This window comes from Falco peregrinus, chromosome 11, assembly GCF_023634155.1.
Source record: "Falco peregrinus isolate bFalPer1 chromosome 11, bFalPer1.pri, whole genome shotgun sequence".
NCBI lineage: Eukaryota > Metazoa > Chordata > Aves > Falconiformes > Falconidae > Falco > Falco peregrinus.
The window spans coordinates 8,945,187-9,064,457 of NC_073731.1; the positions used below are offsets into that span (position 1 = coordinate 8,945,187).

The 119,271-nt window shown below is 42.4% G+C and overlaps 1 protein-coding gene across 1 annotated transcript; it reads left to right on the top strand.

The window, feature by feature from the left end:
* Positions 1-8,260: 8,260 nt before the first annotated feature.
* Positions 8,261-117,439, top strand: PCSK2 (proprotein convertase subtilisin/kexin type 2). Its single transcript, XM_055816508.1, has 12 exons — positions 8,261-8,833; positions 29,339-29,443; positions 61,706-61,819; positions 63,476-63,584; positions 65,603-65,640; positions 83,661-83,737; positions 90,291-90,379; positions 93,062-93,237; positions 105,032-105,247; positions 106,527-106,627; positions 109,126-109,353; positions 114,022-117,439. Exons 1-12 carry the CDS (start codon positions 8,660-8,662, stop codon positions 114,506-114,508), a joined length of 1,914 nt encoding a protein of 637 aa, XP_055672483.1. The 5' UTR covers positions 8,261-8,659; the 3' UTR covers positions 114,509-117,439.
* The last annotated feature ends 1,832 nt before the right edge of the window (positions 117,440-119,271 follow it).

A 119,271-nucleotide genomic window follows, 5' to 3' on the forward strand; every position in this document is an offset into this window, starting at 1 on the left:
GTGTTTGTTTTCATGGTAAAAATCCAAACAAAATTATTTCTGCCAGGGGAGAATTTCAAAGAATAGATAGGCTTCATCATCCACCTCCCATTGAATTTCAGTAGGCTTTGTATGGCCTGCCTTTTAGAAAATCCTCCATTTTTCTTTATAGAAGGCTGTTTATTGTTGTCTTCAGCACAGCATTCTGAACCTCAGACTGGAATGAGGCTTCATTGTGCGAACAGTCTTAGTAATCATTATACGAGGTGTATGTGAAGTGGAGGGAAAAATCCAAGTGTTTATTTCTCCCTATGTCCTTTCCCATAGCTAATCTGTCTCTTCTGTGCTGGCTGTGGCCTCTAGCAAACAGCTTTTTGTGGCAGGGTTAGTGACAGAGGGCTGGGCTGGTGGGGGGTGGCAGCCGACACTCAAAGCTACCATGCTGGGATGTGGCACACTGAGCCTCCCAACGCCCAAGCAGGTATCTGTAGAAGACTGCAGCATCCTCTGAGCTTTGTGCCACAGTTTTTGTCCTCTGTCAGCATCCCAGGTCCAGCGCCTCCATACAAGGAGTGTGAGAAGGTCACTGGTTGCAAGGGGAAAGGCTTTTAGGCAGAGCCTGGGAATGAGACAGCTGAACATGACAAAATCTAAAGGTAGCTATGCACTGATCTTGAAGGAAATTAATACCTTAATAGGGGTAAATATCTTATTAACTTATAAGTGTTACTCTGGCATGATGCTTTAAACTATTTTGGGGTGGGGGTATGTTCTGTTTTTTTATAGTGATGATTAAAACTATTTTTAATTCCTGATGACGTGAAGGAAAAGCTGTGGGTTTGCAGTCTTTTCCAGGGTGGGAGGTGAACTGCAGGCATGTGAAATTGGTACAAGAAAAAGCAGAGACAAATTCACCTCGGTCATGTATCAAGGTACCTAACTCTGGTAGTACTTGGCAGCTGAATTATGAAAAAAGTGATCTAGGCAGCCCAGCAGACATGGTGAAGACTGTTTTCCTGTCTTTGCCTCTACTTTTCAATAGGCTGCAAGGCTTTAATTTGAAATGGAAAATACAGAAATTTTGTAAGTTCATTCCATCAAAATGATATATACACAATGAAGTCTTGAAATGTTTACTTCCCTGTAAACAAGGAGAACAAAGTTAGTACTGGAAGCATTTAATTTACCTTTTAGAAACTTGGAATCTCAAAGATAAAGTCAAAAGAAACCTACACTTACCTAAATACATGGTGCCACATCTCTAATTTATGGAAGCGTAACTTAAGTCTGCCCATAGAGAGATTTCAGCTCAGACAGGAGCAACTTCTTGTTTTATCTTCACTCTTGCCTTTATAAATTATTTTTCTGTGATCACACCTCCTTCTTTTTTTTTTTTTAGCACTTGAGTTTGGGGGAGGGGGAAAGGCTTTTCTGAGTTTTTGTTCTTGATTAGAAGCAAAGCCTGAAATTTTAATGCATGGAAATTAAAAAAAAAAAAATCTGAAAACATATCTTTGTTTCATACTGATGATGCTAACTAGTGAGATTAAAGTTATTAAACATTCTATAGGGAGCATACATTTGAACGAAATCAAAAATGAAATGGACAAGAGTAGAACCAAAACTTTTCAACATTGTTTAATTAGGAATCAAACACCTGTTTTTTACCCAACAAAATTTTCATGGAAATTGTCAACACTGGATATAGGTTTTGATTGCAATAAACTGCATTTTTGGTGGACAGCTGTTTTGTCCCATGTTTCAGCCAAACATTCACAATTAAAGCTCCACCAGAGTCGAAGAGCTCATTATTAGTTGTGCCGCAACTGTATATTGTCACCTATTTCTCTTTATCAAAGAGATGAACAATTACAAGGGCCCAGAAAGTTGAATGAACCGCAAATAGTGCTCTCTTCCCCAGCTTCCCTGAGCCCCTCTGTAATCCATTTGGAAAACGGTTGGGAGCTTTCCAAGGCAAACAGTTAGATCTGTTAGTAATTCATGGAAGTTTTATCACACGTGTGGGTGGATTTCTTGGAGATCATCTTGCTGGATCTTTTGATGCTCCACTTTCAGTCTTTCCTCTGATGTATGATCTTTGTCCCTAACCCCACCTATCCAGCCATTTGCCTTTGGCCCAGTCACTCCCGTGAGTTACCAATGTCTTTTTTACCTTGACTTTCTTCTGTCCTTTTCCCTTATATCTGCCGCTGTTGTTGGGTTTGGGTTTTGGTTTGTTTTTTATGCTAGTATTTCCAGGTCTCACTTGGGAGCTTTCTTTCACCCATTGTTATCTTCTAAAATGTCACCGAGAGCATCTGCTCCAAACTGACTTTGCCGAGCAATTCTAGTTCTCTAATGTCATTTGCACAGGCGTCATTTCCAGACAGATTTGGTCTTCAGCAAAGAACTCAGTAGCATAAAACCCAGACAAGCCCGGTAAATGTGTCAAGCGTGTCCTTTTAATATAAATGAACTGCATATTTTCATTACTTTTAGCACTTCTCTGCCATGGCTGCCCAAGCTGAACGTTTGCCTATGTGGGTATTAAACAGTGGCTAAGAGTCAGATTCAGGAAACAACTTCAGTACATGGGCAATCATATTCCCATGTAGCAAACACACGTACATGCTGTAGTCCCAGTGAAATCCAGGAGGCTTTCAGCATGAGACTACCTTAAGCATATTCAGATGCTCATTTAAACACACTCTTCTTTCAAGAACTTTTTTTATTTTTCTGTTTTGTGAACCTGTATTTTACATGTAGGTCATTTCTCTCTGTCCATTTCAGATTGTAAACTCATAAAGTAACCATGGGAGACTGCTTTGACTGGTTATCTCGACAGTTTTCACTTTCTGCTTGTCAGACACCATGTTGTTTACCAGCCCCTCTGTTGTTCCTTATGTCTGGAGGTAATAAATGAAAGAAAACACAAACTGCTTGAGGAGGAAATGACACCTTTCCTCCTCCCATCCTCTTTGCTCAGCCCAGCTGGCCTGCAGTCAATGGATGCTGAAAACAAATTCCTACACTCTTCTTTTTTACTCTTTGCATTATCGTGTCACTAGATTAGTACATACAGTTCTTGTTCACTCTGACACTTGGCAGTATAACACTTGTATAGATAAATGTATGCTGAGAGGATTCTGCCTGGAACTTTAAGTAACCAGAAACTGTGGATAAGGCTTCCAGTCTTCAAGTGTCCTTTAAGCTTGAAAGGCCCATGCAGTCCGCTACAGTGAAATACTTCATCTTAGTTCTTAATTCCTGTGCCAACCTTCCTGGGTTCATGTATCTTAGGTATGAAGCGGTGCCTGCTCTATCCCTCTCTCCTCATTAACAGCATTTAATATAACATATAGCAGATCAGGAGCCATGTGCCTGTAAATAATGCTGCCATTGTTAATACATTTGTCACAGCAATAAAATATTTCAGTAGCATAAAGCAATGAAAATGTTCAGGCAAGTACTTTTAAATAGGCCAAATGATCTTGAAATCATCTAAGACAGCTGTATCCCAAGATCTTTAACCTAGAACCTCCACACAGAACCACTGTTTTTTCTTGGCTTCGTCAGTTTGCTGCGATAACTCATACATCCATCTTTTCATCATTGTGCTCAAACAGCCCGGATTTGTTTCATGAAAACCCTCTTTAGGGCAGTCATGGCTGATTTGGCAATCAGTCCAAAGTGGAGCAATAGTAGCTGTGCTCTCTGTGAACTCATTTACTGTGGTTTCTGCTTTGCTTTCCTCTTACCCCATGATGCTCAATATTGAAACAAACAAGTTTACAGCTTGTTCTTATACACTGTTACAAGATGATCCACAACAAGGTTGATAAATAGATGCACCTTTAGAGTGCTTATTCTTGAATCTTTCTGAAGTGACTTTTATCCTGTAGCTGGAGTGAGCCAACTCATAGCGGTGAGCTGGTCCACTCAACCAACTCACAGCGGCGAGCTGGTCCACTCATCCAACTCATAGTGGTGAGCTGGTCCACTCAACCAACTCATAGTGGTGAGCTGGTCCACTCAACCAACTCACAGCGGCGAGCTGGTCCACTTATTTGCTATGGCAGTTCCTGATAGCATTTCCCTCTGTTCTTTTCATACTGTACATTCAATTACACGGGTTCTCTGGTGTTCTTGATATGCAGAGAATATAAAGCTCCAGTTCTTGCTTTTATTGCTCTTTCATTCTCTGCCTTAGCAACTACTAAACAAGATTATCAAATGCTGTTTCACTTTATTTCAATGTGGACTTTTTAACTATGCATCCAATTCTTTCCTTTTGAAATTTCTTCTTATGCCTTTTTAGTCACATCTCTGTTGCTCCAAATATAGGTATTATCTTTAAGCCTGCTTCAGAGTCTACTTAAAGCGTGGTTGTATGCTCACTTCAAAGCTTCAGAAAGATCGGTTTAAGGGAGACTCAGACTTGTGCGAAAGGGTGCTCATGTGTTTTGCGGTCTCATAGCACAAGAAATTTGACTATTGCAATATTTTGTTTCCAGCTCTTCAGAATGCTACTTCTCGTGCTCCTGCTAGAATGAACAATTAAAGATGAAAGCAATTTAAATCTTGTACTTAGGCCTTGGTTGACTTCCACAACAAGGCAACTAGTTCTTACAACTTCCTCTGATATACTGGTCTCTTGCCATGCTACTACCATCCTGTGTCGTCCCCAGGGAAAGAAACACCTTGTGTCAGTACTTTGCTCACCTCACATTGAATGCCAACTACTTGTAAAACGATTGTAGCAATTTAACAGCTGTTTTAAGATGTGGCTAGAAATCCATTTGGGAACTGGAATTGTTAAACTAATTTTATATCATTTTTCAAACATTATTGTAGTTTTGACTGGTAAAAATAGTGGTTTGTTTATTTGCCTTCTGTTAGATAAGCCAAATTTATGCAGAATCTTAGTGTCTTTTACTGGACCAACTGAAGAAGTTGGGGGAAAAAAATGAGGTTTTTGATCCATCATGTCAACAATATTGCTTGTGTCTAGGAGACCCTTGATATTGCATGACATGTTGGGCAATAAATTGGATACAAACCCAAAATGGCTTTTATGAAACAGACTAAAAACTGATTAAATGCTAGGTTCTTAAGTATAATTACAAAGTGGGAATCATTGCTGAAGTTGATTTGTTTCTGGAGAGGTTCCAGAGGACCGGGGCCAAGAAATGATCTCTGCAAGATCTTGCTAAATCCAGTACATCTATGTAAATTCATTACTAGTAAAGTTTGTAGGTTAAAGAAGGAAGTCATAAACTATAAAAGAGGAGTGCTGAGTGATCTGGATTGTTTGGAAAACTGCATGCAAATAAATTGTGTGTATTTCAGTAGAGTAATATATCTAGGGACAAAGATCATTGGTCATACAGGATATAATAACCTGTCCTAGGGAATGGCACTCCTGAAGATGGCTTGAAGGAGATGAGAACTGTACGAGGCAGCAGGGGTGCTGTGCTGCACACCAAGGACACTCAGTGGTAAGGAGACTGAATGAAATCCTTGGTGAAACACTGGCTACCCATTAAGAATAGAAATACGACGTAACATCCATTAGCACTGGCCTGACTTCTGCTGAAAAAATACCTGATGCAGCTATGGTTCACAATTCAAGGAGTAAAAAGATTTAATGGGAATGGTTGAAGGGATGGAAAACATGCCTTACAGAAAGAGACTCAGGGAGTGCTAGCTGGATGTCTTTATCATCACAATCTTAAAGCTATCTGGGGATAATAATAGTTCAGCAGCTCAATGGACAAATTAATAATAAAACCAGCACCTAGAAGTCAATGCAGGACCAATCATTATTTTAAAGAGAGGCAGAGTTACAACTTTTTACAAATGGCTGTAAACAATCATTAGAACATTTCCATGATGGCTGTAATAGATCAGTCTTGATTTTTAAGTCAAGATTGGTACATAAAGGAAAAAAAAAGAAGACAAAAAAAAAAAAAGAAGAAAAAGACCAGAAGCCAGAATTAATACAGATAAGCCCTACAGTTTACATAAAACACAAGGTGAGAAATCCCAGTGGTTGTTTCTGGTCTTAAACTTCTGTACTCATTAACTCATAATGACTACTTTTACTTAAATGGCCTCCTCGATTTGATTTTTCGCTTGGCGTATTCATATCTGACTTTCTAAGCCAGTTTTTCCTAACCTAATTCCTCTCTCTTTCTTCTTTTTGGTGCTATCTCCTCATCACCGCAATGTCCCTGCCATATACTTCTTCAGTGGCACCAACTTGCAGAGTAATACTGTCAGCCCAGGGTGTCAGGAGATGAGCAGTGAATGACTTAGTCACACTTGTCACCCAGACAGGTGATATGTCCTAGTTTCTGAATGCTGTCTTGCTGATTTGAGAGAGCCAGAAGTTAATAATATTGCCTTTGTTATTGATGTTCCTCCTTCTGTGGACTGGCAACAAAATGGAAAGAGGTATGTCAACCGAGGGAAGACTTCCGGGAGCAGAAAGGCTTACGTATGTATATATAGATAGATAAAGATAGTATTTTTTTTCAGAGACAGAAATTTAAAATACAGAAAATCTCTTTCCTCTGCTTCTTTTTTATTTTCCTTTAGTTTATGATCCCAAGGAACAGCTGTGGATGGAACCAGTAGGGCCTCCACTGGCTGTCAAGCAGTCGCCTGCAGGTATTACTGATCTGAGAGTCTCACGGGCCCCAAGTCACCTAGAAACACGTAATACAGCAGGATCTGCTTTAACACTGGGAAAAATGTTGTAAGGAGAAGTGTTGTAGAATATTGATGAAAACAAACAACTTGGCTTAAAGAAATAACATAAAGTTGTTTTTAATAACTGTCTATGCTTAGAGCAGGCATCTAAAAATATTCTATTGACATAGTCTCTTAAAGAGGCTGCAAAGATGTTTTCCTTCTCTGCTGTGTCATTTCTAATGTTTTACCTTTCCTTCATGCTTGATTTTTTTTTCCAACATCAGTCATTCATTTACAGCACTTCTGTTGATTTAAATGGGCTTTGGATCAGGCTCCAAGTTACCATTTCCTTTCTGTTTGAATAGGGATTTTTGTTTATCAAAAGGAAGGAAATCAATAATTTGTCATGACAAACCAATGCTTATTTGGATTCACAATCATGTGGTGAGTTCTTCTGTCATTTTCTAAAGCATTTTAGGATAATGGAAGAAGTCTCGCTTGTGATCTCTGCTGTTTTCCTTTGTTTTCCCAGATTGATTTAAGGTCTGTGCTCCATCTGACTATTTGTGCAACAGAAACTGTAAATCTATCATTTTGTTTGTTTTAAAGGCAGTACTAACTTTCTGTGCCCTAAGCCTTTCCCAGGGGACCATTCAGGGATCCATCAAAGGATTAACCTTCGGCATGACAAATTCACAGACTTACCTGTAGGAAGAAGCTAAACTATACCTTGATGTAAGCTTGCATATACTGTACCATTTGTTTCCACTTGGAGTTTTGCAGATGACAGATTGTTTTTTTGCAGAACAGAGTTTCCGTCCTCGTAGGTGCTGCCACCTCTGAAATCCCACCAGTGCATGGAATGCTCCCCATCCTCTCTTGCCTCATCACAGGGAACACCCAGGTGCTTTCCTGCCAGTGATTTCCCTGCAGACTCATGTTTGGGGATTGCTCAGGAAGCCTGGACCCCTGCGTGTCCCTGCGCGGCTGAGTGGCTTGGCAGTGCACATCAGTGGTCAGAGCAGAGCGGGGGACCCTGGGCCTGAAGTTTTCCGCTGGCTTCGTCCTGGGACCACCTCCCAGGGCCTTAGCTTCTGCAGAAAGAGGGATGGCAACATGTTGCTTGTTGCCCTGTGAGCAGCTGGTGTGGGGTGCAAGCTAGAGCGGGGTGTGCGGGGGCTCTGCCAGGCACTTCGTGTTCCCTGCGCTCAAAAGAGAAGCTGGGTGCTGGCCCTGGCTGGCGGGGGGGGTGTGGGTGTTGTGTGTGTTGCCAAAATGCTTAGCCCTTCTGACCCTACAGCCAGCTGCTGTGGGCTCCTGCTCTGGGGGGTCTGGCTCCACTCGCCCTCCTCCCCAGCCCCACGGGAAGAAGAGCTGGAGGGACTGGGGAGGTCCAGGGCTAGGCTGGGGGTACGGGGTGCTGCTCGGGATGCTGAACGGGGGCTGGCGCGCGGTGTACGGGTGTAACTGGGGGGGGGGGCGGGGGGCGGCTCCGTAGGGGGGGATTGTGAAAGGTGTGCGAGGTGTGGGTGGGGTGGGGTCTGTCGAGGGGGGGTGCGCGGGGTGCAGGGGGGGCGCTAGGGATGCTGCGAGGGCCGCGGGGTGTGTGAGCTGCGTGCTGGGGGGCCGGAGCGATCCTCCTCGCCCATGATTGGCAGCGCCGCGTCTCCCCTCCCGGCTGGTGCTTCCCCTCCGGCCGCCGCGGAGCTGGAGGCGAGGAGGGGCCGGCAATGCGGAGCTGGCAGCGCGCACCCGCGCTCTCACACTCGCCCCGGCGCCCCGGAGCAGCCCGCCGCCGCCCGGCCGGTCCCCGCCGCCCAGCTCCCCTCCTGCCTCCGCCGCTTTAATTTTTTTTCATTTTAATTAGTATTTTTTTCCCCTTCCCCTCCCATCTTTTGGGCGCTTCCCCGCCTCGCCCGCCCGCCCGCCCGGCGCCCTCCCCGCGGCGCGGCGGGCTGCCTCCGCGGGCGCGCAGCGCGGGGCCATGCCGGCGGGGCCGCCGCTGCTGCGGGGTGCCCTCCTCCTCCTCCTCCTCTTCCTCAGCGCCCCGGCCCGGGGAGCCGTCTACACCAACCATTTCTTGGTGGAGCTGCACGGCGGGGACCAGGCGGAGGCCGAGCGGGTGGCGGCGGAGCACGGCTTCGGCGGGGTGCGGAAGGTAAGCCCCCGCGCAGGCTCGGGGCGCTGGGCAGGGAGGGAGGCGGGCGGCGGCGGGGCGGCGCGGTGCCCTTCACGTTGGGCTGAGGGCATGCGGCGTTCTCCGGGAGCATCTCGGTATCCCGGCACGGTCCTGCCGGCTGCTTACCTGGGCAGAAGGGAGGGAGCGGAGCGCGTCCCGACCGGCCCCGCGGCCACCCCCCCTTTCCGAGGGGGCTGTAGGAGCAGCGGTGCCGGGAGCTCCTGCAAGCGCTCCTCAGCAGCGGCCCAGAAGGGTGGGTTTCTTGGACTGGAAAGCAGAGGAGTTTCCCACATGGCAGCTCGGTGCCTTTTGACTTACTATGTAAACATCCTCCAATTCAGCGCCCATCCGGCGGGGCTCGGGCGCCGGGGCTGGGCGCAGGAGCGGCTGGGGCCGCCCGGGGCTGCCTCGGCACGGCTGCAACCGAAACGGCTCGGAGTATTTCAGGAACAGTGAGAGCCCATCTCCATGGAGAAGCTCGCACACCATTTAAACGGAATATTTCATAGGGGGTTTGACACTCAAGTTTGTGAGGCTGGTGGTTTCTTCATATCCCTGTTGTTCGCATAGAGAAACAGGATGCCCCCCAGGCTGGAGGAGCTGCATCATGTTAAGCATGATAAGCAATCAGTGCTTATCACTAATGGATGTAAGCTGGGAAACTTCAAGTGCCATTGGAGGTTGTTTTCTCTCCTTGAGGTCCCAGGAAATCCTGGGTAGCCACAGTGGCAGGGAGTCTCTTCCCAGCTCATGGGGAGCCCAGGTCCACTAGAAATCTCTCCTATTCAAATAATAAGTAGATTTCTTAATATTTTAGGGTATAGTCACATCTAGGATGAAGACAGGGAGAGGCTAATACAGAGAACCCTGGTCAGTACAGTTCCTGGCAGACTTAATGCTCAGGTGGCACTGGGCTTGGAGAGTGGAAAGCGAGCTGTGAGCGCTCCTGCTGCTGCTGCTGCTTGTGTAGGGTTTTGTTCTCTGCTTGGTAGTTATGCAATGGGAGTCTGATCCTCCTTCCAAGGAAATGGATTGGAATGGTACTGTGAACTTGGATGAGTGAAATGGCTTAAGATCTTGATTAAAAAAACAAAAAAAATATCAAAAAAGCATATGAAGTGAGACTCTCTCCCTCGGGCTGCCTTGTCTCAGCTCCAGTGGGAGCTCGTTAGAGAAATGAGGACAAGATCATTGTTACTTTCACCACAGCCAACTCCTGCTGCTGATAAGATGCTTTTGTTTTGGGCTCACAGCCTTGTCCTGATACTGACAGAGCTGGGCTGCTGATGCCCTTGGGAAAGGATCCATTGTGGGGATTAGGTCTTGTTACATGAAACTTAGGTACGGCTCTTTGATCAACAGTTTTCCCTTTTCCTTTCCCTCCTGTTTGCACTTCCTCCTATCCTGGGGATATCTGACGGATAGGCCTTATGAGGGTGGAGGGGTACTTTTCTGCATGGCTGAATTTGTTACTACTTTTGCTAGACGCTCTCAGAAGTCCTGTGACCCATGTAAGGAAGAGACAGGGAGAGGGGATTTTGTAGGATGAAGCAATGCAGTTTCTGGGCTGCTAGAATCCTTTCCCCTCCACCATGCCTCTCCCCAGGGTGCCTTGGGCACATGAGGAGACATACGGATTCTTCATGGCAGTCAGTCTTGTAGCACATCTCAGCAGAGAGCTGGAGGGAAGTCCCTCGGGTGTGCCAGAGGAGAGTACCTGCTTTCCAGTACATGCCGTGAGGGGGCTGTTTCCCGTGGACGCGGGTGTCTCTAGGAATGAAGCCTAGCTGAGCTGTGGCATGATGTGCGTGTGCTTGCAGGGTTGGGGGGGGCAGATGGTGGCGGTGGCTCTTGTACGGAGCACATGCTGTCCCAAGAGGTTTCCAGATTACATCATCCTGGTCCCTGAAAAGCTAGAAATCCTCCCCCCCTCTCCTCCCCAAATGTGGGAGGAAATGTCACCCTGCTATCAGCAAGGCAGAAATTTTAGGGAATGGCAAAAGTTCACAGGCTTTGGCATTAAGCTGCCTGTGTCGGAGGATAATCGATGAGAGCTATCAGCAATCTCCGTTCTGCAGGGGAAATCTGTAACGGGGCTTGGGTGGCGATAGGCAGCCGTTAATAAAAGCTTGTGCCATCTACTCCTGACTCTTCAGTACTGCTGAACTGAAGAGTCTCCTGATCTGTTTTGCTATCATCAGACTTGTCTAGCATCTCTTCTTACAGTGTGCAGACTTAGCTTTCATGGCGATAACAACAGTGCAGAAAGTTGAACATGGCCATGTGTGTGTATGAAAACAGAGCTGTTAGTGGTAAACGCTCGGGGAAAAGCACCATGTGTAGATATGCTGTCTAATAAAATATTCAACAAATAGCAAAAAAAAAAAAGTTATACCACAAAGAGAAATTATCTTTGCATACTTCAACGACACATACTGTTTAAGTAATATGAGTTATTTACTTAAAGCAAATCCAGTTACCTTTACCCATATTGGAGAAAATATGTTATCTGAAAATAATCACCTTTATTTCCATGCAGGGACTGTCCCAATAGGAGTGTAAGGTCAGATTCAGCTTTCTTATTTTTTTTTCTGTGTGTGGATTTAAGACGTATATGCAAGGGATTTCTTTTACACTTGCTATGTATCACAGACCTCTTTTAACATGACCTTACAGGAGCTGATTTTTAAATTACATGTCTTTAGTTCACGTACTTTCTTCCTAATAACAAACAATTTCTGAGCAAGTGCATGTTACATTACTTAACGGCAGGCTTCTGCAGAAATTCAAGAGAAAGCATTGCCTTGAAGATTAATGTTATGAACCGTGCGATGCACTTTCTAATTGATTCTTTGGCCATGCTTCCTACCATCATTCAGAAACCACTACAAGACTTCAGGTGGGCTAAAATGTGTACTCTAAATTCAGTGATTGATGAATTGATTAAGAAGGGCTCATACTTACATGAACAGACACCTGTGTTTAGATTTAGGATCCTAACACAAGATAGAATCTCAAAAACACAGGTCAATTTTTCTTCAATCTTCCCTGAATTAATCCTGAATACAGACCTCTTTGTAACTCTGATTGTGCTCTCTGATTATTTTTTTTAATATATATTTGCAATTCTTCAATCCATTTGTACCTGCCAAAATTGATTCTATGTATTACTGGTAAAACAGATACTGTGATAAAGCATATTATTTTCATAATATGGTTAGCCTTACCATCTTTGAGCATTCAGGAGTCATGAGGACCCCCCCCTAAATAGCTACATGTTAGATTGTGAGAACTACAAAAGGAATAACTTTTTTTTTTTTTTTCCTCCTTTTATTTGTCTCATGGCATGGTTGCCACTAGAATGCGTTTCTTAATGCAGGATGAAAAAAAGCTGCTTTCTGACCTTGCCTTGCAACTCTTAATTAATTTCTAACACAGGGAATTGGAAGAAGCATTTGGAAAGGTCTCCTATTTGGAGATCAGAGTTTAGACATCTCTTTCCATTTCATCAACAACACTGAGACAATCTAATCAATGCCACAATAGCTAAATATTCCACTTCTGGTAGCATTGAGGTGAAGGGTTTTAAGCAATTAGATTTTAAAATAAGAACCAAACATGGATTTAAAAACATAGAGAATTTTATGTTCTGCAAAGCTGGTCTGTTTTTTTTTTCCTTGGCGTATTTATCACCTCTCCCTCTAAATCTTGCAAAACTCAAGCTACCTCTTACAGCTGTGACTTTTGTGCTTCCCAGTTTTGCTTAGGAGGCTGCTGGTTGAGGACCAAGCTTTCTGGAGCTGACCAGGGATTTCTGGATGAAACATTGGGAGCTTTGAGGTTTTTTACATTGCGTAAACACAGACTTATAGAAAGCAAAACTTTACAGATAAAGAAGGTGTATTTCTTGCTGCAGCAGCCCACTTCTCTGCATCTAGCCTGGGAGCCTGCAAGGTGGGAGTTACGTGGTGCGGAAGGCAGACCAGGAGGCAGAAAAATGTGTTTGCAGGTTCAGGAGCTCTTTGCAGGGATCTCCTTCAGGGATCCTGAAATCTTCATCCTGAGGTCCATGCACTAAAGCCCTGAAAATCCCCTCCTGTGCAGATCAGCCCCTAAACCTCAGGAGAGGTGTTTGCCAGTCTTTGTATTTAAGGTGCCAGGCTCTGCTTCTGCATGGCTGGAATGCACTGTGATGGACAGAAGGGATTCTGTGCATGTAAAAAATGCTGGTTGCGGATGTGGGCTGATATGTGTATTTATATAGATACATATGTTTCTTGTTCCTTTTTCCCTAATACCTGTGCTTGGAGCAAAGAAGAGGAAAGAAGGGTGAATTCTTAGCCAGGCTCCTGGCTGACCCTGTGTGTGTATATATTAACCAGCCAATTTGTGCACATACATGGTGGTCCATACTTTACAGAGAAACGTGCCAGTGTTATCTTCACACGTGCTGCTAACCCTGGCATTCGTGAAAGTGTTAGTTCTGGCTAGGTGAAGGCAGCACGGAGGGTGCAGACGTGCACCAGTGTGGAAATGGATGCTGAAGCAATGGAGCATCCCATGCAAAGGGGAGGCAGAGAGCCCAGGCCTCCCCACATGGGCCCGCTGGAGTCCAAGGACTGAAGATCAAGCCTCAGACTACATTGTTTCCATGCACAAAGACGTATTTAATAATTAATTAGTTTCGTGTTTTATGCTGGCCTTAGAGGAAAGATGTTTGCTTGCAAAAGAAATCCTTTATTAAAGAAACAGAAAAATCTCTTATAAATGGAAGATGCAAAGTAATTTTCTTGAGGAAATCAAGAGCTTAAATTTCCTAGATTTCACTGTTGCAGTATGTTGCAATCTTGCTCTAAGATACGAAAAAGTAAATTCCATGCAAACGTTAATTGTGCAACTACTGAGATTTCAATAGGTCATCACACCGTAACAGTGAATGCTTCAGTTTCCAAGAGATAGTCTGAGCTGGTGTGTTTAAATTAGGGGGAAGAAGCAATTAACTAGCAGGAAAAGTTTGATCCTGCTGTGGGAAGGCACACTGCAGGGTGGTGATGGAGAACTCCCTTTTCCAGAAAAGCCCTGGAAGAAAGTAATTGAGGAGATGCAGAGAGAGCAGCCATCTGCGCAGGGAGGGACCCTTGTCAGCTCCTCACAGGTGGAGTCTGGGCATATCCCCCAGCACAGACTGGGAAGTCCTGTTTGCTCCTGTTTACACTTGAGAGAAATGTTAGTGCAATTAAATAAGAGTTTTGCTGTGCTAGGAGAGAGTTTGCCTCGTATGTGGAAATACAGTATTCCTTTCAAAATTAAGCTTTTTTGGTTTGGGGTATTTTATTTTATTTTATCCAAGGCGTTCTGCCTTGGATGCAGGTGCAGCCCCGGGAGGAAATACTATAACTGGCTAACTCAGAACAAAAAAAAAAAAAATGCCCTGTTATTTAAATGTACTCACTTATGCATGTGACAGCTGTAAAGTATCAACAGGAAGAATGTAAACCACAGGCTGAAGTACATCCCTAACCCAGTTTCTGTAGAGCTGCTTCTCTACTAGAGACTCAAACCAACTGCATGTTGGTGGTGAGTGTTCTATTTGAGGTATAAAATAATTACCTTGTCAGATTTTCATAGCATTTATTATCTGAGCATAAAACAAGGTCAGACTCCCCTACTATAGTTCCCTGTTGTAATTGCTCCATTACTGTTTTGAATACACGGTGTAGTTCTGTTTCTTGGCAAAACACACACACTAAACCTTACCTTTACAGAGAAGTTTTGTTTTGTTTGCTAAGCTACAGCTCAGTAAACACAAAGATATGAAAATATGGCTATTTATAAAGCTGCCTGCATTTATAATTTTGTTTATTCCATATTGCTTGAGCTCATTGGCAAAATTGAACATGTGGTAGAGACCCAGGAAATGCGCTCTGAGTAACTCTTTTTTCACTTGTTTTTTTTGATGCTGCAGCCTAACTGAGGATGTGCAGTTATTTGTTTTCACTTCAGTTATATTTAGCTTTGCCAGTGTCAAGGAGAAAAACAGAAAGAGAAAACATACGAAGAAGTGAACAGCATTTGCAGAGTGTTGTGGTCCCAGCACACCAGAACTGAACGTGGTGTGTACTGGCCGATCTCCCGCAGTCTAGCCCCGAGTGCCTGCCTGATGAAAACTTGTGGTGGTGTGGTATGAAGGCACCAGGGACAGCTTTCTGCTCCAAGGAGTAGCTCGACGTCTGAAGGGCATAAGCAGCTGAGGAGCATCAGTGTTGAAAGCATGGATGCCGAGGGGTGTGCCTACTGCTCCTTTCCCCACTTTCCAAAAGCTGGTGGAGCAGAAACATTTCACCTGGGCTTCTGTCTGCCGGAGGCTTCCTGCATGCCACCAGACTGCAGCCAGTCGCCCAGGCCAGCAGTTTCAGGATGGCATGGCACTGTGGAAACCAGTAGTAGCCAGCAGCCCCCTGACTTGTTTTCTAGAGCCCCTGCTCCAGAGGCTACTTGCGAGGTGGGGGAACCCCCAGCAGAGCAGCCACAAGTTCTTTGTTGACATTTTATGGCAGGAAATGCTGTGTCTCCTAACCCTGGTGATGCTCCTTTTCCTAGTTTTGTGAAAAGTATTGCGTGGAGTGGCTTCAGCTTCCCAGGTTATTTCTCTTCTTTGTACATCTCTGTGTGAAAGCGTCATGATGGCATGTGGAGAGCCAAACCTCTGGCTTTGTTTCCTTCGCTTCAAGTCTGCCAGTTCCTTAGCTATTTTGGACCTGTGCCGTGGAATTTATAGTCAAAGATGTTACTTTAATATCAGCACTAGATAAACAGAGATCATTAGTATGGCCTGGCTGTCAGTCTGGGATGTCCTTGCTTCTGCCCAGATAGCTTTCTTGCAGATGACTTCCAGGCTATTTCTGGACTCTAAAACATACAGCTATATTAATTGCCTGTATGTGTTTGAACTTTGAGATCCCATATGCTGTGGCTCTGTCTGTGGCCCTACTTGAAGGTCTTACTCCTCCAGGCAGGTTTTTCAGGTATTGAAAGCAGCCTGAGAGCCGTTTCTAAGAGGCGATATGGGTATCTATTGCTGTTAACCTACACTAAAGTTGAATTTGTCCCCTGGCCTTAGGTTGCAGACCTGTGCAGCAAAAGGATAACTGTTTTTGTAATAGTAACCTGTCTTGAAGATTTGGGTTTTGGTATCAGGCCAGATGGACAGATCCTATTGTCATGCCTACATCCAGACCCAGATGGTTTAGGTTACTGGAAATGAGCTAGAGCATTTTGTTTGTAGCTTGGGAGTTCAAATCCGGATTAAAACTCTAGACCAAAATACATTGTCAGTTCATTCCCAGTTTGAAGTGCTTCCATGTGAGAGCCTGCAGCATCCTTGGCGTTTGTTTATTAGTGGGCACATGGTCCCAGAGACCGGGAGTGCTGCTAGGCTTGGCTCCTTCAGAAAAGCACTGAGGTACTCAAATTTGTTATCTTTTAGAAGATCCAACCATTGTGTGAAGGTGGATGATAGCCATCTATCTTTCTCACAAAATGTGACAGATGACAAGATGTAACACCCTACCCACTCTTAGAAACTTTTACTGCTGTATCTATACTGACGTTAAAATTGGAAGACAAACCCAATTGCAGCACTGTTACTATCAGTGTAGGAGTACCAACATGTTTAACTCATTCCAAGTCAGAACAATATTAGCAGAAATTTCATTTATACTAGAGCTTTTACCAGTAAGACCATGTTGATTTAAAAAACAAACCACACCCAGCAATAAAACAAAGGAAAAAAGAGCATCAGACTTACTGGAATAGTTGTACTAGTAATACTTTACAGTGTAGCTAGACTCTTTCCCTCATCCATCTATGGAATTATTACAATTAATTAATCTGTGCAACTCAAGTTTCAAATGCTTATAATAAAGTACCTACAAAGTAGTTGCTGAAACATATGTAGAATTTATTTGGTAGGTAGTTTCAATTAGTAAATCCTGAGAAATGTCTGTGCTCATGGAAAATTCTGTGAGCTGGAAATCAAGCCAAAATGCTAAAACAAATTATAAGTTCTGCCAGTTCTTACTAAAATATTATACCTGGGAAAGCCTCCTGTGCAGTTCTAGTTCGTCGCATGGGTGGCTAGTTTCTGTGAGAGCTGTAGTAACAAACTCAGTGCTGTGGTTAATGGATCTAAACTTTACCTTTGTCTTGTAATGCTATCATAGTTGTCAGAAACCCTGGGTTTTTTAAATTTTTCTTCCAACTTTTTCAGATAATTAAGTGGGTCAGGTCTCTACAGGATGCTGGCTGCATGGTGGCTATAAATATTGCAGCGAGCAGCCCACAGCTTCCATCCATCCTTGGCCTCTGGTGGGAAGAAGATGAACTGCTCGACTATTTCTCAAAGACAGGATTTCTCTAACTTGAAGCAGTCTGGTGTGTTGCTCTTGTTGTAAAACAAGGCAAGTTCTACCTTTAACTCTCCTAAGTTCACTGAAAAGGTCAACCCTGTACTACTGAAATGGAGATTTAATTTCAGCTCAGCGATCCCAGGCTGTGCTTTTGAACAGAGCGTGCTATCCCAGAGAGAGCTGAATTTGGTGGTGTGTTGCGTGAAATTCTGCATGGCCACCACACACAGTTTATCAGCCCGTCTGAAATCTCAGTTTGGCCATGGATTTATGGCAGTAGCTCAAAAATCTAACTCAGCTGAACACTGGCAGTGTTCAACAAGTAGTGGCAGCTTGAACCTGAAAAAGGAAATTATGAGCTAGCCCAGTCTTACCATTTATACACTGGGATTATAGACAAATAAATCAGGTAGTGATAGCTCTAGTTTACTTACTCAAGGAGTGAACTGGGATGTAACGTTCTTTGTCGTGTACTACCTACCTTCTCAAACAAAACTTCTGTGTAAATGTTACATTCTTAACTACTTTGTCCACAGAAAGCAAATGGAAAGAGTGACCTCAGTGTTTACATCAAACCAGTTGGCAAGCGTGTCCCAGATACTCATGTCTGAACTAGATTATTTGCTTACCTGATGAGTAAGATGGTAATATGTCAGAGCTGCTTTCTCCTAGAGTATAGAACCAGACTGTGAAAACTTGAAACCCGACAAATATCTATTTAATTACTGTTGTTAAGTAGAGAAACTTGTGCTGTCATTGGACAGGTATTGGGTTATCAAACTATGGCCAAACAGGTGAATCTCTTCCTTGTGTGGGTAGTGAAAGAGTGGGATATAGCCTCCCCTCTCCTGATGACTTTTCTCCCTTTCCTTTCTGCCTACTCATTCTTTATGAAACACAAATAAAACGAAGGAGTGTGATTCTGAAGTCTGCTCTGTGGGTGAGCGCGGTCTTTGTCACCTGCTGTGCAACACCAAGGCTTTTAGCTGCAGCCAAGGTATGGTGAGTTAGCTATAACCACGCTGGGTAGCTTCGCACCAGTCCCGCGAAGCTGGGACCTTATGCTTCCCTCTGTCAGTTAATTTTAGAACTGTGTTTCAAATGATTTTAGTAATTCAGAAGTTACTCTGAACCAGTTGTTAAGTGGAACTGTCAATTCTGAATTTGGGTGAAGTATCAAAAATCAGAACTGAAACACATTTGCAGGTTTGGAAAAATCAGTTGTTAACGTTGGTGGAATGACAGCTGTGGATCAGGACATCATCTGAAGTTTAGTCTTCACAGCATTTCCATCTCTTAATTTTTATATTACTGTTTAAACCCCAAAACTTCAGAGGCAAATGTACTTTCCTTCTTTCTCTTAGTTGTAAAAACATTCCATTTCTCCTACCATTTAGATACAGATTCAGAATAAAAACCCAGACAGAAAAGCAAGTGGATTTTTTTCATCTTTCTTCTGATCTGTACTGAAACACTCAATTTCATTCTGTAAAATCCCTTTTTTCCCCTCCTGACTGTACATATTTGATTCATATTAAGTATATTGTACCTTGGTAGGGAAACTAGTATTCCAGGCTCTAAAGGCTGGAACATGCTGAGTGATTAATTAAAAACCTACATTTGCCTTGCTTGACAGATGTAATAAAAGCAAGAAAATGTATCAGCACATGCTGGATTGACCACAGTTTCTGCCAACAGTAAACTTATGTCATTTATTAATTGGTGACAACAAACAGTAAAAATACTTTTTTCACGGCTGCCTGAAGGGTCGGTGAGGTAGGTCCTGGGAAGAAGGGGGAGAGGTGGTGGTGCTATTTTCTTTCTCATCATTATTGCTAGCATTGGGGCAGATTTGGGTCATCCTTTTTCTTCCATCTAACATGAAGCTCTTGCAGGCACTCAGGGCAGTTGGTCTCTGTTGCGAAGTGATGATCGTACTGCTGTGTATTGGAGCCGAGAGGAGCTCTCTCCAGTTCATGATGGCGTTAGTAATGGCAGAATTTGCCTTTGACCTGATCTCTTAATAGTGGGGATTAGAGTCTGTGACTTTCTCTTAGCAGAGTGAAGCAACTTTACAAAAGTAAGGAAAACAGCAGTGTCCCAAAATTTCTTTTTTGCTTGGCTCTGCTGAAAATGTTTTTCTAAAAGCTTGCTTGTCCTGCTCTTCCCAAGTCTACTATCTTAAGTTTAGGAAAAAAGATAGAAGCAATATAGCACGCACGTGTGTGTGTTTGTCTCTACTTTAATGTCACAGTTTTGTTTCGAATTGTTGCCCATCAGCTTCACTCCTGCAAAGCACATGCTTTTCACTAGGAATTAACTGCTCCTGTTGGAACTGGAAGACTTCTTCAGCGTGGTCTAACAACAGAAACTTCCCTGTGAAGCATTCTTTGCCGATCAGCTATTGCTTGGCAGCCTAGCATTAAACAGACGGGGAAAAAAAAGGAAAGGATAAATATTTTGAATAGAAAGAGAGCTACAAATCTTCCTTAAGTGTTGGTAAGAGCTAGCATCTTTGCATTAGTGCAATTCACCTTTTCTGTCCTTTCTTGAGTAGCTCTTGTCAGTAACCAACTAATTTTGGTCTGAGCTGCTTTTATAGCACCACTTCATTAGAGCCTGAGTTCATGACTTTGCTTTTAGGCACTACGTTAGCCGAGCAGCTGCACATGTTTGCCCTACATGCGTTGCTGTGTGGACATAGATTTAAAAATAATGCTGAAATGCTCTGTTGAATTTCTGCTGAAGTTCAGCATGTCAGTGTGTAGCCATGTTTTGCCCCTTCTCCTTCCTTGAGATACAAGTACTAGCAATTTGTGGCTGCAGCACACTGCATCTTAATGATGTTTTAAGAACAGCAAATTTCTATCTCATGGCTTTTATCTCAGAGTTTTTAAAGCTGATGTGACACCAGGTTCCTGTGTGACAATAGTAGTCAAGCTGTTTGGTTACCTGCTTAAAAGGAGAGGTGGGGTGTAGATCGGGAGTGAAGCAAAGTGACCTTTGTTGGCAGTGCTAGTTGGTGTCAGCAGTATTGATCCAGCTGGGTTAGAAATATACCATGGTCACTTAAATTTGTGGACTAACTAAATCAAGCTATTTCTTATAACATGTGTTTTCCCTAAGGCAAATTTACTGATACAAAGAAGACATTTCCATCATGTGTTATTTAAACATGTTAAAATATTTACTAAATATTTGTTGCTAAAGAGGTACCTGATTGCATACATATATATGTAGAGATATATGCATTAATATGTTTGCAATGGCACTTGACATTTTATAGTCATAGTTTTATAGCATAGTCTAGAGTGCTGTGCAAACATTAATTACATGAATCCTATCAATAAATAAAATAACTAAACAAATGCTTACTAGACTGTGCCATTTTACATGTAAGGCAATTGAAACAAGAATATTACAGCTGTAATTGCCTGAGATTTTTGTAGTATTAGAAGGTGCTGGCGTTACCAAGCATCTCTGAAGATGCTGAAACTTACATTTTGTGAGTTTTAGTCCTGGCTCTGTCTTAAAGCAACAGCGGAAAGGGGAAAAAGCAAATGAAACAGTCCTGGATAGAATGATCTTGGCAAGAAGGTTATTTGATGTGTGAAAACTTTCACAGAATATTATCACCTTGGGAGACACTTTGAAAACACAGAAGAGCCTTGAAAGAGTGGCAGGGTACCCGGAGGAGCCCCAGTGCTCCAAACAGGCACTTAACAGCAGTTTTGTTTGCCTGTGGTAACAAACTGTAGAACTGGCAAAGCCACTTTTGCGGTACCATCCATTTTTTTCCCCCTGAATTCTTAAAGCATTGACTGTCACAGGTAAAATGAATGACAGTTTACTAACTGGGTCAAGTACTGACCGGCTTTCTGGCTGTAATGTCATTTACACTGCACAGTTGAGGAGCAATTCCTTGAAGTCACTACTAAAATGAGCAAGTTAAGAGAGTTAAGCCTAGGGGCAAGTGTTCCTAAAGAATGTCTGGGGTCTTTTTCTGGTTGGTTTTTTTGGTTGGGTTTTTTTTTTTTTTTTGGGGGGGGGGGGGGGGGGAAGTTGGTTTGTTTGGTGGTTTTGGTGTTTGTGGTTTTTTTCTTTTGACAGGATAAATAGAATTCTCCCAAATTGTGGAAGGTTTTCATTTTGTGCTACTGATATGTGTTTTAAGAAAATTTAATTGATTCAGCTTCTGATGGAATCATATTTACTTTATTTTTCCAAATGATGTGTATGTTTATCTGTTGTGTTTGTGGTTGTTACGGAGCTGTGTAGCTGAACGATTGGAAGGGGCTGTCTCATTTTGCCAGTGGCCATTTGTTGCTGCTAAAAATGACAACACAACTGTTAGATGCTCACAGTGACTTCAGGGTGCTGAGCTCCAGGATTCTTCCTGATGCCCAGGGCTTGCCTGAGGTGCTGTTCTTGCAGGATCCTCAACATCTATGTAAGAGGACATAATGGTTGCTAAGCCTTCACTTCAGGCTGTCAGCCAAACAGTAACAATCCCCTGCTCCAGGTAATGATGACCTGGATTAATCCAGACAGTCCAGTGCGAGTGCTAGTGTATAAGCAAGAACATTCTCCTCCAAATCTGAAAAGTAGATACAACAGTGCACGTGGCAGAATCAATAATGGGTTTTATGGTTACTGGGAAGTAACAGATAAAACTCTCTAAACTGCACGGATCCATTCACGTAAACTAGAATAACTCTTTTAAAAGCCTCAGATGGCTTCTCCAATTCACTGATAAAGCTATCAGCAAATCCACAGTCTTGGCACTGATGACTTATATGACTGTTACGTGCTTGCAGGATGAAGCTCTTCAGTGACAAACTTAACAGCGATATAAATACAGTAAAACGTTAAACGTGGATGATTCATCCAATTGCAAATCAAATTCCAAATATTGCAGACTTGAAACCAAACCAATGGAACAGTGTTTTGTAAGTGCTTGGAAGCACTGTGTTAGATAATGTAAGAACAAAACTGATGAGAAAATGAGAGCTAAATGTGTAACATCAGAATTGATCTACCTGAACATAGACAGCTGTGCTGCTCTTATAGTCCCTGGGCTGAAAGAGGTGCTCCTGGGGCTCAGCTCTACTCGTTTTAAAATGGCCACCTGAAACAGGTCAGATGAATCATGGTCTGAAAGTGCCTTTTCTTTTTTTTTTTGCCATGAATTGTATGGGGAGCTCAGATGAATTCTACATGGATAGGCTGGACATGTAAGCATAAAGCAGTCAACGACTGGTTCCATTTCTTCCATTTGCTTCCCTGTATTTACTAAACTCCTCATGTCCAGCTGTTGGGAAGACTGTTCAGTCTCATGGTTGCTACATGCAAGAGGGACTAGATAAAAGGCTTTGTTTTATCCTTTAGGATAAAATAAAATCCAAAGGCTTATATTCTTCAAAGTCTTTGGATATCACATTTGACTTCACACTGTTTCTAGAGGAAAAGACATTACACTGTGGGGGTGAGGGAACCTTTCAGAAACCATTTGAAACTGCTTCTGCTGCCTTGAGAAAGACTTCATAGAACTTTTTAAGCAAGGTTGCCGTGTTCTTACAGGATAACCAATATCCTAAATAACAATAACAGGTAGCCCTGTTACCATGTGTATGGCAATATTTCCATTGACTTCTGGATCTCTCAACCAAGTAGTCACAATCCTTTCTTATTACGATCACCTGTTTCCGTTAGGAGGTGGTTGGATGTGTATATGAAACACAGCTGAAAACGTGTACTTGCGTAAGTGAGGCTTTTCTGAATTATTTTGTAGGAGAAACGTTGTACTGTGTGTTAATAAGTTAATTTCACAAGGATTGTCTTCTGATGATGTTTTAATATGAGATTTATATTTTGGGAGTGTTAAAGCTATGGCTCACAGACCCACCTGCCAGATTTGCCAAGACAAGCAGATTAGGCTTTAGTGGACGCAGCTGAATAAGACACAGGTGCAACGAGTAATGAGCCAGGAAGACTGTTATAACGCTCAGACCTGGACCTGGCTGTGTCAGTCTTTCAGGGTCGTTTGGAGCTTGTGCAGATCTCTAGCTTCACCTGAGATCCTTATGCTGAGCCTTCAGAGTAATTATAGCACACTAATGAAAGTGTGAAATCCTTGCCTGGGGCTGCGTGGACGTGGTGGACTGGATTTCAAGTTGGGTAAGCTCTGGCACAGCTTTACTCCTCTGTGCTATTTCACATTTCTCTGCTAATGTTTGACTTAATCCTTTCCTGTTCGTGCTTTGTTCTATGTTATTTTGATGCCGGGGGCTGCTTGTGTTTCTAGCTGGCTCTCCTCTTACATGGCTCTCTTTGCTATAGCGAGTGCATGCCTTTGACTTCAGACTTGGCTCCCATCTGTGTATTTAAAAGTAAAATGATTTCTAATGCTAATTGGGGTGAGGGAAAATGAGAGAAAGAGTTTAAAAATTCATATTGAATATTTATAAGCATCCTCGATGCATTTGGTGAAACTGGGATGAAAAGGTTTCTAAAAGGTTTCTAATTTCTGCTGGGAGGCACTTTGTTGTGCTTCAGCAGTAATGGCAGCTGAAGGAGGGAGGCCTGTGGGGCCCGGGAAGGCTCCAAATACATTTACTTATCCCAGGTTTGGGTCATATTTTCCGTTGGTGTAATTACTGAGTGGTAATGGGATGAAAGAGCTCACCTGTGTAGATTTATGGCCCCTTTTAAAGGCAGGAGCTGTACTTGGGCTCAGTGGGGGAGAGATGCTTTTTGTTACACTTTGTAAAAAAAGTATCTTTTTATTTATTTTTTTTTCTTTTGGGGAATAGATATTGTTTTTTTTCCTCAGAGCAGACAAAGGGTTTCTTTAGCACCAGTGTTTGTTTGAACCCTTGCGTGCCTGGCCACATATTCATGCTAAGGCAGGCAAAGAGCCTTGAGGAGGGTCTTTGTCAGCCTGGCTGGATGAGAGCTTTCTATGAACCTTGTTCACTGGTGGATCTGTTTATGCTGATTTTGGTGATGATCAAAGGAGGCAACCCTGGGGTAACTTGTTATAAATCATCCTCTACTTGTATTTCTAAATTATTTTGCTCAAAAGAAAGTTGTTATGGACCATAGCCTCCATTGCCAGTTTTAGAACATTACAGTGTCAGGGAGAAGTCGTTGGAAATGATGCACAAAAGCTAGCGATGTACTGTAGGAATGCTGCATTATGTGATGTAGCATGAAAGACAGTGTGGCGAGACTGGGCATCAGTCCTGTTAAAATAGGAGGGGGCAATCCAATCTGTTCTTAAGCTTTTTGTGGGCGCCATAATTTGCTTGTTAGAGGTATGTAGAGAGAACCCTGAGGTGAGTCAGTAAAATCTAATGTTAAAGGTAAGCCTGGGAACCAAGATTCCTCTTTATTTTTGTGTTGCATTTGTCCGCTCTTAAAACTAGTTGACAGGCTGTGAATGCTGGACCTCTCACTGAGAGCCAGGTAAATACCTGATGCCACTGGCAGTTTTATTCAACTTTTTTTTTTTTAACTGTGTTTTTTGTTTGGTTGGTTTTTGTTTCTTTTGTTAGCATTTATTGCTGCTTTGTGATAACTTTGCTATTGCTAGGGTCTTCTGGTCAGATGACACTGATGCTGTTCCAGTTGTTTTCAGCGTTACCTCTGCTCAAGGTGGCCCCAGTGTTGCTGTTTTAGAATGCAGAACAGCGTCTGCATTGAGTCTTTCTGTGGCTTCTTTTCTTTAAACCCCTGTACCATTTTGCAGCTGATACCGATGTTCTTTGCTTTATGACAGGCAAAACTACATCTACTGCCACCATGTGTATTGCCCAAGGCAAGACCACAAAGAAAGGCAGTTTGATTTTCTCTGTCAAGTAGGCAAAATGGAATGGGAGCCCTCAGCTCCAAGGGAGCTGTGTGTGCAGCCCCATCCTAGGTCAGGTGCTGGTGATGAACAGGCTACCTTACACCTGATTTTTCTTTCTTGGAGCAGATCAGTGGTTGGAGGCTGAGCAGTGGACTGTGTCTCTTTCCCCCCCCCCTCTCCCTTTCAGCACCAGGGAATGACTGCCCAGAAGCAATGCCTTGCAGGGGAGAATTGTAGCTGGTTATTTACAGCCATTCTTCCTGCGGAGTGGCATCAAGGACAGCACAGAGTAAACTTATTGCTCTCTATTCTTTTTTTTTTTTTTTTTTTTTCTGGGAAAAGATTGTCAGATGTAAGGAGGAGAGTGCAGAAAGGCTGGGAACCATGAATTTCACTTACTTATTTTTATTTCAATATTAATTACACTTGGACTTCTCTGGTGGAGCAGCAGTCTAAGAACAACCAAGATACTTCAGAGTCAGAGGTATCGGTGCTAAAACTGTGCATGATATGAAGCATTCCCTGCTTCCTTCTATACCAAACGGTACCTCCAAGCCATTTTGCGTTCTAGATAAGCGTCTTCCATTTAAAGAGGCTTTCTTTCCTGCATTTAGTTGAACACTGAATTTTTAAAAGTTATTTTCTGGTCCATACCCTTTTCAGGAAGGAAGTTAAACTTAAGATTTTCATCTTTAGATAGTATTGTTAATAACCACAAGGAACCTGCAAATCTAAAGAAAAGGAGGAGACGGGTGGATGTATAAGATTTTGCTCTACTTGCTGTGGTGGTTGTGATTCTGATTTTGTGTGTATTTTTGACCAGTAATTTTATACAAATATTGCAAGTAACAAAGTGTCTGTAATTCCTGAGATTTTCAGTTGTACTTCATATTGGACCATATTTATGTATCAAGGCAGTAGTAGACCCTTTTCTAACCCTAAATAATCCTCACTTGAATATTCAGGTGCTTTCCAGTAATTAGTTATCGTACATAATTGCTAATTTTTCTCTGAGGGCAGGAAGCTTTCTTTCTGTCTTACAGAAAGAACCTGAGCCACCAGGCTGAGTGCATCACTTTTCCATGCTACATGCAGAGCCTGCTGCTGCTGAAACAGGAATTTCACTCAAGTACAGTGCCAGCTTTACAATGAGAATAATACCCAGTAGTTACCGCTGCTGACCCTTTGGAGTTTTTGGTTTTTTTACGTACAGCAGCCCTTCTGTTTTCATCTCGCTTCATTACATGCACTGTTCATTTTGCTATTCGCTATTTTGCTTTAGCTCCCATCAGAGCAGGCCTCCTGGAGGAGCTAATTGCGGGACCGTAAACCCCGCTGGGAACTACCTGCGTCCTGCCATTCGGTTGCCGCAGAGGAGTTACTGGCTCAGTAGCAGGGGCACTTCAGAGGTTGCTTGTCGTCAGATCTCAAGGCAAAATGCTCGTCAAAGTGTGTGATGTTTTAGGCCTTTTGCTGGCATCTCACTTCTCCTGTGTGTACATTCATTAGTGTTAAGGATTTACTGTGGAATTTAGATTATTCCAGCAAATTGCTTGGTTTCTGCTATTAATTATTCACAATCCATGATGTTTGATCATTTAATATTTCACGTACTGCCTCACTTAGCTGCCTTCCTGTCTGTCGTCGTGTCCCCCCCCCTCCCCCCCCGCCCCCAGTTTCATTAAGCAAGTGTGAAAACCATGTGAATTGTAAAATATCTGAGTTCCTGAAAGATTACTGGGATTATCTGTGGAAAGAGTGGAATAGTCTCAAATTTATTAATTTAGTCCATAAGTGTGATCACTGTTGTACTAACTGTAATTACTTTTGTTTATGGTCAGCCTTGAATACGCTGGCTTTAAACGTTTACTGTATCATATGTTGCCTCATTCTAAGTGGCACTGGAAACTAACCCTGCACAGAAAATGAACCGTGAATACGAGCTGTATGTTGCCGATATCTTCAAAATTGCTGAGAATCTTCCTTAATGGAAGAACATCAAGATCAACGTTTGACCGGAATTGATTTGAATGGTTGATACTGAGATAGAAGGAAAATAGCCTGATTTCACTGAGGGAATTAGAGGGGTAATTGGACCACAGTTTGCGATGGATGGCAATGGTTAGTACAGTGAGTGGATTTCAGGCTGTAACTGATCTGGCTATTTGGGCTTTTTTCCCCTGCATATTTTTGAGGCATAGAGTAATGTATCTGACGTGGGGAAGGGCTTTTTCCTGGACAGTCAGACCTATTGCCAAACTCTCTGGATTATGGAAATAACGTGATTCCCAGTTGGTAAAGATGTCAGATACAGGCATTTTAAACATAAATTTCCTTTTAAAAAGTTATGTAAACCCAGACAGAATTTGAGCCTTAAGATCTGTGGCTCTGAGGGGTAGATAGGAAGTATAGGAGACTTCTGTGGCCACTGCCCTGAGCTTTCATAGCCTCATTTTTCCTTCTGCCTCAGTTGTTCTGTTCTTCACATGCATGTGGAGCTCATGCAAAAAAATCTGATTATTTGCCCAGAAGAGCTCTCCAGTCAGCCCTGCAAATCAGCTCCAAGGAACCATAATGATTTTGACAAAATCTCCTTAACCTTTTATATACACTTAAAAAGAGGTCTTTCTATCAGAACAGAATGCTTTGTGGTGGTTTTTTTTTTTAAGTTACTTTGCATTTATATATTATGTGTCATACACGGTGCAATTTTAAAAGTGAAAACGAAATGCTTTTATTTCATTGGTATTAAATGTTTCAATTAACATAAAAAAAGAATTTGTAGAAAAAGAAACCCACAAAACTCACATACTCATCTTTGGAAAGTTACCAGATTTTAAACTTCCAGAATTCACTGTGAAATTTCCATTCCTATATCGCTCCACATGTATGCTAAAACATGTTTGCAGAACCACACCAGATGTACTGATAGATTTAATGAAACAGAAGGTAATTTAATAGAATGAAAATTGTATTTGTGAACTATGCATACCTGTATACAGGCATGGAAACTGTTTTATGGCAGCGAGATCCTGCTACCCTTATCCAGCCCTGGTTTTCACAATGAGTAATCTAGATGTCAGTCACAGTTTTTCAGTAAAGAACTTTGAACTCCTGCTAAGAGGTTTATGTTATGAAGTATGGATAATAAAATAGAGAGGAACAGGGCTGTCATGGCTGTTCTGGAGTATCTCTTTTAAGTAGTTATTTTACATACAGGGTAGTCTAACCTTTGAAGTCAAAATGTTCACAGCGTTAACATATGACTTCCCAACAAGAAATTTTTTTAACTTTTACAAAGACAAGCATAGCTTAAAAATAGACAGTTACTTGCTTAGATTTAAATGTTCAACTGGAATCTTCCTATTAATTGGAATGAGGAAAAAGCTGTACAATTTGAGCTGCAAATGGAGCTTTATAATTGACTGCTAGAAGTGAGATGCTATTTTCCTAATACCATGTCTTTTAGCCTTCCCAAAGCTAAATGTCTGCTAGCCTTCCAGTCACTCTCTGCCAGTCCTGTGGAGACAGGTGCATTTAATATCAGACATACATCTTCCTTCCCTGGCACCTGCCTCAGGTGGGGCTGGAAAGCCCTCAGGAGTTGTTTGCTTGCTGCCTGAATGTCTTGGACAGTAAAGTTATACAAGACTGTTCCCAGCTGGACACTGTGAGCTGTCTGTTTCCTTAAAGTTCTTTGTACGTTCTGTTTGCTGGTGTTCAGAAGAAATTCCATATATCATATTTTTCTGAGTGGAAGTCACTCTGCTTCTGCCTTACCACTTACAGCATCAGCTCGGGTGCATTGTAATGGCTCAGAAAAGCACTTGTGTAACGCCTTATGGCTGAAGGATGGTTTGTGGTAGTTTCAAATAATTTGTGGTTCATTCTGTTCTTTTATTGTAGATTTTTCAGGAAATAATCTTGATGTGATTTGTGAAGCCCTTCAGAAACTGGCACTGTTGACTTTAAACATCAGGTGGTAGTACGAAGTGTGTACAAGTGAAGTTACGCGTTGTAAACCTGTAGCAAATAACTTCAGTGTTGTGGGCACACTTTTCAAAAGTAACATAGAGTGACATTCTCAAGAGTGATTTGGGTCCTCTGGTGTAACTCTTTGTAAGTCTTACTCTAGATTCCTGAGTCTCTTCACAGGTAAAAGTTTTCCATGTCATCCTTATTAGTAGCCAATATCTTCATGATGTTTTTTTCTCTCTTCCTCAGCTCCCTTTTTTAGATACTGGATACTTCTTTTATCACAATGGCGTTGCCAAGGCCAGGAGAAGACGCAGTCTTCAACACAAGCTTCACCTGGAAAAGGATTCCAGGGTAAGTGACTCATTACGTGCACCTGTCATGTCATCTTTGTGACACAGACTATTGTTCATGAGACCAGGTGATGATCAAATCTGTGGTTATGAGTATGCATTTTTCCCCATGCTTGTTCCAAGCTTTGTAACTGCCGTATGCGCACACCTCCCAGACGGCCCCAGCTTTTATCTTTATTTCACTACTACAAATACTTACATTCTCTGAGGTGTATACTGTCTCCAGTAAGACTCAGTGATGCCACAGTCTCCAGGGCATCTTGGTGCACTCTGTGCTCTGGGGAGGGGTGATCTAGGGTATATCTTACAGTCACCCTGCCCCACCCCACACCATGCATCCTGCTAGTCTGTGGGTTATCCACCCCAGAATATCTTTTGGTGTGAACGATGACATTTTCTCTTCAGTCACACTGGGGACTTTTTCTTGGGGAGTAGCTTACACACCAGACGCTAAGAGAGTGTATGTTGTCAAACTTCAGTATTTCTTTCAGAGGCTTTTGCTTGCAACCTACAAATGGCATGCTCTGTTTTCAGAAGCATAAACCCCTCAGACGAAAGGTTAAGGCCCCTTTTGCAGAGGGCTACAATCTGGCACTAGCACATTCTTTTTTCTGTTCTTCAGAGTTTTTACACCAGTGTAATACTGGGCTGGAATGGGGCCAGGTAGCACAAAAAATGTATTTACTGCCCAAAGAAAGTAGATAAGCCTGAGGAATGATATCATGACAGCAAATAGATTATTTTTTAATCCTTCAGTAGGATTTAAACTCTCTACACTGTGAGCAAAAAAGAGGGGGGAACAATTTTATTCCAGACAGAATTCTGTTGCCAGATATTATATGGTATTGGAACACCTATGAAAATGAAAAACTGAGTAGGAAGAAAAGAAAAATAGGTTAAATAAGATTGTCACTGTTGTTGTGACACCAGAGCAAGCAAGGTCTGATGAATTCCCAGCTTAATTTTCCTACAGAAAATTCAAGTGGTTCTGGGCCCAGGTCAAACTGGGATCCACATGGCTGGGCACTCCTGCAGCTGGTAGCCATGTGAGTGAACTACACAGGTTCCAGGTGCTGCCTGCCCCATCACTTCATCTTGGGATGCTGAGTGCTGGCAGGTTCCTTGAGGCTGCTGCTGGTCTTCCAGTGCTCTGAGGTACCTCTTCCTGGCCCCCTTCTCTAAAGCTTCCACCAGATACAGGTGAGGGGCTATAAGGAAGAGACGCATTCAACCTGCCTTGCACAGAAATTCTCAGACTTCCCTTGTTTTCTTTACCGAGCAGGGATTGGAAACTAAACCATTGAGAAACCATCCACAATTAGTGGATGCTAAGGAAATGTCCTGAGAGGTGTCTTTCATTTCCCTGAACCACCTGCTGTTGTTAAAAGCCATTTCTGAAAAAGCATACAGCTAAGTATGTTGCAAACCAGTGACTGAGTACAGTCACTGTGCAGGTGACTATACTGGAAATAATCCTCTGACAATTTTACAAATATCTGTGATACTTGTAAGAATCCACCAATTCTCATTGCAGTCTCATATTGCATGGCTGAGCACTCCCGTATAATTCCAGACTGGCTTTTGCATTGACTACCTCTAAACCAAGTGTCTGCAGTGCTATTAAGAACAGCTTAAATGAATCTACCTTCTTGCTCAAAGACGCTCTGTTTCACAGTCATCTGATATTTGTGGTCTCTAAACTCTTAGTTGGCTTCTGTCACATGCAATGAAATCCCATTTTTGCTGTTAATCTCCACTTCTTCCTGGTGCTGCATACCAATAGCTCAGCTCTCCTCAGCTCCTTCCTTTGATCTGAGGGAATAAAGCCCCATGTTTAAATAACCAAGAGTATCACCCATGTGAGGAAAAGGATGATCCTGGTTGTATCCTGACCTAGTGGTTATGCTGGTGGCTGGAAGGGGGATGGAAGCAACATCTCATTTCCACATGTAACATGACATTTTTCTTGTCTAGCCCTCCTACTTACTCTGTCCTGTTGGATAGTCCTTGAGCTCTTATGATACCGTATAGGTCAGTTGCTTTTTGTAATACAGTTTTGTAATAATTAAAATAATTACTTTTATTTCCCTTCTTTGTTTTATATCTGGAGTTTGGAGAAGTCATTAAAATTCCTGTCATATTTGCAGATAAGTGGAAACATGAGTTGTGTTGACAGTACTTAATTTCAAACTCCAAAAATAATTTCTAAATTTAATGGCAACTTTCTAGACCATTTACATTCAATTTTACTTAGCAACAAATGTCAGCACTGTCATGGTTAATATGTTAATGCATGAAGCCAAGAATAAAATGTTCCTGTTGTCAGGCTAGCCAGGAAGCAAACTTCCACCGCAGGGCTGTACAGATCTCTTGGGAACCATTATGGTGACTGCTGTAGTTGCTTATCCCTACCCAAGTGTTGTGAGAAGGTGGGCTGCAGTTTTTCTGTATACTTTTCACTTTTAAGGAGATTACAATTCCTAGCTAATTTTAATTATTAGTTGCAAAACAGCACAGATGTTCACTCAATTAATTAATGTTCTTTAATCAAGTAAGTCCCTTGAGGAACCATGTCAGTTTTTCAAGAGTCTGGGGAGATAGATGGCAGAGCAGTATGTGAACAGGTTACTGCATCATTTTCATGCTCTGCATGTCTTTTAAAATGCTTGAAAAAGCTTTGTTGTGTAAAATTTATTCTGTTTTTACCAAAATAATTTTGAGATATGCTAAACATACAGAGCAGTTGTGTGATAAACGTCATTGCTGTCAAAGGGGTGGGAATGGAGCGTTAAGGTGCCTTCCTAGAGAATCCAGTAAGAACTGAACCTGCGCTCTGGAGAGCAGCCTCAAATATGATCAGTTTGGCATTAATACATCAGCGTTGCTGAAGCCTGAAGCAGCACTGGCAGCAGGTGAAGGCAGATGTAATAGTGGCAAATAGTGTGTCGTGCTATTGAACTGTTCAAGAAAAGTGCAGGCAGATGAAGCACTGTGGCTTTTGCAGTCTGTACTGACATCCTCTCAGGGATCCTTGCGTCAGAATGGCAGATGCCACAGTGAACTGCTTCAAATGGAGACTGTTTAGTTATTTAAATCAAATTCTCTGAGGTACAGAGAACCTTCCAGGAGAGGTTTGCTCAGAAACAACTGTTTTGCATCAGTTGCAACTTCCCATGATTTCCAGGTGTGCTTGTATATTGTTGTTTTACCATGTGTGCCTTTGGTGCCAAATAGATTTGGAGTGGGGGGCAGGATGAGAAGTCTCTAACATTTTTACATGTTAAAGCTGGAATTTTTAATGAGATAAGGCATAGCAGCTAGAAATCCAGCATTTGCCGTGCAAAATTGCATTTTTGTCTGCGTTTATCTGTTAATTGCTTCAGCTGAAATTTCTCAGACCGAAAGGTCAGCCATTAGGCTTGGTTTGCCTTGGGGAACTTGACTTAAGTAGCTGCTGTGCTTAGCCCTGGAGTTGCAGGCAGGGAGGCACTCCTTGCCATGGCCCCTGGGCACAGGCAGCTGGGAGGAGGAAGCAGCAGGGTGACAGCAAGGGGCAAGGGCCCCGAGTGACATAAAGCCAATGAGGGGCCAGTGTAGGATAGAACCAGACATCAGCGTGAAGGTGAAGAGAGAATAAGTGGGACAGGCTGGAACAAGAGCCCAGAGCTGGAAAAATAGTTGAGTGATTTGGGCACAGAGCCAGCCCGTGAGCTGAGGAGGACGTGGAGAAGCACAGGGGTAGATTGGTGAGACTAGAAGCAGAGTGTCCACATTGACATCAAAGCACTCTGCCTTCCCAGTGCAGGTCAGGATGCAACCTTGGAGCAAGGTGACCTTTTTCAAGGGAGACAGCTGTACGAGCCAGGGGAAATACAGCTTCTGTAAGAGCAAACTTTCATTATGAGAAACAGTGGTATGTTTCATCAGTGTGATTGCTCTGGAAGAGTAACTTAGAAATACAGCAATATTTCACACTGCCTTGTTTGTTAGGCTTCCTGTCTCAGAAAGTACGGTAGAGGCGGCGTGGGAAGTGGAGACCTTTTCTGTTCCACCATTGCTAAAAGAAAACCAGGGGATTTGCTTCGCTTTGACTTTCAAAACCAACTTAGATTCTAGCCTCCTATGGAGAGACTCAGTTGTATTATTAATAAATGTTTTGAAAAGTTGCCACGTAAGTGAAAGGAAAGAAAAAATACATGGTCATTATGTTACCTTTCAGAGCAATGCTTCCGTAGTGTTGCTGTTGTTGAGAATTTTCTGTTAGTAAATAGTCTCTCACTGAAGGAGCAAGAGTTGAAACACAGTTGGTTCTCTCAAAGATTATTTTGCTTTCTTTCAAGTTTTAGATAAAACCTTTTTCCTCCCACACAGTCTCTCCTGTCAGACAGCTGCCAAGATTAATCCCGCTCAAGAAAGAGGCTTTAATAAACAGGGAAGAGTTGAGTCCCATTACTGGTATCTATATGCGAGTGCATCTGTGTTGGTATTGGGGGAATAAATATATATGTGCAGAGGGAGGAAGGTGAAATGAAAATCTTCCACTGAGAGTGAGTGAGTTTGGCACTTAGTTGATGACTTCTTTGGAAATAAACATCCCAGTGATGGCAATTGTTATGTTGCAGAAAGGGATTAAGAAAGGAGACTTGGCTGATACCCGAGCTGGTACAGGAGTCTGGGGAGGGCAGAACTGTAGCTTCTTCAAGGCGCAGTCTCTAGGTGCCCATGGTTAACAGTACTTCCACATTGCTTGTGTCATGGGACATGGAAAGAAAAGAGGGCTGTAAATGATTTAATAAATCAAAATCTTCTGTATCCTTCCCATGCCCCTTAACATGACTGGCTTGTGGTCAGACCATGGCAACCTATGAAGGTGGAAGTGCTGCCAGCTGGATATTTCATGCATGTTCACCTTTAACAGGAGGAAGGAGGGCCGGCAGCTTGGGCAGAGCACTGCCACTTACCCAGCAGCAGCCCTTAGTGCTGGCGATGCAGTGTAAGTCAACTGTCAGTGCCATTTCTGGCAGCATTAATGACAGGCTTGAGATGGGTTAAAGGTGGAGCCTTTTGCCTCGCTCCCTTAGATGCCAGCACAGATTTTCCATTTGCAAAAATGAAAATCTTCCTGGTAAGATCAGGAGAACCCAGTTGTCCTCATTTCTCCCCAGTTCGCCAGCAAGTGTACGGTGCGGTGACCTGGGGCTGCAAGGGGGTAGGAGCCATTATAGCTTTCCTTGCAGATTTTGTTATCTAAATGCTCTCTAAATGCTGTGGAGGTGTAACCTATTTCTCCAGCCTTCTAGTACCAGAGACAGGCAATTCCGTGCCTGGAACATAGAAATAAGAGCAATTTGCTGTCATTTTTATTAAAATGGCTACATTTGGCATCTTTACTCCTGCTCCATGCACAATGTGGTGATTTCTCAGCTTCCTGACCAGCGCTAATGATCTTCATTCCCTGATAAGTTTCTGATCAAAGCTTGGAAGGTATCTCAAGATGCTTCCTCCCTCTGAGAAGAAAACTGGCTCGCTCCTGAAAGCAAGGGGCAGCAATACCAAAATCCACCCTGTAGGAAAGGGCCAGCACTTGACCTGTGCACTGTTGTAATCCTGCTGTTGACTCCCTTTGTGGGTAGAGGGAATAATTTCCATGCAGTTCACCACAGCGGTGACCCCAGATCTATACAAAACTTTCAGCCTCTGTGGGGGTAAACATTATGTAAAGTGGATGTAATGCCCAGGACTTGCTACCCAGCCTCACATCTTAGGGGGAGGCGTTGGGTCCCCCAGCCATTCTGCCATGCAGGGAGGTATGCATGTGTATGTTAGGACAGAGAGACGGGAGAAAACAGCAGGATAAAAAACTCTTCGTGTTTTCAGCTCTTTTATGTAGATTCATGCTGCAGATGGTAGAGGTGACAGACTTCCCAGTGAAGCCTATTTAGCATTGCCATAATATATGCTATCATGGGACTGGCACGCTGGTAGGATTATGCCCAGGAAAAGTTTGGAGCTGCTATCAATTTTATGAGACTATAGGGCAGCATTACACAAGCATTGGTGTTATCCTTTTGGAAAGAAATGGAACATTAAGTAATAAAAGCTCTGCTTAAGTACCTGTAATAAATACTGAACAGCCAAGGAAAACTCATTAGAGGAAATGTCTTCTTTCCAATGCTGAAAAAAAAGCAGCCACCCTCAAACACTGTTGGTTGAAGATGCATTGCCAGCTTGTTCACCAAACAAGAACGGAAGGCATTTCTGTCATCAGTCATACTGACAAAATGAAGCGTGTCGTGCAGAAGAGAGTCACAGTCTTCCACGAATGGATCCCTGGTTTATTTTTTTTCAGGTGTAAGTTGTCTTATGCTTTACCCAGTGTATTTGAGGAAGAGGTGCCAAGAGTCTGTTCCAGTTGACACAGGGAGGCCTGTTCTTGTATTAATAACTTTTTTTTTTCAGGTTGATAGCATCTTGAACTCAATTTGTTTTGCTTTGTCATACAGCTCAGGGCCCATTTTGCAGATTTCTAAGTCATAATGAAGTTGGTTGGCAAGCATTACAAGAAAAAAACCCAACTATTTTCTTGAGGAACCTCTAGTCAGATATATGTAATCAACCATCTGATAATTGATCTGGTGTACGTCTTATTACTGAGAGAATTTAACTTTTAAATGAAGGAATTTTATTTATGATATTTAGACCCTTTGCAGATGTTGGCAGGTGGCTGTTTAAATGTACAGGTTCAGGAGTGGGGCTATCTGAGAAGAAGAAAAGGAAGATGCAGCAGAGATTAAAGCATACTGTTAAAGTCAGATGCAATTAGTGTCAGTTCATGGGATGATGGAATTCAACCTGCACTTCAGATATGGAAAGACAAAGCCAGTAGGACAAAAATGAGTAAGTGTCGGAAATATGCTACATGTGTTGTATGATCTTTGTCATTCCAAACAAGAAGTTGACTGGGCTGCACAGAGGAGATTTAGGTGTCTGGTAAGTGAGGAAAAAAGTTTCCCACTACTTTGCCCTGTTTGTGCTCTGACAGAAGTAAGGGGGTACTGCTGTGCCTTGGGAGCATGAAGGATAAACTAGTCTTTAGGCCATGAAATTGTTGTAACGTCAAACAAAAGATACTGGAAATTCAGTGAAGTAGCAAATTCAGTTCATGACTCTACTGGACACATAGTGTGGCTGTTGTCACTGTAAATAATGACTGCTAAATTCCCTGTGATTGCTTTTTGAAAACTGAATCTCAGGGAGTCCCATTTCTTGATGCCAGTGGCCTGCAGACTCATACGTGCCCAGCAAGTGTCGATGGGGATTAACTGCTGACAGAAAGCTCTGTCCAGCTATGTCTTGCATAGTTGACCAACAATGACTCCAACTGTAAAGCACTTCCACTGCTCTTTGAGATACTACAATTATTGCATAGGAGTTAGTTTCTGTAATAAGAATAAAAATAACTCTGATATAAAAAATAACGAGGCCTAGAGTTACTCAGATACTTAAGCTGTCACGTAGGTTGACACAGTAGTCCACTGCAGAGTGTGTTAAGCATCTGCTGAAGAATTTCCCAGTTTCTGGGTCTGAATTCCTGATATAAAGTGTGGCAATACTGGCTCATATTTGGACTATGTATATTGTATTTGTGATGTGCAATACAGTCCTAATGTAAAATATCACAGCATGGCCAGGGTTGGAAGGGGGCTGTGGTGATCATCTAGTCCAACCCCCTGCTAAGGCAGGGTCACCTACGGCAGGTTGCACAGTCATGTCCAGGTGGGTTTTGAACATCTCCAGAGGAGACTCCACAGCCTCTCTGGGCAGCCTGTGCCTGGGTTCTGTCACCCTCAAGGTAAAGAAGTTCTTCCTCATGTTCAGAAGGAACTTCGTGTGCTGCAGTTTGTGCCTGTTGCCCCTTGCCCTGTCACTGGGCACCACTGAGAAGAGCCTGGCCCCGTCCTCCTGACACTCGCCCTTAAGAGATGTGTATGCATTGATAAGATCCCTCTCAGCCTTCTCTTCTCCAGGCTAAACAGGCCTAGCTCTCTCTGGGCCTTTCCTTGTAAGAGAGATGCTCCAGTTCCCTCCTCATCTCCTTAGCCCTCTGCTGGACCTTCCCAAGCAGTTCCCTCTCTCAAACTGGGGAGCCCAGAACTGGACACAGCGCTCCAGATGCGCCTCACCAGGGCAGAGCAGAGGGGGAGGATCACCTCCCTCGCCCTGCTGGCCACGCTCCTAATGCACCCCAGGGTCCCACTGGCCTTCTTGGCCACCAGGGCACACCGCTAGCCATGGGCAACTCATTGTCCACCAGAACTCCGAGGTCCTTCTCCACAGAGCTGCCCTTTCAGCAGGTCAGCAGCAGCCTGTACTGTTGCGTGGGGTTATTCCTCCCCAGGTGCAGGGCCTTATGTTTGCCTTTATTGAACTTCGTTAGTTTCTTCCCCACCCAATTTTCTAGTCTGCCCAGCTCTCGCTGAATGGCAGCACAGCCTTCAGGTGTACCAGCCGTTCTTCCCAGTTTTGTATCGCCAGAAACTTGCTGAGGGTGTGTGTGCTCTGTCCCTTCATCCAGGTTACTGATGGATAAGTTGAACAAGACTGGACCCAGCACTGACCCCTGGGGAACACCATGAGCTACAGGCCCCCAGCCAGGCTCTGCGCCACTGATCACAATTCTATGAGCTCTGCTCTTCAGCCAGTTCCCCATCCACTTCACTGTCCGCTCATCTGACCCACACTGCCCGAGTTTACGTTTGAGGATGTTGTGGGAGACAGTGTCAAAAGCCTTGCTGAGGTCAAGGTAGACAACATCTACTGCTCTCCCCTTGTCTACCCAGCCAGCCATTCCATCATGGAAGGCTATCAAATTGGTCAGGCATGATTGCCTCTTCATGAGTCCATGTTGACTGTTCCTAACGATTTGCTTTTTTTCCACACTGTTCAAGGTGACCTCCAGGGTGAGCTGTTCCATCACCTTTCCAGGGATGGAAGTGAGGCTGACCAGCTTGTAGTTTCCTGGGTCCTTCTCCTTGCCCTTTTTGAAGACTGGAATGACATGACGTTGGCTTTCCTCCAGTCTTCAGGCACCCCTTCTGTTTTCCGTGACCTGTGAAAGATGATGGAGAGTGGCTTAGCAATAACATCTGCCAGCTCCCTCAGCATTCAGGGATGCATCCCATTGGGGCCTATGGATTTGTGGGTGTCAGGTTTGCTTAAGTGATCTCTAACATGATCCTTCTCAACCAGGGGAAAGTCTTCCTTTCTCCAGACCTCCTCTCTTGCCTCCGGGGTCTGGGATACCTGAGGGCCAACCGTGGCAATGAAGACTGATGCAAAGAAGGCATTTAGTATCTCCCCTTCTCTGTGTTCTTCGTCACCAGGGCACCACCCTCATTCAGCAGTGGGACCACATTTTCCCTAGTCTTCCTTTTGCTACTGATGTACTTGAAGAAGCCTTTCTTGTTGCTCTTGACCTCCGTTTCCACATTTAATTCCAAATGGACCTTAGCCTTCCTTGTCCCGTCCCTGCATGTTCTGACCACATCCCTATATTCCTCTCAAGTGGCCTGTCCCTTTTTCCACATCCCATTAAACTTCCTTCTTCCATTTGAGGTTTGCCAGAAGCTCCTTACTCATCCATGCAGGCTTCCTACCCCCTTTACTTGATTCCTTACTCATGGGGATGCACCTATCTTGAGCCTGGAGGAGGTGATGCTTGAATATTAGCCAGCTCTCTTGAACTTCCTACCTTCTAGAACCCTAACCTGTGGGATTTTTCCACGTTCCTCCTTGAAGGGGCCAAAGTTAGCTCTCCTGAAGTCCGGGGTTGCAATCCTACTTGTTGTCCTGTTTCCTCCATGGAGGATCCTGAACTCCACCATATCATGGTCACTGTAGCCAAGGCTGACCCCAGCCTTCGCATTCCCCAACCAGCCATTCTTTTTTTGTGAAGCCAAGGTCTAAGAGCACATCTCGCCTCATTGGCTCCTCCAACACCTGTATCAAAGTTATCATCAATATTCTGCAGGTCCTCCTGGACAGCATGAGCCTAACTGTGTTGTCTTTCCAGCAGACAGCAGGGAGATCGAAGTCCCCCGTGAGAACCAGGGCCTGTGATCATGAGGCTACCTCCAACTGTCTGTAGAAAGCCTCATTGACTTCCTCTTCCTGATCAGGTGGTCTATAGCAAACACCCGCAACAGTGTCCCTGTGTTGGCTTGCCCCTTAATCTTCATCCATAATCTGTCAACTCATTCTGCATCCACCCCAAGGGAGAGCTCAATATGTTCCAGTTTCTCCCTCACATAAAAAGCAACTCCACCACCTCTCCTTGCTGGCCTGTCTTTCCCAAAATTTACGTAGCTGTCCATTCCAGTCATGAGCTATCCCACCATGTCTCTGTAATTGCAATGAGATCATGGCCCTGTGACCACACACACATCTCTATAATCTTTCCTGTTTATTCCCCACGCTGCATGTGTTGGTGTATGGGCATTTCAGAGAGGTAATTGAGCGTGCAGGTTTCCCAGAAGCGGTGCAAGAGGATCCACTGTAGTCATGCGCATCCTCGAGATGGCTGGCCTTCTGATACTCACCTTGGGAGGCAGCTAAGGAACATCTACTGCTGCTCTGGTTGGGCTGGCTTATTCCCCAGTTGGGTGTGATGGCATGAACATTGCCACATTGGACCACTCCCTCCAAGTCCTTCAGTTTAAAGCCCACTTCACCAAGCTGGCCAGCCTGCTGCCAAAGAGCCCCTTGCCTTTTCTAGACAGATGGATCCCATCCCTCCCTAACAGGCTATAGTCAAAGAATGTCCTGTTGTCACAGAAGCCAGACCTCTCATGACAGCACCAGCTGCAAAGCCAGAAGCTGATGCACATTACACACCTATTTCTGGCTGTACCCCTTTCTCTTACTGGTAAAATGGAAGAGAAAATAACTTGGGCACCAAAATTTTTCACCTGCACCCCCCAGGTCTTTAGTTTTCTTTGATTCTGCCCAGGTTCTGGCTTGTGGTGTCATTCGTGCTTACAAAATGATGCAGACAAAGGGAGTGGTATGTCTCAGTCTTCAAATTTTGAACGATTTGCTACCAATGCCCTTGGTCCAAGTACAAGTGAATGTCTTTCTGTGCCACAGTTAAGTGAAGTTTCTGCTGTTCCATATTACAAACATTACTGAGTATGGAATATTAAATACTTCAAACAATTTGCTACTGGAGCAAATACAGGTATCCCGCATGATGTTAAAGCTAGAGCTGAATTGATCTATTATTTTTATTTGTAACTAGAAAGACAGCTTCCAGCAGAAAAAAAAACAATCCATCAACATCAGCATTAAAGAATGTTGGAAATCTTTTATAGCTGTATTATATGAAAAAGCACCATTAGCTGCACACAATAAAATAACAGACCATCAAAATGACATCAAACTCAAACATACATGTGTCGTCTTATGGAAGTAGTATATAACTAAAATTACAGGGTAAGCTAAAACTGCTTCTCATAGAAGGGAAATAAATGAATGTACTGCAAGATAATAGACTGATAAGTGAAGACAATGCTGTGCAGGTTCACGTAGAATTTTCCAAAAATAAAAGTACTGATGCGCTGCAGTCCTGGTGCCACTGGGGGCTGTGGGCTCTGTGTGGTCAGTGGTTTTAAGACGGGGTTAGACAGTGATCATAACTGACTCAGGTGTGGCTGATTCCTCCCCAGGGCCCTGGGGTGGTTCAGTTGGCCTGTTAAAGTTGCTTCCAGTCATTTATTGTATCATTTTCATATGGCTGGACGTGGTAATTGGGGTAAGGTGGGGCAAGGCAATAAAATGAGCTTTATCCCTCAAAAATACTTGTAACCACATGGAAGTTCAGTAATTTTACAATAAACCTCTCGAGACTGATGATGACATTCAGCCTCTAGTCTGCTGCCTGTAAATTGCTGAACTGGCGTTAGTTAAGTTTCTACTTTCTTGAGGGCTGTTCTCCTGACTGCAGCATCACTCTGCAGTCTCCCTCTGCTTTTTCCATCTCCCTCTTCTTTCCTGCCTGACAAATAGAGTCTCTGTTTTGTGGTGCAGGGCTTTTTTCTGTCTGTGCAATATGCCTGTGCAATTTCCAGCCTTGAATCATCAGTGGGGTCTGTTTAATACTGTAGTGTAAGCAGTGGTGAAAATATGGTTGAGGGTTTTTAGGATGTTGAGAAGAATGGACAGTGTGAGCCAGTGACTTTGGATTAACATGGAACCTAGTGTGCTGCACAAGTTTGTTTTAGTGTGGGATAAGTTTGGTTTTGAATAAGAAATCAAATGCGGTGCTTTGACATGCTGAGCTAACAGTCACTGAAGGTTGTAAGTATCTTGGCGTTCCCTGGATCCAGGAATCCACAGGCAATAGTGTTGGTGATAATCATGCCTTTCTCCCTTGGGAAGTTTGAGCCAGCCTGCATTGGTGAGATGAAGGAAAGTCTTCTCTGGGCTGTCATCACACCAGCATCTCCTGGCCCTGTGTGGTGACGCTTTCCCTTCCTCTTGCCAGGGCTCAGTTCAGGACAGCTGGGGTTGACTTGGAAGAGTCAGTCATTTCCCAGGAGTGCTTCTGCTTGATGATGGCAAATATGTGGGCTTCAAAAGTGCTCTCCCTTCCCACGTCACCACATTGGAGCTATGACAGAATCCAGACTGCCATGGGAAAGCCCGTCTTCAGGGTTAACTTCACTTCCAGTTTAGAAAGTGTGTATATGCAGCTATACCTTCTTATTTTCAATATAGGTAAATTATATGCTAGAAAAACTTCCTTAGGAAAACGCAAGACATTTTGAAGTCTTATTTTCTTTTAGCAAATCTCTAAGCTTAACAGAAAATTTGGATACTGGAAAATTGCATTTGAGTTAGACTCTTTTGAAAGGTTGGAAATGTTGGTTGACATATACTTTGGAAAGAATATAGAATTAGTTAAAATACTGTATCTGGTAGTATATGATGGCCATGCATTTTAGACTGTGACATGGCAGAAACAAATTCAATTTTTAACAGTTTATATCCATTCTTTCTTGACTTTAGGAAATCAGCTGTTAAAACAGTGACTGGTTTCTTGTGTGTACAGTTAGGTGACCGGAACCATTTACTGTATATGACATTGGCAATAAATAAAAGGCAGTGCAGCTGAGGGTGTACAGTTCAATCAGTAACAACATAAGACTGGAACGGTTTTTTGGTGTAGTTTTCTGGGGTATCTGAGCAGGGCTTGCATCTGAGGGCTGTGTCGTTAAAAAAACCCACCACCTTGCTACTTAGAGACTCAAGCTAAAAGAGTCAATAAAATAGCATATGTTACTATGTCACACAATAAATATATTATGTAGTGCATCCACTCATGCCATTTAACATACTTTACTGTAGTTTAAAATTTGATGAGTGGTTTTTTTGTGAACAGCATTTCAGTGTATTGGTTTATTGCAATCTGTTCCGAAACACTTTTGCTATCAGCATTCTGTGTTTCTAGATCTTCAAAGTGTGCATGCAATATCTTAAGTATAATATTTTAATTTTTTTTTTGCCACCAACTCAACAGCCCAGTAGCCAACAAGGAGTTATAAATACATCTGTGAAATCATTGCTTCTGTACATGCTGTGTTCCATGAATACAAAAAGGGATTTACAAAGGTCAAAGAAAGTTGATTGCGGTATTTGGTGATACAGTGGAAATTAATTAAAGGTTTATATTTAAATTATTTCTGAATAGTTTTCTGCAGTAATTATTTGATGCTGCATTGGAAGATGGCTTTTCAGCAAAATGGGTGCCTCTAACAGCTGAGAATAGTCAATAGTAATTAAAATGCTGATATGTATGTCATAGATTAGTGAAGTTGAAGAATGCTTCTTGACCTTGTAAACTTCTGTACTGAGGGGCAGAGTAGGACTGAGTAGGATAAAACATTGCAGAAAGACAAAGAAATACCTTAATATCTCAATGGTACATATTTTTCCTAATTAGTTGTATAGTATCCGTTCCATACTATCATACATGGACTCAGGTCAATATTACAATTTTGCTTATGTGAAGTGATAGCTGAAGGGCTAAATTTCTGTGAAGATACAGCTTTATGTTTTGTATTGATAGTCATCTACTGACTGAGTGATAAAAAGAAATATGCTCTTATTATGTGTACAGATTTGGTATTTCATAAATGTAAGTACTCAGTCTCCATTCATTTTATCTTTATTGATTCCAAGCATTATTGTTTCATACAGAGGATACACAGTAAGGTGTCCATGAGCCTTGCAAATGTGAAGTCTTCACAGAAGAACCAGATCTAATTATTATTTTTATGCTCCTGGTCTCGCAGCAGTATCACTAAGCTGATTACTGCTGGGCTCTAGGTTATATAACGCTGCAGTGTTATGCTCAACATTAATAGCTGGTTCTCTTCTTCCTTACCAGCTCCGCACACTCTCTCCTGTTCCTTTTCTTTGGAGGAAATCCAGATGCATTGGTTGTATCCTCATCAAGAACCTGAAAAACAAAATAAGCCGCTGGGGCCAGGAGATGCCCTGCGTTGTGTCTTGGAGTCTGAGGCCGAGTGATTGATTACATTTGTTCGCATCTAACTTGGCTTTGTCATCGGGCAAATACGATAAACTCAATACTGAGCCCATTTTCTGTGTTAGGCTACTGATGTCCCTGGCGCTCAGCCAGCCTTCCCCTGCAGAGCTTCTGGGTCACTGGATCACTTTTGTCCTACTTGTGGTTCCACCCAAGTCAGTGCTATTATGCCAGGAGGCATTTTTTTCCCGGCAAAACAAGGAGCTCCTGTCCCAGCCCCTCTGCTCTTTGGAAAAGCCACGTTCTACTCAGCGTCTGCACAGTGTCTTAAAAAAGTGAGATACCTTTTATAATCCTTACAGGTACCATTGTAACTTTTGTTTTTTCCAACTCAGAACAATCTGGGTTCTTCTTGTAATAGCTTGCCTCATGGATTTTATGGATCTGATACCATGAGGCAGCAAGCAATCTCTGGCAGAGTTTGGACAAAAACGCTGATTCTCTTAGGCCGGGAGATACTGACATAATTGAACAGTGCTTGCTTTATTTTCTTTCCTCAGCTGTGATGCTCTTCTGGGAAAATGTTCATTGGAATCCATTTTATTTGTTTTGGAACACGAGCTTTTATTGGAATAATTCCCTTGATTGCTATAGGAAGAGGATTTGTGTTTGGGCTATTTATTTTCTGAAAAGAGGAAGGAAAACCTCGATGTTAAATTTTCACTTCCCTGTTTCTAGACTTAACTGTATTCATATCTCATAAATCTCAAGGGTCTTTCCCCAAGTTGTAGAAAAAAATTTTCATAAGCTTTTTTTTATCTGACAACCAACTAGCTAAAATGATTATTTTTGTAAAGGAAAAAAATATTTGTAAGACTTCGACTAATTTTATTTCTGATAGTGCAGTCACAGAGTGACAGGAGCAGAATCTACTTTTTCATATTTGAAATACTGAGTCAGGGCAAAAATATTTTATTGCGCCAAATTATTTTGTTTAGAAAACAAAGAGTTTAATTTTGTTTCAACATTTCTGGTTGGAACCTTTGTAAGATTTTTGTTTCATTATCGGTTTTGACTGTTTTTTCAGTTTCATTCTTTCCAAATGAATGTGCTATTTCCAGACATCCGTAGGTCTGACTCCAGTTCCCACAATGTGAAAAGTATGTTGCATGCATGCAAAAATAGCTAGTGGGGGACAACATTTGAAACAAGCATCTGACTATCAGCCAGGGTTACAGCCTTCTGCTCATAGAAATGGGTAACTCGCTGCTCACTACTTCACCGCTCTTAATTGTCTCTAAATGGCTAAGAACAAACTTAGAGGCAGCAGTGCTACTGTGAGGGCTTGAGCTTCTCACAGCTGTACAACGCTGTCATGCTGGTTAACTCCAGCAAGCCTCCACCGGCTCTTTGGTCCATGGCCATTTTGAAAAATTGAAGCAATGAGGCTTGGCACAAGCTAAATGCTTCTACCGCTAATTCACCGAACAATGCCAATTCGCTGCACATCTGCATCAAAAGTTTTGGGGTTTTTTTTAGTCCTGTTTGGATGTTGGTCTATGAAGCCATTGTTACCCAAAACTGCCTGAAGAGTTTATCACAAACAGATCCAGGGGAGCTCAACTCATCCTGCCTTTGCTAAAACCATCTAAGGAGGCTGAGATTTCCCTCAGTCAGAGCATACTTAGCAGCTGCTTAAACCCTGTTCTGAGGAGGTGGTGGGGGCTAAGTGATGCATTCTTCCAAAGGAGGAAGTATTTTATTTTTTATTCATAGGCTGTAATTTACTGAAAATAATAAACCCCCAGTAGTTAACTTGAGACATACAGAAGATGAGGTATAAATATTTTTTCAGCAGCAGGAAGCTACTTGGAGAAAAACCTGGAAAAGGGGATAATAAATGATTGAGTTTGGTTAGTTAGCTCTAAGAAAGAAAACTTTTTTCTGAAAAAAAAAGTGGGGTTTTGTTTCATTTCAAAGCTGCCATATGCAGACTTAGTGGAACTCAAGAGTTTAATTATGAATGTTTTCACTTTCATGTGTCAGTGAGGTTTGGAAGAAAGTTTGAGTGTATTGAAGAAATGCAAATTCCGGATTGAGATTGGAAGGTATGAAAAAGGACATTGCTGCTAGGAGTATGAGTCAAACTGACGTCTGCTGGTGCCCTGACGTTCTGTGGAATACTGAACATTTTTGCTTAGAGAAAGGACGTGTTTCTGTAAAGACAGCTGTTTACCTGAGAATGTTTTTTGTCAGAAAAATCTACCCATCGAGGTTTTCTTATTAGCACTGTACTTGAGAAGTGTGCACAAGGTGAATTACCTACCTGACTTGCAAACAATTAATAATTCAGTGTAAACCAGAAAGTCAAATCTTCCCAAATACTTGCTATCTGCCTACAAAACAGATGACAGTGAGAAGGGGACTGCTTTGGTGACTTAATACTTGCAGATCTCCCACTGAAATGATCTGTCTGTTCATCAGAATTTGTGGTCTTTTACAGTATGTAATGAAGTAATCTTTGCAGGTTTCAAAGCATGTTTCAAATACGGATTATGCCCATTTCACAAATGCTGGAAATGAAGAGAGTGGGGACTTTAAATTTTCTAAATGCTCATACAGCAAAGCATAGCAGAAGTAGGAGTAGATTCTAGATGACCAATCTACTGTTCTGGAAGGGGGAGGAAAAAGAAAAAAAAAAAAAAAAAGAAGAGGTTGGATTACAGCCATTTGTGGTCTTTACAGCACCTGGGCAATAAGAAAACTGAGATGAGAACAGTGGGGAAAAAATAAAAACCAAGAGATTAGCGCAGATCCTCTGAAGCCTGAAAGACTTAGGCAAAGGACGGTAACCTTAAACTGTAATTACTGTTGTCATTTAGTGCTTCCACATGCATGATCTGGAGGCTCAGGGGAAATTACTGTGCTAGAGGCTATCTAAGCATAAAATAATAACAGAATTGCATGGAGGCATTTGTCCCTGAATATAATCCAGTACTAGTTGCCCTGCCTCTGCTCCTATCCTTGCTTCTCTATGGCTCGTTCCAGCTTTTCCCAGGATGGCACTTCTTCGACCTGGGTAACAGCAGCAGCAGATGGAGAAAATACATTTACCTCTCTAGTGTTGACAGAGATTTGAGTGGGAGGTCTTTGTGCTCAGGAGACTGTGAGCTAAGTAACATTTTTTCATTACCTATTTCATTCTTTGCTGTCCAATAAGCAACTAATTTTTTGCAGAAACTATGCACAAGTTATTTGACTGAACATGCTGCAGTTTAGAATATACAGGTTTATATACAGTGTTTCCCAGAAGGTAAAATCCAACACTCCTCTGTGTTTGCGTTTTCAGATGGAAAGAAGCAGAAAGTCAGGGAATTTTGTGTCTTTGTGCTAGTTTAGACCTACTTTAGATGATGGTACTGACCCCAAATGTGTGTTGATTGGCTGGGGAAGGTATGGTTTGCCAGATGTATCTGTGATTTTTTACCACTTAGGGTTATGTAGGTGTTTCACAGGTTTTATTATAATATTTGCTCATGGAAATGGGAGCTCTCTTGAATCTCTGCACGTAGGAAGCAGACATTTAGCTTCTTTCAGTTCTCCTGCCCTAACTGCCAGGAGCAGCGGTAGTACAGCAGGACAAGGCATCTTCTTAGCTCTGATCCCAAACTGCAGCACTGCCTCCAGGCTGAGGTCCTGTCTCCATGTGCATTACCCTCTGGTGAAGATGTAGAATGAAATGATAAATAGTTTTTGTCACCTTCGTGAGGTGATTTGAAACCTCTTTTAATGTTTTGCCTGATTGAAACAGCAGCTATCTACCGCCCCTGACTAGAGGAACTACTGATTTTGTTGAAAGACAGGATGAATTATTTTCTTGAGATTTATGTGAGTTTTTTGGTCAAGCCCTGAGGTAAATTGAGATAGGACATATTAAGGGGGAATAGGAGAGAACTTTTCTCGGTTCTGCCTTTATTTTTTGTTGTGATGGTTGACAACAGGAAAAAAATTTGTTTTCTTTTCAGCCATGTTTTCCATAAGGGCCTCAGATGAGTTTGTACTGGGCAATGCAAGTAGCTTTCCAGGACTCTGTTTTCATAACAGATCTCAAGGAAAAACAAACAAAGTAGCCATCTGCTTCCTTCATCCCTGACCAAACCGTGACCTCAGTTACAGGCTTGTGTAAGGTACAAGGAGCTTGTGCTTTCTTCCTCTCTAAATGGTGCTGCTTTGCGCGTTACGATAAAGGGAAGAAAAATTCTCCTGGACAGTTTTTATCACCTGTAGGCACCTGTGGAGAAAGAGGGAACCTGGCCTAAATGGGAGGGAGAAGAAGCGTATGAAGGGACAACACATGTCTCAGGTGAGGCTAACACTGGGATTTTTGCAGTATTTCTGTGCAGTTGGTCATGGGTGCTTATGTTGACTCCTCCACAAGCTCCAAGATGGAAATGCTGGAGAGAAGTGACCTGTGAGCCACCACTTCTGAGGTGCACCAGCAGCGCACCTACATCAGGAGGTCTGCAGGTCATGTCTGTGTGCTGTTGCTGCTTGAAGAGCCTGAACATACTAATTCATGAGGCTCTGCATGCTGCTCCGGCTTTGTAGCATGCACCTTCTGAGCATCCCTGCTTACTCGTACCCCCTCAGTATCTCAGCGTCTTTTTCTCACCAGTGGGTTGCATATTTGGTTACTTCTTTGGAAATAGGCATTCTACCCTGAAGCAAAGAATAATAACTCGTCCTCACAAGTTCAGCCCCACAAGTCCGAACTTGAGATCAACCGGAGGGAGGCTTTTAACAGGATTTCTCCTCCCAGGGATGGTGTTAAACACAAGAGATAGACATTTCTCCAATATGCAGCAGTGAAGATCTGAAGTAGTATCACTGAAATGAATGGAGTGAGTCTGTATTTACCCTTGGACAAGAGGAGGTGGCACCTGGGTCTTTGGACTTCTGAAGAATTGAATCTCAGCCAAGAAGCTTATACCAAATATATACTGTTCTTCCACTGCGGTGGTTTCACCTGATGTTTTTCTCAGTGGTGTTCCTTAGTTTAGGTATTCCTGCCTCCTTTGTCCTCAATGTTTGTTCTTCTGACATAATTTCTATTATTTTGTTGTTGTTGTTGCAGGATTAGCTGGTGTTGGGATAGGGCATATGACTGCATTTTGAAAACTTGTTTCTAATCTAGAGCATTTTCCTGATCTCATTTGCATTTCAGTCCAGTGTGGCACGTGGTAAGGTGCTGGCCCTTCCTGAAAGGGGAGTGAGGAACAACAAGGGGCACTACCCAGTAGAAAGGATGGTGATTTTCAGTCCTTTTCAGGGGCCTCAGGGGTTTTTTCCCCTATTTTTTGTTCGTATTTCCCCATTTTGGAGAATAATGTTGTTACTTTCCGTGTCATAAAATGACATTTTGAGTCAAGACTTTGGCAGCTTCATCCCTTACATAATTCTGGTGTATCTCTGGCAGTGCTTCATGGTTTGTCATTTTCCTTCGTAATGGTCATTCGTAGGTACAGCTCACCTTGCTCTTAAAGGAAAGGTCCAGAACAAAGGACATCATCTCTGACGTCATTGTGTTGTCAACAGCTTGCCAAGTCCATGATTCTGTCATTTGGCACTAGATGTTCTGCATTCTTCAGACTGCAGTGACCCAAGACATGTGGAACTTTATATCCCCAGTCTAGGCAGCTGTTCAAACTGCCATAAAGTCAATCCTTCTGCTGTAATAGTTTATTTCCCCAGATCTCTCTTTTGTTACTCTGTGAAGTACTGGTAGTCTCAAGCCACTTCTTCAGTGCTTGCTGTAACACAGGTTAGTGCTGGCTTTTTGGAAATATGAAGAGCCCCTAAATGTGTGTGCAGCAGGCACTGTTAGTATTAACCAGAGATCCATCACTTTTCATACCAAAGAAATGTAATTTCATGGGGGAAGCTTTTCCATTAAATTTTAATTCTGTGAAAACCATAATATGAATTGGGTCTCAAAGTCTGGACACAAAGAACGATTTCCATAGAATTTGCATGCATCATTTTTGATTGCCTGTTTTGTGAAGCCTGAGCAAAGGATTTTCTTCCATGGCATGCTAAATATTTGTCTCAATGGAAATAAACTAGGAAGAGCAAGAAGTATGTAATGAGGACAGCAGTTTACAGGAGTATATGGAAATCTTCGGTGATAAGCAGAAGCATATTTAGGGTTTAGTCTTTCTCAGTCCCTTGGGGTACACCTCCCTTTCAATGAGTGTGAATAGAGAGGTCCCTATTAATATTAATGCAAGTTATGTATGTGTGCTGGAAGGAAAATATACCCCAAAGTCTAATTATTTTATGCTAATAACTGAACTGAAAAGATACTCCCTCATTCCTGGCCAAAAAAGCAGCAATAGTTCAAAGAATTTGCAGCAGGATGATCATGTTATTACTTCATTTAAGCCAGTCTGTGCTCTGACCCAGTGGGGACAAGGGAAAATTCTGGCACCAAATCCCTGCCAGTGCAAATCCAACTCTGATTATAATGAGTTTTGTAGTCTTTGGGGGCCATTTTTAATAGCTCTCAGCAGTGGCTAAATAGAGGGGATTGTGACAAATCAGAATCAGTTGGATATCTCAGTCCCTTGAAATCAAGGCATAAACCCCTTTGTTTCTAAGATTTTTGAAAACAATTTTAATTGTGCAGATGTGCTTTGGAGAGAGGCTTGGCCAGCAGCCAGTGGGACAGGCTGCTGGAGAACATGGGCAGGGATGTAAAAAGCATCTCTGCTAAGGGGGATGTTGAGAAGACCCATAAAGAATATTCAGACCAGGCTTCTGTGCCTCATACTGCCCTGTCTCTGTGAGAAGCTAAGGAGAGTTTCGGCTAGGATAAACTCTGAGTGTATTAATACTTGTCTCAGTTTCACAGGTTTTTCCGTCTCTGTTATTTTGCGGTGTGCTCTGTTATGCTGGGGCCGACTCTGTGCCCCAGCAGGACATCTCTTCCCTGCTTTGTTGACCCCACCACTGCACAGTGTTAGGTCTGCCTACAGTCTCCTGCTAGATGGTGATCTCTCTGCCAAATCACTGTGTCCTGGTGACTTTCTTGACAAGAGCAGAGCTGTAGACTTTGCCTGGGGGAATGTGTGTTTGATACACTTCTCAAGCTGGGTGCTAGGCAGGTCGGGAGTTCAGGGGCAGAAGGGGGAGGTTTCTGCCACTTGATGGCAGCCAGATTCTGGGAAAAGTGCCCTGATGGAGACCTCTCTGCCTTGGCCATGCTCTCTGCCACTGTGCTGGGTACCAGCAACTCTGCAACTGTGCTCTCTGTGGGCTCCAAGGCAGGAACTGAAGATGTTTAACTAAAGGATTCTGACGTACAACATGTCTTGACAAGGATCAAGGTCAGTCCTTTGAAAGTATCAAACTAAAAACTGATTTGGGTAAAGACCAGAACAGTAAGACATTGGCTGTTTCTTCCCTTTTTGCAAACTGACCTCTTACTTCCCGGCTTCTCCTATCTTTCCTCTTCATACAGAAATCGTTCTCTAGAAACAGTTTTGTTTTGATGCTTCCTCTGTGGCAGATGGCCTGTCCCTGGCAGCTCTACACCACTAACCCAGTGCAGTACAGCAGTGATACATAAACCTCTGCTGATTTTATTAACGTGCTCTGTGACAGGGATCCATAAACCTCTGAATCTAGGAGCTGAAGAACTGCAATTGCAACCTTTACAGTGCACAGCCCAATCAATACAGATCATCAGTCGCTTCCTGGGCTGGGAAAGGCATGCATGGGAGCAAGCTCCCTTGTCTTTTCTGTCCAGTGTATTTATGGTAATAGAATAAAGTGGTAGCTGTGCTATAAACAACTACTCTGCTGTTGGGTGCATAAGCAGATCTGTGAATGTGAGCAGCAGCATAATTGCAGTTTTCCCTCTGTCATAAGGTTGGCTCCTGTTTTGTGTCTGGCTTCTAGTTATGAAATTTCCTGAGAGAAGACGTTGTACAGCCCATGTAATTCCCAGCAGGCAGCACTTTAGGAAGATCAGTGGTTTGCAATTCTGTATCTCGTCCCCACTGAGATAGCAACAGAGCTCTGAAGGCGTTAAAAATGGAAAAGAAAGGCTCACTAATATATCACTGCTGCTCATGTGGACCTTGAAGTTTAAGTATTACAGGTTTGAAATATTAGAATAAGCTTAGACTTTTTGGCAGTTGTTGCTATGTCACTCCAGGCAAGCAGCTTTGTAAAAATAGGCTTTGTTTTTTATTAAGGCTAAATGGGCCTTCTGCAGATGTCGTTACCACCTGGCTGGGGAGGTGTTGACAGCAGCGGGCAGCAATCAGTGGTAGCAGCCTGCTGCATGGTGCTGCGGGGACCTGAGTCAGAACAGCGATCGCGGGAGCTGCCGGGGAAAGAGTAAGTGGGCATTTGGGACAGCTGCCTCTGTCTGCGTGGAGGGGCTCCCTTCCATGTTGACTGAAACAGATGCCTCTTCAGGAGGTATTTGCCCCGATTCAAACTGCATTGTTTGCTCACAGAGCAGAAGAAGCAGGGAAAGGAAAAACTGTTTCTAGCAATGACAGTGCTGAAGAGGGAACAAAAGAGAATAGTTGTATTCTCTAGGACCCTGACAGGGTTGCAGTTGGGAAAAAGAAATCAAAAAGCACTCTTGCCCTTTCTGAACCCAGGTTTGAGAGAGCCTGGATTCTGTATGGTGGAGCCAACCATTTGTTCGCTGTCACCCCCATGAGTTCAGGTTTTGAGGGGGGACCCACAGCTAGTTTTAAGTAATGGTTTTAATTCAGACTTTGTTAAATGAATTTAAATGAAATTGATTTTCAGCTCGGTTCATGCACTGCATGTAGGGCAACAGCACTGACATTAGTCTGCCTGCTTTCCCTCCTAGTGCCATGATACAATTTTTATTTTGGGAAGCTGCTCTTCAGCTGAGATCCTGGCAACAATTTTGTATGAAAATGTTTCACCACCACTGAGTCCAGTAGAGCCCATCTGCTCAGAAGGGCCATAAACAGCAGAGGAGCCTGAAGTAAACTTTTACTTTAAGCCCCACTGCATGAGAGGAACCTCAAATAGCTCCTACCACAGTTACCGTGACTGAATGCTGTCACTGGGCTTGCGGGGCAGTTATATAAAAATGGTTTGGGTTTTTGACTTGGTGTTTAGAAAAGGAGTACGCATAGAAAGCAAAATAAATCACAGGGCAACATGCAGCTTTTCAACGAGTCTGACATTGTGGTGTATTTGCTGTTAACATGAGAAGAGGATGAACCATGCCAGCAATTCCACGAGAGAAAATGTGCATTATATTTTTCCAAGCAGATGTTTCATGGCGAATGATGAGCTATTAGATGAAATTTGAGTGGGAAGGAGGCTGTGGAGAATGAAGTGAAAGTATGATGAGTTATAGCACAGGTCAGAAGCCAGCTTTTAGGTGCAGAATCACTTTGGAGACCAGGGGGATCTATTTTCAGCACATGCTGCAGACTGACTTTGAGGTCTCAATCCCCTGCTGATTCAGTTTCTCTAAATGATGATGCATACTTACACAGGCATATAACAAGGCACGTCTAGTCTGTGCATATGGAGTACGTCTATGTCTGTAAAGCAAAATGGCATCTTTAGAAAGGTAATACATGAAGTGAGGTAAAGCTGCTACAAATGATGCTTTATGACTGAAAATGTGTTTGGGCATTAGTAGGCAAATCCACGTGTTTACAAGAAGTCTCTTATGCATCAGGGTGAGTCAAGGGTGTGCTTCAACAAAGATAGTAACTTTACCTGGCAGTTGAGTCTTCCCATACAAACCAAACTGAACAGATTTTTTCCCAAAGTGATATTTTCTGACAGTCCCCACTTATCTGGAGACTTTCTTCATGAAATAAATTAACTAATAATCAACAGAGTTAGAGGAATCTTTAGCCTGTGAGCACTCCTGTTCTCTTGGGATGTATCAGATATTCATTGCTTGTGTGGAAGCAGCAACCATACTCATGGAATCTTTAAAAAGGTGGTTATATAAAGGTGGACTCTGTAGTACCTCTCTCCTTGTAGGACCAGTGAGCTATTGTGGAGCAGGAGGAAAGTCCTTTGCTGGAAGTCTGCCCAGGAATATAAGAAATGATCCAAAGATATAAACGAACAAATGACGATAAAGAGTAAATTATTAAATTAAAAGATTCAGCATCATCTGAGCACCTCTTTTCTTTGTATTGCACAGATATAAGCAAAAGCTAGTCTCAATGCCAAAAGGTTTGCAGTCTTAAAGATGAACTGGGCCTGATTCCCATTTGAACAAAAACCCTTTTATACCACAGAGAGGTTGCAAATGTAACGTAGACCTACTTTGAATATCATCTCAAAGCTTGATGGTGGCCTTTGTAATAATGAAAAGCACTCCATGAAAAGACTTCTACTGTGGAAGAAGAAGAAAATGGTGGGGTTTTTCCTAACATGATGTTTTAAGAAAGGCGTATCTGCAGTACTTGGCAAAGGGATGTAAAAGAAGAGAAAAGTGTGACTTGTAGCAACCAATTTTGCAGCTAAGAAGGGAGGATCTGCAGTCAATAGTGCTCTACGTGCACGGAGCCCAATTTTGTTTTCTGTCACCAGGCATGCTGCTGTTTACACCTGCACTGAGAGGTGGTTATTCTGATTAATTTGAAAGACTGATCATTTTTGTGGCCCAATGTAACTGGTGAGACAGCAAAGTGTGAAATTTACCCACAAGCTGCTGATAAAGTGTCCCTGTGGTTTGCAGCCTCTCCAGATCCACTGGAGAGACCAATGCCTGCAGTTATAGCCCATCACTGGGAAATTTCTTTCTTAACAGAGGTCTTTGATTTTGTAACTGTAGTGACTGTCCTGCTGTCTTGCAATAAGACATTGTTTGAAATGTGAATTACTTTTACTTTTCTGTTGTTACATACCATAAATTGTAATGTCAGCTTCTCCATGTAGAATAAGCAGTTTTTCATTCCTTTTGGAAACATCTTAAGATTTCAGAAATGCTCCTGCTCTCCTGTTGGCTTGTTTAAGCAGTGAAAAAATTGGAAATAAGAACGGAGTTCCTAGAATAGCTAGCACCTGTGATAGTGTAGATCCTGGTACAGCCCTCATGCCAAACTGAGGAGAGAGCAGAGGTGTGAAGCAGTTTGCTTGTTCTTGAGGCAGTGCGCTGCATATCAAGATATACAGGGCTTATTTTGCTGTCTCAGTCTTTCCCCTTAATAAATTCTATCCCAGAACAAAAAAACTTTGTCAAAGAGGGCATGATCCTATGAAAATTTCTGTTTTACTAGATTGGCATTTCCATTGCAGACCATCCCTACTCAGCATTCATTTTACATTGCAGCCTAAACAACTCACATTTCAAAGTAGCAGCTAGAGCAGCGCTATTGATTGCTTAGCTGAGCAGGTTGAATGTGATCTGCAGCCTCCTCTTACACATTGATTCCTTCTCTCTTTACTCACTGCTTCCTGAATGTCACTGAACTGTGAGAGGCCTGCTAAATGGACAAAAATATTGATTTCTTTTCCCTTTCTTTTATTTTTGAAAGCTCCTTATTTACCAAGCACTGAACTAATATCAGGAAAACAAAAGGTCACAAAACAAGGTAGAGGCAAGTCAGTTCTTGCATACTTTTTTGTAAAATATGAACTTGGTTGAAACACAAGTTCTTTAAATTGCATTTCCATCAAGAAAGGTTAATTGCCTGAGGGGAACCTTTGAGTTCAGCCTGTTCACCTTCATATTTTATTGTTGTTTGATTGATGTGGAACTTCTGGGGCAGTTTCCTAAATGGCCATACCTCTAATGTTTTAATTTGCAGTGGGTTTTGCAGAGAAAGTTAGTAAGCAGCCCAAACTACCCCGTGATTTGCTGTGCAAGGCAATCAGTGACAGTTTTGTCACACTTTAATGGTGCAGTATTTTGTCCCTGTTTTGTTCTACTGGAAGTGTGACACTTTGCAATACCATGTCCAGAGAAAGGGGGTGGGAAATTCAAAGAGCACAAGGTGGAGTCAAGTAAAACTGAGAAGACATCCCAAGAGGGATGCCTGGGGACAGTGTAAGTATCCAGAGGCTTTAGTATCTGCTTATGGTCTATATAAACTTAGAAGTGTTTGGGCAGGTAAATGGGGCTGGTTAGAGAAAGTAGAAAACTAGAACTGGTCCAGAACATCTAAGCGTAATAAACAAAAAAACCCCCAGCAGGTCCTTGATATCCAACACTGTTTCAACTAGTAACAAAAGAAAGAAGTAACAGCAAGTTAGAGACATGGTAAGAACAATGAAAAATGGATGTATTTTACAGTTGACATTACTTCACCTAGAAATCAAAGCAATTCTTATGCTGTCTGTGTTTGTCATTATGAAAATAGCCATTTAAAAATGTATAAAGCAAGAGTGATAAAAGTATTTTGATGGAAAGACGTGTTTTTACTTCAATGAAATCTTTCAAATTGAAAAAGAAAAAAAGTCTTCCTCTGTCCTTTGCTTAGAAATGGCAGCAAAGGTTGTGTTGATAAGCTTTGTAGTTTCAAAGGACTTGTGCTTAAACAGCTGCTACATCTTTGTGGTAGCGGCTCTAACTGCACCTACCAAGGAGTGGCAAGATAGCTCGGGGAAGGAGTCCCTGTACGGTGGCTGGTCACCAGTGGTGTTCCCCAGGGCCCAGTACTGGGGCCAGTTCTGTTTATCGCTGATGAGGGGATCGAGCGCACCCTCAGCCAGTTCCCAGCTGCCCCCAGGCTGGGGGAGCGCTGACCTGCTGGGGGGCAGGAGGCTCTGCAGGGGGGTCTGGGCAGGCCGGGCCGATGGGGTGAGGTTCCACAGGGCTCAGTGCCGGGCCCTGCCCGAGGGTCACACCAGCCCCCCGCAGCTGCAGGCTGGGGCAGGGGCTGGGAACTGCCCGGCGGGGAAGGGCCCTCAGCACTGGTGGGGCCACATCTCGCACCCTGGGGTGTTTCAGGCCCCTCACTGCAGGGGGGACGCTGAGGGGCTGGAGCGTGTCCAGAGCCGGGCAGGGGCTGGGGACGGGGCTGGAGCACCAGGCTCACGGGGGGCGGCTGAGGGACCTGGGGGGGGTTGGCCTGGAGAGGACTTGGGGGACCTTATCGCTCTCTGCAGCTCCTGACAGGGGGGTCGGTCCCTTCTCCCAGGTGATGAGGGACAGGACAGGAGGGAACAGCCTCAAGTTGCACCAGGGGAGGTTTCGATGGGATATTCAGAAAAATTTCTTCACTGAAAGGGTGGTGAAGCATTGGAGCAGGCTGCCCAGGAAAATGGTTGAGTCGCCATCCCTGGAGGTACTTAAAAAACATGCGTAGATGTGGTGCTTAGGGGACATGGTTTAGTAATGGACTTGGTAGTCCTGGTTTAATGGTTGGACTTGATGATCTCAAAGGTCTTTTCCAACCTAAATGATTCTATTACAAATGCAGGCGATCAGTTTCCAACTTCTTTAGTCACCTTCAGGAACAGACCTGTATTGACCCTGAAGCTTTAGAGTAAGAAGAACCACTACTTCCTTTGGCTGGTCATCTCACTGCTATGTTGGTTTTCTGGTTTGGGTTTGTTTGTTTTGTTTTTGTTTTAAAGCCATGCCTATTAGATGTCATCAGTGGGACTGCATGTTGCCTCTGGAATTTGGTCCAAATTCTCCTGTCCTGAAGTTCTTGATTCTTCAGGTTGGAGTTCCATGTACTGTTCCACTTTTGTGCACCCGCTGGTATAATTCAGTAAATCTGTCATTTATGCTTAGTATAACAGAGCCATTTAACTGCAGGAGCTCACCAGTACAATTAACCCTGTTCTGTCAAAATGAGGGGCTGATTATTTTGGCATTCATAGGAGCATAGAGCACAGTTAGTGCTGCGGTTTCTGGCCCTCCCTGAGCAGTATTGCAGTCAATTGATTATTCTGTTGATTTGTTCTGCATCAGTATCCTGCTGGTTTATTATTATCCAAGTGACTTTATGCGCCATGCATAAGTACAAGTATATTAAAAATCAATACTTGAACCTTTTTTTCCTTATGAAGATCTTATTGTCCATAGGCTACCTTCGTTCATACATGACCTTTATTCTCATTACAACACAGCTAATAACTTTTGCATGATTTAGTCACATGCTAATAAAGTAGATGCTCAGATTTTGCTCTCTACTTAATCCTGTATCCTGATGAAAAAGGAATAAATTAATTAAGAATGAAATAAACAAAAGGCTGTTAATGCTGATAAATAAGCCTGATTTTGAGACAGTAAAATTCATACTATTTTAGTAAGAAAATCTCATTCCATCGCTAGGTTCTAATAAGTATCATGCTTCACAGGCTCAAATAATTTAGAGATGCAATTATCAGAACCCTGAGTCTTATGAATATGATCTTTCCTGCTTCAGGTAGAGAAAAAAGTATTTAAAAGATGGTGTGAGGTTGCATTGTGCATTGGATTGAGGGCTGGAGTCAAGGTTTGAAGTTGACACAGGCATATGGGATTATGGCTGTTACAAGATCAGAACGTTTTCCAATGATTTTCTACCATTGCGCATGCAAAGCTGTTCTCTCCTGTGTGTGTTTGTGAAACATACTAGCTGCGACATGACACTTAATGCATTCATATTACTGATGTCATGGGACAGCCTCATCTCCTGTAAGGAGAAAACGAAGATAAAAGCAGAATCAGATGTGATCCCTCTCCTGATCCAGACTAGATATGAAAGCACAAGTTCCCAGCTCTAGAAAACACCATTTTTCTGCTGTAGATATCCAATTGGCAAGAAGACTAGGATTCTCCGAGTCAGCTATCTGCAGCCCTAAATGGGCGGTTCTCCACTCAAATCATTGGATTTCCATTATCATTTTCAAAGTTTGTTCTGTTGGGCTTTTTTTCTGGAATATATGGATGTTGTCTGCTCGTGGGATCATTGCCTTCTAGATACGTTTTCATCAGGAGAAAGGCGAGATCTTAACATGCAGGCTGAGATCCTCATACAAGGCAACTGAATTGAGGCAATTTATAGCTTACCTAAGTGAGAAACTACCACAGTCTTACCCAAAGCTTTCAATTTATTTCATGACAGAAATGCTTAATCTTTTCTGGATGCTTGTGAGCTGATGGTTATGAGTTACCAAAGGGAAAAAACCCTTAATTCTGTAGTGAAAAAGAAGCCTCTGAATTTACATTTGTGGCTAGTTAACATCCTGTACTCCTTTTCTCCATGTGAACTATTCAGAAAACAGCCTACAGAGTGATTTTAGTTCAGAGAGGGTTATAACTCCTCGAGGGGTATATTTCCTTGTCTCAGGAAATTATAATATAATGTAATATAATACAATACAAAAAATAAATTGTGTTTTGTTGTGAAGATGGAACAAATCAGACAAATGAGATGATCCTGAAGCGGGAAAGCAGCCTGTGCTATTTCTGCAAATTGCTCCCTCACTTCCTCCAGGTTGTCTTAAAGAAAAGCCAGGGCTCCGCAGCATTGCTTTTTAATTAGCAGAAATCCTTTTGTACTAAATCCTAATTCAGTGCCTTAATGCAGCATGTCCTGCAGAGCCAGCAAGCTTGCGTGGGAGCGCAAACGCATGAAATCTTTTTCTCTGGCATCCCTCTAAGTGAGGGTTGGCTTCTGTTCATAATTATTTTCTGTGGTGACAGCTCAGGGTTTGTAGTCGCAAGCAGAGAGGCAGGGGTGGTAACGGAGGAAAGCATAATGACAGGTGATTGCTCTGTTGTCTCCATGGCATCACTGAGCCTTATCTTAGAGGTATCAAACAGTATGCTTATACCTTTCTTCACTCTGTACAGGTACCTGGCACCACTAAGTACACCTAGCGTGGGTCCTGCTTAATCAGTGTTCTCCTTCCAGCTTATTTTGTATCAGTTTTTTTCTTTATTTTCAATTTGCTCCGCTTTTAATGAACCTGCGCAAGTAACAGAAACATACATATAAATGAAAGCACCAATCAATTCAGTATTTTATCATTTGGTAAAGCACCCACCAGTTCAGTATTATATCATTTGGTACCTTTAGGAGTTAGAATTCATGCAAGTAGAATTTTAGGCACGTTTGACACTGCCTTTTCAGGGCACACTGCTCCATCCTGCTCACTATGAATTGGTATTCAGTTTTCAGGGTTATAGTGAAGCAATATAGCTGTGAGGAAAATAGCTTTTAGCCCCCATCAGTTAGATCCCAGTTTCATCTGAGCCTTAGGCACCTCACTGAGCACTGTATTTTGAGGCTTCTGCTTTAATTAACGGAGACAGAAGGACACCTCCAAGAATGACTCAACTGACCTAAGATCTGATTTAGCCTTTGAATGAATTTCTCCTCTGTTGATTTTCACTGACACTGTATGAATTACTGTGACACAGCAGTATGACTCCTGTATATGTATTCTTAATCAGAAATGCCAAAGCCACATGTCTAGAAGTGGTTCTCTGAGTTATTAGATTTATTTAATAACCATGCATTTTTTTCAAGAAAATGCCAAGGAAATGTTGGTGGTATTACTGCCTTCTTGCAGCACACCTCAAGGTGTGCTTAGTTTATGGTTTTAAGCATTTCTCCTTGATCAAGGCTAGATTTTTTTAACATTTTTTTCTTTTTAATTAAATGCTGGGACTCTTCATGCTGTCTTCATTCCAAGTGTTAGGCTAAAGAATACAAAAAGAGCATGCCAAACTTGACAGCACTTCTGCAAGGTCTGAGAATATGTTAGCAGATATTATAACTCCAATTACAACCATTCAGTGGTCTCGTTTAGGAGTGCTCTTTTATGTGGGTACAAATAACATGATTATGGTCTGACATGTGTAGTTCCTGCCTCCAAGTATATTTGTGTGTCTGACTTTTCTGACTTTTTACAGTGCTTACTTAAATGTTTCTATGGATTTGCTCTTCATAAAGAAAAAGATCTCTAAAAAAACCTATAGCTATTTGTGTTTCATAACCAGCATTTTCATATCTTATACTTCAGCCAGTGTGGTCAGCTTAGTGGCTTTTTTGCCATGTAGTTTTTCTTGCCAGTATATTTATTTATCACTTATTTCAGGGATTTTCCTTGCAGTAAAGTAGATCACTTTACAAGACGTGTTTTTTGAGAACCTCAGGAGTATGCCGAAAGCACACAACACCAGATTTTTTTTCTCCCAGCAAATCTGTTTGGCAGGAAAGGCTATGTAATACTCTGAAAATGCCCTGGAGAAAAATCTGAAAAAGTAAAAGCGTGGTTGAGACCTGCATCCTCATGTTATCAAATGCCAGCAGCTTGAAACAGTGACATATTGGCAATTAGTTAAATAATTCTGGCTTCTATTAACAACAATGTTTTGATTTTGCTGGCAGTGGAAAAGTAATGTATGGCAAGAAGATCCATGATAATAATGATGCCTGGATAGGGGCTCTTTCTTATGCAGATAGGTGGGAGCCTGAAACATGTTCAAGCTGTAGCCTTCCTCCAGGCAGGACACTTGTGGGTGTCTCTGCCCCCCATAGCCATTGTAGTAGTCCTGGAGCTCTCTACCTCTTTGCAAATTTTCACTGAAATCAGTTACCGGTTTAGAAGTTGCAAATGAATGACACAGATACAAACAGTGTGATTTCATAAGCCTTACCTCTCGTGAAAGCAAGGCTAAAAAAGTCTTCGTATATGTAGTTAAGGATGTTGAGCTGAAGATGTAAAAATTAACCTTTCCAGGTACGAAAAGCTGTGCAACAGGAAGGCTTCAGCAGAAGGAAGCGAGGATACAGAGACATCAATGACATTGACATCAACATGAATGATCCTTTATTTACCAAGCAATGGTACCTGGTAAGTTTTGAAAGAAAATCACAGTAATCGTAACTAAATAATTGGCATTCAAGCCATTCTGTGCTGTTGCAATGTTTTGCAAGAGTTCTTCCCCTGTATGTCACAAAAACTTGGGAATGGACCCAAGGCTCGGTCCTATTGTTTTTAACTGTACCTCTTTTATGCTGGGAGGACCCAGCACATTTCAAGAGCTAAATTTCATTTCAGTCAACGGAAAGATCCTTAGAAGGCTTGAAAGAGAACTGTATTGGTGTCCTGTGGGCATTCCTGGTGTGCTGATGTGACCCCTAAAACTGCATATGAATCATGTCTTTGAGCTGTTGCCAGGTAAAATACTGTTATAGAATTTCAAAAAAAGTTCTAGTGTATTGGCTAGAAAAAGTTGAGGTTTTTCTTTTCTTAAGGAAATCTGAACTCTAATTTATTTTCTTCTGTCAGAAGCAGAACAGCTGAAAACTGATGAATTTTAGCTTAAGCTAATGTCAAAAGAAATTAATATTTTGCTAAATTGTTTCATTTTTAATGTGTCATATTTTGTAGGGAGAAGTCTTCAATCTCAAAAGAAAAATTAAACTTTTACATAGAAGTAGCCAAAATCATTTTTTCTATTAAAAAATTTGATAATGTTGGCTAGTTTTTAATGTTGCAACCTGTTTATGATTAAATACTTAGTCAATGTACTGCCTTGTTAAGTTAAGAAAGGTCTTTTTGCTTAAGAGTAGTGTTTGTTATTCTCTTTCCTTTTAATCTGTTTCTTATCTTTTATGACTCTATCTGACATGGCTGACTATTAGGGTTTTTTTCCGCTCTAAGGCGACAAGAGTTTTCAGATGAATGAAGGCCCATTAGCATAGATGGGGCTTCGTTCTTAATGAGATGATAAACTAAAGTGTGGATTAATTCACTTCTTTCTGGTACTTCTATCAAAATATTGCAGTGATAAAAATGACATTTTTATGAAGCTATAAATTTTTGAGATTATAAAGTACACTAAAATGTGTTTTGAAGTGAGATGTGTCTGACACAAAATTGAAAAATTTTGCATCAGGAGCAGCAAAAGCTGTATTACTTTTCTCCTGGAACTTGAGAAATTTGTGAATGAGGTTGGGGAACATGAGTAATGCCTGATGAAACAGGGGATTGCCTGTACTGCAGAACCATAGAATCACACACACACAAGGTTGGAAAGGACTCTTGAAGTTCATCTAGTGAACTTTCCTGCTTAAAGAAGGGCCCACTTGGTTATCAAAGATGTTGTTTCTGGTACTAAACCCAGTGGTCATGAACATTGATCTGTCCTTTCAAGAGTAAAAGTATTTCCTGCTCGTAAAAAGTCTTATGTAAAATCTATTGATCTAACTTTTTCTGGATTGACCCACTGCCCTGACGGGCTTAAGTAGGAGTCTTATAAAATCTTATAAACCACAAAGAAGTGAATTTACCCAGAGTTGTTTTTTTAGTTTGTTTTGGTTTAGGTTTTTTTACCGCTGCATTATTGCAGTAGATATGATTATGTACAGATGTGCACTCCAAAGCAAATGGGATATATTTTCCATACCAAAAGATACATGCAGAGACATAAAGCAAAATTCAGCGGCTGTGGAAATGTATCTGTCAAGTAAAAAAGAGTATTCTTCTTTTTCACTAATGTATTAGATTAACACTGGCCAAGCAGATGGGACTCCTGGACTTGACCTTAACGTAGCTGAAGCGTGGGAGCTGGGATACACAGGGAAGGGAGTAACCATAGGAATTATGGATGATGGTAAGTGAAGACTGAGTGCTAATTTAATATTTTTAAAGTCGCTTTTTCCATATAATCAAAGTAAAAAAAAAAAAAAAGAAAAGATTAAAAAGTAATAATGGATTGCTTATAGTGGCAAGACTACCAGCCTCCATAAAGACTTTGAGATCTTCAGGGAAAATACATTATAAAGACTTCACTAGGGGTACTGTAGCATGGATAACCAAGCTTTAAAAATAGTTTGCAGTTATCACTCAGATATCTTCCAGGGCACACCATAATGGCCATTAAGCCAAAGGAGAGACTCCCCTTGACTTCTGTAGGCACTGACTGGGGAATGTAATTGCTGTGCAAAAACTATTTAAGAAAACATTTTCTGGGTTACATTATTCTCAAAGTCATACTTGACAGCTGAAATAATTAAACACTTTGATTCTGAATGTCAATAAAGACCTGCATATTAAATATATTACTAATTTGAGGTTAAGTTCAGAGAAGAAAAAGATAAAAGGTACGGTTGAAGTCACAGCTGTTCTTCTCATGGGTTCTTTGCTGAAGTACAGGAATTCTGTGCAGTCTCTCAGCACTTTTCTTTGGGCTACATTTTTTTGAATGTTTTCCTTTTATGGTGACTGAATAATATTAAAAACAAGTAAGTAAAATGTCTGGATCCATGAATGTTTTCTAGAGTCAGCTGAGATCTGTCCTCACTTAATTCTGTTCCTCATCTGCTTATGCCCAAGGCAGGGTTTTTGTGGAAGTCTTTAAGAAAGGAGACTCAGACATCTGCATGTTGAAGAGAGATCAATCACATGAGACATGACCTCTTACATGATGTCATGTGAAAACTCAATTTCCCTGATCCCAGAGACAGGACTTGGCTTTCAGAATAGCTAGGCCTGACTGTGATGGGTATGATGGCAAACTATTTGAGCTTCAGGTCAAATAAAGCTGTTGGCCCATCAGGTACAGCTTTTGGAGAAGGGGTTAATTTGCCTTATATTCACTTCCAGTAACTGTGGAAGAGAGCACTTGAATACCATGATTCTTTGTTGAGATTTTTGCTGCCCATCTGGACATTGTTGTCAGATGCTGTCCATCTGGCCGTTTAGATCAGTAAGGCTCTCCACAGATACAAGGGTGTCTTCATGCAAATCTAGTGCTAAGGACCCTGAATAATGGGAGGTATTCATTTCATCAGAATAACCAGCATAACAGCATCCTCCTTGGAGATAAAATTGAGCATGTAATACTGTGGTGGTTGGTGACGTGGGATAGAGTAATGATCAAAATGTAATATGAGATTGGTGGCCATTTCTTTGTATGTTTTAACTGGTCAGCTTATCCCATCCGAGTGTAGATCTGCAGCTTCTGTTACACCATCCACTGGGATTTGTGTATTTGCCATATGTAGAAAGATACCATGCATTAGAATGAGTATGTTCCACACCACTGCACTGTGATAATCTTTAGCACACTACCAAGGTGTGCTGCCTGTGCTCAGAGATTTGCTAAAATGGTCTAATCTAACATTAGAAGTTCTTTCATATACATAATCCAAAATATTTGCCTTAGTTATCTGCCCAAGTCTAGATTAGGTAATTTTCTGTCTACTTAGATGACAGTTTTCAGTGGTTAAAAATACTCCATCCTGTACTGATCCACTGCTTACTGATCTTGTTAGTTTTGGTGTGCTTTGAGTTGCAAAGATAAATTGTGATTTAAATTAACCTTAATAAGTAAATATCATCTAGTCTACAAAACAGGTCAATAAATTTTGTCACTGAGCTTACCTTTTCAATCGGCACCTAGATTTTAACATAAATGATTGAAAATTCTGAGCTGGGACTGCACCAGAAATGGTACACCAGTTTAAAGGTCCCCATTTAAAAGCTGGAATCTCACTTCGATCAGTTGCATAATTTGCCTTGATCATTTTCCTATTGTTGCAAAGTTTTCTTGTCTTGTTCTGTGATCATAGAAAATCCTATTTGAAACTCTTAACCTTTGGTTTCTGTTCTGTCATTATCTTATTGCAGGAATTGATTATCTGCATCCTGATCTTGCATCAAATTACGTAAGTACATGCTGACCTTTTCTGTAAAATGTGGATTTTCTTATTGTTATAGTCCCTCTGCTACAAAATTTTAAGTAATGAGTGGAACAACAGTACAGCTGAACTGCTAATCTTACAGATGATAAATTACACACTGAAAGAAGCAGACTAAAAAGGGGACTGCCTGTGCAGGGAATGGAAAGGTGACAAGGCTTTTTGCGGAGGAATGACAGTGCTGCCTCACATTAAATAAGCCGCAGCTTGCACTACTGGATTTAGGACAGGAATGAGTAACCTGGGAATCGGCTTTAAATCCTGCTATTAAGATGCATAATTCACCTGTCACTTGGAGGGCCATGGAGCTGTGGGCTGTGGCAAGGCACGTATTAGCCTTTGAAACCTCCAGGAACAGCTTAATTCCTTTGTAACAGGTGATTTGATCCAGTGCTTCGAAGCGTGTGCAGGGCAGATTGTGTATTCTCAGCACATGCTGTGTCCATTGATTATTCCTCAAACCTCCCTCAGGCTTCAGACCTTCAGACTAGAGGATTTTTATCTTTCTTTATTCTTCCAGGCTCTCCCCAGCCCCACTGACGGTAGCACTCCTGTCCCCAAGCATCTACAAGGGCTCCCAGCACTGATGCACTGTAGGCTGCCTTAGTGGTACGCTGCCCTCACGCTGTGCTTGCAGGCTGGTGGGCAGCAGGCTCAGGAAGCTGTGGCTCCTTGCCAGGGGGGGTTGCAGTGTCTCTGCTTTAGGTCTTGCTATTCTCCTGCAGGCAGTGGCTTCCTGAGGGAAGCCCAGGCTTCTTCAGCTGAGCAACGTGGTTTAGTTTGCAGTGGCAATTTGATTAAAAGAAGACAAAGACAACTGGAAATTTTGGTTAAAACATGAGCCGTTCAGAGAGAACAGCTCCAAAATGACAAAGAGTAAACCAGTTATTTCTACATACTTGCAATGTGGAAAATAATAACACGCAGGATGAAAATCTGTTTGTTGTTGCAAATAGCAAAGCGCATTTGGTAGAGAATAAATGGATAAAGAAGGCATTTACTTTGGGCAAGAAGTTTGGGAAATAGCTGACCACAGACGTAAAGAGCAGGACAGCCAGTTTCACTCTTTGTGAACTGGTGTAATAACTAGATAGCAGCTAATTAAACCCTGTCCCCTGGCTGCAAAATTCTCTCCCAAGAGTAACTCAGTAGGCTGTTCCCATAAATTGATACAAATAAAGAAGTTTGTACAAGGAAGTTTGTACAAGGCGGTAATTTTCTTTGCAGGAATTGTGCTCCGTGTGCATGTTCTAGCATATGATTTGGGTAAAGCACGCGCTCTTCACTCACTTTTCAGCAGCAGGTGTGGAAAGAGTATGTGGGAATATTCTGGTTCTGAAAATCATGTTTTGAACTAACAAGCAAAAAAGTCTGTACACTGTATCTGATACAATAGCAAATTGTTCTGTTGTCAACAGTGAACCTAGGATCATGCCCAGAAACTAAAAGTAAGTGTCTCAGCAATGCAGTGTTTTCTCTTTTAATTCTAAAAATGTTTTGTGTTTGAGGGGTTAAATGCTTGTCAGGCTTAGCAGAAATGTATTGTTTTTAGAGTGGCAATAGTATTCTGGACATTAATGGAAAATGACACAGAGAATGACAGTGCACAGATACGATGCAAGGAAACCAGAAAATACTAGAGGTGGAGAGAAGTCTGAGAGTTCAGAAAAGAAACACTGGGATGAAAATTGGAGAAGAGCTGTCTGGGTACGGGAACAACAAACATTTCATGGCAGTCAAGAGAGGCTTGTGAGAAGACTGATCTTGAGATGAGAATCTGAAAAGGTTTGTGTAGGAATGACTTTGTCCAGGCAAGGAGTGGTCCAGTAGTGGGGCAATGATCAGGCTGTGGAGGGACAAAGAAAGATTGTCTGGCCAATGCAGAGCGCAGAATTGGGCATGGCTTGTGCAGGGCAGATCAATAGTCAGACACAGGAGAAAAGACTGAGGAGCAAGTGGCTGGTAAGACAGTCTTTAAAGGGCCAGCAGAAACCCCATCTGAAAGATCATAGTCTTAAAGGACATATCTCCCCAATGCTTTTAATACAGAAATACTAAATATGAGCTATCACATGAAATCTGTGGTTCTAGGCTACCACAGCACAGAGGGGAAAAAAGGGGGGGGAAAAAAAAAAAGAAGCTCGAGTTTGCGTAGTTTGTCTGTATTGCCTAACGTTCACTTTTAATCCTGTGCTGAATATACCAGAGGACACAGCAAGGAAATGTGCTGGTAAATTAACACATTATATGCAAGGTAACTGGTAAAAGGGTAAACTTTGTAACCAGTTAGAGGTGCTGGCACTTCCTCACACAGAGCCAGCTGCAGTTGCTGTGTCTGAGAGATGACTGCCTGAAGGGCAAGGTTGGCTCTTGCTCCTGCTGCTAAAATCCGCCATCTCCTCCCGTGCCCAGGTACAGAACAGCAGTTGCAGGGCTTGCTTCACCTGCACTTTGCCTCTCCTCCTCTCGCTACAAGGCTGGGCAGGCATCCTTGAGTCCTAGGAGGTCCTGCTCTAACAGCATCTTCTGTGTCTCAGAGAATACGGGGGCCTTTTTTCCCAGTAGGTAGTAATTTGGGCATGAACTAAGGACAAGGACTTAAATTCAACTGAAGGAAAAATCAGTTAGATGTAAAAATGCAACGCTACGAGTCTCAAGGAACGAGTTGTTAACTCAGTTTGAGCTGGCATAGCAATTGCAGTCACCTTTGTACAATTCCTACACTACACGTTTGGTGTTTCACGACACTTGCACCTCGGAGCAGCTTTCTTTTAAGTTATATTGTTTATTTTTAGGAAATTAAAACTTTACAGATTGTGTTTCTCAAGAGTGTGAATCCTGCATACCCTGGCAATCTCTGTGCAACTTGCTTGAAAATTGGGAGCAATTAGAAAGTCTCTCAAAGGTGGTGTCTTTGGCACTTGAGCATTTTCAAGTATAAAAACTTGGCATTGGTTACTCAGTTTAATTTGGCTTTTATGTTTTTGATTTTCTGGGTTTCTTCCTTGAATAGATTAATGGGTGTTAGCACTTAGACAAAATGGAGGGTCAGGGAAGAGAAAAAGAGCTTTCTAAAGAAAAAAATAATTTGTATTTTCTCCTAAAAATTGCTGAGCTATGACCTATCATATGGAGTGCACTTCTATCCATATTTTACTTTGCAGTTTCTGAGCTTTACTACTTAAATCATCTATTTCTCTTTTTAATGCACTTTATATACGTGGAAAGGAGTGTTCTTGCTCAGTCTGGATGGACTGCTTTCTCAGCACCCCCTCCCAGCTTGCTGCAGTATAGCTGCTTGCTTTTCTGGGATCAGGGGGTTATGGCAAAGCTGGAATTTTCCATTCTGCACCGTGAATGCAGAGAGACTCATTGTCAAACAATCAATATTTTCTTCCAAGCCTTGGAAACCCTGCAGAGGTTCAGCCTTCAGGAAATTATTTTTTTCCCCACAAAGAGAACCCTTCATTATGAACTGATAATTAAAAAGCTGAAGCCTAGTGTACTCCATGGTTTTCTTTCAACTCAGACTGTGCATACAAAGCCACCGATTTTCAGGACTGACTCCTGCAAGATACGGCATCTGAGAAAGAAAAGTGAAGTAACAAGGGCTGCGTATTAGATACATCTAATAAAAGAGGAGAACAGCAGCTGGGGGGGGGGGGTGTGTGCGTGTGTGTGTATACATTACAAATCTCAGTGCATCGTTTTAAAGAAAAATTTTAGAGAGCAAATGGAGCTTTGTTGTGCCACAAACAGAAACATAAGCTGATCTCTCTCTCTTACCAGTTTGTATTGTGGTACTTCTATACTTGGCCAGTGTCTGCTGGTGAAGGTCAGTGTAGCTGCATTATACCGTTTACAGCAGGAGGGAGCTGATCATCCCATGTAAGTGGGTTTGTCCCTGATCAGCAGTAGTGAGGAGAGACGAGAGACCACCAAAAGACTTGGGCCAGGAGTAAAAAATTCAGTGTCCGAACTCTGCCTGAAGTTGAAAGCTTGCTTAAAGAAATTGCGGAGGAAGAAAGAACAAGACAAGCATTTACTGTAGGGGAACGGGAGGTGGCTGTGAATAGGTAACTCTGTTACAAAGTACCGATACACGTGAAATGAGAATCGTGCGGCCATTCTTAGTAACAGATAGGAATGTAACATTCAGGTAACAAAAAAGATTTTGAAATCTGGAATGGCACATATTTAACTTGCACAAACCAACATGCAGTCATCCTAGCAGTGCTCTGTTGCCATCCTTCCCCTTTCTGTCTTCTCTGTAACGTGTCTTTACGGTACAGCCTTACGTTCCATCTTCCAAGGGTCCTTCCCAGCTGTCACTCAAGCTGTACACTGGAAAGGATTTGCTGAGCTAAAAAGGCCCCATGTAAGGAATGAGGGAAGATTTTCTGGAGCCGAAGTTTTCTGACATCCACTATTTCTTACTCAAAGGTGAACAGCAGGTAGCCTTACCTGTCTTCTCCTTCCACTTTGGTGACATCTCCAAACACAAAGCAGTCTCTCTCTCACAACTTTTGGTAACTTGTCACCAGCTAATTTGCTAACAGCTTCCCCCACCTTGCTGAGAGGCAGGCAGAAGCATATTTTTGGAATAATTATCTTATCACATAAGCAGTGAAGCAGAGAAATGTTCTACTTCTGTTATGAGCTGCAATTTCCATTGTTTGCTAGAGGAACAAAAACATTATTGAATAATCTTTACGGCCATGAAAGAAATAAAAAATAGTACAGGCAATAAATTAGATGCTGCAATATGTGCAGTGAAGCTTAGCAACAGCATAAAGGATCTTTTAGAAAGTCTGTGTTTCCTTCATTAGCGTGAATTTCTGAGTATTTCTTGGCTCTCCTTGCATGCTGCCAAAAGGACCGGCAAATTGTGCTGGAGGCCATGAGCCTGGTCTCAGTGATCTACCGGTATAAATCATCAGTATCTCCACTGAAGTCACTGGGGCCTAGTTGTGGGGTTTTGTAAGTTGACAAAGCTCCATTGACATCTACTGAACCGTGCTGCTTTGACCCTGATGATCTGCCCCACAGAAATCCCAGCTGATGTAATTCCCCGAGTCAAACAGAGTTCACGTATAACTGGTGGCAAGAAAAATGATACCCTGCCAAGACTGAAATTTGTTGGAAACCCTCTGAAGACCTTGAAAAGTTCCCAGTGTCTCAGCACTGTCATTAATATCAGCCCAGGGGATCAGCAGTAAAGCCAAACCATAGCAAGTCAGGTTCATACTTGCCTGGCATCAGCGGGTGATTTCAGTTAGGTATAGGAGATCCGATTCCTACAGCACGATTTTCAAAAGAGCCAGAGACTGCCATTTCCTACACTGCCATTCAAAGGGTTATTGAGCCCATGCAGTAGACACTTAATTTCAATAAACCTTTCCTGCTAATACATCGGTATTTTATGGGCAAACTCTGTGCTTGTGATTTTGCTAGTACCTATTTTTAGTTGCAGTGTTGAAGTATCACTTACATTATCAAAAAAATAAAGAACAGAATAAACTGCTTCAGATGCTTCAACACAGCCAGCACATTGGTTGGAGTTGGTTTTTTTTGCAGACAGGTTTTCTAAAATAAACTCTAGCATAACAATTTCAAATTATCAACCAAAACCTGGGATAAATTCCCAATACATCCTTCTACTAACACTGAAAATTCAGTAAGCACACTGTTTGATGCATGCTGTTAAAGCAGATGGTGGCAGAAATTTCATCAAGAAATTGTTGAGACAAAATGAAACCTCTCTTTTGCCAGGATAGGAAGATGGATCAAGTGTTTAAATGCCAGGCTGACGGATGCCTTAGCAACTGAAACTGATGGCCTTCTGCTGGGCTGTTTGCGCTGCTCGGGTGGCTTCATGCAGCTAAGGGGCTGGTTTTAGCATTTAGAAAGATGATTGTTTGGGACATGCAAGACAATGAAGTTTCACTGGCATACATTAGAAGTTACTGGGAAAAGAATGAAGTTCTCTGTTTCAGACTTGGCTATTTTTTTCTGTTGTTCTGTGCAGGATCAGCTTCTGGGCTCATCTCTCTGTTCTGTGCAATCTGGGGTTTTTCTCTGAACGTATGAAAGGCTGAAAAAGAGATGATGCCTTCTCTGATAAAATCAGCCAGGCAAATAAGGTTCTTTGTGTACTTGGAAGAGTGTCCTGGGTTTGTCACATAGAGAAAATGCTTTGCATCTTGGAAAACGTAGTGCGGTTGTGCAGACAGTCCTCCCCTGCTCACAACAGTAACTGGTTTTGCAGTACATGTCACAGTGGTGCTCGTGTACTGAAGTCTAAATAAGATGACTGCACAGCTGCTCTTCTCTGCCTTATAGCTAATTAATACAAGCACTGCTAATGGGAGAGAGAAGCCATGGTGCTATGTAAAGGAGATGTCAGTGTCTTCTTATTTTGTGAAAGATAAAAATGTTTTGTAATGGTAGACGTTATAACAGCCTTCTAGCTTTCAACTCAATTAAAAAGGTGGAACAGCAAACAGAATTTGAAGATGATTTCTCTGGATTATTTCGTATGGCCAGAGGGCATAGAAAGAGGCTTTTTCTGCAAAGGAGACTGCAACTTGTAAAGGAGGTGTGATTGCCTTAAGGAGAGATGATTTGTGCCCCATACAGACCTGTGTTTGCAGCTGAAAACTGGATTTCTCTCACTGAAAGATGTTCTGCTAACTGCTTTGCTGAAGCCAGTGTGAGAGATCTGGACCCTGAATGCTTGGCAAATTCTGGGCTTGGTGCTTCACGCTATCTATATAGCTGGAGTTGGTGCTGCTCTACTGATGTTGGTCTCTTCAGGGAGAGGCACTGATTTATACTGGCTGTAAAAAACAAAGTACAATTCTTTTGGAATCAATAAGATACTAATATATTGTAGTTGCATTTGCCCGAGATTATTTTCAGGGCAATGAATGCTACAGAAAGTTTCCAGCTTTATTCTAGATTAGAACCACCTAAAAGGGATAATCTTCAAGTTAAATGCGTGCCTGGTGTGCAAGCAACGTGAGATGCTGCCAAAGACACTTGCTTTGCAAGCTAAAGACCTCACATTGTCCGCAGCATTTATTTTTCTCTATAATCAATGTACTTAATTAATCAGCTGCACACTGAGAAAGTGCAAGGTGGCTAATTGCTTTAATCATTAAGCAGTGGTATTAATTTTCACTTAAGGCATTGTCAGTGGAAAGTAAATTAAGATTGCTGAAATGAGAAATGCACAGGAATAGAAGAGAGCAGATAAGGACATTTGTGCATCAGTTCTGGCTGGAGCTTTTGAAATTGGCTTGTGCCTCTCTCCAGGATTTCTCAAAGTAAGTTTTTTGGAAAAAAATTCTTCTTTTATTTGGGCAAGAAAAGTAGAGGGAAGATGTTAGTACTCACTGTTTGCCATGAAGGGACCTGGTATTGCTTTGTTTTGCTTTTTTGTTACTTCTCTTTCTGCATTCCAAAAATTAGCTTTTGGAACTGTCCAGAAATCTTCCATTGGAACAATATTTTTGCTGGTAAAGATGAGTGATTTATAAAATCAAGGTGTCCATGGGAAAATAAAAGTGAAACATTTCTATTTTGGATCAGTTCAACCTCACTTTAAATGTTTGGCTTGTAGAACATGCTGAATTAAAACAGCAGCAACAAAATCCCACTCTGGTGTGTGGTCCACTTGGGAGAACAGGGTCAGACACACACACAGTCCCCTGGAGGCAGTGCACAGCGTGTAATTTAAAACCAAGTTCAACTAAGTGAAATAAAGTGCTCTGTTTCCCCAAAGTGAATATACCACTTTTGGGCTTAAAAAAAGCAAAACCACTTTTGAAGATTTTTCCATTTTGAAGTGTTTTGGTATTTTTTTATATTTTCTGTTATTCAAAGAATAGTTATTTTAACCCTTTGTACTGTTTAAGACACTAACCAATGTAGAAATCCCTGAATATCCATCAGTATTTAAATGGAACTTAATTAAAATTCATGCTGTAGTTACATTTTGGCTGCCAAGGTATTACCAGGGAAGTCTGAATTAGATGGGGTGTGTGGGAAACACTAGTCCCTCACAAAGCTTCGCCTAAATTTCACAGGTGTTAGGGAGAGACTTTCAGGCCTAGTCATGATTTTGGCAGAGTCTCAAACCCACTGTTAACTAGTGGGCGTGCAACTGGTTTTAAAAGGAGAGTTTTGGTCAAGCCCTTTGGATAAGCCAGACTTGCAGAAGAGAGCAGAGAGGCACGAGGAGTCCGCTTTATTCGGTGAAACTGTAACAGCCTAAATACAGTAGATAAAGGTGCAGATGATCTCCAGTACTTTAAACACCTCTCCTTCACTGAGCATGTAGATTAATTTGGTTCATCTGAAATGAATTCAATTTTTTCTGTCCTGGCACTTCATCTTGGCATGGTTGCTTTGCACTGTTTGATTTTAGTTGTATACATTTACGTTCTTCGTATTAATATTTTACTTGTCAGTAGCTGTGTAGGTGGTGAAGATGTTTTTAAATGCCTGCCCTATTTCACATTGCTTTGATTTAAATATAATGTTCTTCTTTTCTGTTGCATTCCCAACAGAAGCAATAAGCATAATGTCTAATAAAATGTTGGCCTCTTTGAAGTCACTGGTAATTTTTCCATTAAGTTCAGAGCAATCAGAAATCTGGCAGATCATATAAATAACACATTTGTAGTGTTTCTTCTATTGTGTATTCCGTATTCTGGGTTTTTTTAATCATCACAGAAAGATGTATAGGCCTCCTAGCTTCAACTGAGCAAATAATACCAAGGGCTGTGGAAACATGACTGCCCAGGATAACACGTTTTACTGTAGAACAGGAGCTTGTATTTGATGAAACTTCAGCCATTTCCAGTGCTGTGTAGCTGTTGTTTGGTGAAAGTTAAATGGATATGGTAGTGCATACCTCTAGTCACACGTTCCCTGTGCTGTCTTTTCTCATAAGCTTTGATATAGATTAGGGATCGTTGGAGATGTTCTGCAGGCAGGTTGTGGTCTGGATTTTATTAAAGGAGGTGAATCTGTCTTTGAATATATACAAAGGAGAGCACAGAGGCTGTGCTACATTCAAGGGCTTAATAATTCCCATGCTAGCACACGTTTTTTTTAGAATTACTTCTTGTGAGAAACTAAATCACTTTTATTCAGTGGCACTTAACTCAGTTGCAGAATTAGTCAACAGTGATACCGTGTCTGACTGATGTAATTATGAATCTTTATTTCAGTCAGCTAATGGTGTCTAGGATTTTTCTTAAATTTACACATCCAGTAAATTACTGTGAAAACATTAGCTATGATCAAATACACTAATCTTTAAGAGAAGAACCTGTAATGATCATGTACAATTGAAAAGCATGAACACTTGCAAAATGTAGTGTGTGTGGATTTACATGAGAATGTCTGTTCTGAAGATCCTACCTTCTCTCCCTGAAACTTTTTATGTAGCTGTCCATCGGGTTTGCTAATTCCACATGGAATAAACAATGCAAACTTTTTAATGAATGCAAAAGCATATAAAGTGGTCCATTAAAATCCCTGAGAACCCTGCATGTCTTCACAGATAGTCATATTACTAATGCTCCCCTGGGATGCTCTCAAACTATGCTAATGAGGTTAGCATGCAACTGGGATAAAACAAAATAGATATTCAAGACCTTTTAACTTGAAGGCATGCAAATCAACCTGTGTTTGCTTTTTGTGACAAAAGAAATGTAAATAATAGTTTGTATTATGGTTTTTGATTCTCTTCTCTGAAATTTTCAACTCCTTTTGATTCACCTACAGTGTTGCTTTTATGTGCTCGTTCATCATCATCCATATGCATGCAATTTAGGTGAGTTGAGCAGTTGTTAACAGTTTCTTCTCTTGTCAGCTGAGAAGAAGGAAAATACCCAACCGCTTTTCTGTCTCATCTGTTCTTCCTTTCAGTTCTTTTGTATCACTAGAATAGCTCTCCCTGTCCTGCGCTCTCCCTCAGCACTGCAGACCAGGTCTGTCTGTTGTAGCTAACCCCCAAACCATCTAAGCCACTTCGATTTCCCTCTTTGGGAAGCTGCAGTTTGCCTCTTTTGTAACAATAGATTGGTGTAACCTGTTAAAGTGGTCATCCTGAATATCCTGCCAAATTTGGTTTATGCCATTATAACTGCATGTCCAGTATTCCTGCACTTTTCTGTGCAAATTGCTGATAATTGATCAGTTTTTAACGACTGTGACTGCACAGCCTTTGCGGTCACAAGAGTGATGTGGGTGTCAGCACCCTCTAGCCACGCACAGCAGCAGGGAAGTGTTTGCTCTCCCAGTGCACGTGGTCACTCTTCACCCAGACTGTGTCATGCTAAGTGACTGGATTCAAATGACTGCTGAGTTTGTATGGAAAACTGAGCTATAGATTTTCTTACAGTGACGGAAGAAATTATCCCTTATCCACCATTTCCCACTTCAGAGACCTCTATGCTGGGTGTGATCTGAACCCAGCGGGCTGTGTTTGGTGCGAGAGCCCATGGCAGATTTTGGTAGATTGTAGTCTGGGCTCATGGGCAGGAACAGGAGGGCTTAGCTCCCTTCAGTTCCAGCTCATCCCTCCAAGAGGCTGTAAGTGCTGGCCGCCATCAAAACACTGCCAACACAACCTGTGCTGCAGCTCAGCACCCGGCGTGTGTCTCATGTATGGACAAACTTGTCAGTTATTTCTTACAGGAATATAACAAAGAATAATGGACCTGAACCTCATTTCTCTGCTGCCAGCTTTATACCTCTATTGCTCTCTCAACTTCAGTAGGTCATGCTAATACGTAATCAAAGTATCTGAAGGCAGAAAAGATCCATGTATTGGCAAGGAAGTGTGTGCCAGGTTTTTAATAAAATGGAACACTAAAGCTAGATGAAACGTGTGTTCACAGTATTTTTCAGTAAAAGTCATTACAGTGTTTGTATTTGCTTTTATGATAAAATAATCCAATTTATCTCTAGCCAGTTAGATGCCAGGTTTTTTCTTCCCCCTCCCCCCCAAATTAAAGATATCAAGGAGTTCATTCCACAGCCTGAAACTTTAAAGCTTTAAATTTGCTACATGCCCTGAAAATCTTTAACAGTAACTAGCTGCCTAATTTATTTTTATTGTACTAATTTTGTTGTCTTAGCAATATGCCTCCCTATGAACATTCAGTACCCCTTCAGTATGTTGTAGGTATAGCTTGAAGATTTTTTTGCAGCCCCTCTGAAAATTAAGGAATGTTTGACTGAGCAGAAATAGGTTTCGGGTTTTTTGTAGGTTAACTTGCTGTTGCCTTCAGAGCTGTGGATCCAAGTAATTAACAACTGGTGATGTGCTTCAGCTTTCCTCCACATCAACTTGAAAATTGTGGAGCAGGCTAAGAATGCCAAGAGGTGAATTGTGAAGCAGCCTCTTTATTACAAGCACAAGTTCATTTGGCTGCTTGCTTTTTAATAAAGTCTCATGCCTGACTCAATTTCTTAGGCTTTTTCCTATGTCAGGTGAAGATGCAGGCTCCGGTGGAGGAAATGGAGAGTATCTCAATAAACTGGTTTTATTTATTAAAACTTTTGTTAGGAAAAAAAAATGTAATTCTCCACTACTTAAAAATTCTGCCCAGCCTAAATTTTCTTTGCATATTTGTGATTCTTTCTTTTTTTTTTTTTTTGTGTCCTCTTTGACTATATACCCCTGAGCTGAGCATTAGCAAACAGCTGCAGAGAGTTAGATGGCATTTAGTTGGATGTGTTTGCAATTCCATTTTGTTTACTGGAAAAACATTCAACAGTGTTGGTACCTACAAACGGAATTGATCATTTCTTCTGTTCTTTGAAGCTTTAAAAAGTTTGTGCTTAGATCTACCTGTGTGGTATACATCACCGCTGTACTGCCCAGGTGCTTTATGCCCATGTGAAATAAAAAGTTGTTTATCCCCAGCCTTTCTTTTTGAAGATACGTGCTGGAGAGCACCAGCCGGCAATGTAACTCATGCTGGTTTTCTGATTTGTCTGCAGGGGAAGTAGGAAGGAAGTTAGTGCTGAAAAAAACAAGAGGTTATGTGACATTGTAATGCCAAGTGATACGTAGAGAGGAACATCAGTTGCTTGACAAAGGAAATCTGTTCAATGTAGAGAAAGAACACAATGTAAGATGATCTTGGTGAAACTGTTTTTCTTCATAACTGTAATTTTAAACATAATGCTGTCTTAATTAAGAGAAATGTAAGAGTTAACATGAGACTCCATGAGGTTTTTTGGCCGCATTTTTTGTTTGTTTTTAAACCTAAGCAGTGAAAAAAGTTTCAGCTTTGCAAAATACAAAGTTACATCAGAGGTTGGACAGCCAGCCTGTCTTCCTATAAGTTCTAAGAACTGGAGGATTAGAATTGTTACTGCTTGTTATCTCAACTATTTTTACTATTCTAAATTAAGCAGTAGTCACCTGTTGTGTGTAGTCAATTTATCCTCTTTTGGCTGTAATTGCACTAGATTTGCTTTTGACCTAATCCCAGATGCTTGGTGAATGTTGAGGAAAGTGAAGTAACTACAAACAGAAATCACCATTGCAGTGTGCTCTGTACTTGCTCTGTCTGTGGCCAGGCAGGGACACTAGTGAATACCTGAAACTGGAATACTGGGAGGGCTTATGGGCACCTCAGGTGTTATTCAGGACCCAGCACACTTCTCTGCTCAATGCGTTTAAAATGATGCTCAATGTATTATTATTCAGTGACTGTTTTGAAAAGGACGGCGCAAGAGTGTGCTGCAGTCTTATCCGTTATTCAAGATCTGGCTGTTGGTGTCTGGCTGTGTCTTTTTACTTTTGTGATGCACCTGTAAAAATGGGGTAAAAGGCTGATGTTTCTGGAGGGAGATGACAGCATTTGCCGGCAATGAATTTGCTCTTTAAGGTTAATATTTTTGACCATGGCCCATTATTTTGTGGATGTATTCTCGGTCTCCACAAGGTCTTGAATGCAGCTCTGAATTTGCTGGATAGTAATATAGGATATGTAAATGAGTTCATGTAAAGGCAGAGCTATTTAAGAAGCTGCAGGTTTTTTTCATGTCCATTTAAAAAAAAATAATCCACAAAACAAAGCAAAATAGCGTGTTTCCCATGGCAGAGAGAAAAGGGCTTACTGTACTGACTACTGACTTAGCAACAGTGCCTCAGTTTTTCATTAGTGACCTGTGTGCCTTACAGCACCTCTCCTAGGAAAAATGTTGCCTCCTGGTGAGCGTATTCCATTTTCTTAAAGCTTGTGTGTACAAAACTGAATTTCATTTTTCCACATGACATTCGGTGTTATTTTAGAACAGTTCCTCTGAGATGTTATATGTTGTAATTTGAGCCCAGGGGTTTGCTCACTCTTTGGATCAGTAAAGAAATCAAACAGGCAAAAGGTATCTTTCTGCCTCAGCTCTCTAAGGATTTGCAGTTGCCTGAAGAGGCTATGACCAGATGCCACCTGTGTTAAAAATCTTTCTCCTCTTTTAAAAGACACAAATCTCTGGGCTAAATTCAGCAGTGCTTTAACATCATGAATAGAATCAGACTGTGACCAGTGGGACTTGTGTCTTTAATTGTTTGTCTCCTGGACTGGCATGTGAGCATAGGCACATTTCTTGAGTCACAGAGAAAAAGAGAAGTGTGTGTGAATTATGCTTCAGAGGCTTGTAAAGCCATATAAAAAATTATGGGCTTGCTGCATTATTCAAGGTACATAATTTTATTATACATCTGAGCAACACATGGGACAACTGATATATTGTTATTGTCATATTTTACATAATGAATGTTTTACACAGAAGGTTTTACTGCATGTATTTTTAAAAGTACAGGCAAGTTCTTTGGGAAATGTCAGTCTAAGATTATTTTTAAGGCAAGCAGAATTTTATACATAGGCAAAAGTAGTCTATTCATGTCGTGGTATATAAGCCATTACTTAATAAAAGATTGAAAGAATCTCACCCGCTCATCCAGTACTCTTCTGTTAGCATCTTATTTGGGGTAGTGGCTAGAAAGGAAAAATAGAGATATGCCTTAAAATACGATACCATTCCTTTCTGTAATAGCATTTTAATTATATAATAGACATTATTTATAAGTAATTGTGTATAGATGGTGACTGATAAACATCAGGTTCTAACTGCTTTGCAACAACAAACTGGTTTTGATTGAACCTGAGGGATAGGATTATCTCATTCTGGCACTGTGTGCCTAATGACTAGTCTAAGGCTGGACTGCAGTCTGTGATCAGTGCCTAAGATTGGTGGCTGGAGTTGCTCCCTGGTGAAAAAGACCAGGCAATTACCTTGAAAACCAAATATTAGACACTTCAAGTCTAGGAGAATTAACTGCCAGACGATTTTGCATTAAAACTGGGAACTGAGTCACCTGAATTGAAAAGCAAAGTGTTTTCATTTCAGTATGCCGTTGCAGATCCTCATCTGCACTGGTTTTGGTTGCCACCTCCTGGTTTCCTACCCTGATTAAATCCTAGCAATAAGTTCCCACTTGCTGCCTGATGGGGAGTCCAGCCTGTGGAGGAGAATGGTAGACCACAGATTTTAATACTCACTTCTCAAAACACAAGATGAAATATTCTAGCTATCCACTGAAGCAGTTCCCTTTTTGGTCCGGTGTTGAAACTGATTTAATTTGTCACTGGTTTGTGCTTTTAAAAAAAAATAATTAAAAAAGGTTGAGGCTTAGATGTTTGAGGATTTGATCTTTAAATTAGGAACCTGAAGCAGTCCATTTGTACTTGTCGCTGCTGTTTCATTGCCTGTTCCACTGCTTCCATAGTGTGGGCGGAATATTCCTTCATGAAGCTGAAACTCACTGTCTTTTCTCAAAGGTCCTAATGAAGATAAATTGTGCAGTCAGCAGTTGCTTTCTTTCCAAGAATTCTTCTTAATTTTGCCCTTTGTGGATGGTTCCTGCCACATTAGATATCTTTTTCCTTTGAGTGCAGTGATCCAAAATCAAGCAAGTAAGAGACACAGGATGTGGAAGAGTGCTGCAAACTTTGTTTATAGCCTGCCTAAAGCAACCTTTCCATAAGCTGACATTTGGGTTCATGGGACATACAGCAGAGCTGCAGTCTGCTGTAGGGTGGCTGAATCTTTCATGCTGGAATTCCTTTGCCTGTTGCTACTCTGGCTATGAGTGGTACATCTGCACAGCTAGAAGGGCTTTTCCGTGTGTAATTTTTGCACAAGGGAATTCTAGAGTGGTTGATAGGTACCACAAGGTGCTTGCATGTCTGATGATGTCCTGAAAATTCAGTCTCACCAGACCCACTGTGAGCTTAGGGTCTTCTATGTAAGTAGGACTGCATTTCTTCCAGATGGGAAAAAAACACAGCAGACCCGCAACTGAGTTTAAATTCTCGCCCGTACAATATTTTTAGAGTGAAAACAGAGCTTCTGACTGAATAAGAAACTGGCAATGTATTGAACTAATTGCATTTAGTACTGAGTTAGACCATACTTACCTGAAAGAAGCAATCTGAAATCACTGCAGCTAAGCTTAGTTATTTGCAGTCTGCATAGTTTCTAGGCCACGTCTGGTCCAAGGCAGTGAAGTTTCATTAATTTGTGATTGAAATGCATTTCTCTCCAAAGGTTGCCAAGCTAAACTCTGTGACAGAGTAGGTTTTATCTGCTAATTAAATTACTCTGAGAGAGTCATCGTTTCTATTTTGACTTTACTGTAGGATGTGATTCTCCAGCTTGCCCTGGTAGGAGCAGATAACTGCACTCGTTAATAAAGAACAGGACTGGATCTTCTGCTGACAAGCTCATTTTCTTTTATTGCCATGTGTTGGATGAAACCCGGCCCCTTGCACAAATCCTTGTCACCACTCCCCTGGACACTGCAGAATTCAGACTTGCTCTGTGGCATTAAGATGGGACGTCTGTGCCACGTGGCTTTTGTCAGGCACACTGGGTGAGGCCCGAAGGCTTCTAGCTCAAGATCCTGCCCCCAGCCGGTGGCCAGCAGCAGATGCTTGGGGACCAGTATGGTCACCTGGTCAGAGACTGTCTCCTGTCTACCTGATTATGGCCTCCCAGCTTCTACATTCACTGTTTCATGGACTGTTAGAGAAGGAGGAAGCACAGCATCTAATATCTCTTCCAGATTTATCTTCTGCTAATTTGTCTAACCACTTTTTTATTTCATTCAGGCTTTGAACCTCTGCATTGCTGGGGGACAGTGACTTTTGTAACTCATCACATGTTCTGTGGAAAAGTAGTACTTCTTGTTCACTACTGCTTCTAAATCTCCCCTCTAGTGATTGCTACGGATTCCTGCTAGTTCTTGCATTATGAGAAGCAGTAAATAATAACTCCCTGTCCACCTTCTCTGTGCTATTCATGATTTATAGACCACTGTCAGATTCCCCTTCTTTCCCTGGCTGAAAAGTCATGTTCTGGTTACTCTTAGTTCATACAAATCTGTGCCATTCAGAGTGCTGTATAAGCAGTTGTGGTAATTAAAGAGGTAAATTAAACACACCTGGTCACAGAGACTTAGAAGCCCTGCGAATTTGTGGCTATAGCTGACAATATTGGAAGGCATCTTCAGGCTGAAAATCAGGGCCTTGGTTTAGAGATACGGAGAGATCAACAAGGATATTCACCTGTGTCTGAGCTGAGAACAGCATCAAGCCGTGTGATAACCATTCTGCAGATCTCTGTGCCATTCAAATGCTGCAAACTGTTTATTGTCCATGCTGAATCTAAGCAATGAGGCTTTCTGAAATGATCACCCCAAAAAATCACTGTACAGTAACTTGAAAGATACTTACTTTTGCCCTCCAAGGATCAAGGACAGTGTTGTCCCTGTTTCATTCTGGCACAAGTTTGGGGGAGTTAGGAGTTTTGAATCCAAAGCCCAAAGACTTTGGTGCTACCAATGGACTGTCTATTCCTGTACCCCAGGAACTGAGAATCTGCTGAAGGGGAATGTTTTTAGGAGCGAAGCTATTCATTCACGAGTCTCAAATTATCTTCAATAGCATGCTCAGCCAAATCTTAGAAAGAATGCACGTACACATTAATTAAGAATTAACATAATTATGTTCCTTGAGTATAGTGTTTATTAAAATATAAACTCTGTGAACATACACTTGAGAGGAAGCTTCTAAATATTTTTAAAAGCTTAATTTCAGTCACCCTTTATTTATTTTTTCATTAAGAGAGAAGAAGGAAGATGGCACTTGACTTTCTGAAACTTTCCATTTGTTTCTCAGATTTAGCATCCGAAAGTTGCTGAGTGTCCTTAACTCTGCTGATAGGGCAAAATCAGAAACGATTAGATTTATATGAAAAGCAGAGACGTGAGCTGACATTTTGAAAAGCGCCTGAAAGCTGCATTTGTGAAGCTGTTCAGACAACTAAAGGACCAAGAAAATATGCAAAGGGATTTTCAGGCATATGTGCTGACCATTAATGCAGTTTTTACATTTGAATTTTGATAAATGTATGTTCTTAGGCATTGAAAGGCTTCTAGAAATCTGTCTGTTGTAGTACCACAAATGAGTTTTTGAAAAAATAATTCTATGTGACGGACTCAAGTGTGGTCACTTCCGCCACTGTTCGGGAAATGGGATTTAACTTTTGTCCTGCCACACCAAATAGCCCAACACCTATATACTGTTGTGAGTGTTGGTGAACGGTCCCTCGGCAGTAACCAGAGCTCTCACACCACCTCACCAATTAGCCCACAGTTTGGAAATACTAATGGTCTGCAGGAGGCTTTGAACTCCAGAAAGCATCTTTCCCCAGGTGGCTGGTGTGGGAAGTGGCACAGCACAACAAGGACTGGTTTGTGTCCAGATGCATCGCACAGAATGAAGTGGACAAAGTTTGCTAATGATTCTCAGCTCCCCCCTTCAATTTGTGTTCCGCTTTGCCCTGCGTATCTGTTTTTCTGCTGACTTACTGAACAACTTTGTGTTTTGCAGAATGCCAAAGCCAGCTACGACTTCAGCAGTAATGACCCCTACCCCTACCCCCGCTATACAGACGACTGGTTTAACAGGTAATGGATTTTGATCAGCCTACTCTTTGCTTTGCTTTGCTAAAGAAATTGCAGGTATTTCCTGGTAGTTGTGGAATGCCTGTTTTCTACTAAATTCAGGGGTTGCCAGAACAGAAGCTGCAGTCTCACTACTGCTTGAAAATTAGAGGTTAATTATGACTTCATGGTTTTTAGGTAACCTCTAAACAGAACCGAACAAACATTTTATAAATGAAGTTGCTGCTTCAGAAGAGTATATATTTAGATTGTTTGAACACGTAATAGCCACATACCTTTTTCTGTCAGCTCTCCTAGGATGTGAGGGTAACCCAGATCTGTATAAACTGGTTTCCAGTCTATCATGTCTGAGGCAGTATCACTGCTAATTTTAAAGGGAGTAAGCTAGAGACAGGAAAAGGCTTTGGAGGGAAAAAAGTCTTTTCACCTGTTCATAGACTTAAGAGGGCAGAAAAGCAGCATGGTGTAGAATGACCAGTTTAAAAACAATTAAATCATATGTTAAGTTCTGGATTGTCTGTCTTTTCAACTTGATTTAAGGACAGTCTGCATGGGTGGCATTTCAGGGCTGATTCAGAGTTATTTCTAGCTGTTGGAGGAATTGAAGTCCATGTACTCTACTGGGAACCTGTTCCATTGTGTTTATAAACCTGGAACCAACAGTGCAGCTGTTCTTGTTGTGTTATTGCCCCTGAACACACCGTGATTGCCCACAGCCCACTCCTCCTTCAGTGTGTTCTGAACTTACCCAGTTTCAGCAGGAGAAGGGCTGATCCTCAAGGTATGGTTTAGATAAGAATGGCTCAGAACAAAAGGCTTCAGATTTTGGAAAGTGTGGCTTTTTTGCTTCCCTAAACTTATTTTTTCTTAAAATGGAAGATGTTTCAACAGCTCTTTAAAAAACATGTGTGCCCTGAGTTCTGCATCTGTCCCATGAAAAAGCCCTTTCTGTCAGGCTCCTAGCAAGATGCTACAGTGGGCAAGGGTGCAGAGTCCAAGGCACACCTATAAGGTGTGTTTATACCCGGTGATCTCTGCATCCAGCATCTCTGGCTCTGCAGCATACTCCTCAGGGTCTCAGGTTCTAGCTTGGATTTGCAAAAATGGTTTCAGGATATTTTCGATGAAATTTCCAAATGTATTCTGGATGTAAACATAACTGATGTTGCAAGCATTTACATGGCAGCACCACTGAGAATTTGAAAACTTCTAAATGTTTCAGGGCTCAGTCTTGGTGCTTATCAGAAAATATTTCAAGCCTATTTAATGTGGTTTTCATCTCTAATTTATGTATGGATGGTCTCAGAGTTTTGTATGAGGGTTTTGTTTTTATTTCTAAACAAATTAATTTCAGTTCTGTCAGAGTGACATAACAAAGAAGTGGAGCAGCTGTGCTTCCACCTCAGACACAGGCTTCCTGGAACGGATCAAACAGATTTAGGAGCTGTTATGTCTTCCTTTGTAGTCCTGCCATTTTTCAGCCGAAGCAAGATGCCAATGAGATTTCTCCTTCATTTCAGGAAAGGGCATCTGACACTTTTAAACTAGTATGAATCCAATTAGTGAATGGAAAGTTGGAGAAAGACTAGGGCTCTAATTTGTGAAGGTCTGCTGCCTTTCTCACTTTATTTATGCAAAGGATCTTTGTAGGAGAAAGGTATCACTTAGCTCTGGAGCAGCACGGAGGAAAATTAAATTTAGCTTTAGTGGGTAATGGTAGCTTCTGTCATTTTCAGTGTGGAACTTCATAAAACTAAGTGTTTTCTGCCAAGCCCCATTAACACTGATTGTGCTGCTATCAAGTATTTTATAGTGGGGCACAGTTTGCAGTCCTCACGTGTTCTGCAAGGTGGCCCTGGAGGCAGAATTACCTCCTGGAGTCTCATAAAACGGGCCTCACGCATCCTGGATGTGGCAAGGGTTATGGTCTCTGGCCCCAGGTGCCTCTGGCTAACTTCAGACACCCAAGTGAAGAATCCAGGGTGGAACAGCATGGTCACCGGTGACCCGATCTGTAATCATTGAGAACAACATGATTCAGGGTGGGTTTTTTCTATTTATTTTCTTGAGGGGATGGGGAGCTCAATTCAGGAGGAGGAAAACAATGCAGGATTTGCTTTGCAGGTTTCTTTCGTTATTCTTTCCCAAAAATTGGATATCTAGGAAGTATAGCATTCATTGTCATGAACCTTGAGATTTCTTTGGTGAGACAGGGAATTTTTTGCCTTGCAAGGTAAATCATGGGAGCAACACATTCAGTAAAGCAGCCCTTTCCTTCCTGCATGATTCAAGAAGGCTTTGCAAGATTTCATGTTTTCTCCAGGCTAAGATGCAAACCAACACACCATATCCAGCTGTTCAGGAGTAGTTGTGACTATGTTTTATTCTGTGCATTTCTTTGCTATGCTGTTAATCAAGCTGATGTGCTCATATATAAGCTATTGTCATAGCTTTTGACTCCTGGATTATTATTACTGGTAGGTTACAACTGTCTACCTGTGACACAGTCTGTCTATCCATATGTGTAGCCGCACAGGTGCGTCTGGGAAGAGAGTAGTTACACAGAAAAGCCATTCAGAGAAACCTGCAGTAAAGGCTCCGTTTTGCTCAGTTTGCAGTCAGTGTTATATCTCCCATCGAATTTTATGCATGCAGGAGAATCGGACTCAAAATAGGATAGCATAATATCCCTTTTTCCATAAAGAATACATTTCTATGTGAGCAATTCAAGTGATTTGTGGAACAAGAAGCAGAGGACTGTTCACCAAGGGGCTTTTGTGAGCTGCCAGCTGCATGTGCAAAGTGTCATTACACTTTAAGAAAAAAAAGGATAGGTTTTTGCATGGAGTATTTCATTAATTGCAGCTGCTATGCTTGTAAGCACAGATTCCCCTTCTACTTTGTGCTTTTTAAGGCTTCTGGAAGCACTTTGGCCTTTGCATCTAGCAGCTACTGGCCTATGAAACCAAGCGGGGTGGGTTTTGGAAGGGGAGAGTGTGGTGCCTTAGGCGGGGAATTGCAGTCCAGCAGTTTGGCTGCTGTTACAGGGAGAGGCACATAGATGACTGGGTAGCTGAGGGATTTATTCCCGTGGTTACCACACCGACTGCTTGACTGTGTTCAGACCCACAGCCTGGGGACCAAGCCAGGATAAGGGGACAGTGGGTGCAGTACTGGGCAGGGCTGTGTTTGAGCAGTGAAGGAACCTGAACCAAGCCCTGTTGCCAAAAGCAGAGGCAGCCCCACAGCACTCACAGTGGTTTTTAGGAACAACTTTGGATACCGCCTGTCATTTTTAACACGCACTTCCCCTGAACCACATCCAGTACCTTGGCATGCACCATGTTGTGCAGTGCAGAGGTACCCACAGGAGTCAGCAGTAGCTTGACGTGTCTGTACGGCCCCCTGATTTCTTCTTGTGAGCATGCAGAAGGAACGATTCAGGGCTTCCCATCCCAGAGCACTGCAATTGCAAATTTCTGCCATGATACAAATAGCCAATAATTATTTCTACTCCTGTAGCCTTTGTATTCTGTATATTCTTTCACTCAGATATGAGTTATCAGGGCAAAAATTATTCTCTGTCCCGGAACCCCATATTCTTCAGAGGTAGAAATGTCCTTTACCTATTCTGGATCCAGACAAAATATCACTGAGTCAAGGAAAGAGCTCCCCTCGGCTTCCAGACAGCGGTCATTAACAAGGCAAAAACACCTACTCTGCTCCTCCTCCTTTTTCAATCGATGCAATGGAAACAACAAAACAACATAATAATTGAGAATTTGTATAAACCGATTTAGCAGCTCTTTCTACCTGCAGTGTTACGGCACAAGTGTCAGGGAGAAGTCACGGCACTGCTGCTGGTTCTTGGCGTGTTCGGATGCAGGCAGAGTGGCACTCTCCCCAAAGCAGGGGAACGCTTTCACTTGTGCAAACACTCAAGTGCTCAGAAACTGACAATGTCATGTGAGTAAAAAGGGGATGTCGTTTGCCCCACGAAAGTGTCCCTCTGAGCTTTGCATGTTTGACTGCTGCCCAATGCAAGCAACTAAAGTGATCAAGATAGGCAGATTGTCCCAGCTATTGAGAGTGCAGCTCTACACAGCCCTCCCCTGCAGGCAGCTGAAGTTAGAAAGGATGGATCCTGTCCTTTGTTGTCTGCAGAAGCATTTCAAACCAGATGAAAAGGAACCTCGATGAAATCTGTGCCATCTTTGACTCTTCTAAAAAATACGTCAATAGAAGGGCATTAGAATAGCCTTGGCAGTGGGTTTTAGAAATAGAAATAGTTTCAAAGACAAAGCAAAGTGAAATTTTCATAACTAGTACAGATGTGTTATTTAAACCAGATGAAGGCAAAACTGTTTTTCAATTGAATCACCCTCTCCTACCTTAGTTTTTCATGAATGTTCATGTAAAATGTTTGCATTTATATAATGTTTATAGAACACTTTCTCTGCATGCTAATATATGGTTTACCTTTGAAGTAATTTATTCATAGGTGAAAATAATTGTTTTCTATTCCTTTGTTATAAACACTGAAATAGTGGCGAAGGGGTGAACGCTGGAGAGAGAGAAGCTGTGATTTGTGCCCATGGCATGGGTCACTTCATAGAAACCACAATGGGTTTATCAATGATATATGAACAGCGGATAGGGCTAAATTGGAAAAGTCTGCTATTTGCCATTAATAATTCAACCAAATGCTTTTCCACTAACTCACATGTGATTTTTTTTGTCTCCAGTCAGCAGCACTGTATCTAAACCCTGAGCTGCAGGAACAGGTCTGCTTGCAGTCCCTATCATGCAGGCCAGTGCACTGGGGAGATGAGATGGGGAGAAGGACCCTTGACAAAATCTTCTCACCAGTAAGGTCCTAATACAGTTTTTCCCTCTGTGAGAGAAAGAGCTCACCTGGCAGTGTCACCAATTCTTTTGCACCCCAGCATCGGTCAAGACAATTTTTTAACAAAGCCATTTACTCTGCTCTGTGGCTTGCAGCTAGACCACAGGTGACTAGATAATGAATGCCTAGCAACGGTATATTTTTTTCACAGTTCCTTGAACAAGGGCGTGAGGGAAAATCTGCTTGATTGTTGAAAGAAATTTCTCCAGCAGCTGAATAAGAATTCTGTATCACTGTCCTCTCTGCCCCATTTGTGAAAGGAACTCACATGAGATCTTCTCCCTTTCATGATTGAGACACTGTACATTCAAGGCCACTGATTTTCTTTCATGGAGCTGCTTTTAAAAATATATTCTTCCAACTACAGCAGGAAAAAGAATGTGTTGCTTCTCACCTCTTCATTAATGTTACACTCACCTTTGCCAGAGGTGCTTAAAAGGAGAGGGGGGGAAAAAAAAGATTAATAAAACAAAACAGTTCTGCTGCCTCCTGGGATGGTTGATCTGGTACTCCGTATAGCCTTTATAGCACAGCACTGCTAATTGCACGAGTCCTTAGGTTGCTGTAGGAGCAATGCAGTTTTAACTCAGAGTGGATTGATGTGAGCGGTAGGATGGATTCATATTGATTCAACATCTTAAACTTAAAAAAACTGACAGGTTTCACTGGTTTCACTGCTGCTGTGCTATTTTTTAAAAACTAGATTATATCGTCCATATTTATCTTCTCTGTGGTTTAATTTCTGTGATGAATTAGGAGGAAGGGAAATGCAGTCTGCCTTCCTGCAGGACTGCCTCAGAGGCACTGCCAGTTACAGGGTCTCCGTTAAGAGCTGTAAAGCACTTCACAGATGCCAAGTGTTCTTGAAATGCCATGTGTCAACCTGAACCTGGACCCCTGTGTCAGAGCAGAGACATTTCCCACTTGAGCAGAAAGCAGTAACTCTGTGAGCTGACAGCTGGAGCGCCTTGCCAGCTCTCCTGGGAATTAGGCACTGGAGGAGAGCGACGCACATGCCCTTAGGTTTGGCCAGTTTTGGGCCTGGCTAGCCAGGCCACAGCTCCGCTGCTGAGGAGTGCAGCGACCATCATGGTCCTCCCCTCTGCTACTCCAGCTTGATATTGCACCCCCTCATTCCGTAGCATTTCTTTTGTGGGCAGGGATACGCTCCTTGCACGTGTTTGAACAGCAAAAAGGGGATCACACTCTGTTCTGTGGGGTTCAAAATAACGGGTGTCACACTGTCAAGTCACAAACCCAAAGGAATTAATATTGATCTTATTTTTACACTGTTTTGTCAATGGCCTGTTTCTGCTGACTAATAGCTGGTAACAAGGCAGAACCTGTTTGACAGACTTAAAAAGAAAAGGTCTGAATAACTTTACAACCGAATGCAGCATAAGTATGCACGTTAATCTCAGAGCAAGCATCCCTCATACTGCAGAGGGGAAGTTGATTATCTCCTGCTTTAGGAAGGAGTGAGCTCATCTGAGTATCCAAGGGCAGCATTCAACACTTGGCCGTGGAACGGTTTTCCTCTGAAGCACTGGGAGCTGACTGCGAGGCGAAAACAAGACCATGGTGATCCACCTCCACTCAGCACGTGTATTAGCTGGGATTCACATGGTGTCTCTGTCTTCCCTTCCGCAGCCATGGGACAAGGTGTGCGGGAGAGGTGTCTGCTGCGGCCAACAACAACATCTGCGGCGTGGGAGTTGCGTACAACTCCAAGGTAGCAGGTACGGTAGCAGTTCAAGGTGTCAGTGGTCCTTAACACGCTGTGCCTCAGGCAGAGCTTTCCCAGCAGAGACAGGGAGCGTTGCCCAGGACCCAACTGCAGCTTGGCACTGGGCCATGTGTTTATTACTTTTCACAGCAGCTGGGGAGAAGAATTTCTCCATGGCTTTGCCTTTTCAATTGAGGGCCTTATAGAGCCTCTTTAATGACATTGCAAAGGAACAGCTCTGTTCCTTCTTATGCCAGCTCCTGTTTGTGTACTGATTTTCACTGCTGCTTCCCTGCGTAGCTGCAGTATCATTTGTGACAAATCTCATTTCGCAGGAGGTAAAATACAAATTCCTGCTTAGGAACTTAGGAACTATTTGAAAAGGCAAATCCTGTGCTGCTCTTATTCTTTAGGCTCTCACAGGGCAGGGCCTGCAGTGCTGTGAATCTCTGCAGTGGTTGGTTTTCTTTATTTTAACAAGTGATGCAGAGTGGTAGGAGCAGATGCACAGAATGAAATGGGTGGTGCCTAGGACCCAGCATTCATACTGCGGGTGTGTTGGGTATTTTTACTTCTAACTAGCTCTTGTCTGCACTGAGAGACTGAATACAGGCTTGGAGTGAGTTAGGCTCTTGAACAGCATGCATCGGTTTAGTTTAATCTGAAGAAATCTAGTTTTCCCACTGTAAGACTGTTTCATGATGAGAACTGAGGCACAGCGAACAGAGATAGATGCTTATAAATTTCATTTTCATTCCCAGTCCACACCAAAACACCAGTGTGGATGTATCCATTGCTTCCTGGGACTGGTTTACAGTGTGTGTGCATGAGCATCTCTGCTCTGCTTGGCCAGTCCCCGTTTCACCCCGGTGTCAGAAGAGTCTGGGGGAGGCTGCCTTTCACCTTGTCGCCTACGTGATGGAAGGCTGAATCTCCACTGTAGGAGGGCACCAAGCAATGTTGCTAAGCTGTTACCCCAAGAAGTATCACTGAGAGCTAGTAACTCAATCACTGAGAGCTAGTAACTCACTTACTAGCTTACTGCTAGTAAGGCAGGTCTAGTGCTTTTCCCCTTTCTTCAGTAATAGTAGCATCCCCTTCAGGGATGGGACATTTTCCAAAACTTACATTCTGACAATAGCCACTTTTAGATGAATGTGAATTAAGTATGGGATTTTTACGGGACCTCATTTGTATTATTAGTACAACTTTATAACTTCAAGATAATTGCTTAAAAATCAAGAGGTGAAAGCCTCTTTTGCTGACCAACAGCCTACAAATCATTTTCTGTGCTTCTCCACTTCGTTCAAAATCCCCACAGATTTTTCAAAGTGCCAGCCTTTCCTGCCTGAGGACAGTACGCACCTGTAGCACCATCGTGTGGGCAGCGGGAATGTGGAAGTTGATTAGAGCTGAGAGTGCTGCTGGCATGGTTCAGGGTCTGTGGAAGGTGGAATTGGAAATTGGTAACGAAGGATCTGGGGCATCGTGTGTTTTGCTTCTTGTATGTCTTTTTTGCTCTAGAGTCAAACCAGATGGCTTGGCTCCTCCTGTGGCTCCCCTGCCTCCCCAGGCTCAATAATTAATTCCGTGGTTTCAGTGCCGAACCTCATTTTAAAAGCATGTGAAAGCATTTCTTAAACTCATTGAGTTTGACTTCATAATTTCTAGCTTGAATTAGCAGATCAGGAATATCCAGATTTGGCCTGGTTTCTAGTTGAGGTTTATACCACTTGCTCCAGCCTCGCATTTGGCACATGGATTTTGTATTTAATATAGTAAAAGCACTGGCTTCTAAATCGGGGTCCTCGCTGCCATTCACAGTGGTAGTGATTTCTGTGTCCTAAAACTGTTGGGAAAAACTGAACTGCAACTTAAGGCTACCAATGAGAGTTGGAATGTACCCCTGGTTACTCAGGTCTCATCCAAAGGCCACCAAGAGGTTGTCTGTCGGTGAAACTGCCCTGTGTGGGGGGCATGGTGGATGTAACAGCTTGTGCTGTTTTGGTCTTGGTCACACTCTCTGGCTTGCTTAGGGCCAACACTGAGGGTTTATGAAGTTGGCTTGTGCGAGGATTGTATCATTAGGACTCTGACTTGATTTTTACTGCTGTATGGGTTAAAGGAAGCAGGTTTTAGTTAGCTTTGGCCATGTTTTGCTATTACATCTGCATGTTGACACAATTATATTTTTCCAGGAAATCATTGTGTAGTGTGTTTCCCCTCTCTGATTAAATTCTAGAGAAGAACCAAAATAAACAGGAAAATTACTTGAAAAATGAAGGGTCGGTGCATCACTGAGTATAAATTAGAGATGGGGAGGCCTTAATCCTTTCCCTAGTTGTTACAAAATACTATTGTAAATACTATTAATATTGCTTCAACACTATGAAATGCTGAGATTGCTGAATACTACTGTTTTTAAAGTGTTTTCAAATAGATGGAAAACGCAATGTAGTTAGCTAACTATAAAGCACTCTCTCTTTCTGGGCATTGCTGTAGCTGGTGTTTAAGTGCTGGCATCCTGCTGGCCAAGCACACCCTGGTGAAATGTGAATGGCGAGTGCGGAATTACTGAGTGGGTGAAACTGCCAGAGAAGTAAAATACCTGTAACTGTGGGACTTCTCCAGGTGCTGAGATTTCATTTTGTGCTGGGTAATGTATAATTCACGTTCATGTTGATTAAATCGGCAGGTATTCGAATGCTCGACCAGCCATTTATGACAGACATTATTGAGGCTTCCTCTATCAGTCATATGCCTCAAGTCATAGATATATATAGTGCCAGCTGGGGACCAACTGATAATGGGAAGACGGTGGATGGACCTAGAGAGCTAACGCTGCAAGCGATGGCAGATGGTGTGAACAAGGTAAGACTCTTATTAAATAATCTGGTTATTGGGGCAGAAAGACATGTACACGCTCACGCTGAAACCAATGACTTGGGAATGTGCGATCCTCCCATAGATGTTGCAGAACGCTATGCAGTTGTGTAAACTATCCCAGATTTCAGCGTATTCCAAGGTCCGTTGATGTTCTTGCAATATTGCGGCATTGCCTTTACTGTATAGTCTTGGCATACTGTGCTGTCTTACATGAAACTGTGTTTATCTCTAGTCAGCTTACATATGCTTTTCTGTGCCCTCACAGTCAAAATGGAAAAGCTTGATCTTGTAAATATGCCCCAAGTTGAAACATGCCAGTGGTACTACCAACATCACATTGGTTTGGTGTGCTAGCAATTTAATTATAGTTTTGGATTTGTAGTGTTTTTCAGGTCACTCATATATGGTCATTATTATAGCTGTGATTGGACCACAGCTGTTCAGGTATCCATGGAGTAATGTTACTCCACAGCAGCAGGAGCCTCCTTGTTTATTCCCACCTTTCCACCTCCTTGTAGGAACAGTCTATGGTCTCTCAGTATCATCCTGGAACTGGTTAAACTTGCACTCTGTTAGAAGGTCGGGTAAAATGTGTGCCACAACTCAAAAAGAAGACGAGTAAGTTCAAACAAACAAACTCCATCTCTTCAGTGTCATGCAGCCAGGACAACCTCAGCTGCTCCTGGTGCTGTGGGGAATGAGCCTCTTCCCCTTGGTTGTTCGTAGATAGGTTTCCACAATGAAAAGACCTGAAATTCCCCAGATTGTCTGGGGTAGTTTTGTGTGGGAGCTCTGCAATTACTCATTTTTCCATCCAAATTATTTCTTCCTCTTACTTATGCCAGTTTCTCCCACTCTTCATCACCACCTCACAGTGAGAAGCACATTCAATTTACCATGTTTTGTGACTTGGTAATTAAATCCACTGCTGTGGTAGGTAGCGGAGCATCTAAATCTTTCCTAAATCCTAAGCCTCAAAAGTTTTGCCTGTAACAGGTGAATTATAGTCATCTTCATGCTCTTGCCAATAAAATTGGCAGTGTACTTCAATAACTCAGGAAGACTCATAAGAAATTTCTCCCAAGTCTGCTCAGTTTTGTAGTATAAAATTTACAAACCTCTGGCAAGCTCGAAGTCCCTCTGAAGTCATCTTACACAAGCTGGTGTTTCTTCTCATCACTTTCATTTGTCTTTTCCGTAAGGATCCCCTTAAATACTCCTGTCTTGGGGAGAATCTTTCTTAGGTATGTGACATGGCTGGTATATTTTTTGCAACACCTTGATGTCTTATACTTAGTGGACACTTGGTCTTCCTTCCACTAACAGCAGACATAAACTCTGAATATAGAAAAATTCCCACATAATTTTTGTGTTATTCTCCTCCCATGCAGAACTTGTCTATAAGTAACAGAAAAAGGCACTAATAACCCTGGCAGAGGAATGCAAACTAATAGATAGAGATATTTTACCCCTACAGAGAAGCAGATTTTAAATTTTAGTCGTGTTTGGGGTTTTTTTGCAATTTGGTATTTAAGATGTCTTTGCATTACCTTGTTATTTTATCACCATATGCTTTAGTTTGTGGAGTTAACCTCTTTGAATGTTAAGTATAGGAGTAGGGATTTTAATTTCTGTTTTACTGTCTAGCCATAGTCCCATACTTGGGAGTGTTGGGCACATTGCTTTTTTAATGTCTTCCTCTCAGAAGTGTTTGTAATTCTCTTTAAGAAATAATTTGCAATATTAAGATCAGAAGGGCCCCTGAGATCTCTCGGGTTGAATGCTTGCGAAGGAGGGGGAATGGTGACGGTGAGCTACGCTCTGGGAAGGATTGCTCTTGTACCTTATCAGAAAACATAAAATTAACAGGAGAGTCTGCATTAGGAAACCAGTTCTATCTAACAGCCATTGCAGAATTAAGAGCAGAAGGAATGGTGGTGGATTCTACCTAAGAAAGATACTGTTGTCGAGGGACAATTACACTTGTCTAATTCTTCCTAATGGCAGTGTCCCAGCTATCTCCTGGCAATACAAGCCCAAGAGACTGCTCCGCCCCAAATAATTCCCTTTGCATTGTGATCATAGCTTTAGCTACCCTTGTTTTGATTATTACATTTCCTTTCATAGAATGGGGTTTTTTTGGTTATAGTTTGTTCTGATCTCTTTTTGTGGAGGGCCGGATTTTCCAAAGATATTTCAAGATGTCAGTGGGTGCTGGGCACTCTCCGTGGTGCTTGAAAAACCCACTGCAGACATTCCTGCATGTAAAGGAAGCCTAAATGGCCTTTGATGTAATACCCTTTTACCTAGTCTAGGTCTATATGTGCATCAAATTCTCATTGACTGAACAAATGTCAATCTAATTTATGATAATTTTTCAGGATAAAATCCTCTCTTATGAAATATAAATGTATCTTCTATAAACTGAGAGACAAATAAATGTAGGAATTTTCTTTCTCAGTCTAGAGCTGATTCTCACCAGAGGGATGGTTCACAAATTCATGATGAAGCTGAAATATTGGCAGGGAAGAAGCAACATGCTGAGAATAAAAACGTGTTATTAAACTAAGGGCAACACTTTCAAATGTCCTAGAAGGAAATGTAACATCTCTTGTACAGAGCAAGATTAATATCCTTACTTCTAATGCAGTAATCTAAAAATAAATAAGGGGGAGTGACACAGAATTCTTACAGGCAATATGCAGTTAACCAAGTTGACAAACACAGGTAATATTTACCTTGTTGCCAGCACACCTGCGAACCTGACTCAAGGAGAAACTCACTGTTTCATCCTTCCCCAATCTCTGTTCCACTGTTACGCCCTTTACAAGTCCTCCTTCCAGAGCTGCTGGGATGCCAGGGGTAGCTCATCACCTGATAATGGTAAGATGATGAAAACTGCAGAAACTGAGATTGATGTGTCTGGTTTTATAGCTTGAAGCAGTGCAGCCATAACCAGGTGGGCTAAGGCTGACACATCTTAGCTTTCCTCTTCCATTTCCCATTCTTGGTGTTAAGCTAGTTAAGCTAATTCTTGCCTTTTGCCTTAATCATACCTTCACTTTGGTGTGCTGTTCACTTGTAAGGTAAATAGCATGCATAAAGGCAGCACTAAAATAGCATTATTAAGGATGGCAGAATCTGTCCGTCACATTGGCAAGTCCTTTAAGGGCCCTTTTACTGACTGCGTTTCTAAGGCTGAACAGAAAGGGGATGGTGTGCGCATGAACTTGGTGTCAGCGTAATACATGTAATCAGAAGGTATTGGGAAGGGGACTCAAGCTGCTTTTTGTTATTAAGACTCATTTTTTTAGTGCAGTCTACGCTTCGCTGTGTTATCTCATTACTTTTGTTCAGGGGCAATAGTCAGCAGTGTAACTGGGTCACTGAAAGTGGTAGTTGGACTGCACAGATAAACGAGCTCACAGCTGAATTAACAGGGGCTTGAGAATAGGGACTGGGAGAGTTTCACAGCAACATCCACAAGAGTTTGGCAGTCACCGGCACTGGTTTGACGCAGACGAACAACCTTACCTAATGCAAATTCCAGCTGCTAGAAAAGATATATTTGGGGCGTAATTGGAAAGGACTTAATACAGCTTCTAGTTTGCAAAGGCTAGGTTGAAACTTGTGAGTACCCAGTGCCTGCCTAATCAGGGGGTCTTGCACTCGCCCTTTGCTGCGAGGCATCTAGTGCTGGCTGCCAGCTGTGACAGGAGACTCTGCTAGCCTGTGCCCGAGCAGCCAGGTACCATTAGGGCAGCCTGCAACAGGCGAAGGGACAAGTGCTGCTCTCTCTGATGAAAGAGAGATCCAGAGAATGTGCTGTCATGCGTGCTCTCTCTCTTTCTTTAAACACACCTGCACTTGCAAAAGATCAATACCCTTAATGAGATTCTGTTGTCTGGCCTCCAGACTGTCTGAGCCACATCTGTGATCATCAGCAGGCTATGGGGTCTAGGGAGGAAAGGTATGTGTTTCTGTACAGTCTCAGTAATCATCAACCTAACGTTGTTCTGGGCTGCCCTCAGGTATCTTAGCCCTGCACCAAGACCAGGATTTTCATATGCTCAGTTTCATTGCTCCTAATCGCTGTGTCACACATTTGCAGATGTATTTCTTTAATGAGCTATGGAGGGATTTTACTGCAGGTGCAGAAATACAAACTAAAAGGCAGAGCAGAGCAAGAAACCAGGATGATGGACTTGGGAACAAGTAGCCTGGCGGTGAACACAGCTAGCTGTCTCATCTGATTGAGAGGTACTTTTATTCGCAGAGAAGTGAAGAGTGAGCCAGTGATAGCATTTTATATATGGTATGGCTGGAGAAAGCAATGCTGTGCAATTTACATATCCCTTGTCTGACCTGTGCTTACCTACTTTGGGGGCTAGACAACTTGAAGACGGAGGTAGTGGTGGTAGATGGGATTCCTGTGACAGCACAACTCTCTTAAATATAGGCCTTTTGTTCTTTTTGGTACCTTGCATCCAGAGTTGTATTAGCAGTCATCTTAAACAGGAACAGGTTACAATCAAGAACTAATTCCACCCATGGTTTATGGTACGTCCTGCCTTTAATGCAATATCCAGTAAACGTTTCTTATTTGCTGTTTTCATGAGTCCAGTTCTTTCCAGCTTCGGCTGTTGGAAGTTAAGGCAGTAAAAAGAAGTAATCGAGCTAAGCTGGTCTCTAGCTATTGCATTTTTATGATGTAGGCTTTTGTATTTGTACGTTGTGAAGAGTTGCTCATGGACTGAATTAATTTTTTGAGACTTCTTCTGCTCAGCCAGATTATATAAGATGCGATCCATTTGTGCTTGTGCTGGTGAAAACGTTATTGCTTCCATAATACAGTTCTACCTAAGAAAATGCTTCACAAGTACAAATTGCCAGGGGAGCAGTATTAAGAATTTATAGTCTCATCATGGCTCTGTAATTGGGCTCACCAATGAAAAAAGAAAGGACGGTGTTAAAAATGAAAGGAAATATTTCTCATTTGTCCCTCTCCAAGGCCACAGACATTGTTTTATTGTTCTTTGAAATATGCTGAAGCTAGCATGTTAATAGAGTATATGCAGTTAGATACCTCTAATGTTATTTTATTTGTTCAACAGCCAAATGAGGATAGGGGAATTAGTTTATGACCTGGCAGCCATCTGATTACTCCATTTCTGAGGAAGCCTTACAGGCTTCTTTATAACTTGCGAGCCCTTTACTATCATATTGCTGTTGTGTCTGGAATATGCATTATGATTCCATGCCTTGTCTTATTTATATAAGATAAAATCAAACCTTATTAAAACCCCACATGAGTACGTTATATCTGCTTGGAATTCTGAAGTCACCCCATTCATCTGATGGGATATTTTCAGGCTTTTGTAAAACAGCACGGCCAGCTTTTCTGACCTGTACCCACACAGCCTTTGTCTGAGTGCGTGACCCAGGTCTGGAGATCAGTCTGTGACCATCTGCTATCCTGCCACAGCTCAGGGAATGGACATGTGCCTCTGAGGGCAGGGTAGGGGCAAATCTCAAGTGCTGCTGACTTCTGTTGTGATACTGGTCTCCTCAGGGATGCCTTGGTCAATGGCTGTTGCAGGTTTGTGCTTTGCACGGGCCTGTGACCGGGTTAAATATTGCCCTTCACAAAGACTCAAACAGCTGTCACATGAAGAGCAGAAAGCTGCTGCCTCAATAGGCTGGGCCAGCATGGCAGCATTTGTAAGCTCCAAATGTAAATATTTTCTTTATTGACATGTAAATTACTGTTTTCTAAGGAGGCTAGGCAATAATATAGCCTCAGAGTGTAGACTTTGATGTTTTGCTCTGACCCCAGGAGTGTTTTTGTCTACTCTCTTGCTGTAACTCAGCAGCCACATGCTATAGCTTCCCAGCAAGGCTGATGCTGCAAGGTGGGGAACCTTTGTGCTGTGTTGCAAGAGCCACAGGTGAGGCTGTGAGAATGGGGTTGGTCACACCAGTTGGGAGCCCTGGGCAGGGAAATTAGCATTGACACTGGTGGAAAGTAAATTGGGCCTTTAGAAATTTTTTCTCAGTGATAATACAGCTCAGAAGTACTGAAAAGAGGATGGGATTGATTTTTCCAAATACTATTGATACCAGAATTAGGCCTGCAGAATTGTTGGACCGGAGTAATGCATTATTACTTGTGGTACACAGCCCAGGATCCAACACAAAAGGAATAGATAATTAGAAGGTTTTGCCTCATCATTTTCAGAGTTCCCTCCCCATTTTCCTGCTGGACTGAGCCCTAATTGAAACCTAATGCTGCCTCTCTTCACCAAAAGTGTAATTTTCCATTTGTTTCTCTTGGCTAACAGAAGTCTATCCAGTTTCAACAGTAATTTAGACATAGAAAGTGGCTTGAGCATTATTTTTAACCAAAGGAGGTATTGACAATTATGCAATTAATTAGGGGTTGGTGAACGGGAGTTCAGTACTATTCTGTGACCAAGTTTAGAATAAGTTACATAAAGCCTTTTGTTAGAGTTTAACAATTGCAGGGTGTAGTTCTTTGAGAATCTCATATGCAGACGTCTCTTGTACTTTGGTGATTATTACTTGACCCAAATAGTTTCAGAAATCTACTAGGGGGAGCCAGACAACCAGTTGTTGCAGGCAACAAAAGATGAAAGGGACAAAAACGGGAGAAGCGTGACTGAAACATGGTTCTGAAGGATGGTTGTCTTCTGCATAGCAGCCAAATACTTAGCTGAGTTCTTGCTCTGCCAAAATGGCTTTTCCTCCTTCTCCATTGAATGCCTGAGGGTTAGACAGGCCAGCAGCAAAGGGACAACACCTTCAGCAGCAGTGACTGTGAGCAGGATAACCCCGCTGCTCTTTCTTCTGTGCTGAACTCCATGACTTGTGCTGGGCAGGCCAGACATCCTGGGCTTTTCCAGGGGCACAGTACAGCAGCTCCAGGCTTTTGGAAGGGGCTGGATGTGGGAGAGGTGCTAAAGGTGTACAGCTCAAATAAGACGGCTGTCCCCCTGAACGCGTGCAGCAGCAAACTTTGGAAATAAGGTATGTTTCCAGCTTAAAACTTTGGTGTCTGTGGGGTTAAATTGAGATTAGTTGACTGGCTGTCGAGCATGTGTTCCTGCCTAGATTTTGCTTTAGATTTTAGCACTCCCCAAGAAATCAGTATAGGAAAGGAGCACGGGGATCCAGAAAATCACAGGCTCCCAGATTGCTCTGGGCAAATCAGCCTGACAGATGCCGAAGTAGCTGGTGGAGCCAGGAGAGTGAGTGCTCAATGGGCTGTCCAGCTGGCTCCATGTCAGGGATGCAGGAACACGCAGCAGGCTCCAGAGAACCCTGGCAGTGCCAAGGATGAGCAGCGGTTCAGCGATGCCAAGGGCTCGCTGCCTCCAGCTGGCTTACGCTGCACAGCCAGACCGGTCGTGCGCAGGAGGGGTGGGCAGACCAAGGCAGAGTGGCGTCTCCGCGTAGGCTCCTGGATGTCTCGAGAGCCCAGCCCAATGCTCCCACCAAGTCATGACAGCGGGCAAGTGGTCCCACAGCTCTTCCACAGTCCCCCCTTGCCTTGGCATGCCCCAGCCTGCGGGTGCGATGATCTTGTGTTGCCTGCCCGGGCTGCAGAATGTGCTTTCTGAGATAATTAGCAATCATTACTGAAGGATGCAGTTTTAAATTAGGAAACACATAAGAATTTTCAAATAATTTGTCCTGAAGAGAAAGAAATGCTCTTTTCAGAGGAAAATACAGTCAAAATTAATGGGGGATAGAAACTGAGTCCAATTCATAACTGAGTAGGACCCATGGCAAAGACTTGAAAAAGCTGTAGTATTTTTTGCTTTTCCCGGAAAAACAGTCTCTCTCCTACCGTAGCAGGCACATAAATTGCTATTAAATTATATAGAAGGTGCTGAAACACTTCTGTTTCCTTAAGGGGAAGAATTACAAAATAGCTATCATATGTCATGCAAAAAGAAGGATGCTTATAAAATAATATATGCTTTGAAGTTGTTACAGAAAGCAATTTCCAGTTCTGTAATTTTTCATATTTTTTTCAGATGTGCTCCATCTGCATTTTCTTCCTTAGAAATGTGAAAGTCCATAAACATCAGCAAACCATTTGGCTGCCCTTATCCTGAAATACCTTTTCACCATGCTTAAAAAACAACACAAAAAAGCTCCTCACGGACAGGTGCTGCTTTTTTTTCTTTTTATCCTGAGCCCATCTGCTTGGTGGTGTTCTGATGCTGTTGTTCCCTGGTGTTTGGCTTTTCAGGGCAGTTCTTTGTTTTTATCTTGTGCTGGTTGGAAACTGTTAGTCCTGATCGATGACAGAAGAATTAGGCCAAAGCAAAAGGGCATCAGAAACATGCTGTAAAGACTGTTCGGTTGTTTCCATCCATCTTTAACAACCCTGATGGCCAGGTGGGCGTGGGTGAACTAGAGGAGTCATTGCAGAGGTAGTGCCATGTTAGAGGCCCAGCTGTTATGCACACGGGCACTTGCCAGCCTTGGTGGGAAGGGTCAGGGAAGCTGGAGGAGATCTATTTGTCAAATACCACCCATTTTATCTGGAAAGTGTGACTCACTAGTCAAAACTTTGAGAAACACTGGCTTTGGTGCTAGCCCAGCAAGCACGGTGAATGAACGCAGTAACAAGGAGGAAAAAAAAAAAAAAAAAAAAAAAAGCTCAAGATATGCCTGAAGTTACATAAGGTGAATTAGGCTGCAGTCCCCTGCCAGCTCACTTTTGCAAGGTAGTTCAGTAAGGAAGTTTTTCTGGGATTATTCTCTGCAGAAAATCAGAAAAGGGGTAAGAAAATGTCTCAGGGATATTTTTTGCTGGTGGCACAACATCCCACGGATGCTGGAAATAGAAAACCTGCTGTTTCTGCAAAGAGAGCTTCTCGGTAGCTGTCTGAGACTTCCTAAGCATCTAGCCTCGTCCAGGATTTAGTTCTGGTTTAGCCTGGATTGAGAGGTGGGCCTCTTTTTGTGCTGGTACAAATGCACCAAGATCCACTTTCAGCTCTGAGTGGATACAACCTCAGGTGGCTCAGAAGAGTGGGCGCAACACTGTGCATGGCTTTTGGGGGAAATGAGCAGGTTTCAACAGGATCCTGGAGGAAAGATACTCTTTAAAATCTATCTTATTATCTCGGTGGTCTTCTCTGTTCCTCCTTGATCTTCTGTCACACTCCCTCTGGTCATTGTAGTATGTATTACTGCCACCTTCTCCCATCCTCCTTTTGCTTGAAGTTTACAGCAGCCCAAGCTGAGTCACAGCACTGAAACTTTTTAGGTTCATAGAAGGCTGAGATGCAAATAGGGGCTTTCAGTTCACTTTAAATAAGGCACTTAGTTGACCCAACTGGGATTTTTCTGGTTTAGGCTGTTACCATCCAGAGGTGGTAGTATTCACTTCCCCTGAAGCCATATCTTTCTGCTTGGTAAATGAATTGGTGCCCGAGGATGGCCACCAAACGTTTGCCAGTGCAAACTGTCCCACTCCTGCAGATATGGCTGTAGGAAATGTAAGCAGCAAGTCCGAAGCATCATTGCAAATAATGCACTTGGGCTGCTATCAGCTTATTCCAGTAGCGTTTGCTCCCCTTTCCAGTTCTGGCTAAGAAGTAGAGGCAATTGAAATTAGAGTGTTAAGAGGTGAATTATGGGTTTTAACACTAAGCCACACTTGTGGATGTGACTCTGATAGAAGTGATACCCTGAGGTCATTCTCATGCTAAAGTGCATAAAACCCGGCCCCAGCAGGACTCAGTGGGCCAATTCCAGCCATGAACTCAAGCCCAAATTTTGGTTTCTCTGTGAATTCCCCCTGCTCCCCACCAGCAATCTGTTACACCCGTTTTCTGCCATTCTGCCACAAATCCTGCCCATGGGGTGAAACACTTTGCAGCAATACCTGGTTTTGGCAGCATGGAACAATTTGCTGAGCGCGACTGAGTCTGTTTCCCTATGCTGAACGCTGCAGAGGCTAACTTCCAGGCACCAAACTACTTTTGTGAATTTATCACATGAAAATTAGGTGTTTCTTCTCCCTTTAAAATGGCTGGAAGGCAAAGGTTGTTTAAGAACAGGGTCATACATGCCAAGCGTGCTACTCCTGGCAGCAGCAGCCACCTGCTGTCTGCGCTGGGCAGCAGCCTGTCCTTTGGGGACAGACAGAGATGTGCTCGAGCTGCCGCAGAGGCTGTCCAAAGGAGCCAGATGGTGGCAAGGTGGTGTGATGGTGTACATGGGCACAGTGGCAAGCTTGGGATGTGGCCTCTGAAGTGAGTCCAAAGCCCAGGTTTGGGCCCTGTAGGCTAACGGCAGTCAGAGCACAAGGTGGGATATGGGAAAAGTTAAAGGGCAAAAAGGCATAACTGTTTTTGTTATGCTGATCTTTGTTTATCATATTTTCATAATTTGCTGGAATTATTTTGTTGTTAGAGTGTATATTTTTGCAACAGTGTCCTCCTTCCTTAAAACTCAAATGATTGATCTCAGATCTTTGTGGGAGTTCTTAGACTGATTTCAATAAGCTTTTTCATAGTCATCATCTTTATTGTGAAAATCTGTGTCCTGAGATGCTATATACCCGAGCGGCAGCAGACCTGCTGTGCAATTCAGTGGATTATAATGCAGCTCACTAACGTGCCTGAAATAATGAGGTTGCTCTGTTCAGTGGGGTATGATGAAAAATAGAAGCTACTGCTGGGAGCTCAAATTTGATTTAAATTCCTGACAGAAAAGGTTCCCTATTAAAATAGCATTGCAGGTTACTATGTTTGTATATTCTTTAACTTCCATTTAATGCTAGACAATGAAGAGGGCAGAAGGGATCTTTTTATGTTCTGCCCAATGCATATGAACAGCATGTTAAATTGAGGCCTTGCATCCTTCTGGTGCCGTTGGAAGTAAACGTTTGATTAGATTGGACTAAACGCAAGAGAGAAAGCGATTGTGCTGGAATCGGTGGGAGATCTCAGCTTTGGGTTTCCCTGAGCATCAGGGTTCTCAGGTCTAACCCTCTTCCAGGCAGCCCCTGCCTCTTTCTTACTGTGGGGTGAGGAGAAGGAACCGAGCTGATCCCTTCCCACTCCTTGCCATGTGGAAGCTGGGGAGAGGATACAGATTTCTTTCTGTTAACTAATGGGAAGCCTTTATAGCTCCCCTGCAGCTTCAGTCTCTCCTGTCCATCTCTCGCTTTCTCAGCGTAATTGCTAGACTGTCTTTCTGTAGATGATTTATATGGCCTCATAGCTTTATTTTCTGCTTAGTAGTAGAAGCTGGTTTGTCAGAAAAACAGCTCTTGAGTCAGTGATACCTTTGGAGAAAGATCTATTGAAAGAAAAAGGTGCCAGTTTTACAGAGTTTTTTAGCCATTGCCTGAACCTAATTGGATCTTACAAACCGAGTGTGTGAGATGGCCTATATCCCTTTTAAAAGAACACTTTCCTCATAGCACTTAGTCCTTGACATAAACGCTAATGAATCTATAAAATGTCTTAGCGTCTGGCACAGGAGCCTTCAGGGCGTCAAGCAAAACAGGAGATAAATGTACATAAGATTGCATTGTCTGGGGCTGCCAGTTAGCCAGATTTAATAACCTGCAGAAGTCCATGTTATGTCAGTTTAAGGTTGATGTATATTTTGTTTGGACCAGTTTTCTCCTTTATAGATGCCTAGCTTTACAATTAGATGTGCAGTGTAACATAGCTGCTATCTCCTATTTGCAGTTTAACCCAAGAGGGTTGATTTTCCCCTTTCACAGGGCCGGGGTGGCAAAGGAAGCATCTATGTCTGGGCCTCTGGAGATGGGGGCAGCTACGATGACTGTAATTGTGACGGTTACGCATCGAGCATGTGGACAATCTCCATCAATTCTGCTATAAATGATGGACGGACAGCTCTGTATGATGAAAGCTGCTCTTCAACCTTAGCCTCCACCTTTAGTAATGGGAGGAAGAGAAATCCAGAGGCTGGTGTGGTGAGTCCAGATATTATTGTGCTGTTGCTGCTGTCTTTGTGCACTCCCACGACCTATTACAACTCTGTCAGCTTTGGAGCAGCAGATGGTTCTTTGTTGAGATGGATATTTTCTCATCTGCAGTATGTGATGGTGCCAAAACTGTCAGCTGAGGAGATGGGGGATTAACATTGAGAATAGCAATGATCCTCCATCTCTTAGAGTTTCATATAGTTGGTGCTTTCCTTTACCAGAAACCAGATTTAGTAGTTCAATTGCAGTCTTTCCACAGGACAGTGACAAAAGGTCTCTGTAAAAATCTAAATGAAAGGTCTCAACATCTGAGATCATGCTTACATGTACTGGCAGAGCAGTCAGGAGCCAGGCTTCTGCTGTACTACGGGCTACATGGAGCATAAAGACATTGTCAGCCACAGAGGAAACGTGGGGGTTCAGCTTACCCTCGGTCTCCTGTTGAGCGGTGTGGAGCATCGTTCTCGAGTCCCTTACAGGGCCATGCCTACACCTGGAAAATACGCAGTTTCTGTTCAGGTGATTCTCTTCCGCTGTCCTGATGACGGCTCTTCAGCGCCTTCACACGAGCCAGGCCGTAGTCTGATCCACAGAGTGGAAAATTCAGGTGCAGTAACTCAAGGTTAGTTTTTGCCAAAAGCTGTTACGCATTTTCCATGGCCCTGTCTCAGACCCCAAAGGCACACTGTATGATCCTAAATGCCCACGTGCAGTAGCAGATGGAAAAATACTGTTCTCTGTCTTGGTATCGGGTCTCTGCTGGTATCGGCCAAGAGGATCTGTGGCACCTTTGTAATTGTCACCATAAAATCTATTTCTAAGGTTTTCGTCTGGTCTCTCCTAGTGACTAATCTGCATAGAAGGTAGCAGCCTGGTACTGCTGTTGGTTCTGGAGTTGCACAGATGTTAGAAAGCTCGATACTGTTAACAAGTCTAGTTTCAAATCCCTCTGATAGCCACAACAGAAGGCCTTTGGTTAAGCTGTGATTATCAGAAATAAATGCCGTCTATGTGAGTTTGAGTTCTAAGTGGCAGTGAACATTGTTGTTGCTACATCATGATTTATTCTTGCATGCATACCTTCTGTAACTATGTCTCTCTGTGGTTTTAAAGGGATACATGATTCTAAAGAAGAAAACAGATCCTAGGCACAAACACACAATTACAGAGCAAGGACGCAAACTCCACTTTCTGTATTTTTCTGAGTCTGTAGCTGTAAGGAAAATGGACTAGCTGGTTTCGTTAATTACGTCTAATGTCATTGCAGGCTACAACGGATTTGTATGGAAACTGCACCCTGCGTCACTCAGGAACGTCTGCAGCTGCCCCTGAAGCAGCCGGAGTGTTTGCCTTGGCCCTGGAGGCTAAGTATGCTGTTGAGAAATTCCTTGTGAGCTCTAGAGAGGAGAGGGCCTGTGGTTTGTTTAATGTTGTTCATCATCTAAGTTGGCTGCCTGTGGCACGGGGCTAGAACGAGCAGCTAACAAGCTGCCTGCTACTGTAGTGACGTGCAGGGTAACTTACAGATGGAGCAGCAGTCCTGCCAAAGCCGTATAGCAGGTGCATTTTGGCTGACTTGCTCACTCTGTGTCCTCTCCATCCCCTGCTTCCAGGGGTTTGTTTTCTCCAGCACAGTTTGGAGAGAGAGATTATTTCATTTCCTCACGTACCCAGCGTGGAACACCCAGCCCACAAAAATGTACGAACGAACCTGTAATATCAGACAGGAGTTCACCTTGTGCCACATACTGTCTGCAATAAGAGATGCTCAGGGGAGAGTACAACAAACGGGGATTAAGAGCAGTCCTTCAGCAACAGCTCTGGCACTCGGTGGTTTGGATTGAGAGCAGTCAGCCTGTCCTGTGTAACAGCCACAGGCAGGTTTATCTTCCTTGAGTCTGACTAAGTCTTTTTCAGCTTGTCTGTGTTTGGCACCCCTGTCAGCCAGTGGCAATCGGTTCCACAGTAATAATGCTTTTTGGCAATGGTAGTGGGGAATGTTTCCTTTGTTTCTTCTTAACCTATTGCTGGTAATTAACTTCTGTGCTACATAATTGCTCTGTTACGTGAAAGAATAGATTTCCAATTGGCTATTTACCATCTCGGTGCTGTTTGTGACACTGGAGCCCTCTCATAGGTCTTGTTTCATTATCTTCTTCTCTAATGATTAGAAGTTTTCCTTACAATAACCTATACCATTTTTTTACTTTGTGTTAAATTATTTTGTGAAGTAAGGCAACATTTGCTCAGTTACACAGCTTTGGTTGCTGTAACCACAGCCTGGAGTGAGCACTGTGTACATAGTTTTCTTCAGCACTGCAGAAGAACTAAGGTTTGGCAGAGACAAAGTTTGCATCGTTACCAGAGCAGTGATGGTTGTGCTCAGAGCGTGACTTGGGCCAAGTCTAATTTTTCAAGTTTTATAACATAAAACACACATGTCAAGTGTTTAACCTTGGATGATCATTCCTTCTACTGTCAAACTCATTCAGTGGTACAGCCACTATGTAATATATTAATATGATCATAAAAATATACAAGTTTAATGAATTTTCTGACCACTGAACATTTAACTGGGACTACAACCTTAATACCTCAGTAATAATTATCATTCCTTTTCATTTGATCTGTCTGTGAAGACTTGAATTACTCTTGCCAAACGATCACAAGTAGAAATGAGACTGATACCCCTGGTTTGCAATTGAGTCTGTAGCCTTTGCTGAGAGGAAGGCGGGGGAGAGAAAGAACTGGCAGTGTCTCCTCGCTCCTTCCAGGCTGGGTCTATTAAATTGCGTCATGCAGAACTACCCTGGGTGGGGTACGCCAGGCTTCACGGGGATCATGAGCAATCTCCCATGCAGACTCCTCTTGCCTGCAATGTGTCTGTCAGCACCTATACAATGTATGTCTGACATGTCCCTAAACACAGACCAATCTGTGAAATGGAAAATACAGCTTTAAGATATGCAGTAGCTCTTAAAAGATTTCAGTAAGAATGATGCAAGTGTTATCTGGTGTTCAGCTATCTTGTGTCACCTTGGAAAAATGACAGTAATTGGCTATTGTGGTGTGCATTTGGCATGCACACGTGCTTATTACTTGGGGCACGGAAAGCTGAAAAGCGGATCCTTTTAGGTTGATGCTTTGAATCAGATATATTGTAATGTTGAAAGAGTTCATCATAAAACAACTGGAATAGCTTTAGTTATGTAGAATTAGAATGTCAGTTCTAAAGCTTCCAGAATAATAACTTGTAAGTGCCCTTCCTGTCATCATAATCACTGCAAATCTAGGAAGACAAGAGCTGATGATGAAAAACGATCGTCGAATCTTGACAAATGTTACTTGACTGCATCCATCCATGCTAGTGTATCGCGGGTGACAAACCCCTACCATACCTTATAATGTGAGCCTACAGCCGCCCGCAGCCCGTGAACCCAGAGTCACAGAATACTGAAATTACTGACACCTCGGCTGTTGTAGCTCATCTGCTTCATCAGACTGGGACTTCTTTCTTTTTGTATTCTTTTCAGGATCTGGTATAATATCCTACTCATTTTACTAACTTAGAAGTTGCATGGTGACCTATAATGGGTAGTTAAAAGCTGTTATTTGCAAGAATAGGGAAAGAATCAGAAATTATTTTGCATTTATGTTGAATATATTTTGGGGAAGTATTATACAATTAAAACCTATTCTTGTTCCCACTGAAATCAACAGAAGCTTTATTTATTGAAACATGTATAGGTACAATTTCTATGTGATCCATAGAAGCAAATTTTACCAAAAGGCTTACTCAAACACACTTTCTTTAATATCTGCTTGGAAGTACTGTGCTGTTTATTTTCCCTCTTTCTCTTCTACAGCTTGGACCTGACATGGAGAGACATGCAGCATCTGACAGTGCTCACCTCCAAGAGGAACCAGCTTCATGATGAGGTTCATCAGTGGCGTAGAAATGGCGTTGGGCTGGAATTCAACCATTTGTTTGGCTATGGTGTCCTAGATGCAGGAGCAATGGTTAAGATGGCAAAAGACTGGAAGACTGTTCCCGAGAGATTCCATTGTGTTGGAGGGTCGATACAGGAACCTGAGTAAGTAAATACTCTGGTACGTGTGTTTGGCTGCTCCTGGGCATTTAGGAGACCCCAAGTGTGCAAAAACCTTGACAAAGACATGTATAGTCAAAGAAACATAATGAACTTCTCTTTCTATGAAAGCTTAACGTTACCAATAGCATTCCAACTCTTTCAATAACTTGATAAAATAAATGCACTATGTGACCTTTCAGTTCATGGTTTGCTGCAGGAGTGCATTCTGCAGCTCATCTGTGTCATCATTGGTAGTGCCAGTAGCATTAACAGCAACATCCATTTCTCCTGGGTACTTACAGGTATGTCTGTGACAGAGACATAAAAAGCCCATGCACAAGTGAAAAGCTGGGAGGCTGGCACTGCAAATTACATAAACTGCTGCCACATGAAATATCTGTCAGCCAGGTCATATCTCCTTGTGACATATTCCAGCAGACAATTTTATCTCCAGAGTACTGAAACAATCATCTACAGGTACTAGTGATTCAGTTTGAACACTACAGCATTTAATTGTGTTTGGTTTGTGTTCTTCAGATCTCTAATTGCAGGCTAGGTGGTCAAATTATCTTCTGATTTACCTTCATGCACTAAAGTGAATAAGTCAACAAGTGAATGTATTAATACTAATTGACTGCAACAGCTATAGTTCAGTTTAATTATTTGAAGTACTGACCTAATAATGGCCAATTTATGCCTATACTGTTTGAAATTGGACTTTTCAGTGCCATTTTTGAAGGCATAGTGATTCTATTGGAAAAAGAAAGAAAACCAGTATGCCACCCTGGGCACATAGCTCAGCTGGGCAAAGAATCAGTTGGTTCCCAACCTTCCAGGTGGGTTTGTATTTACAGGATCCAAGGTTCTGCAGCTGAGGTCTGAATTCCAGTTTATCTAGCCTACACATACTCACAGGTAGGAAATAAAGGAGAGGGTGCTGAAGCTCATTTTGAGCTATCTCTTAGTTGATTCGTAATTTAAATACAGACAAATAATCTCATTTATCGTAGTGCAGCCCTTTATTGGAATTAAATCCTGGAGGAAGAGAGAAAATCTCTTTCCGTAGGCTTGGCTCCATGCATTAGACAACGTGGTAGAAATATTCTGGTAACAGACTGAGCCAGAGTCAGGCAGATGCTACGCAGTAGTATTGTTTCCCTCTGCCTTTGTTTTTCTGTCCCATTTCTGTTGTTGAACAAATAGAAGAGCAGAAGTGATGGTGCGCTTCCTCCAGCCCAGGAATCTGGAACTGTAGTAAAGCTTCCCTATAGCTGTCGTTGCCTAACAAGCTCCCGAGTTGAGAAATACACTGCCTTGTATCTGTGTCGTTAGAGAGCAGCACCCAGAACAGGCTCTGTGCTTACAGCACACAGATTGGTGAAGTTCAGCCGAGTCAGTCACCACCTAAGCCTCGTAACATTACTGCAATGTAACCTCAGTGTGTGGCCCGAATGGGTGCCCCCCTATAATTGCACAACATATCTATATGTTAATAGGACTGCTGTAGTATTTACATTCCCCAATGAAAATGTCCCTGACAGGAGATAATAAGCATTATGACTTGCAACATCTACATACTTCAAATTACACTGTAAATAAAACTAGTTAAGTCCCAGCATCATTTGGAAATGAAAACGACGCTGCACTTCTGCCATGGATAATTGGGTTATTTTTCTAGTTTGGCCTTGCTGGAGCAACTTTTTCTATATATATTCTATATGTTTATATAAGTATAGATATAATATATCTATATTTAGGCATTTGATACAGAGGTGTGTACCAGAGCAGCATCGTCAGTTGGCAGAAAGACTCCAGCACAGGATTGACAGCCTAGAATATACAGGGTGCTGAAAGCACTCAGTATTTGAAGTGCAACATATCTCTGCTGCATGTAGAAACACTTGTTAGCAATGGGAACTTTCCCCGAAAAGGGATTTTTGTTGGTCAGGAAAAAGAAAAAAAATTGGTAAGTCTGAGTCTGGCTGGTTCAGGGAGATCAGAAGATGATTTAGAACATCGAAGTCTGTTAGCTGAGCCAAAGGAGCGTGCTTGTAGGGAGAGCTGGCTCCCCCAGCTCGTCTCTAACTGGGTACTGCATTTCATGCAAAAATGAATATACTATATATATAGCACTCGGGCAGCGGCACACCGCGAGGGTCTGAAAAACCCAACTCCTCTTCTGCTCCTTCTGCGTCAGGCTTTTTCCACCACCCCTGGTTCTCTTTGTTTCTTTGGGGAAATTCACCTGGACTATAATAATTATCCTAGCAAAGCAGAGAGTATTGGATCCTAATTAACCAGAAAGGGCGAAACAGAGCAAGCCTTTTCTCTTGTGTGTGTTTTAGAGAGCTGAGATAACTTTTGCACTGCAGCACTTAAGAAGGTGGAGAGAAAAGCTGTCTGCAGCTGCCAGGCTGTCTGCAAAGCAGATGGAGTGGTAACACTGCTCTTATTTCTTTGGGTTTGGTGTTGATAGATAGAAAAGACTCACATTGTGGTGTCCTCCCTCATTTACTGGAGAAGATACAAAGCACTTACCACAACTATCAATGAAGCACTGTTTGACACAGCTTTGTCCACTGGGTTTGCTGGAAGACAACATGACTTCAGATTGCTTTGGGGATGATGCTCCCCATGCAGAGAAATTACAAGCATGTGGCAATTGCGAGATTATGAGCCTTCGTCTCTGACTGCATATAGTGCATTTTCCTTGTGCTTTGGCACACCAAATAAATCTTGAGGGTATTGAATACTGTATAGCTGAAATATTTGAACATATATGTTATACCAGCTTCTGCTCCAGGACATCCTTAAGATTCAGAACAACACAGTTTTTTCAGTTTAAGGTAAGTGTTTCAATGCCTTGAGCACCTGGACCTGAATATCATTTTACTCTGCAAGTACTCCCAGGAAGGCAATACTCTACGAAAGGGGGGCTGAGATTGGCCTGAGCCAATTAGCGATGTACTAAGCTGTAATACCTGGAGCTCATCTCAAGAAGAGAATTCCTGGAAGCTAGGCTTGAATGAAACACTTTCACTTGTCTCTGGAGAACATGCTATTTCATTAGCAAAGGGAAAAGGCTGGTATTCATTTCTTTTGAAAAGAAGCTGTTCATTACTGCGGTGTGGTCAGTGCCCTTTAAAAGGGACTCGGTTATTTTACTGCAAAAACCTAGATCAGGGAGAAGCCACTGGAACAGGTAATGACGAGCTGACTGAAGCCTTTTGTGACTTTTTCCCGTTTTTAATGATTGCAGTAATTCTTGTCTTTCAAGTATTTCTTTTAGACAAGGGAAAAGCGTCGCAGTGCTCACAGCACACTGATGGTGAAGACAGAGACTTTTGTTTATGCTTCTGGTGCATTTTGCCAGCCAAATGAGGCGACTGGTAATTGCCAGTTGCATCCTGACCCTGTGGGGCTTAGCAGGCGCTCGGCAGCCTCAGCTGCTGGCAGGGCACTGCTCCCGGGCCAGGCACCAGTGCCCTTAGGCTTGCACTGAGATTCCAGGCGGGACTGCCCAGCACACAGTGGCCACCGGCCCCCTCTGTGAGAGCTGGAAGGGCATGAATGCACTGTGCTGTCCCCCAGCACGCTTTGGAAATGATGCTGCCTCATGGGTTTCCTCAGCCACAGGTGGAGCAAACACACACTGTGGGTGCCCAGCACACAGGGAGCCAGGAACACCGACCGGCGTGGTGGTGTTCCCTGTGGTGTTCATTCATCCCGCTGACAGACACTGGTAAGATCATTAGCAGCTGAGTGCCCGCACAGCCCAGGCGCGAAGTGGTTTTCTCCTGGCGTGCTGACCTCCGGCGTTGCATCCTCGGGTGTCTGACTCTCTCTAGTAAAGGAGCCCCGTGCGCTGATAACGGGGATCTGGTTTCCATTCGATGACATGGTTCTTGCAAGATAAGTGCAGCAGGACTGAGCCTGTGTTCCAGCTGCGTGTCTGTCTGGTAATGCTTGAGGCAGGTGTCCTTGCAGTGAGTGGTTCATTTGCCTTCATGAGGACTGAATTATAACACCCAAGAAACTTGTGACTTCAAGGTGCAGCAACACTGGCAACAAGTGTGATGTCTTTGCTCAGTGTGTGTGCTGCCATAGAGGAGCCATTCAAGGATAGCAATTTTTATGGAAAAATATTTTTCAAATGAGCTGACACTGGGATCCCATGTTTGTGCTGGTTTCCAGATCAGAACAAAGATGCAGATTTTAATGTGACTGCACTGAAATTCCGTGCAACTGGCTCCTCTGGCTCCAGACAGCCATTTGCTCCTAAATTTAAAGTGACTGTTCAGACATGACTGACCGCTCTTGATTCTTTTACTGAATACACACATTATTATTTTTTTATTACACAATATACTAGCGATAAGTAAAAGCCACTACTAAATATACGTTAATATTTCTTAAAGAGCAGTATGTACTTCCTAACTGTATTGCTTCTCTCTGTAGGTGTGCATTTCATAACGTATTTTCAAATATTTTCTAAAAAGCGAATGTTCTCTTTCTGGCTGAGTTTGCAACTGTTATTTCCTTACTTTTCCATATATTAGTAAGGAAAATAGCATGGGGTTTTCTGACGCACCAAAACCTGGTAGCTTTAGCATGAGCCATGTTGCGCTGTGTATATCCTTTTAATTTGCTTATCTGTCTTTGGACCTGCAGAAAGATACCACCAAGTGGCAAGCTGGTCCTCACGCTTACGACTGATGCTTGTGAGGGGAAGGAAAACTTTGTCCGATACCTTGAACACGTCCAAGCAGTTATAACTGTGAATTCCACCAGGCGAGGAGACCTCAACATCAACATGACCTCGCCGATGGGAACAAAGTCCATTTTACTGAGCCGGCGCCCCAGGGATGACGACTCCAAGGTGGGTTTTGACAAATGGCCTTTCATGACCACACACACTTGGGGAGAAGACCCCCGAGGCACCTGGGCTCTAGAGATTGGGTTTGTCGGCAGCCTGCCACAGCGGGGCGTGCTGAAGGAGTGGACACTGATGCTGCATGGGACCCAGAGCGCACCATATATAGACCAGATAGTAAAAGATTATCAGTCCAAACTGGCCATGTCCAAGAAGGAAGAGCTGGAAGAAGAATTAGACGAAGCAGTGGAGAGAAGCCTGAAGAGTATACTGAGCAAGAACTAGTGCTGTTCTGCATGACGGTGTCTTTCCTTCCCCAGATCCCTCTACTCACCTTTCTACTATCCAAACCTCCGTGTTAGACATACTACAATGATCGTCTCTGTAGCCAAATTATCACACTTTCTTCATTTTAAAGTCTTATGTCTCGCCAATAATTATTTTAATTACCACTGAAGCAATCCTTTTTTTACTCTAAACCATAAATATACTGTCCCCCACCAAATGCTATGTACAGTTTGTGACTGTAAATGATTTTTCTTTTGTGTCATACAGATAGGTAATAACCTGCAAAGAAGTTGATGGCTTTTCCCTTCATATTTTTTGTGGTAAATGTTGTTTGTATTAAAAAAAAAAGATAAGTGAATATTAACATCAGCAGTTGGTGATAATGGGCACATTTTTAAAAAACTCTTGTGAGAGAGGGAATCACAGAGAGGTTGGCTGGAGAGGTCTGTGAACGTCTAACAGCTCCTTCTGCATCACTGACTTCAGTGGGACTTTCCCCATTGGGTTCAACCAAAGTAGCACTAGACCCTACAAAAAATAATAACCCAGAGATGAAGAAAATCTAGCAATCCAATTCTCATGAGAGTTTTCTTTACTACGTACACTTACACAACATACACGCTAACGCTTCAGCCACAGAATGGGTCAACAGGCTTGCAATAAGGAAGGCAAAGCGATGCCAAAGCCGGGTGACAGGGGGAAGTGCTTTGCAAACAGGGTCAGGGCATTCTAGAAGCACAAGTTTCAGTTTTGTTTTGTTTTTTGAATTTTGGCAATTTAAATCAATTTTCCATCTTACAGCAGAACGAGCACATAGGGAATGAGCTGTAGGATTTCTGGTGTGCAAAAGTGCGTTTGCTTGTCTCTATACTGAGATGTACTACAGCAGCGCAAGATGAGGCTGTGTCAGCATTTCCAACCGCAGACCCCTGTTTTCTGGGGTTTACAACCTGGCAGTACATTGCTGTGGGAGAAATTTGAAGTGTGCAGTTTCCGTCCCAAAGCAATATTTTATTCAAACTTTCATTTTTAAAAATAGAGATTTGTTATTTTTATGTTAAACATATATATTTAAGGAGAAAAATATGCCTAAGTTATTAATGTGTGATGCAAAATTGGCATTCTTGAGAAATAAAATGTAGTGTGTTCAGGAAGATTTGTTGGTAATCATTGATCTTTGCTGTTTATAGAGTCAAGTCCCACCTTCGCTTTTTGTACATGAGTAAAATCAGTCTCTCAGAATCTGCTCTGGCTATTGCTGCAAGACATAACATCCTCCTTGGTGGGCATTACTCATGGTAGCAGCCACTACATGTTCTCAGGTTTGAGATCCAAAATTTAACGTTTGAACAATAAAGGGTCTTGATTCTGCAAATATTTAGGTACTCGCTTTACAGTAGAGGCTACCAGTGAACCTACTCAAGTACTACTTTTAAGCAGGTGCTTCAGATCTTTGCAGGATCCAAGATCTAATTTTTAGCAGCAACTAGTTTCAGAATTTTATTATGTATTTTTAATATGCAGAGTATTAATCTAAAACATTTTAATAAGTTGTCCTGGTTGATCAGGTGCATAGTAGTAGAAACACGTTCAGTAAGTAAATATTTATCTAATAAATTAAAAACATAACCCAAAGGTTGTATGGTGGACACGTTTCACTTAAGAATGTATTATCTATGCTGTTACTTCTTGTGAATATCCATCTTTTATCTTTCCATAAGAGGCCTGTTCTTTCCTTTACAAATCCAAACGCAAAATAAACAGCTCAGCCTGCTCAAAGTCTATGTGAATTACACTCTAAAGGCAAGACAAGCAGCCTCACGCTACTCACAGGTTCCTCATTGCGTGCAGCAGTCCCTTCAGACAATCAGGTCACACTGGAGTAAAACAGGCATCGGCAGGAGAAGAATCAGGCCCTGTGTGATTTTTATTTTTGAAGTGCTCTTGGTTATTTGTTCAAATACATTATAGTGCCAACTGTGTTTAATTTAGTGATTTAAAACTTAACCCAAGGACAAGATGGGTCCATTTCAAAGCATGAACTGGAGTTCAGGAGGCGTGAGCTCCCTGAAGTCAAACAGGTTGGGGATGGGTTTGCTGCTGTCTTTGGAAGTGAACGGATCACACTGAGGGCAGTAGGTTTCCGTGAAAAGCACCCAGTTTCAGAAAGAGCAACATATGCATATCAGAGGGAAGAATTTACCATATATATCTCTCTATTTTTATGCATACACCTGTATGTCTAAATGCATACAACACATCTGTATCTCTATTACATACAATATGTCTATTCAGAGTCTGTTACATATATTTGCTTATAAATATATGTAGAATTACATATGGTATGTAATGTACAATACACGTACACACATCGTAACTTTTGGTGTGTATGTGTTCAAAGAAAGAGGTAACTGGAAGCTTTTGAAGGACTTGTAAAAGGTGGGAGAAGTTTTGGAATAAGCAAAGTCCATGTGGAAATCTTAGATGAACATGTACATGACTTTCCATTGCATTCATGTAATTTTACAGTTCTTTGTTCAATCATTAAATATCTTATTAAGCAGCAAAATAACTAGATGGTTGTTCATATTTTCATAATGCTGACATAATTTATTAAGTGAAGGATCATGATAATGAGTGATATACAGAAACGGTGAGTTTTGATATAAGTATATATAAAACTAAGTGTATATACAATATAGAGATCTTCAAATTCATCAGGATTTTTGCATCAGGGGATCGCTGAAAAATATGTCCAGTTAGACTAAGTTTTTATGGTATTGCTGATGGAAAATAAAGTTAATTTGTTAGTATTTCTAATAAAGGGGAAAATGAAGCTCATGATTTGAAATAGGTGAGCACTGTTTAACTAAAGCCCTGTGATGATGTTTTATAATATGAGTAAAATAAAGAGCTGTTGTAAACTGGCAGGTCCTATCATCATTGCCTATCCGAAGGTACACGGAGGTAATATGCTGTCTAAGTGGGATGACTTCCTACTCCTCTGCTCTTTGCACTGATAAAGAAATTTGTATCCTTTGTGTGTGGGATATTGAGAAAATAAGCACAGTCCTCCAAAAGAGTTGACAGCAACAGATGGAGAGTAACAGGCTTTGTGTTAACTCCGATACAGTGGGACACCGAAGGTGAAGGCCGCAGGCTAGGAAGAGCCGTGGGCATTACTTACATGGTTCAAACCTGCTGGCTCCAAGGGCAGAGGCATGCAGCGATGCGGGTGCCGAACTGCTGCCCTCAGTGGGAAAGGGGATGCTCAGGCGGACAGACAGTGACATTTTTGCACTCCACTTCGTAAGCAGTTCTGGCCCCAAGGAAAGGCTGCGGCAGATTTTATTTCTCTGCTGTTTGGAGCACTTCACAAAAAACAAACAAGCAAGCAAGCAAGCAAACAAAACAGAACAAAAGCAAAACCACTGCCCTCTTCCTCCCTGCTTCCCACCCACACCTCTGAGTACTTTTTAGCTGACATTCCCCTAGCACGGGGCACATTTCTTACCATGTCTGCAGCGGTAAAAGCTGGCAGGGAACCTCCCGGCACAGTTCTGACTGGCTCTGCTGAATAGCTGCTCGCAAGTATTTCACCATTACACTGCAGCGTTAGCATTTGAACACTTGGTTGAGAATCTGCATTTCAAGCAGCAGATACCCCATAAATCATGAGATTTACTGTACCTTTCAGCGGTCAGGTTTTACTGTACCTTTCAACACAGAATACTAGTGTTTTTTCTCTATAATTTTCATACAAATTCACAGAAGGATGCCTGTCGTCTGCAGCTTTACTGGGCAACTGCCCCATGGCAAGCAGGTCAGAGATCATAGCAGAGTTTAGGCCTTAGTTCTTCATGGCCCTTGACTTCTGCCACTGTCCGTGGTGCAACTCACCACCAGCTCGGTTCAAGTCTTGAACCTCGAGTTGCTGCCTGTGCAATGCAGTACATGACTTCTTCAGTAACACGTGCCACCAAATCCACTTTAGGAGTGATATTTATACTGCACAGCTGCTGAACAAGGTTGACGAGCACCAGAAAAAAATTTCAGTGTCAGCAGCAAAGAGTGGTGGAACCCAACCCAAATGAAAAAAACCCAACACGATACAGAGGAAAGTCTTAGGTGATGTGAGAAGGCAGTCCTGAAGCGCGAGTGGTGCCCAGCCCCCTCCTGCACAGCTGATGAGAGCAATCACCCAGAAGGAAAAGGCACAACAATGCCAGCAGCTGAAACAAAACCTGAGAACTGGGATGGGATGGGAGAAGGAACATGTAGAGCCCAAACCAGTGATGCACTCCAGTATGTGCCTCGCTTTAACGGGATTATCTGTATGCCTGAAGTCAAGCCGAGGGCTAAATGATGCAGCAGCAGTGTTTGCACATACACAGGTAGCAGTTTGTTGTTTGGTTTTTTTATTCCTCCCCCCCCCCCCCCCCCCCCCAGAGGCAAAAGGTTCTGGAAACTGCATGAGACTGTTGAAGAAGTGTTGCTTTTTGCGTCCCCAGGGTGCTTGTTCCAGCAACCCCATGGAGCTCTGTGGCACTGCCGGTGACGGGCCTGTGACAGGGCCCCTTGGCAGTATTACACTCTGTAAAACGCTACGGTCTGAGGAAGTACTTAACAAGAAAATACCAAAACACACAGTCTTTTGAGTTGGCTGCAGTCTGCTCAAAAGCTTGTTGGCATCCATAAATACCTCAGTTGTGTTGGGAAAAGGACAAATATTGCCTTTAGTATCTTTTATAAGAATTATT

Bases quoted from the DNA above. Each gene is read 5' to 3' on its own strand.
- PCSK2 (XM_055816508.1), top strand. From the start codon at position 8,660: ATGCCGGCGGGGCCGCCGCTGCTGCGGGGTGCCCTCCTCCTCCTCCTC. The intron at 29,444-61,705 runs GTAAGTGACTCA...TAACCTTTCCAG, and splicing joins ACCTGGAAAAGGATTCCAGG to GTACGAAAAGCTGTGCAACA. The intron at 109,354-114,021 runs GTAAGTAAATAC...TTGGACCTGCAG, and splicing joins GGGTCGATACAGGAACCTGA to AAAGATACCACCAAGTGGCA.